At 38.5% G+C, this 129,764-nt stretch overlaps 3 protein-coding genes across 6 annotated transcripts; 2 read left to right on the plus strand and 1 right to left on the minus strand.

Annotated features, from left to right (window-relative positions):
- Positions 1-27,481: 27,481 nt before the first annotated feature.
- Positions 27,482-46,904, plus strand: SERTM1 (serine rich and transmembrane domain containing 1). The gene is made up of 2 exons (XM_087966391.1): positions 27,482-27,563; positions 44,283-46,904. The coding sequence occupies exon 2, from the start codon at positions 44,437-44,439 to the stop codon at positions 44,758-44,760; it is 324 nt and encodes a 107-aa protein (XP_087822517.1). The 5' UTR covers positions 27,482-27,563; positions 44,283-44,436; the 3' UTR covers positions 44,761-46,904.
- Positions 46,905-56,356: 9,452 nt separating this feature from the next.
- Positions 56,357-84,280, plus strand: RFXAP (regulatory factor X associated protein). Of its 4 annotated transcripts, none has more exons than XM_087966389.1 (3): positions 56,357-57,104; positions 60,143-60,250; positions 83,396-84,280. In XM_087966389.1, exons 1-3 carry the CDS (start codon positions 56,544-56,546, stop codon positions 83,447-83,449), a joined length of 723 nt encoding a protein of 240 aa, XP_087822515.1. In that variant the 5' UTR covers positions 56,357-56,543; the 3' UTR covers positions 83,450-84,280. The 4 variants fall into 4 exon arrangements, with proteins under 4 accessions (XP_087822515.1, XP_087822514.1, XP_087822516.1 ...); XM_087966388.1 differs by lacking the exon at positions 83,396-84,280 and adding an exon at positions 70,072-71,167; XM_087966390.1 differs by lacking the exon at positions 83,396-84,280 and adding an exon at positions 64,075-64,964.
- Positions 65,907-105,185, minus strand: SMAD9 (SMAD family member 9). The gene is made up of 7 exons (XM_026681884.2): positions 104,965-105,185; positions 80,056-80,631; positions 77,755-78,009; positions 76,577-76,687; positions 73,080-73,301; positions 71,926-72,182; positions 65,907-68,414 (listed from the first exon to the last, which is right to left on the minus strand). The coding sequence occupies exons 2-7, from the start codon at positions 80,465-80,467 to the stop codon at positions 68,271-68,273; spliced, it is 1,401 nt and encodes a 466-aa protein (XP_026537669.1). The 5' UTR covers positions 80,468-80,631; positions 104,965-105,185; the 3' UTR covers positions 65,907-68,270.
- Between the last annotated feature and the right edge of the window lie 24,579 nt (positions 105,186-129,764).

Here is a 129,764-nt window from a genome sequence, read left to right on the forward strand (position 1 = left end):
GGCTGAAGCTGCCTTGGAGGGACAGTGGAGTAAGGGGAAGCTGCAAGCCAGGTTGAGGGGAGCCACATCTCCCCTCCTGGGCTTGGTCTTTTTCCTCCCGAAGACGACTGAAGCAGTGGTCTAAAATGGCCACCCCAAAGAGGAGGACTCAGCTGGACTAAGATTTGTGCAGGACAGAAGAAAGAGGTGGATAACATCTGAACTGGGACAATTGGATGAAACAACTAAACAAAAAGTACCCTGGGAGTAAGGTAACATTGAACTTTTAAGAAAAGAAAAGTGAGCGGCAGAAATACAAAGGGACAGGAAAAAAATAAGAAAATAATTTTGACAGCTAAGCGGGGCTTCAAACCGGGAAAGGAAGAAGCCGGAACTAAAGACTTAATTAAATTGGACTTAAATATTTCGGCAATAAACAGGCATAAAATAAAGCTGGACTTAAGATTGTCAAATAATAATAATAATAAAATTTACAAATTGGAGACTGGATTGTGCTGGAATATTGAGATTTGAAAAACCCTAAATAAAAAAAATAGGAAAAAAGGTGAAGACTTTGTATAACGGAAAGTGCCATCTTCTGATAAAAACTTGAATTCAAACAAAAGGGAAAGCATCCTGTTTCTGTATGAACTTGTGTTGATATAATGTTAAATAAATATTGAAACAAAGTAAGAATCTTAGAAAGTGAAAGCTGAACCAGAATAAAGAAAGAAGCAAGGAAAGACTGATTGTGGGATTGATTGACGTTTTTGGTATAGACCCTGGGCTGGAACAACTGAGAACTTTAGAAAACTGGAAGAAGAAAGAAGGAAAGTAAAAGTGTTTTTTGTGGACTTCAACGATTATAAAATATAAGAGTGTATAATGATGATATCTCTTCGTAAATTAAAAATGGAACTTAAAAATATGAGAGAACTACTACAGGAAAGAGGCGAATCACTTTGCTCTGTGTTAGAAGAAATGGAAATGGTGATTGAAGAACAAGAAGAAAGAACTTTAGAGGAGGAGGAGTCGATTCAAGGAAAAGCCATCTTAAATAGACAATTAACACAACACTACAAAGACGAGGGGAAAGAAGGAAGGTTAAAAAGTTGAGATTTAAGAAGGTAATCAAAAAAGGGAATACCTGTGAAATTAGGAGAGGTAGAAAGATCCAGCAGAAAAGGGGAAAGGGAGATATCAAGAAAGAGAGGGATATGAAATGGAATGAGAAAAGATATGGGAAAAAGAGGGGGAGGAGAGGCAGTAAGAAACAGGTGCATGAAATAAAGAACTATGGAAATAGTAAAATGATGAAAAGAAATTATTTTTTCAGAGATAATGGTTGATGAATTAAAAAGGGGATTCTGCAGGGTGACAAGGGGTAACAAGAATATATTTGCAATTAAAAAAAATACTTAGAAAATAGGGTAATATAGATTATTAAAGGAGGGATAGATACTGATAACTTTTATTAGATGAATATATATCTTTATTTTTATTTTCAAAAGAAAAGCTAAGGTTTATTGAAGAAATTGTAATAATTTAAATGGATGTGAAGATGTTTAAAAATGAGGTTAATATCAGTGACCAAAAATTGAATAGTCAAATTTTCCCTTTTACTTCCTTTGAAATTAGAAATAAAATTAAGGGGGGGGAAATATGTTGCAGAATCCAAATGAAAAGATGTAATGATTATTATTGTAACTACTTAAAAATAATGGTTTATTGGGAATTAAGATGAGGGAATAATGGTATATTTTAACCACTGAGGTGTCGCACTCAAAGCAGTGAAAGGGGGGAAACTTATACTTGTTTCTTTTTTGTGTGTGTGTTAAAACTTGTATTAACCTAGAATCTATAGAAAGAATGTGTGATGGAAAGCAAATATGACAGATTAGAAAACTACTTAAATTAATAAACTAATACAGACTATTAAAAGGAAGGAGAGACATTGGTAACATTTTTTAATTGGGCAAACATATATTGTTACTTTTATTTTTAAAATAAATATTAAAGGATTATATTTGAAATAATTGAAATGGAATGAAAAGATGTTTTGATCGAGATTAATGTAAGAGACTAGGATTAATTTGCATGTTTCTCTCCTTTCGGAAAGTTTGAAATGGAAAAGGTAATAGTAGAATTAAGTATGCATATATGAATGTATAACTATTGTCATATTTGTATGTAAAAGTGATGACCCAGAAATATGTTGTCCACTAAAAAGAGCTTTTTGTTTTTATGTGAAAAATTGAATAAAATTTGTTTTATATATACATATGCATATGCATATGCATATGCATATGCATATGCATATGCATATGCATATACATATACATACATACATACATACATACATACATACATACATATATATATATATATATGTTATGTCCCACTTCTAAAATAAACAGTTAAGGCTGAAAGCAGCAGTCCTGTAAAGAAAGGCAGCAAACAGGAAAATGTTATGTCCCACTTTTTAAAGTAAACAGATAAGGCTGAAAGCAACAGTCCTTGTAAAGAAAGGCAGCAAACAGGAATTTTCACAGATAGCTCCAATAAGTAAAAGTTCCAACAACTAAATCCAAGACTCAACAAGATTCTTCAGATCAAAGTCCTTCACAAAATAATTCCAATAAGTAGAAGTTCCAACAATTAAATCCAAATCCCAACAAGATATTTCAGATCAAAATCCTCCAAACTGTGCTCTTCATGCAAATAGACACTTTGTTCCGGACAAAGTGCAAAGTCATATCTCTCCCTTTATAGAGTAACTAATTAGTCTAATTGCTGGTCTGCTCTCCACTGTAACCTCGTTGGTTCCTCCTTGTCAGGAGACGTCTTGTCCTGACATCTACCCAGCAATCATCCAAATTATCATCTTCTTCACCTGAAGATAACATTTGTTCCTCATTATCACCCGTTCCCGGCTGACCACCTAATTGAAGGGTGGAGGAGTTTGAAGGTTCAAGCCGATCTTGCAAATCAAATGCATTCATCTCCTCCTCATCGTTAGAACTTGCTGATTCATATAAGTCCTCCTCGCTGGAGCTGTCATTCAAAAACCTGTAGCAGATGCCGGAATCACAACACTATCCCTCACCGCAGGGCCCTTCCCCCGGTCTGGCGATCCGGATGCGGTTTCGAAGGGAAGCGTGCATGAAAGTCTCGAAGCAGATCCGAAGCATGAAGTGTAGACGCATCCGTCCAGGAACAAACCTCCGAGTCATCTACCCTCCTCCTGACCTAATACTGGAAGCGACCTTTGAGCCAACGGGAATCAAGGACGCCGACCACCGTATCGTCAACAGCAGGCTCCTCAGAAGGCAATGATAACGGACCCGGTTCAGCAGAATCACGTAATCGACAAACAGAAGAATCAGGAATCAAAAGAGATCGATGAAAGACGGGGTGAATACGCATGGATCGTGGCAAAGTGAGGCGGTATGCCACGGGATTAATAACTGCCTCAATCGGGAACGGACCAATAAACCGATGATCAAGTTTTCTAATAGGGCGATCGACCTTCAGATGTTTTGTAGATAGCCACACTTTATCACCCACAACTAACGGAGGTGTATCTCGACGGGACCGATCTGCAAACCGCTTATAATCTTCTTTTGCCTTGTTCAATTGTTGTATCAGTAGACGGCGAACTGCGTGTAGTTCTTCCAAAAACTCTCGGTCTCAGGAACCGGAATCCATCATAGTTAATGGGAAGAAACGCGGATGATAACCCATATTTGCAAAAAATGGCGTGACACGGGTGGAGGTATGCTGCGAGTTGTTAAACGCGAATTCTGCTAACGGGAGGTATTTCACCCAATCGTTTTGTCGCAAATTAACAAAACATCTCAAATATTGAGTAAGAATCCCAATCACTTTCTCCGTCCCGCCATCAGTTTCCGGATGGTGCGCTGACGCTTAAACATACTTTCACTTGCAAAGCCGCCATTAACTGTTTCCAAAATTCTGCCGTAAACTGGACCCCACGATCAGAAACCACTCTATCAGGCAGTCCATGTAGACGGAAGATATGTTGCAAAAATAACTGAGCCGTAGTGCGGGACGATGGTAATTTCCGACAGGGAATGAAATGGGCCATTTTAGTCAACATATCCACTACCACAAGCACTGTTGTGAACCCCGATGAAGACGGTAAATGTGTCAGAAAGTCCATAGAGATCGCCCCCCATGGTCTACTTGGAGTCGGCAAGGGTTGCAAAAGTCCAGGAGGTGCACCGGATGCTGCTTTCGCTTGCCTACATTGAACGCAAGAAGCGACGTAAGAAGACACATCATGGCGAACTCGAGGCCACCAAAAAGTCCGAGTGACCAAATGCAAGGTCTTGTGTAATCCAAAATGACCAGCGGCTGGGTTATCATGACATTGTGTCATGATGAGAGCCCTCAACGGTCTGGTAGGCACATATAATAAACCCCGATATCGAAGCAGATCGTCTTCAAAGACCATGGAGAAGTTGGGCCAATGTCCTCCCGTCTCTGCTGCGTCCACACATCCAAGCGTTGCGCCTCTCGTAGTTGGGCCGTAAATCTACGGTTCCTGCAGTACGGCTAGAGATTCCGGTGGTAACACTGTCCGTAAAGGAAGAGGATCTTCGGCATAAGTATACTCCGGTTTCCGAGATAATGCATCCGCCTCCGGTTCTGACCACTTGGAGCGTAAGTAACCGAGAAATTAAATCTGGCAAAAATAACGACCAAAGAATCTGCCTTTGATTCAATTTCCTAGCCGTGGTCAAATGTTCCAGGTTCCTATGATCTGTCCGAACCTCCACCTTGTGTCGAGCTCCCTCCAAATGATGTCTCCAAGTCTCAAAAGCAACCTTAATAGCTAACAACTCTTTTTCCCAAATGGTATAGTTGCGTTCCGAAGCTGTAAGCTTCCTAGAATAATAAGCGCAAGGAAACAAAAGAGCGCCATCCTCCGAAGCTTGTAACAGCACTGCTCCGATAGCGACATTAGAAGCATCTGTCTCGACCACAAATGGGCGATCCGGATCAGGATGCTTCAATATGGGTTCAGTTATAAATGCTTTTTCAAAGTGTCAAAAGCCTGTTGTTGTGGAGGCCCCACACAAATGGAACCTTCTTACAAAGAAGCTGGGTTATGGGATCCATTATCTTCGCAAAACCTGGAATGAAAGTCCGATAATAGTTGGCAAATCCTAAAAGTCGTTGCACATCTTTAACCCGACGAGGAGCTTCCCAACTACACAACGCCTCAACCTTTTTGGGGTCCATAGCAATGCCCACAGGAGAAATAATGTGTCCCAAGAATTCGATGAGCGACTGAAAAAGAAACATTTTCTAATTTAGCATAAAGTTTATGTTCCCGAAGACGCTGAAGCACTTGGCGCACCTGCTGAAGATGTTGCTCTTTAGATTTTGAATAAATCAAAATGTCGTCCAAATATATGACAACAAACTTATCCAACATGTCTCGAAAGATATCGTTCATTAAATGTTGAAATACAGCAGGAGCGTTGGTCAAACCAAATGGCATAACGGTGTACTCGAAATGACCATAACGAGTGCCAAAAGCCGTCTTCCACTCGTCTCCCTTACGCATCCGAACCAAATTGTAAGCTCCACGTAAGTCAAGTTTCGTGAAAATTGTAGCTTCCGTAACCGCTCCAACAATTCGGAGATGAGCGGTAAAGGATAGCTATTTCTCACAGTGATAGCATTTAAGCGTCTATAGTCACAACAAAGGCGAAGTTCTCCCGACTTCTTCTTGACAAAGAGAACGGGTGCTGAAAGAGGGGATGACGAAGGTCGAATAAATCCCGAGCTAGATTTTTATTCAAAATTCTCGAAGTGCAACTAGTTCAGGCTCAGACAAAGAATACAACCTCCCCTTTGGTAATGGAGCGTCCGGTATCAAATCCACGGGACAGTCATAAACACGATGTGGTGGTAATTGATCTGCCTCCTGTTCACTGAAAACATCGGGGAAATCCGACAGCTCTGAAGGAATCGAGGCAGCAGAAGCGACAATATGTTGGCCTGCACAGACATGTCTCAGGTGGTCCACACATTGCAAGCTTGGAAAAGAAACAGCGTTCTGCGCCCAAGCCACCAACGGATCGTGTAGACGCAGCCAGGATACTCCGAGCACCAAAGGAAGATGGAGGTTCAAGTGATATAAAAACTTATCGCCTCCTCGTGATCCCCAATACGCATACGCAGTGGTTGGGTGCAAGCGAATAGGTCCCGACTTGAGTTCGCGCCCATCTCGGTTTCCACCTGCATGGGGGATTCACAGGCACTAAAGGAACTTTGAAATGTTTTACGAAATCATAATCCATAAAGCTAGTCGTAGCCCCTGAATCCACCAGTGCCACGGCAGGGATTCCCTCCTTCCGAGATTGCAAGAATATGCGAGTGTCCAAAAGTAAATGTCGAGGAGGGCCAGAATTAACTTCAGCAATTTGAGATGAAAGTGAATACTGTGCCCGACCTAGGGTTTCCCTGAGGTCGGGCCTACCCCGTTTCCGACGGACCAGCAATGGGTTTTGATACAGGTCCACGAGTCCCCTTCCAAGTGCAGGAATTTGCAAAATGTCCCGAACCCCCGCAATAAAGGCACAAACCTTCCTGAAATCTTCTCGATCGTTCCTGAACTGTTAAGCGAGGCGGAGTGCGCCTATCTCCATCGGCTCCTCTGCTGGAATTCTGGATTGGAAAACCCTCATAGACGGGGTGCGTGAGCGAGGAAACACAGGTGGCTCTGCAACGGTCCGTTTACACCCACGATGTTGTAGGCGAGCTTCAATACGTAAGCATTGAGTAATCAATGTGTCCAAAGTTGAAGCACGCTCTGCATGAATTAGTTCATCCTTGATAATGTCGGACAAACCCTCTTGGAATGCTGCCATGTGAGCTGGTTCATTCCAGGTGGAGTCCATACACAACAAGCGAAATTCTGCAACGTATTCTTGCAATGAGTGTTTACCTTGAATAATATCCCTCAATTTTCTGTCCACAGTTTGAGATTTAATTGGATTCTCAAACATAACGTTCATCTGTTGAATAAACCCCTGGAAATCGTCCAGTAATGGACTATCTTGTACTAATAAGGGAGTAGCCCATTTGGCAGCCTGCCCGGTTAACAAACTAATAATAAAGCCAATTTTAACTCGATCGGTTGGAAAATCCTCCGGCCTCACAGAAAAATACAATTGGCACTGACCCAAAAATGTTGAAAACATGTCCGTTTGCCCAGAAAATTTATCTGGCATAGCTATCGAATTTTTCTCACAGGGGGTGCAGGGGAACTCCAGCTGCAGCTGAAACAGTTTGAGAATTGGCAACGAACGATAATAATTGTGTTACCTGATTTTGAAGGGATACGTTGCTCTGGAGTAATTGATTTATTTGCATCTGTTGCTGCTCCACTAATTGTTGCATTTGAGTTGAATCCATCGTTGCAAAGGTGGTCTGTTGGGTCCGGAACAAAATGTTATGTCCCACCTTCTAAAATAAACAGTTAAGGCTGAAAGCAGCAGTCCTTGTAAAGAAAGGCAGCAAACAGGAAAATGTTATGTCCCACTTTTTAAAGTAAACAGATAAGGCTGAAAGCAACAGTCCTTGTAAAGAAAGGCAGCAAACAGGAATTTTCACAGATAGCTCCAATAAGTAAAAGTTCCAACGAACTAAATCCAAGACTCAACAAGATTCTTCAGATCAAAGTCCTTCACAAAATAATTCCAATAAGTAGAAGTTCCACGAATTAAATCCAAATCCCAACAAGATATTTCAGATCAAAATCCTCCAAACTGTGCTCTTCAGTTCTCTCTTGCAAATAGACACTTTGTTCCGGACAAAGTGCAAAGTCATATCTCTCCCTTTATAGAGTAACTAATTAGTCTAATTGCTGGTCTGCTCTCCTACTGTAACCTCGTTGGTTCCTCCTTGTCAGGAGACGTCTTGTCCTGACATCTACCCAGCAATCATCCAAATTATCATCTTCTTCACCTGAAGATAAGATTTGTTCCTCATTATCACCCGTTCCGGCTGACCACCTAATTGAAGGGTGGAGGAGTTTGAAGGTTCAAGCCGATCTTGCAAATCAAATGCATTCATCTCCTCCTCATCGTTAGAACTTGCTGATTCATATAAGTCCTCCTCGCTGGAGCTGTCATTCAAAAACCTGTAGCAGATGCCGAATCACAACATATATATATATATATATGTGTATATATATATATATATTCTCTTAGTTATCTCTTTTCCCACTGTCTCATTACCCCAATGAATGCTCTGATGCAAATAAGTTAATGAAATGTGATGGTATCTTGTAGACTTTATAAAGAACCTCTGATAGTGAACAGTTATGCTCACAAGGACACATGAAGGAGAGCAGTTTTTATTATTCAGTTCAAGGTTTTAGTTCAGATTAGCATAATTAATTAATTAATAAATAAATAATTCAGTCAACCAGTTTTGCAGCAGTTTTCCTGGGCAAGAGAAAAGACATGGCAACTGTAAATAAGTATGACAGATGGGATAAAAGCAGTGGCATACGATTCCTCCAAAGCAAGAGTGGGATGGTACTGGTGAGGCTCAGTTCTATGGAACCTATAGCTGCGAAGAGCAGCTGACACCGAACCAGCTCGGTGTTTGGCCCACTTGCCTGACTGGGCTCTAGGCTGTCCTTTACTCCCTGCTTTTCCCTCCTCAGCTGCTTTGCGCGGCACAGTCGAAAAAGCAGGAAACAAGAGGATTTTCAAACACTGCGCATCCGCGTGCAGCGCTTGTCAGCTGTCCAGGCGGCACAGCTGATTTCTTGCGAACAGTTCAGAGAACCAGCCATTCGCTCCACTGGCTGGCCCCTCTCCTCCCCGGCCACTCACTCCTTACCTGTCATGCGAGCCATCCAACTTGCCTAGTTTGGTAAGTTGCTATTTTTCCTTTTTTTTTTTCCTGACCATCAGCTGTTCTGCTCTGCAGGGAGATTTATATTAGCTAGAAAGCAGGAAATCATTGGATTTCTTGCTTTCTAACTAATCTAAAAGCAGAGCCGAACCTTCCTTAGGACTGAAGCTTCTACTTTTCGGTGCAGAGTCAGACTCAGGTAGCTGATTGGAGATAGATACATCTCTAAGTGAATCTGTGATTCTGTGAGCAACTCAATCTGCCTGCCTGCTTTGCCCACTTTTGGATAAAAGTTGCTCTTTTTTATTAAACAAATCAATATTTACATCAATATTTATAATATTTACATACAAGCCATACCCACCCAGTCACATGACCACCAAGCCATGCCCAGTCAGCAAGCCACACCCACCAGTCACATGACCACCAAGCCACACCCACAAATTAGGCCACACCCACAGAACGGTTGTTAAGAAATTTGAATCCCACCCCTGCCCCAAATACCAATATTAGGCTGAATGAAAGCTCTCCTAGACACAAAGTGGGAGGTGTTGGCTTCAACTGTCACATCTGGATAGAAATCTGAAGGCTGTGACAAATGTTTGCAGAAACTTTTTTTTTAAGGTCCCAAGCAAAAACAGCTACTTGGTAATTGGCTTCTTGCTCTGTAAATATAAAGTTACAAGGAAGCTCAGAATGATCTTTAGAAAGGCAGCATGATCAAATCAGATCAAACTTTTGGCAGATTAAACATGATTGCCATTCTGAAATGTATGCTGTTAGAATATAAAGATCTAAGTAAACAACTTTTTAAATGGATATAGACGTGAGATAATTGCTAACGCAGAATTTCCAAAGGCTTCTGGAATTGAAACAGGAAAACTTTACCCTAAGAACAGGCAAAAATTGTACTGAAATTCTGGGTTATAGTGATGTCCTTTTATTTTTGTCAATCTAAGTTTAGGGTTGTAGGAGTAGTGGTCAATATCCACACAACATTCATTCATTAGGTTGATTGAGCATCCATGTGCTCTTACTTCTGAGACATTGTACTAGTTTTGTAAATCACAAAATAGCAGCAAATTGAAGAGTGCAGGAAAATAGGAAGCTAGTTAGGGCCCAGAGGTTTATTTCCTTCCCTTTCCAAGAAGATACATATTACATTTATTTTATTTATTTATTTTATTTGTCAAGCAATTATTAGATAACAGGTATAAGTATAAACATGGTTATGAATACATGAAATGGATACAAATAAGAAAAAAAAAAGAAACAATAGGACAGGGACGGTAGGCACGTTTGTGCGCTTATGCACGCACATTATTTTGACACAACTACTTAAGAAATTCAGTTTGTGGCCTTATTCTTTTCTTGGACATTCTGCAATTAGAAGCTCTCAGGTGTATCTTTCATAATACTTTATTCCCTAAAGGCAACAAGCATCTTTTTCTAGCAATGGCAATGCTGAACCACTTCATTAATTAATATTAATGATGTTTCCTATCATGGCCTCATTAGAAAAGATTACATTCCCCACCTGTGATGCTATTGGTCTTCCTGCCTGTTTAAAGCCAGTAACCCTGCTGCAGTAAGAAATTGCCTCCATGGAATAAGTAGAAAAGGCAACATTTATTGTCTACGTTGAGATGTAATAGGAACAGTCTGCATGAGATTCAAGACATAAATGTCATTTTGACATAAGAAAAAACATCCAACTGATTCCCTTCACCTGCTTCTCCCAGCAGTTAGCTCAACAGTTATAATAAATATATTATTAAGTAATGATTGCCAAATGATTGTTAGACCACTACCTATAAAACAACCACTGCCTATAAAACAACACTGGACTGCCCCTAAACTAAAAATTTTCTTTCTGCTGACATTCCTAAGAATTTTCTTCTGACACTTCTGACGTTATTAGTAATGAGCTAATCAATAGCACATATTATGGCTACTAATTTTTTTCACTGTGATAATTGGGAAAGCAAAAAAATATATAACAGAAACCCAACCACAGATTCCCAACAAATGCAAGAAGGAGAAGAGAAACCAAGAAATACATCTTGGCTTCAGATAAAATGAACATCAGAGACATAGCGAAAAGAAAACAAAATCTTACCTCTTGGAGTTATCATCAAAAACAAAATAATATATTTAAATGACATGAAAACATTATGGCTGTTTGGAATTATTATAATTCAGCATATGCAATTATCTTTCATCAACATCTACGGTAACTATTTACTTGGCTCTTTTAATGACACAGTGTTACTGTATTCTGAAAAAGTGAGTGAGAAAGAGGCCTGCATTAAACAGTTCCATTCACTACTTTAAAGGCTTTTAGAAATAATGACAGCCAGGCAAGCTCATTTGGAGGTGTCTATCCATTCTACTTTTGGAGCCTTTTGTTACTCCTTTAGCTACCTCTCACTGAAGGGTAGAACATAAAGCAATATATATTTAATGTTGGAAAATCCATTTCTCTGGATCTGAACTCATTTTAACCTTAATTAATTGGCCACTCTCAGCAATAAATATAGAAAAGTTAACGTAGCAATCTCTACATTTTGATTATAACAAAATCATTTTGATAATACCAAGAGTGATAACAGTCCTGAGAATCTAAGCAAGTAGAGTAGAATGTCTCATAGTTGATAACACAGCGACCCTCTATGTCACGGGTGTCAAACTCGCAGAATCATGTGATGTTTTGTGATGTTTCCTCCCACTGTTGCAGATCTGGGATGGGCGTGGCCTGCATGTGACACATCCAGCCTGAGGACCACCAGTTTGACACCCCTACTCTATGTTAATGAATTGCTGTGACACAAATGACCCTATTAAAAGTAAGTATTTCGCTTGGATAAGAGTTAGTTGTGATCAAAGTGACAGAGCAGATTTATCTCAGCTACTGAATAATACAAATTGTAGAATGTAATCCTGTTCAAAATGCTGCTGGACATGCTGGGGTGGAATGTTAGAAACAAGAAAGACAAGCAGATCAATTTGCATATTCATATTAAAATAAATTACATGGAAAATATCAAAAAGGTTGAGAATGTCATTTTGGCAAAAGAGCAGGAACTGGGCTTGGCTAGTCTAGTGAAGAGAAGGACCAGGGGAGACATGATAGCAGTCTTCCAATATTTGAGGGGCTGCCACAGAGAGGAGGGCTCAAGCTACTTTCTAAAGCACCTGTAGGCCAGACAAGGAACAATGGATGGAAACTGAACAAGGAGAGATTTAACCTGGAAATAAAGAGAAAATTTCTGACAGTGAGAACAATCAAGCACCATCACTTGAGACTTTCAAGAAGAGATTGGACTGCCATCTGTCAGAAATGGTGTAGGGCAGGGATCCCCAACCTTTTCGACGCCGCGGCCCGGTTCCGGCGTCAGCTGGGCGCCGCGCGGTTCCGCGTCAGCTGGGCGCCGCCATCTTTTTGACGAAAAATCACTTCCGGTGACGTCACGGAAGTGATTTTCGTCAAAAATGGCGGCGCAGCGCTCTGGTGAGCTTTTCGGGTAGAAATGGCTTTCTACCGGAAAAGCTCACCAGCGCTGGCGCCGCCATCTCTTTTGACGAAAAATTGCTTTTTTACCAAAAAGATGGCGGCGCCCAGCAACCAGCGGCCCGGTAAGGCTTGTTCCGCGGCCCGGTACTGGTCCGCATGGACCGGCGGTTGGGGACCCCTGGTGTAGGGTCTCCCGCTTGGGTGGGGGGTTGGATTAGATGACCAAGGTCCCTTTCAACTCTGATAATCTGTTACCTGTTTACCATGCCCTCACATTGCAACTCTGTAATAAAGGATGCAAAATATTTAAAGGGACACTGGTCTTAGGAACAGTAAAAGAACTGGAGCAACAAACTGTAAAAACTGTCTGGAATGGCTAAATTTGGTCTGTTCCACAATCTGCCCAAGGTAAATGAATGAATTATTACTTTTCTGTAGCTCCAAAATGTTTTTGAGTTGGAATGCAAAAAATAAATATTGTAAACTCAAACTATGCATTGCAAGGTTAATCGTTTGCAGTGTCAGCTCAAAATTAACTTACATAAGAACTGTATAAGATATTTCTTAAAATAATTGTTATTGCAATTTTTAAGAGACATACAGAAAAAAAACACACAAAGAATTTAAAAGAATAGTAACATCCAACAAATTGAGAAACTATAATAATAAAATGAGAGAGCCAGTTCAGTGTAATGGTTAAGGTACCATACTAAAAACAATGTGAGTTCTAGTCCCACTTTAGCCATGAAGCCTATTGGCCAGTACTTTCTGTCACCCCTAAAGGGGAGTCAATGGCAAACCACTTCCCAAAAACTTTGTCAAGAAAAATGCATGGATTGTCCAGGAAGTTACCAGGAGTCAAAACTGACTCAAAGGCATCCCTCCAAGTCAAAGTAATCAGCAAAATAAATAAATAGCTTCCCTAAAATTAACACCAAATTGTGCAAACAAATTTGTTTGTTCTTGTAAAATATCATGAAATTTATGCCAAAAGAAAACACATTGCACTCTTTGTTATTAGTAGGAAAAATATCAACTTTAAAAATGGATAAGTAACAGATTTATTGAATCAAGTCTTTTATATGTAGTATAATAATTTTCTCATCCTTCAATAAAATTTTGTCTACTCCTCACATGTGATGTAACCAATACTCCTCAAAAAACAGATTCCACAATCATGCAATGTAATTCAAAATAATGTTGACACATTTAATTTGAAAACATTTATTTAGACATCTACTTACAACATTTCTTTACCACCCTCAAAACTCGGTATAACCACATCATATAAGTTAGTGTACCCTCAAATTTTTTACATCACCAACAAAAAAAAACCTCCAGTCCATTCTAATGTAGCTTTTAAGTCTTAATAGATGAACAACTTTGGATTAATTTCAACTTTAGATCCAAAGAAGCAAATTTATTATTTTAAGGACTTTGATCCATTGCTGTTTATTTCATGTCATTAATAGTTTAAAGTTTAAAGGTATTTTCCAATTTTTGATATAAATTCAAAATTTGAGTTGGCTTTTCTTGCTATATAACAATCCAAATCATTGCCTGGATCTTCACAGATGTAAGTAATAATTTGCCAGTAAAAACATAAAGGCTGATATTCAATTAAATTCACAGGCCATATAAACATAGATGATAAGTTATTTATTAAATTAATATGGCTGCCCAACTCACATATAGGTGACTTTGGGCTGTTCAATGATAAGAGCTGCCTCTTAAATCAAGCCACAGTCAGCTGTCTCTAATTAAGATAGTTACTCCTTTAGTTGGCAAGGAGCCTCACTGAGCATCCTTGATCTACTTTCCATACCACCCGCCAAGTCTGAGAGCTTGGAGACTGTTCTTCAACATCTGACTGCTCCAGCTGTTCTAATGGTGCCTGTGTTTGATCAGATCCAGGTGATTCATGGCTGGTGTCTTTTGAGGCTGACACTCCCGAAGTTCTGTTGGAGCAGCTTTTTCAAAGTCTGAGTCCTGGGCCATAACCCAAAGGAATCTTTGAGGACTCTTTACAGGTGTGTCAAACTGGCGGCCCGCAGGCTGGATGCGTCATGTGCAGGCCACGCTCACCCCAGCTCTGTGAATGGGAAAAATGTCGTGAAATGTCACATGATGCAGCAAATTTGACACCCGTGCTCTAGAGATTTCTGGAAGAAATATTATTTTCCTCACATTTGCCAATGATTTTTCAAAATATCTTTTTCATTTACCTTTTTAAAGAGAAAGTAAATATCACAGTTAGTTGCCAAGGATTTGCCCCAAGCATGGAGATTATGTTGAAACCCTTGTGCCAGTATTGAAATACACTTCCATCTGAATTCTTCTTAGCAAGCATGTTGGATAACATCTGGATATGAAGATATCCTGAATAATGATATATAAAGACAACAACCAAAAGGTCTTAAGTATAAGATACAAAAAAATAATAGCCTAAAGCAATTTGTTAAAAAATAAACTAAATGCTTCTTAGTTAGGGGTTTCCCGAAGGTAAAAAGATGAGACCTGCTTAATACGTGAGATGCAAGTAGGAGAGAAGGACAATTATCTTAGGTTGCTGATTAATATTACATTATCAAGATAAAAGGGATAGTCAAGATATAAACAAGCAAAGCAACTGAACGAAATATATTATCTCAGGATGCAAATTGAAAGAGAAATTGGAAACATCTTCCTTAAACAGGAACAGAAGACTCTTGACAGAGTATCATAGCCTACAGAGGTTAACTAAGTAGAAGACACTAAAATGTATTTATTTGTTTGTTTATTTATATTAATTAGTCACCCAGTTCCAGAGGGAAAAACTACTTTTCTAATAGACAACCACAAACTAGCCAGCTCACATTTTACCCTATCTGTTATGTGTACCCTGCTCATGTTGTTAATTTATGGTATGTAAATCTAGAAATCTAGAAAATTGGCCTGAGATAAATTGAGTTAAATTATCCAGGCACAATCAGGTTGCATTACATGCATAGCTAATGTTGGGATATTTGTATAGATAAATACTTCAGGCTGTTGGAAATGCAGAAGGCAAAAATAATCACCTTAAATATTCATTTTGTTATTTTTCAGCCACCAACCATGGTGCACAGGAATTGAAATATTATTTCCCATTTTTCCTAGGAAATACTGACAGTGGTGGGTGATGTTAAGAATTAAAAATCCACTACTGTTGCCAAAGGTTGCTACTCCATTTCCTTTACTGTATGGTAGTCAGAATAAAAGTTGCTACTGATGTGACAATCTCCCTGTTGCAAAAAAATAAGTCCTGATGGGCAGTTTTCTTTGGATCAACAATGCAGGAAGGAAAAATGAGTTTGGTTTATCATTTCAAACTGAATTTTGCTGAACTAGTATTCCACAAAGCAAAATAATAATAGATGCAAAATGCAAAGATTTCTGTTATAATAGACAAGAAGGCAGGCTATAGTTTTCAGGAGCCTCTAGCTGATGATTTGGCTGTGTAGCTCATCTTCTTTTGACTGTATATTCAATATTTTAATAGGGTGTTCAGTCATGATTTTTTTAAATAAAGCAAGTTGCCTGAACAAAAGCAAATGTCTCCAGCAAATATGCTACACAAACCATGCATTTTGCAAAGTGCCTGTGGCCAGCCAAGAGAAACTTATGCAAATAATCCAGCTGGCAAATTGAAAATCTGTCACGAGTACTTAATGAGGAAGAAATATTAAGAATTTATTCAAAAGTATTTAATCAAATTGTACATTCCAAGTTTGTGTATTAGTATATAATGAACTGTGTCTGGGTTTGGAAATGAAGAAAGTTTGAAACAATAGAGGATGATCTTTTAAAAGACTTACAAACAATGCTTTTGAAATGGATGAAGGATTTTTCTTTCTTTGCTAGATTATAGATTTTTAGATTATCCTATCTTTCTTCCATTAGTTTAAGGCAACTCATATAGAGATCTGCTCACACAAGCCCTTTGAAGTGGGTTGGGCGGAGGGAAATCAAGTGTCAAAAAATAATCTAGTGACCTTCAAGGTTAAGGCAGGATTTGAACATAAGTATTTTCTATCCTGGTCCTCTATGTCATATTGCTTTTTTAGCAAAATCATAATCAAGAGTGACAAATATTAAGCATATATTCATTTGATCAAATAATATCTTATATTAGACCGTGTTGAGCTTCAGGGTTTCATGACTGTGGTCTAGACTCTAGACAAGATTTCCTGATGTTTCACCAATAACTGTGCCTGACATCTTAACACTTTGCCTCTGAAAATATCAGCCATGACTGCGAGTGAAACATGAGGAATTCTGCTGTCTAATTCACAGTCACTAAAACTTGAAGTTCCAACACAGCCCATCAGAGTCCGACCCTAAAAAACTACAGTAGTGCATTGTATCTTATATTCTTTTTAATTTTGCAAGACTTGCCTTGTGGTATTAGGATGCGGTTCATCTTTTGCTATTCAGTTTTTGGCCATCCATCCAAACACTCCCTTCCATTCTTCCCTTACTGCATCAGATAATTATTTTACCCCTTCAGCCTTTCTGGATAGAAGGTGAGGAGCTTTCTTGCTTTATGGATCATTTTTCTACAAATCTTTGCTCCCATAAAACTTCACTCCATTTGTTCATGAGTAAGAACATTTTGATCAGAAACTTGGGGAATAGTTCATTCTTAACCTACAGCAGTTGTTTTCATCCAGAAATTCTGGATGACTGATGCCTCCATTGTCCAGCCTGGCTGAGGTTTATGAGAATTGTTATTTCAAACCTCCTGGGGATGGTTTTGCTTTAAAAAGCATAGATAACTTTAGGGAATATGATTCTGCCAATAATAGCTACCAACCACCATCATACGGGACACTTTATTCTTAAATACTAGGAAAGTAAATGATGGATTTCACAAGGCAGCTGCTTCTGCACCTGAAGCAACTACCTAAGTCCATTATGTTGGACTCAATAACATTGGGAGTCAATGTACTTTTTTGACAAGTCATTTATCACATAGATGAGCTTTCTCAGGTGCTCTCTAGATGTGTTTCCCTTAACACTGTGCTGAAACCTTCCTTCTAGTTTCTCGGAGCCATTTTTTCCCTGGGAAAGAGGCTTATCTTTTTCCAATTTATGCTCTCTAAGTTTGAACGTTTTGGATTTCTCTTAGCAGCAAAAGTGCTGGTTTTGCTGCTGCTGTTTTTTGGTTACACATCTTTTCATTGCTCTGAATGAAAAATGTCTTTGCTGTCCAGAGAAGGGAGCATAATTGTCTGTTAAGTCTTCCTTTGGGATTCAATTGAAGCAAAATATAGCAGATAGTTTATTGGTTGATTATTCTTATAACATATCAATAATATAAAGCAAAAATACAATTGAAACAAGATAAATCAGGAAGGGAGAAAGACAGAAAGAAAAGAAAGGAAGAGGGGGAGAACCAACGAAAATGGAAACCTTTAGTCTTATTTTTTATGGTATAAATTTTGAAAACAAATTATTTTAATTAACTAAAGTTAAATCAGTGGATTGACTTGCCTCCAGAAGTTGGGTGTTCCAGCACTGGAGGTTTTTAAGAAGAGATTGGACATTTGTATGAAATGGTATAGGGCAGTGGTGGCTAACCTTTTTCGGCTCCTGTGCCGATAATTGGGCATGTGCTTGCATGCATTTGTGTACCAGCACCCAGAAGGCAATGCGTGCTGGCCCTCTCCATACCCCCTGCACATGCATGCACGACCCCCCTCACACACCGTGCATCTGCGCATGTGCGTGATTCCCCCTTGCACGCCACGCATCTGCGCATACACACACGAGTACCTCCTCTCACGCAGCATGTCTGCACATGCACGCATGATCCCCTCTCGCATAGCGCATCCCTGCGCATGCACACGTGTCTCCCGCACACACCCCTCTGTCACATGCACATGCGCACCAGATCAGCTGTCAGGCGGCAGTACACATGCACATGCGCAGTGGGGCTCTTCCGGGTGACCTCTTTCGTGCCGGGGGAAATGGCTCTGTGTGCCACTTCAGGCATGTGTGGCATAGGTTCACCAACATGGGTATAGGGTTTCCTGCCTGAGTAGGAGACTTAGACTAGAAGACCTCCAAGGTCCTTTCCAACTCTGTTATTCTGTTAAGTTGAATGAGGACTGACAAAAAAGAATGCTTCTCTGTGGAATTAGTTGAAATATAACTTCTACAGCCAGACTGTGAGTGATGGGTGTTGCAGTCTATTATTTCTGCAACAGCTACTCTTAGAGAAGACTTAATTTTTGGCAAGGTTTCCTATCACCTTTCTCCATGATGATGTAACTTCAATGCTTATCTTTGTGTTCTAAAAGTCTAATGTAGACTGTGGAACTACATTATCCTTTAGAGAAACTTCCAGCAAGATTCTGATGCTCACAGGCAATATACTCAAGCAGAACATTGAATGGCACGATGCGTGAGCTTGATAGAAGTCTCTCTTGCATGATCAGATGTTCGGTGTCGGTGTATTTCAGCACAGAAAGTTCTGGCATTGATCATACCGAAACAGGAAATTAATGTAAGAATTCCATCTTCAGAATGGGGCCTTTCAATATGATGAAGAAATGTAACAATAGCTATGAAAACCAGCAAAGGGTGGAAAATAGAACAATCACCAGTAACTCTATTTTAAAATATATATCAATTGTACAGAGATCAGACATAATAGTACTTATGTTCAAATACATTTCAATAATGGTGTTCAAAACAAGGAGTGTGTTCAGCAAGCTGGAAAACTGGAAATTGTGTGGAAAGGTAAGTAGGAAGGGGGAATATAAAGTTTATAAAAATTAGCTTGCTATGTAAAGCTTGTAGCAGAAAAAGAGTGCCAATTGGACCTACCCAGGTCCCCAACCTTCATTGCCAGTGAATCCAACAGGTATTCTGCTTTTCCCATGACATATTTAATTAACCTTAAAGCACCTGGCCACCTAGAGCAGAGCTGACAAATCCCCGGCCCATGGGTTGGATGGGTCACATGCTGGCCACACCCATGCTCAGTTTAGTGAAGGGGGAAAAAAATCCCAATACGTCACATGACACCACCATGACAACCTGAGTTAGACACCCCTGACATTCACTCTGGCACATTTATTTATTTAGCATATGGCATGTGTTAGTCAGGGATCACTGAGGTGGCTGGCTGCCTTTGTAAAAGGATCTTTTTCGGGTGGTGTTATCTTTACCCGTGGGACACCTCAATACTGGTAGGCATTCGGGGGAGGCTCCTTTTTTGTCCCTGGGTGCTTTATTTGCTTCCAGGAATTGAACCGCTGAGTTGTTGACCTCAATGGTATGAAGGCCCAGCATCTTACCATGTGAGCCACCACAGCCCCTAACTTTGGCACAATGTCATGCCCTCCCTTCACCTGTCCTTGAAGACCAGTGCAAGAAACACCTGGAGAGCCAATGCCCCTCTGATTCTGTATATGGAGAAACAACAGAGCATGTGCTCCTCCAGTATCTGTGCTACAGAGATATTTGCATTGTCTTCATCTCACCAATACTGTATGAATACCAAGGGTGCACAGGACAATTTTATACTTTCCTGCCGCTTGCAGGCAATAACCCTATTAAACACAGTGTTGCCTAGTTATGTGTAGTAATGATTAAAAACCATTAAATGATGACCTTTGCCTCAAACCAGCCTTAATGAGTATTTAGTTTGCTAGTTACACTGTTTGTATTTTATAGATTAACTCTTATTTTAACTCTTATTTTTTTTAGATTGTGTGTGTGTGTGTGTGTGTGTGTGTGTAAATATGTGTATACTTTTAAAATGTTTTGAACCTTGTGTACTTTATATATTTTTAGTTTTTAAAATTACTAATAGTTTGTATTTTATTTTTCTTGTGCTAGTCTATGACATTAATAAAGGTTTTGATAAGATACTATATAAAACTTTAATCTCTTTCTAATAACATTTCTGTTTCCAAACTCTTTCCAAACCTATACCTCAAGCCTGCAAAACCTTTTCTATTAAATAATACAGTAGACACTAACCATTCAAAGTCATCATTATTTTAAAAGAATATGGCCAGAAATGAACAAAGCTTTGTATTCAATGGCAGCCCCATAACAAAATGTTTTTACACCATCTGGTCTTTTAAAATCCAGTGAAAGAAATAAAGGCTGTCAAATGTTTTGATACTATTTGTAAGAACAAGCTGCCAATGGTCCCGAAGTACAATGCACACACACACCATTGCAACCACACCCACACACCCACACACACTCCTATGGCTTGGTGAACTCTGAAAAATTGACAAGGTCTTAATTAATTTTGCAGTTGAAGGTCATGAAACCATGTCCCAAGAAATATTTACCTTTTCAAATTGTAAATGAATTTAAGTATAACAAAATGTCACGATCCTTCAAAACAAGCCAAACATATGAATTTTGTTGCGAGGCACAAAAAAGATTCAGAGGACCTTGAGAACTGCCCAGAGTTGTGTTTTGCAAGATGGGTAGTTGTATAAGTCTTTTGAATGAACAAATAAATAATTGGCCAACTTACTAAAAACCAGTAGTGTGATATACATGAAAATGATACTCTACATTCTAAAATAATCTTAACATTATTGCACCAAAACAATCAACAAAAACAAAATCATGTTCTACCCTCATTAACTTGTAACCTTAAGGGATAGAGATTCTTAAAATGAGAATAATGTCTCATTTGCATAAGACATATTGATTCTTCCTATCTGTATATATAAATGATGTTGCTAAGGTTTTTAAGAAGCTAGAATATCCTCCACATATTTTAAGCTCAGCATTGAATTTTCATACTATTATATGCAAACCATGTTGCCATTCCTTCTGTAACTCCAAAGGGTTTACAAAGATGCTTCCAAGGTTTATCGTCCTAGTGCTCCAAATAATTTCTTTAAATCAGCTATTCAAAAAGGGCAATTGGGATTCATTTCAACATTGACATGAAGCTGGAATGTAGTATCATCAATACTCTGATGATATCCAGTTGCAGTGGCCTGAAGCAGTCATGCTGCTGAAGTCTTATCCCAGCATCTGAACCCAAATAAAATGAACATGAACCCAAGCCAGACAGAGATGCTGATTGTTCATTGAGGTTCTCAGTCTGTTCCAGCCTTGTCCCTCAAGGGGATGACACTGTTTGTGATGGAGCATTTAAGCTGTTGCAGTTTATGCATTTATTATCATTAAGTTCAATGATGTGTTTGTTATGTTTTCAATCTAAATAATAGTGGTATACCTTGATGAATGTTTAATCTGCTGATAAGAAAATACATATATAATCTGGACCAATAGTGGCATCAGAGAATTTAAAATCTATAAAGATAATCGCTAGAAAATCTGGAGAGCTACAGAACTAAGTGGTACACAATTGAGAAAGCAGGGACTGACAGAGTGAGGAAGGAAATAAAAAAAAATTCCCTATCCCACTTTATGAAAATGAAGAGGATGAAGGTTTTAAATAGCATAGAGTAGGAGTGGACAGCAGAAAGTTGACCTGGATTCATAGATGGCACTGTGAGTGATTTGTAATACTATAAATTCTAAGCATGTTTTTCTTAAATACCAGGCTCTAACTGTGAGTTCCTGGTGAAAATATTCTTTTCCTTCTCTAATAAAAAAGATGAAAGCAGACAGTTCATGATCCTTAAAATCCACCTATAATGTATAAAGGGAATAAAGGCCATGGAGAAATCTTTTCAAAAATCCAATGGGCAATAGAAAAAATTAAAATGTAATTATCAGCCTTCCTTAATCTGGCTGGCACCCTTGTTATGTGCTGAACTACACCCCCCCCCCCAAGTTCCCAGCCAGTATAGTCATTATGCTTATTTGAAATTCATGGAGTTGGCATTCTATACCCTCTGAACAAGTTGGGAGATGCTGACATTTATTACTTAAAACAATAGAATCTTCATTTACTATATATATATATCAAAGAACTCATTGGACTATTTGAAGAAAGCTAAAATTAAAACAAAGATGAAATTTATGCAAATACAGAGGAGGAGACTTGAAAGAACAAAGGATAGCTGTGGAAAAAAGGTGGGATTCATAATGTATACATAGACCTTATTTTATGTGTACCATGATAAAAGCAACATCTAACTTAATATGCTGTCCAGCCAGTGTATGGGAATTGGATAGTTAGTTAGCAATGGGAATTGGACAGTTAGTTAGCAACCATGATGCATTCCCTTAAGGGAACTATCCTAACTAACTATCCAATTCCCATACACTGGCTGGACAGCACACTTAACCTGAGGATTAGTTGTACTAGACAAATATATTTATTTCTTATATAATTTTGTTAAGGATTTTAATTAATATAGTTAAATTTTAATTAAATAATATTAATCAAAATTTAATATAAAGTGAAAGAAAAAAGAATAGAAAGAAAAAGTGCAAGATGCAAAGAAAAGAGTAGAAGAAAGAAAGAATATAGTAAAGAAAAAATTATATAAAAATGACTTCCAAGTTTCATCACAAGTATAAACAATTTTTGTAACTATTCTTTCCTTCTTTGTTTACAAAAAATGGTATCTTCATCCCATATTCCATCTCTTATTCATAAACATATCCATCTTTTTAGTCCTAGTATGGTATTAAGGGATACCAGAAATAACATCTTATTTTAATCTTGATCAGATAAATCAACTTTATATTCCTACCCTGTATTTCTAACAGTCTTAGTCTTTAGTTTAGTCTATTCAAATAATGTAGACTTTGAGTTTTCATTTCTTATTTGTCCATTCACACAAGATTATCTGGAACTTTAACAGGCCTCTTTTGTAAATCGAATTTAAATTATCTGGGTAACTCTCTTGATTTTTTATTTATATTTTCATTTGGTTTTTGAAACATCAACCAATGTCTTCTGTATGTTCAGTGAGTCATTCTTTTCCATGTCATTCTTGTAACCTGTCATTTGTAAACCATTTTCAATGCTATCTCTATTTTACCAAATAAGTCCTTTCTTCTATAATATTTTTGAACACAATTTATTCATGGAAGCAAACATCACTATTGACACTATTGATATTAACTGTTGATTCAATTTTTAAAATTGTATTTTAATACCATAATGTTTTGCATCCTTTATTAGTACCAGTTAATTAACTATTAACTATTAATGGTACGTGTTTAGTTAAAGGAAAAAAAAACCAGACTTTTTTCCTCTAACTAAAATCTTTAGTTCCCTCTAGTGTTCAATTTTTAAAATTACTTACCTTTATTGCATCCTGAGAAAAATCCAAACAAATCTATTTTCCATAGGAAAAAGTCTTTATAATTAATTCTAAAATCTTATTCTAAATGTATCTGAATCCTTAATATGTTTGCAACTTTCTAAGATCAGTCTTATTGAGGTTTTTTTTTCTGATCATTAAAAAAATCTTAAGATTATGATTACATTTTTGACTGAATTGAAGGCAAACCGACCTTTTTCAGATTGAATAATCCAAAGGTCTCTAACAGCTTAAAAATAGTTAACAAGCCATTTCTGAATGTGATTTGAAAAGAAGTTTGAGAACTTAGTGTCCTTAAAAAGGTGTTGACTGTGATGGTAAGCAAGATGGTTATCCTCATTGTTTCCTGGTGCTCAAAACCCACCAGCCACCACTGCCTTGTGAACACATCACAAGGAGAAACTGTTCAGAATGCATGCAGGTGATCACGCATCTGCTCCCTGTCTGGAGAAGTTTTGAAAAGCTCATCTACTCACAAACATTGTTTTAATCTGCTATACCTTCCTTCAGAAGTCATACTGGACAAACATATCTAGGTAATCTTTAAAATTCTTCTTTGCTTAGTGCGCAAAATTTTAAATACAAATTGCTATGTACATAAAGTTCTCACTGACTGACCATCACTGGGACAGGCAATTCTGTTGCTGAGTGACACAGTCTAAATGAAATATCAAATATGTATGATCAAAAAGATCATACTTACACCAGTCATTAAGCATATCACTGATGAGCTGACAACTAAAGCATGATAATATATGACCACCACTTATAACTTTTTGCTAGCTTCTCCATTGACTTTGCTTTGGCAGCTGGGGAAGTCTTAAATGGTGATCATGTAACTGTGGCACTGTGAACTTTATACATGTGCATCAATTGCAAAGTGCCAAAATCATAACTTTGAATAGTTTGCTGCACAAGATTTCAGTAAGCGATGACAACCTGTATACTGAATCTAAAGCATTCTATAGTTAATAAATAATCAATTAATACAGGTGGGATGTTAATGAAATTGGAAAGCATAAAGCAGGAGCTACTTATTTAGAATTAGAATAAAGTATTAAAGAATGCTTAACTAAAGCATTATAGAAGTCTAACTAAAATACCAGGAAAACGTAATCCAAACAATTAACAATTCTTTGGCAGCTTGCCAAAGTTGTTTGTGATATATGAAGATAACTTTTATAGTTCTTTTGGGGAATTATTTCCCATAGCACAAAAAAAATCATAACTTTTTATCTCTCTGCTATTACTAAATGTAGGCTTCTAAAGATTTTTGAATCTGAATAGAAATTGAGTCCTCTTAAATCAGGGGAGAGTGCAATATACCATGTAATCTCAAGAATAGATACAAACTTTATGATTTTTTCACTCTCAGCTGGTAGCACAAATTGCATTATTGGGTGGGTTTGAGAGAAGGCATTAAATCTCATGTAAGAGCCTACATAATCCCACTCTAGCCTTTTCCTAGGGCATTCTGTAGAGATCTTAATGTGATTATATCTTTCTGTTCTATTTTTTAACCACAATAATTATATCACCATAGTATATGAGACTGTACTATTCCATCTACAGTGAGAACAGGCTCTTTGGTTCTCTTTTCTTTTCACAAGACCAAGTACTTATTAGAAAAGAAGAGGTGTACTTTAAAAGAACACAAAAGAGGTATCATTTGACTCTTCATATGGTATTGTTCGTGTGTGTTTGTGTGTGTGTCTACATGGAGATGTACAAGCACTTACTGACAAAATGTTCCCAAATAATTATTATCTGAAGCCTTTTCCTTTCCTCCTCTGTAACTGGGAAACAGTAATCTAAATAGAGATAATGGAAATCTGGTCAATTATCTCCTATCATTGAAATATAGCTATAGAAGGATACAATTTGCTCAAAAATAATAATACTAACAGAAAGGGATGGGTGCTGTACTGTACACTAAAACTCTGCTAACTCCTTCTGAAGAAACCACCAGATGGTTTGGCTGATTTTTTTATACATTACCTTTGAAAAACCTTGGAGGACTGGTGAAAAACCCATAGATGGGAGGCTAAGAAATATCCCTGTTTTCAAAAGGTGAGGAGAGGGAAGATTCTGTGAATACAGACAAGTCAGTCTCACGCTGACACAATTTAATTTAAAAGCATTTTTTAAAATGCAATTTAATTCATTCAACTCATTATGAACATTTCTAAAACAAAGTATGTCAAAGAACAATTTCTTTTTTTAAGTAAATACCTCCCTTAATAGAATGTGGGGGTGCTGTGGACCCAATTTATCTTGTTTCTGCATAGCAGTTGCAGATTCAGTCAGATTAACAAGCAACAAGATGTGAGGTGAATGGAATGATAATTCAGTGGATACATGACTGGTTCAGAAACTCTACTGAAAGAATCTCTATCACTGTATCTTCAGTTTGAACAGAATTATCAAATGGAGTGCCACGTGGTTCAGTTCTGATACTTCTAATGTGGTGGTATATAAAACAAATAAACACAATCTGTACTAGCACTGTACTAGCACTAGCACTGATGATGTTACCTAGTTTGGGTAATGAAATGTCTGCAAGAAAACAACCAACCTCAGAGAGCATCAAGGAGCCCTCATTTCTACCCTGAGCCACAAATATTCTCCTGTATTAGAAAAACAACAACCCTTCTTTGATTTATTTCTAATTGCCTTTAAAACTATAAACTAGTGATCATTCTAACATATCTTGTGGCAGGAAATCTATAAACTAATGACACATTGCATAAAGAAGTTGGAAAGTGGGGTAGGAGTCTGTTTGGAACACATTGCCATTAAGATTCACTAGGGTGTCACACTTTACCTCAGTATACAATATTTAGTATGGCTCTCCTCAAACTAATATATTCTACATTTGGTGGATACCATTGAGCTGTCCCCATTCACTTTCCCCCATTTTTCTTTTCATTCAAAATTCAAGACTAGCCCCTTGACCTTTGCATTTATATTCTTCTGTTCTGGTGTACAAATCCCTGGGCTGTTGAGTGTAATATTTCCTCACCCCATTATTTTGATTGATCTTTTCTGCATGTTTTTAAAAAATTTACACTGCCTTTTAAAAAATTCTGGATTTGATTGCATTCTGACAGTATCAGAATGCATTACCACTGACATACTATTATCTCATCTTTCACATCTGGAATCCAAGGGCGAGAGTGAAAATGAATCTGTTCATTATATTATTTTACATCATATATAATATTCACACACTTTGTCGTGACTTATTATATACAAAACAAAAGTTGTGTGCAACATTTCTGGAGTCCTCTCCTTAAATAAAATGAGTTACATATACATTATAATATACCCAACAATGTGAAACCAGAGCTGTCAGTTCAGCTGGTGTTGGTCTTCATTAAATTATTTAAATTATTATTATTAATATTCTTAGGTTTGAAATCTTAAATTTTCTTGCTGGCTTTCCCCCCACCCCCCACCCCCCCCACCCCGTTAACTTCAGGTCTAGGATGAAGAAAGTGAGTTTCCAGTTTTCTCCAGGAATATTCTGAATTCATCAACATTCGCTCGGAGGATTTTCTACAAATTGGCGGTCGGGGGCAGTCTGTATGAAGAAGCCCGGGTTCAAAACCCCAAGCAGCGCAAAGCTGACCACTACTTCCAAGGCTCCAGGTCACCTTCCTATGCGGAGCCTAAAGGAAACGTGGGAAGGAAAGCAATCGGCGCCCCGCAGCTCTGGGCTGGGCTCGCCATTCCCGAGCTGGTCGAGGCTGGCGCAGGCGGCTGATTGGATGGACAGCGGCGGTATCGCTCCACCCGCCCCGCCCCGCCCCGCCCCTCCGGCTTTGGCAGGTTCGGCTCCCCGAGCGTGTTGGTGCCTCTCCGGGAAGCCGAGCTCCGTCCTGAAGGAAGCGCGAGAGGGTCCCTGCCGCCAGGTCAGTGGGGAGTGGCCCCTTCCTTTTCTCCCTTCCCTTCCCTTCCCCTGAACAGGCGTTGCGGGGCGGGCTTGGGGAAAAAAGGTCTTGGGAACCAACGACCCCCCGACAGCATCTTTTTTTTCTCAATCGCCGTCGCTTCCCGGGGTGGCCGAGAAAACCGGCTAGCAATTCCACAGCATTTCTCCACCCAGCGCGGGACTCTGATAGAATTCACTGTTTTCTTCCTTGGAACTTATTCTCAAGTGCAACCGGGATAGGAAATACATCCGTGAAGCCCTTGGATGCTATTTTATACTTACTTCGCAAAAAAATAATAATAATCCTCCGGAATGTTCAGCGAAGGAATTGATTCCTAATTCGGCGTGAAGACGATGGGAAAGGAATTATTTCGTTTTGTCTCCATCCCCTGGGTTTCCCCCCTCCCCCCAAATAAAAGCAATATAGAGTATTGGCTTTGCCATATTTAGTAGGATTTGAAATCCCGCTATTGCCCATCTTTTTCACACACCTTCAAAAGCCCACTAGCATATTGATCCAGGTAGTCATTTTGATGTTACCTGTCAGTCTAGTTCAGGGCAGCATCTGCGTCCAAAAAAGCCAAGCTCCAGAGACGGCAGCCATACAATTTGCCCTCTGGTTGATGTCTAGAGGGCAAAGAGTTCTGCCAGGGATTTTTGTACCAACTGCAATATGCACAACATGTGGTGGTGTGGAAATACAGACGATTCTCCATTGCCATCTGTCTCTCTCACACACATGTACCAGCAATTCCAAAGCATCAGAATTGTTTTCCACAGCATGACCAATTTATCACCAAATGAATTGCTTGCAGTAGCTAAACAGATTGGGCAGTATATCTGTTAATATTATAGCCATTTCATTTCAAAACTCAGTATGCAGTTTAGAGCTGGTCTGTCTTGGTTTCTCAGAAGCCACACATTCATTAGTATGCCTTTTTTTTTTTTAAAAAAAAAAAGATGAGTGAAGTGTTTAGTTTTTGGAGTCTGTTGTTTACTTTCATGTGTTGAAAGAGATATACATCATTTGCAGTTGCATCCTATGCTCATCTAGGTGGAAATGTCTACTTCTTCTTTTAAAAATGTATTGGAATGTACAGTCCTTACACTGAAATCCTGCAATCTCATACCTAAGATTTGGCATCCTTACACTTAGCTGCACCTATTTTGAAGCAGATATATATAAAATTAGATTAGAAAAACTTCATTTGGTAGCAGCATGAACTGCCTTATATTTAACTGCTGGAGATTTTGTTAGGTGATTCATAAATAAATTAGGTCATCCTTGACTTGTGAAGGTTGTTTCACACATGAGCATTAATAGTGTCACAACACGATCCTGCAGTTATACAATGTTGAATATAGATGTGTGAACTTCTCTTACAGGGAGCCTTAATTGTAATAGTTAAAAGCATAAAGATCAATATTAAAATATAAAGTGTTCATTTTTATTTTCAGTTATGTAATTACGGGTACACTAGGGTAGTTAAAAAGAACTCGGAAAGAAAAATATGATGAATTTTGAAACAATATTTTTACCTCATTTAAGTTTCTTCAACATGCTTCATGTACTTACATAGAGTGGAGAGTGTGAACTCTGAAAACAGTTGCAGCGGAATGGAACAGTTGTTTTATTCAGCATTTTTACATTGATCTAATCACATTTTAGAGAGTTATATAAATTATATCACATTATATAAATCAGCTTGTTGTTTTGACAGCAGATCATAACGTAAGTGATATTGCTTAAAGTGCAAAAAGCATTTGGATATTTATGCTTTTAGGCCAGATTTTGTCATTCTCTCTAAGTTATCTAATTCTCTAATTATCAGCATTTTTGACAATGAAACTAGATAAAAAATCTTCCCCAAACTTAAAGTATCAGGTAATATTTACAACCCTAATAAAAAGGTATATTCAAAGTTCTCCTTGCTTTATCCTAAACAATATTTGTTCTTTAAGCTCAAATATAATTAGATTGAAATTGATAGTGACTGTGGATACCTTGTTATAATTATAATGCATAACAGATTGCAAGATCAAAAATACTTTGGGAAACATTTGAGATTAGCCTACTGCAGCACTGAAAAATACTTTCAATGCATTTCTTAAACTTGTTAAATTAAAATCTTGTCAATTTAAATCCATCATAAATTAGAAGATTCTGGCCTTCACATCACAAATGATTCTGTTTCTACATTAAAAATGTACATGTTGAAAAAGGAACCAACTAAGTAATATTTAAAAATACTTCCCATTGCATTAATATAGTAGTATCTAGCAATAATCAAAAGTTATTGTTTTGGCTACTTGCTCACTTTTTCTTCTGTAATATATTTATATAGCTTCTGAACTTCTTGATTTAATCCAGCTGGCATTTCCAACTTACTTTGGAAGAAAATTGGCAGAAAGGGAGAGAAAAGTAAAAGACCTGCTTTAAAAAAAAAAGGAATATAATTTAAGATGTTTTCATTGCATTATGCCAGAAGCATTACTGGATTCTTGTTTTCTAAGAACAATAAGAGAATTTATGGAACATGTATCACCATAGTCTCTGCATTGTGACAGGAAGGATCATGACATTTTCATTCTGTATAAAGAAAATATTTTTATTTCAGTTTTCTAGAATAACTTCTCAGACTGCTTTTAGTATATTATGTATACTCAGCAGAATTGCACAGTGGCTAAGCAAAGCTTCCCAGAAATTCTCGCACAGCTGATTTGGTCTATTGAAACCTCATTTGGGATTGTCCTCATAATAAGATCTTGATAAAGAGCTCTAATTAGTCTAATTAAGCATCCATCCTTTTTCTATAAAGCATTTGTCTGCCATAATTTCTCCAGATTTAAAAGGTCAAAAGATAATAGCAGGCAATAAACACAGTTTACAGTTGTTGGCTGTTATTGTACAAAGTGGTATAGGATAAATGGGTATTAATAGGAAAACTGCTTCCATACAAGCCAATTCTTTCATCAGTATACAATTGTTCTGATTTTAAGCTAACTTGCAAATAATAAATGTAAACATTTTCAGTCATAGTTACTATGTAAAAAAACAAAAACATGACAAAAATGCCACACATTTCTCTTAAGTAGCTGTCAAATATTTTCATAAAGTTTTCCAAAAATGGCTAACAGCAAGATGGTTAAGGGACTTTGTATAAAGGTAAAGGAGTCCCTGCGGATTTTAGTCCTCTAGTCATTGCTGACTATAGGGCACTGTGTTCATTTCCGTTTCAAAGCCATTGAGCCAACACTCTCCAAAGACATTTTTGTGGTCATGTGGCCAGCATGACATCACAGAGCACTGTTACCATCCAGCGATGTGTACCTATTTATCTATTCATGTTTGTATGCTTTTGAACTGCTAGGTTGTCAGGAGCTGGAGTTAGTTGACAGGAGCTCACCTCATTGCATGGTGCTTGGGTCTTAAACCTGGGCTGCCGGCTTTCAGGCCAACAACCCCATTGTCTTAACCACTGAGCCACCATGCTGCTGTTTGTATAATGACTAGAGGGTAATACTTAGTTGCATAGAAATCATAGGAAGCAATGTCAGCCCTGAGTTGTAGATAGCTGGCTGGCCCATGAGCATTGCTAGAGGTGGAATCAGAATATTGGAACTGGAGCGGGGACACTTAATGGTTGAATGAACACTTCATGTAACCCATAACGTTTGTATGGTGTGGAATTAACATATTATGAAAAGCCAGCTATTGTGTTTTCTTTCAGGGAAACATAATTAATGAAATAATGCCTTAGCATGTTATAAAGCCCTGACAAACGGAAGACAAAATCTGAATCAATCTTGGTGGCTACAAGCAGGAGTAATTTGGTGGTAGTAGGGGGGACCAGCAGACTTGAAAGGTAATAGAGATAGATAGGCCCAGTCTGTGAAGCTGCCAAGACCCCTTATTTCAATTTTCCCTTGAGACTTTACAGTTATAATACATTCAGCATTCCAGATATTTAGATAGTATGGTGGTTAACATGATATTTATGATCTCCTGCTTTTGTTGTCTGGTGATTTAGAAACCTTTTTATAAGAGAAGGAACCCATTATGGGACTTTGGCCAACAATGGAGTTGATTTGAAGATTGATCTATCTGTATCATTGAAGATAAAGGTGGTCTCCACACTGTAGAACCAAGAATCTCAGCTTAGGCTGAGATTTTCTGATGCTCATTTAAGTTAGTCATATGCTATTCTTTGACATTTTGGTTACATTCCAAGTACAACTATAAGATTAATATATTTCTCTGCAGGCCCCAATCATTACATGATTTAGAAGCTTTTTCTGGATATTTTTACCAAATGAATACGACACTATTGCAGGAAAGAAGCTAGTTATTGTTGTTGTTGCTGTTGCTGTTGTCATCGTCGTAGTAGTGTCACAGCTATCGAATGCCCTCTTTAAATGCCTGCCTCTTGGCATCAAATGAAGATCAGTTCATTTTCTCAGCTTGTTGAATTGTTTCAGCTTTCAGCTAGTTTTACTGTGTGATTTGTGTCTTTGGGCTGCACAGCAGAGGCCATGGTTCAACTTCTGATGTCTCCAGGCAGCCTGGATAAATGCATCTCTGAAATCATGCAGAGCTGCTGGCATTCAGTGTCATCAGAACTGGACTAGATGGAAGAATGGTTTAACTCAATAAAAAAGCTTCCCTGGCATTTTATCTTCTTTGCTGCCTTCTTAAAATACATGTACTTTTATTTAAATATTCAACATAATTAAATGTGCATTTTGTGCCTGTTAAATATTTTTCCTTTGTATATGTCTTTTCAAATGTTACATTATTGAATTTTATAATGCCTTAAATGTCATATATTGGCACAGAAATCTTCTGGATAAATCCAAAATATCTATATTTTACACTGCAGGAGAAAAATTTATGGTCCCTGTTAGGAAGGTGCCAGAATTATTTATGAAGCATTTTGTGCCACAGGTGAATATGATATCTGAATGCTTCATTATGTTCATTATACTTCAGCTTCAACCATAACAACACAAGAGCACACAATAGATACAAACTCAAAGTTAACCGCACCAAACTTGATTGCAGGAAATACGACTTCAGCAATAGAGTGGTCAATGTCTGGAATACTCTACCCGACTCTGTAGTTTCTTCCCCAAACCCCAAAACCTTTAACCTTAGACTGTCTACTATTGACCTCACCCCTTTCCTAAGAGGTCTGTAGGGGGCGTGCATAAGCGCACCAACGTGCCTACCGTCCCTGTCCTATTGTTTCTCTTATTCTTCTTTTATTTTTCTTATATGTACCCATTTCATGTATTCACAACTATGTATACACTTATACTTATTATCTTGTAAACAATTGGCAAATCAAATAAATAAATAAATAAATAAATAAATAAATAAAAATAAATAAAATAAAAAACAAATAAAATAAATAAATAAATAAATAGAATGTGTCGGATTATATACAACCACTCCATGCCAGTCTGAACATTCAGAGTAACAGAGTTTCAATGCTTGCAATAAGACCGAATCATTGAGTTGGAAAGGACCATGAAGGCCAGCTCCTTTCACGTGTACTAACTCCCAAATAAAATGCATTCTTGTGTTGCTGGTCCAAAGGGATCGACTTTTCTTCTTTACTACAGATAGTCCTTGACGTGTAGGTGTAGCTTAAGTTGTTAAATGTTTCCAGTTGCTAAGTGAGCATCCGATTTCATGACCTTTTTTGCCATGTTTGATAATAGAATCACTGTGGCCATTCAGGAGACATCACATGACGGTGACTTGCAACCTTTCCTGCCAGCTTCCCTATAGACTTGACAGAAGCTGACTGGGAATGTTGCAAATGGCGATCATGTGACCACAGGATGCTGTGACCATCATAAATGCACGATTGCCAAGCTCCTAAATCAAAATCACACAAACACAGAGAAGCTGCAAAAGTCATAAGTGTTACATTAGGACGAAGTAATGTAAGTGTTATGTAAGGACTAAGAAAGCGGTTGAAAGTTACTTTTTTCAGTACTGTCATAATTTTAAATAGTCACTAAATGAATGGTAATTAATGACTAATCATGGATATTAAACATGATATTTGTTAGGGCATGTTTTCAGCATAGCACTATCTTGCTAGTGGATTTGCCTGTCACAGTACTGCAGAGAACAGCTGTATTACAAGGAGCAACACAACTTTTAATCATAATCTATTTTGATTGATGATTTCAAAATTCTTAAAATGCTGAAGTATTGTGGAAACTTCATAATATCAAGTATCAAATCCTTTCTAATCTCAATATTACCCAATGTTTTATTTTTATCATGTGCTTATCTTGAGTTTCAAAAATTTTGCTTATTGCTACATTAGGTATGGGAAGTTAATACCATATTGGATTGTTATAAATTATAAACACAAAAGAGTTTATGAAGACTAATGTGGACATTTTTAAACTTAAAACCATTTTGTACCTACTTAGGACACTCAGTAATATTTAATATATAATTATTAATTTAATATACTAGATTTTGATTTAATCATTTCAAAGAGACCCATTGAAATCAGTGAAGGGTTAGTCCAGTGCAGTTTAAGCCATCCATACAAATCACAAGGAATTAAACTGAGCTAAGTGACATCTAATTGTCCTTGGCCTTTCTCAGCAAGCCAATAAGGGCCAGACTGAGTTGATGCTTAGATAAGAGGCAACTAGAAAATCCCAAGGCGAAGATTAGCTTCTGTATGAAAAAAAATCAAAAATAAAATGTCAAGTCATTCTATTGTTACTAAGAAAACTATATAGACATGTTAATGAAATCACCAGGAATCTGTACAAAGAGACTGTATCTTAACTTTCTAATTTAAGGGGTTAAGATTCTAAATTCTAAATCTGAACTCAACCTAATATTAACATGTCTCCAAATGATATTAAAAATTAACACAACTATAAAATGGTTTCTGGTTTTGTAGCAGTAAACCATTTATAACTTTTCTAAAAATGTAGTGAACAGTCTAAATAAGCCCCATGTCTGTTGCCATCAGCATAACCCCTGCTTAACAGGCAGATTTCAATAAAACAGAATATATGTACTTCAGGGAAGAACTGTAGTGTCATTGGTGCTTTCATGTTACCTAGTCAGATAATGAAATGTCTACAAGCAAATAATCAAGTTCAGAGAACACGAAGGACTCCACAACTAAGCAGGTAAGTGTAGTTTTTGGAAAATGAAGGAACTGTATATAATGAAGCTGCTTGGAGAAACAGTCTATATTCTGACCTTGGGAAGAGCAATATGGCAGTATGAGAAGATGGAACTTGCATTTTTACAGAAGGATTAAAGATGCAAGAGAATGGCGGCTAAAAGAATCAAACAATAAAATAAGTATGGTTAAAAAGTGTGTTGCTAATCCTTTAATCAGAAGCTAGATTAATACACACTGCTTTAGGATGTGTGATAAACCTTCCCTGAAAGTTTGTGCATTCAGGATTCATCAGGATGTATGCCACTGGGTTATTTGCTGCTGGAGCTATACATATTGTAGATACAGCAGAATAGGCAAACTATTCTATTCAGTAGAATAGGTAAACTCAGCTCTTCTAAAGGCTCTTAGAAAACAGTGTCCTGTGTTATAACAGAAACTGAACATTCTATGGTTTGACAAAAGGCCCATCTTTCTGCATAATATATGAATATGCCACAAGTTATGAATATGAATATAACTTGTGTAACTATAAGGTATCTTATCCAACCTTTGATGAATTGTAGGTATTCTCAGTAGCTTTGATTTGGTTTGCTTCTCCAACATTATCCAACTGCTTTTCATAGTCTTCTGCTGAAACAGTTCTATACATTTCATTTGAACTAGAGTGAATGAAAAGATTTTTATCCCAAAGTATGTTGCTGCATGGTTTTTGTTTTATTTTTCATTTTGTATTCCAGGACCAGCTCATGTAATCATTCAGTCAATTGTTGTCTCAGCTGTGATTGAAAACTGCCACACTGCTTGCAGTGTTAGAAATAAATATTCAAATGCAGTGTAGCATATGAAAAGAATTTGTTAAAGAGACTTATAGGGCACGAAGAAGAAAGGAAGCAAAAGGGAAGAATTTATATTAGTTTCATATAGTGACAATGATGCACATTCATTCCTAGTGAATTTCATTAGTTGAAAATAGAAATAATGAAAACTGGAAGTGGGTTGGGAAATGAGTTGCGTGTATATTGCGTGCATGGTGAATTGTAGCTTTCTATTATATGAAGTGAAGCTTCCATATTTAAACTTGAAAGTATCATCAGTTCTAAAATAGAGGGTGTAGTTGAGTTCCATTATCTTTAATTTTTTGGAATGGTACTCTGCACTAATAAATGCAATTATCCAGAGAGTTTGATACGAATGAGGTATTATGCAGTATCTCTTGTTACACTAGATATTTTTCTTTATTACATTTGGGCCAATTTTAGGGTTAAGTGAGTCTAAGACAAAAGGGACTAAAGTGATATAACGAGGGATTCAAATCCAGCCCCAGAGAATTGTTATCTGATGTTTTTATATTTACAGCATAAAACATTGCAGCTTACAGGGATTCTACCAGAAAATTTGGGAGAAAAATCTAAAAATCTATGATTTATGAATTGATTTTCCCTACACTTAAATATAGTCATTTCATATAAGATATGCCTATACCGTGGCAAATTTAAGATGTGAGGAATTCAGTTCCCAGGATTCTCCAGCCAGCATACCTGAAAGTTGCCAAGTTGAAAAATACTAGTCAATGTCCCTTGTACCTCTAACGCTTATTCCAGAATTTCCAGTACTATAAACCTGTTGCCTTACTCATATTGAACATCAGCATACCATTCTCAGAAAGCTTGTTTACTGATCAGTCTGCCTGGGAGTAATGAGATTTGCCCTCTTTATACCTTTTGTTTACTGTATACTTGAAAATTGCTAAAATGGTATATATATACATTGTTCAAAACTCACGCAGAGACTCTCTTTATCTGTCTTGCTAAATTTCCAAACTTAATTATAATTTTATAGTCGCTGTTGTGCAAATTCTGCAAATGTCAATCAGGCCACTGGCACTTCTTATACAGAGAAGTTAAAAATTTCTCTTATACAGAGAAGTTAAAACTGAAATAGTCACTGTTCCTTTCTGAATTTAATAAGTTAGAAAGAAACCAAGGAATTTTATTTCATGTAATTTTCAAACCAGCGACTGCAAGGAGTCATTTAAACTAATGTTCAGTTCTTGGTTGTATGCCAGAACAGATGGCTGGCTAGATTTTTTTTAAATATAACCAATTAAATAGATCCTACCACCTCATTGGAAAATCTGCTCTGTTATTAACTATTTAAAGATGTAACAGCCTATGTAATTTGGGATCTACTAAACATTAGCCAACAAAAGCCAACCCAAAGGTGCTTTTTCAGGAGACAAGTAGTAGACTTTCTTTTTTCTTTTGAAGACAAAAACAAGACAAAACAAGAAAGTCCAGTTGCCTCCTGAAAAAGCACCTTTGGGACAACCATGACCTGAATAAAATGAGAATCTCTACAGACCTTGAATTGACACATGCTACTCTGCTTAGAGGAAATGCCACCACTGGGATTACTGGACCTGTCTTGTGCAGTACATGATCTAATTGCTTGGAGTGTTCCTAGATTCACTACTTAATTTGTTTATTTGTTTGTTTGTTTTAAAAAACCTTATTCTGGGGGACTAAAGTTACTTGGTATTAATGTAGATTTGCTCCAAAATGCAATTAAGGAGTTTTAATAGTTAGAAAAAAGAATGAAAAGTGTTGGAATATTTTGTAGATGTGAGAAATACTGATAGAGTTCTCCACTAGATTCATCAGATTTTAGTTTGAACCTAATTGGAAGGTGATAGAGCAAGACTTGATAGTATAGCAAATTACTTGCATTGAAAACTTCTTTTCCAGGCAAAGTCCTAAACTGTATTGTATTTCAGTACACAATTTGTGGTCAGGCTTTGCAAATCAGTAAATTGTAAGTTGTGTTTTCACAGAAACAGGTGGTGAAACCAGGCTCAATAGCAGTAACTGTGAGAGGGATCTTGGAGTCTGAGTGAACAACCAGCTAAATATGAGCCAGCAGTGTGCAGCAGCAGCCAAAAAAGCTAATGCAATCCTAAATTGCATTTACAGAGGGATACAATCAAGATCAAGGGAGGTACTAATACCACCCTATAAAACCTTAGTAAGACCACACCTAGAGTACTGCATCCAGTTTTCGTCACCACATTATAAAAAAGACATTGAGACTCTAGAAAAAGTACAGAGAAGAGCAACCAGGGTGATTAGGGGACGAGACTAAAACATATGAAGAATGGTTACAGGAACTGAGCATGGGTAATCTAGTGAAGAGAAGGACCAGGGGAGACATGATAGCAGTCTTCCAATATTTGAGGGGCTGCCACAGGGAGGAGGGGGTCAAGCTATTTTCTAAAGTGCCTGTAGGCCAGACAAGGAATAATGGATGGAAACTGAACGAGAGATTTAACTTGGAAATAAGGAGAAACTTTCTGACAGTGAGAACAATCAACCAATGGAAAGCTTGCCCTTGGAAGTTGTGGGAGCATCATCACTTGAGTCTTTCAAGCAGAGATTGGATTGCCATTTGTCAGAAATGGTGTAGGGTCTCCCGCTTGGGCGGGGGGTTGGACTAGATGACCTACAAGGTCCTTTCCAACTCTGATTATCTGTTATCTGTTATAAACAGAGAGAATCAAATTATGCAGATAGGAATGATAGAGACTGAAAATGTAAGAGAATTTATGTCACTGTGCAGACAAGGTTATCTGAATGAACATCCAATTTATTGCAGTAGTAGAAGAGCGACATGATACCATCAGACCCTTATTTCAGATTCTCATCTGTTTAACAGATAACAGATAATCAGAGTTGGAAGGGACCTTGTAGGTCATCTAGTCCAACACCCTGCCCAAGCAGGAGACCCTACACCATTTCTGACAAATGGCAGTCCAATCTCTTCTTCAAAATCTCAAGTGATGGCGCTCCCACAACTTCCGAGGGCAAGCTCTTCCATTGGTTGATTGTTTTCACTGTCAGAAAGTTTCTCCTTATTTCCAAGTTAAATCTGTCATTCAGTTTCCATCCATTATTCCTTGTCTGGCCTTTGGATATGACTCCCTGGGTCATATCTTACTCTTAAATGCTATGGTATTTATCCTCTTAAGATATATTAAATGAAAAGTTCAGTTTCACCTGCATTCTTTGAATATGTTTGCTCAATTATGCCTTAATATAAAGTTATTCAAATATATGTAATTCAATGAATGGTTGAATGTAAATGATTAAGTTAGCTTCCTGGGTTATTGCAAAGAGAAAGCTGCCACTTAGAAACAAAATAAGGCTTTATTTTTATTGCATTGCCAACTCATTTCATATTTTGTGAATAAGATTTATCAGTGTAAAAATAAAATAAAATAAAACATTACCAAGTAGATGTGAAGTAGTATCAACTTCAGCTTCAACCATAACAACACAAGAGCACACAATAGATACAAACTCAAAGCTAACCGCACCAAACTTGATTGCAGGAAATACGACTTCAGCAATAGAGTGGTCAATGTTTATTTATTTATTTATTTATTTGATTTGCCAATTGTTTACAAGATAATAAGTATAAATGTATACATAGTTGTGAATACATGAAATGGGTACATATAAGAAAAATAAAAGAAGAATAAGAGAAACAATAGGACAGGGACGGTAGGCACGTTGGTGCGCTTATGCACGCCCCTACAGACCTCTTAGGAAAGGGGTGAGGTCAATAGTAGACAGTCTAAGGTTAAAGTTTTTGGGGTTTGGGGAAGAAACTACAGAGTCGGGTAGAGTATTCCAGACATTGACCACTCTATTGCTGAAGTCGTATTTCCTGCAATCAAGTTTGGTGCGGTTAACTTTGAGTTTGTATCTATTGTGTGCTCTTGTGTTGTTATGGTTGAAGCTGAAGTATTCATTGACAGGTAGGACATTGCAATGTATGATTTTATATACCATGCTTAAGTCAGACCGAAGACGGCGTAATTCAAGGTTTCCTAGTTCTAGAATTTCAAGTCTGGTGGCATAAGGTATTCTACAACGAGTAGAGGAGTGGAGAACTCTTCTTGTGAAATATTTCTGGACTTTCTCAATTGTGCTAATATCAGATACGTAATGTGGGTTCCAGACTGATGAACTGTATTCGAGTATTGGTCTAGCAAATGTTTTGTATGCTCTGGTTAGTAGTGTGATATTACCAGAGAAAAAGCTACGTAGAATTAGGTTAACAACTCTTAATGCCTTTTTGGCTATGTAGTTGCAGTGGGCTCTAGCACTTAGATCATTAGAGGTGAGTATTCCAAGGTCCTTTACAGAGCTTGGGTCATCAACAAGATCTTGACTATTCAGCTTGTATTTTATTTTCTGATTTTTTTTGCCAATATGTAAGACAGAGCATTTATTTGTTGAGATTTGAAGTTGCCATTTGTTTGACCATTCTGATACATAGTCAAGATCTTTTTGTAGGGTAGCAGTATTGTCTGTGGTGTTGAACAGCTTTACATCATCAGCGAAAAGAACGCAATTGCTCTTAATATGATCACAGAGGTCATTTATGTAGAGTATGAAGAGAGTTGGTCCTAGAACACTGCCTTGGGGGACACCACTATTGACAGGTACAGAATTTGATAGGACGCTCCCAATTTTGACCATTTGTTGTCTGTTTGCCAGGAATGCTTCTATCCAGTTATTCAGTTGTCCAGAGATACCATAGGATTTTATTTTTAGGAGTAGTTTGTCGTGTACCACTGAATCGAAGGCTTTACAGAAGTCTATGTAGATTGCGTCTATTGCTTTGCCCTGGTCGAGTTGTGTCGTCCATATGTTTTTGCAGTGTAAGAGTTGCAGATTACAGGATAGTTTTTTTTCTGAAACCAAATTGTTTATTGGAGAGTAGGTTGTTTGTCTCTAAGTGGAGGATGATGGATTGGTTAATAATTGATTCCATGACTTTACAGGTGACGCAGCATAAGGAGATTGGTCTGTAATTTTCAACTAGGCTTGGGTCTCCCTTTTTGAAGATGGGGATGACTGTGGCTTGTGACCATAGGTTAGGCAAGGAGCTGGTTCTGAAAGATTTTTCAAAGATTATGCTTAGAGGTTTGGCTATGGCAGTGGATAGCTTTTTTAAGAAGTAGGCACATATTCCATCCGGTCCAATAGATAGAGATGGTTTTAGATTGCGTAGTGCTTTTTCAACATTGTCTTCAGTAAAATCGATATGTATTAGATCATTGTTGTTATCTGTGGTACGGCTAGGAAATACTGGGCATGATCCATTGCTGTTTACAAATACTGAGCTGAAGAATGTGTTAAAGAGGTTGGCTTTAATGGTGTTGTCGTTGCAGTCTTTACCATCAGGTCCTATCAAGGGTGGGATGGACCTTGAGTCTTTTAGTTTGTTGTTTACAAAATTGTAAAAAGCACGGGTGGAATTGGTGCTTAGAAGGTTTTCCTTTTGTTTAATGTGATAATTGGTGCATTCGGTCTTTATCTGGTGGCATAAATTGTTTTTCCGCCAGAGTGACTGGAATACTCTACCCGACTCTGTAGTTTCTTCCCCAAACCCCAAAAACTTTAACCTTAGACTGTCTACTATTGACCTCACCCCTTTCCTAAGAGGTCTGTAGGGGGCGTGCATAAGCGCACCAACGTGCCTACTGTCCCTGTCCTATTGTTTCTCTTATTCTTCTTTTATTTTTCTTATATGTACCCATTTCATGTATTCACAACTATGTATACACTTATACTTATTATCTTGTAAACAATTGGCAAATCAAATAAATAAATAAAAAATAAATAAAATAGTACAACACAAGGAAAACTATTTTGGATAAACAGATAATAAGAGATACAGAGATGATGGGGCATGCTCCAGCCGATCCAGAATTCCATATGGTAAATCACTGATATCATATTACTTTCCAAATGCAGTGTTTCCCATGCCTGCTGTCTTAGATAATCAACTGCCTTTAGCTCAAACTACTGTTTGCTATTAGGAAGTTTTTTCTAACATTCAGCTGCAATCTGTCGAATAAATCATTCCCTATATTATACTCTGAAGTCTTAATTTTCTTTTGTGTTTACATTCTTCCGGTATTTGAAAAGAGATCATAGTCTTCTTTCAGTTTTGTTTCTTCACTGTGAAATAGGCCCAGATCTTTCAACTTACAGTACATTAAAATCAAATATTGCTTTGTTTGAATAATTAACAGTAATTAAAATAATGCTATCAAATAAATAATAAAAGCAGCAGCCAGAGAAATTAAAATGTTCCTAGGCAAATGTGCATACTTAAAATAAACATATAAATATAGTAACAGGCCTGGGTGAATATAAATAATATTACCTAGCACCTCACTAGCAACAACATTTTAGAGTGGCAGAGTAATGATGGAGTGGAATTTCAGATTTACTCCCCAACTATATCCATACAATGCTAAATGGTCTTTTGCATTGCCTCCAGTAACACTTCTCTACAGGGGTGGGATTCAAATTTTTTAACAACCGGTTCTGTGGGTGTGGCTTAGGTGGTATGTGTGGCTTGGTGGTCATGTGACTGGGTGGACATGGCTTGGTGGTCATGTTACTGGCTGGGTGTGGCCAACTCAATATTACTCACATCGAGGCACGCATGTCCTCGCCTGGCCTTTCATGACTGTGGGGATGCTGCAACAGTCGTAAGTGTGAAAAAGGGTCATAAATCACTTTTTTCAGTGCCATTGTAACTTTGAATGGTAACTCCACACAAGCAAAGTACCAGCAAAGGAGGGGAAAAAAACTCCAGAGACGTTCCTGAGAGAGAAAGTCTAGTCCTGCCAAGAACATAATAAGGGTTAACAGAGAAGCAGTTTCTGTAAGCAACACCAGAATGTTTCCTTCCTGCCTTCCTTACAGGATTAGGCCAGTAATTTCTTCTAACAACCGGTTCTCTGAACTGCTTAGAATGTTAACCGGTTCTAGCGAATAGGTGTAAACTGGTAGAATTCCACCCCTGCTTCTCTACTTTGTATCTTACTATTCTATTCTGTTTTGCAGTGTATTTTCTCTTTTCCCTGAGCAGTACAGGTGGTCCTTCGTTAATGACACAATTAGGACTGGAATTTCTGTTACTAAGTTACAGGCTCATGAAGCATGATGTCATGTGATTGCATCACTTTGTCACAGAAATTTTAGTCCTATTTGCCATTGTTAAGTAAATGCCATACTGCCATTAAGCAATGATGTAGTTGCCATCATTTATTCCAGCTTCCCTACTGATTTTGCTTGTAGGAAGCTGACAAAGAGGGTCACAAATGATGATCACATGACAATGGGACACTGCAACCGATATTAAGCATGAGGACTGGTCATAATTACCACTCACCATCATAAGTTCAAACAATTGCTAAGAGAGGATCAATTATAAATTATCCTATAAGAGCAGCAGATTACAATCTATACTTTCCTCAAGTCCCAAAACATACAAAACAATCAGGGTTTTTAAGTGAATGTTTTTTTGTCTCTCTGAATGCATAGTTTCAATGAAAATTAGCCCAATGAAAATTTGGCATATTATTGTCACTTCTTGCTAAGCATTACATGCTTTTTAAAAACCAGTACAGAGTACTTAAAAGAAGTGTAATTAAAAACACAATCAAAGAGAAGTGTAATTAAAAACACAGTGAAAAGCATTATGAAAACTCCAACCCAAACCTAACTATAAAAGACCACAAAGAAAGCCAACATTTCACCAACTTTAGCAGCAAGAGACCAGTTACATATGAAACCTTTGCTTAAATTAAAATGTTTACACTTAGAGGATTAAGACACCCTCTACATAAAAGCAAAAAAGTTCTATACTGCATTTAGTGCTTATAGATCAGCCATCTATTTCCATGCAGATTATCTGTATGAAAACAACTCTGGAAAGAAAGAAAAAAAGAGTTCTTGCTTGGGGTAATACCAAAGCAAAAGACATTCAATGTTATTTTTTGTGTTTTCTAAGTGATATTAATTTGATAAGGTCCTTTTAGTCTTTGTGATCAGTGGGTCTGTCCATTTCTATGTGCATTTGTTTTTCTTTTAAGTATCTCTCTTAACCAGAGATGATATTTCTATCATTCTAATATGATGATGAGAGTTGTAGACAAAGATTTGAAGAGCAAAACCTTTGCTTTCATTTATTCTTGGAACAAGAATAAATAATGTAGCTTTCAAATCATAAACCTACATATTGAATTACCATTTGATTGATCAAAAAGGCAATCCTCAAATATGTCAGAAAATTCAAAGAAATGTGCTAATTGATTTGTAGTTCTATATTTATATTTAACAAAAAAAAATTACCAGATCAGTACTAAATAATAGCATTATAGAAATTAATTTACCATGTGTTTAATTGCAAGATATACAGCAGTATACACAGATCAGATTCTCAATCTTTATTATCGACTAAATTATTTCCATGGTTGTAAATGTAAAATATGTATTCAAAATATCCATGCCTTTTTTCATTTTAACCTACATGAAATAGAAATTGTTTTTTAAATAATAACAATATATCATTTCAAAATAATACTGAATGAAAATGTCAACAGAAATTAATATTTAAATGCTATTGCTTCATTGTTTCCTTCAATTTTTATCTCTTTACAGCACCAGGACATAACATCCTGTTAAAATCTGCTATAAGGATTTAATCGTTACTGAAATGGCTCAAGATGCCACAGGTTTTACAGAAAATTATTTTTGACTACTAAGTCTTTTCATTGTGTTACTAATCACACATATTAATAATATTTTTTTAAAAATGTCAGAACTCAACTCCACATCTGGATTAATAGCAAATATTGAAAATGGAACTTTTTTGGAGCTGTACCCCACGTCTCTCTCAACATCCATGGATTCACCTTCCAATCGCATGTCAAACGTCTATGTTTACGTTTCAATCTTCCTTAGCCTCTTGGCGTTTCTTCTTTTGCTGTTAATTATTGCACTTCAGAGATTGAAAAACATCATCTCCTCTAGCTCTTCCTATCCAGAATACACTAGTGATGCTGGGAGTTCCTTTACAAATTTAGAAGTCTGTAGCATTTCTTCCCAGAGATCAGCTTTTTCAAACCTTTCAACATGAGAAGCCAATGAAGGAAATCTATTGTGCATGGAATAGCATCTCATTCCAGGTCTTGAAAATGGTTGGAAGACTAAGGCATGCAAGATTTAAACTATTAGAGAAGAGATGATTTCTGAATTTTTCTGCTTAATGTCACACACTGAGCTCTGCCTCTTATAGTTTGAGAATTTTGTAGTGTTTTCCCCAGCCCCTTCTGAAGCTAATGAAAAGTACATTCTTTCTCAAGTCAATATGTTCCTTAAGTGATTATAAGGAATTATAAGGATTATATCTATGTTATTCTCTCAATAATATTAGAAAAACTGTTTGCCTTTGACTTGTTCCAAGATTTTTTTTCAACTTCCCAGCTTATGATTCTGAGATCTTTGGTGATCTCCCATCAAAGTACTAACCAGGTTAAATGCTACTTAGGATTTCAAGATTATCCAAGTGTTAAAGGTGCTACCACCTGCTATAAAGGAGATACAGCTATTTAAACTGTATGTGGGAATATCTGGCTTCCTGCTTCTGTTTACCGATCTCAAAGCTCAAGGATGTTTAATTGTATTCCATGGCAAGACCATTCTGCTATACAAGCAAGACACTTTTCCTGTAAATGTGAAACAAAGAAAGAAAGCTAATATATAATCTAGTTAATATCATGTTCCTGTAATTTTTCCCTACACTGCCTGATATTTATATTTTAGTGGAACAACTATAATTAATGTATGTACTAATCACTTCAGGCTTACTGCATTTGTTGGATTTGTAGAATTACATACTTTCTAGATTATGCATTCCCAATATACCGTAATATCCTTTTCAATATGTTCTATGATGATCACCACTCACTAATCTATTTAATTTTATTTTCAGTAAAGAAAGAAAGAAAAAAGACGGGAAAGGAAGCTAACCTAATGTAAAACTGGTATTTGCTACAGTGGTCTCTGCAGGAAGAGACATTAAAAAAAAGTCAACATGATGGCTATAACCATGTCAGGTTAGGTGGTCCCTGACCTATGACCACAATTGGGATCAGAATTTGTTGCTATGCAAGGCAGTTGTTAAGTGAGTCACACTTGATTTTATGACCTTTTTGACAATTGTTAATTGAATTACTGCAGTTTTAAATGAATCATTAAGTGTATCTAGTTGACTCTGCTTTTTGGAAGCTGGCTGGGAAGGGTGTAAATAGCGAACCTGGGATGCTGCAACTGTCAAATGTTTGCTAATTGCCAAGTTTCCAAATTCTGATCACTATGCTACAATAATTGTAAGTGTGAAGATTGGTCATAAGTCTTTTTTTTTTCCAACGCTGCTGAAACTTCAAACAGTTGCTAAATGAATGGTCATAAGTCAACTACCTGTAGACTGTGCCAGATACATAATGTACATTAAAAGGGGCAGGGCTTTCATAACACGATTGTGGCTATTCTCTTGTGTTTTTAAAATCCCCCCTTCTCCCATGTAGGTGCCTGGCCCCAATAAATAAATATATTTGATGTATAATTTAAAAATGCAACTTCCAACAAATTTTGAGTTGAGGTTAATTGTCCTTCCACTTACATTGCCTATATCTAGTTCTGAGGGACAAAGCAAATAGGTTAACCTGGTTTAACCAATTTTAATTTAAAATTATACAATACCTTGAAGGCCAACTACTGCCAACTATTGCCATTCTCTGTATAAGGCAGCATGCTGAATCAAATGCTATTTGATAGCTTTCAAAACAAATGTTTAAAAAAACCCTTTTTTCTGGTTCTGAAAAGTTTTATTACTTAGTTGGCAGGTATTCCTAAATTTTAGTATATACTCTGTCTGGTGGTTCTATCCTGTCATTTGGGCAAGATTAAACATATTAATTGTTATTGTTTTTGTACTCTTTTCTTTCCCTTTATTTAACTTTCTGTGCCTTGACCTTGGTTATTTGGTTCTCTGTCTTTTGCTTAAAAAAAATGTTCCTTTACGCTCAACTAACTCCTTAGAGAACTGTTAGTGCAGCTGCACTTGTTTAACTGTCATTTTCACTTTTCATTGAACAGTTTGAGATTATGCTTATACCATTTCACTGTCCCCAATGTACCCTTTCTCTTGAACTGCTTTGAATTTCTTTTTTTTTTAAACAAACTTTATTAATTTTTTTTAACACAAACAAACAAAACATAGGATGTAGTAACATAAAATATCTTTTCTAGAAGAAACAAATAAACCATCTTATTTGAAAAGAAGATAATTCCAAATTATCACACTTCTATATATATATTTATCTTATCTAATCAACTTCATATCTTTTCAAAACTTTTCTTTATTACTCTCTTTCCATCTATTTAATCATATTTCTTCTGCCTTAAAAATATATACTCATTGAATATATTTTCATTAGTATTCTTCCACATCCTGTCAGACTTAAACAAACATTACACAAAACATAAATACATAAAACTTCTTTTTGGAAGGCGGCTTACCCCGAGTTAACTCTTTTTATACAGACATCAATCAAAATTTATACTCACTTAATATACTATCTCATATCTTATTTAACATTCTCTAATTTTCCATATATTTTCTCTCTCCTACTCATTCTTTTAATTCTATTTTATTTATTCCATCTCAATTAAATAATTATATTTGCATCCTTGGTCCGTTTTCTTTCAATCACCTACTTATCCTTTCTACCTAATACAATATTTCTCCTGTAAACCCAAATTGAAGTATGACAACTTTTTATCTTCCCCCTAAATAACACTTAAAATAAAACATATTTTCCGTGCTGATTCTGCTCCGTACATTCAAAGTATTACATTTCAAAATAGTAAAACAAACAAATAATATTGAGTTTGATAAATAATAATAAAACTAAAAATAAGTAAAAAAGAAATATTAAATTTATAATATAATAAAAACAATGTTTCATAGGAAATTAAATTCTATTATTAATTCTTAAACAATAAAGATAATATTTCATAAGAAATTAAACTCTATAATTAAATCATGGCTTCCCTTTAATACATTTTTAAATCATATAATATTCTAATTTTCTAACTCAGCTTCAAATACTAATATCTACAATGCATTCTTATGTACTTTTGCAGAATCATTTTTAAAAAATTATCTCACCCTTTATCTCTGAAAAATGTTAGCATCTTGTTTAAAGCCTTTATGACTTCTCTTTCCTTTCCCCCTTTCTTTCTTCTCCATTCTAACTTTTTGACCCCCCCATCTCTCCAATTTCACTCTCTTAGTCTTCCCTCTCTGTTGTATTTCTCTTTTCTGTTGCTTTCTGACATCATATTGCTTTTTCATCTCATTTTTCTTTTTCTTGGTTGCTTTTTTAAGTTCTAAGTTCATCTTTTCCTTGCCCCCCTTCCGTTTTTCTTCCTCCACTAAGTGCGTTTGTCCATTAAAGATGGCTTCTTCTCCTTCATCCCAGTCTTCCTGTCGTTGTCGTATTTCTTGATAGGTAGAAATCGCCATTTCCAAAAAGTGAAAGATAGATCCAAAAGAGCCCTCATCTTCTTTTTTCAGTCTTTGAAATTCCATTTGTAATCCTTCAAAAGATAATGCCATTTTTTCTTTCTTTCTTTTTTAACGCAACCCTAATGTCTAATCCCTTTTTTTAAACAAGATTTCACAGAAATCTCAAAGTCACAAAGCAAACCACAAATCAGAGCAAACAGTTTCATTTAGCACTTTCTTCTTTCTATATTTTCACCTCCTTTAGGGTAGAATTCAAATACACACTTCCAAGATGATCTTCTAGAAGTCTTAATGTCTTTTAATCCTGTTCTTATAGGCTCAAAGCAATCTCCTTCAGTACAATCTTATAATGAGTCTTTATCTCTTCCCTTCCCCTTGTACAAAATAAAAGGAATTTTAAGTTTTTTAAATCCAATGTCCAGAAATCCTTTATCCCTTGGCTTTAAATTTCAAATTAAATTACCTTCGGTGCCCAAGTAGATTTTCCAGATCTCCGTCTGTTATTTCTATGGGGAGGGAGAGTGAAGAAAAAAAACACTTCCCCTTGACAGCTTTCACCGCAGCTTTCCGGTCTTCTTTGGGAAACAATGTATCCTCAGGAAATTCAAGCAGTTCAGTTTCCAGGGTATTTAAGAGTTGTTATTGTCTCGGCTCAGCCAGCACTTTCACTTCTCCAGCTTCCTCCAGCACAAATCTTACCCGGCTGCAGGCTTCTTTGTGACGGCCATCACTGACCGCCGCTCCACCACCTTGGGAAAAAGGGGTTTTTCCGGCAACACCCCCAACCCCCTGTCCGGATCCCCTCTCTCTTCGGCTGCCTCTACAGGGCAGCCATATCCCCCAGACCCATTTGGATCGGGGGCACCTTGGCAGCAAGCGCAGCAGGAATTGCGAGCAGTCGCGAATTCCTGCTGCCGCCGAAGCCACGCAACCGGAAGCCGAACTGCTTTGAATTTCTAACTGGGGTGTCCTCTCTGATTTTTCTTTAAATTCCTTGAAATGGAATTTCTTTCTCAAAGTCCAACAAACGTCATCTTTCTCTTTATTCTTAAACACTCTTTGCGTGGATTAGAAAAAAAACAAAACAGGCAAACGGGCAATAATGACAAGAAAAGCAGCAGATCTAGTGAACTGGAAACTATGCCTCCACTTTGAAGAAGGCAGTGCCGGTACTAATGCCTACCTGCCAGTTTGGCCTGAGCCAGCCCAAATAATTTTGTTGTTCTGGCTTATATATTTTGAAGCCCTTTCTAGTATATGATAACAATCAAATAAATAAATAAATAAATCCTGAGTTTATATTGTACCCTTCACAAGTGTCTTACCCTGACTAAGTAGTACCATAATTATATTACAAACTGTTAGTTCTGTGTTTTGGGAACTACTCCTATAATAGCAAGGGTTTTTGTGTGTCAGTGCCTTTGAGTCAGAGTTGACTCTTGATGAATGCTTAGATTAGCCTCTACAACTTTCTTAGCAACATTTTCAGAAGTGGCTTACCTCTGCCTTTAAGAGCTATAAGACTGAAAGGGCCAAAGTGAACTAATAGAATAGAATTCTTTATTGGCCAAGAGCGATTAGACACACAAGGAATTTGTCTCCAGCGCATAAGCTCTCAGCGTACATATGTGATAAATCATGATAATCATAAAATACAATCATCATAAATCATAAGATACAACACTAAGTGTAAGATAGTGATCTAGCTAGTGTTTTACTTAAGACAGGACTAGAATTCACAATTTCTTGGTTTCTAGCCTGGTGTCTATATCAAACTAGCTCTCAGCAGTTCTTTGGAAAGTATGAACCAGGAGTATGAAAAGGAGTCTTTTCATATTCCTGCTGCTCTAGGGCTTTGCTCTGCTTCTTCTCTGCAAAACACTATAATCATGTAATTTTTTCCCCAACTGCTGCATGGTTAGTTAGCTCCCCCAAATCCTGTCAGAGCAAGCAACATATGGTAAATGAAATTCTATCATAGAAATTCTATCTACTGTGCAGTAGATAAAAATGTTTTTGTCTCTATTTACAAATGTCATGATTTCCCTCATGCATTGCTTCTCATTTATATTTAGTGAAGCTGAAATAACAGTTGCTCTCTTGCAAATCTAAAAAAAAAAAAAAGTCACTAGCACTATCAAAACAATTATTCTGACCTCTAGATCCTGCAGATTCTCTCCATGACAATCTGTCCCTGATCAGATCTTTGAGGTCGTCCAGCACCACTGTAATGAGTCCACTTTGCTGCTGGTCAACCACTTCTTTTTCCTTTTATATTATTTGCATTTAATTACATTCTTATTCAAGACAGCCTTATGTCAGGCTATTGCTAACATTATATCCCAATAATAGATGTACACTATAAAAGAGGCAATAAAGGACCCCTATGGAAGTTCATTATTTAACATAAGGAACGTTAAAAAGACATCTTAATATATTTGCTTGAGTTATATCTCATTTTCCTCCCAGAGCTCAAGGTAGCTTTCCTCGGGATTGCCCTTCATTCTACTGCCACAATATCAATATACTATCAAACTATCACCAACAACACAGAAAAGAGAGCTTTCGATATACATGAAAGGAATCCTAGAATAGTGTGAACATTTTGTTGCCTAAATAATAAAAGTGTGCTTCTTCTTCAGTTCATATAAAGATGCTGACTAGGTTGGCAGTTGAATCTTATTTAACACAGACCATGGGACAATAAGCACAACATTTCTACTTCAACAACACTTCTACTTGAGAAGGCCAAGAATGCTTCTATCTCTTCAACAACAACCCAGTCCGACATCATGCTGACACTAGTGTCCCCCAGCTCCTTCCATCATAAGCATCAGGAAATGCCATAGAATTCAGCTATTAACAACAGCTTTTAAAAAAAATTATTAGGTTTATTCCTTAGCCAATTCTAAGAGTTCATGCATGCATATACATATACAGAGATCTAAAGTTAATCTTGTTTTGTTTAATTTAATAAACATTATTTGATACCTATAAAATGTTGGCAGCAGTTTGTCCACAGTCTGAGCTACGAACATTTTCTACTATTTCAGAGCTATAAAATGCCTTCAGCTCAATTCCACCCCATGCTCAACTGATAATACTGAACTGTATTTAACTGCATGTAATGCAGTCCTGAGTTAAAAACAACGTAAAGCAGAAATAAAGGATTGTTTAAACAGAATATGGTGCAATCATTTAAAAAAATATCCACATGTACCCACAGTTTTTCATGATTTAAAATAGGAACTTCTGGTATAGACTTATTGAAGAGATATATATGTATCTTTTCCCATGTAGCTCTGAAGCTAAACTCAATTGGGAACAAGTATTTCTACTTTTCTCCCCATATTTAGATGGTAACTTGCTACATGCCACCTTTAGTATATCTATTTATCTCTGAATTGCTAGAATAAAAACAAAAACAAAACCTTAGCTAACCCTTTAAGTGTCTATTTATCAACCTGTGTTCAATCTAAAACTAATTTGAGTTGATTCAACTGTGACATTAGTTCAGAATCTTGGGATGTTCAATGGCAGTGAAACAGACTGCTTTTGATAATGAAATGTTTTATCCAGCAAAGGATTTTGGAAGAAAACATGTCCTCTGAGGGATAAGTATTTCATTGGCTTAGAAGAATTTCCTTGCCTATGAAACCAGAGGCTATCATCTGTGAGTGAGATGAATATTTAATTTTCCATGATATTACAAATAATCTCAGCAGAATCATATCATATCATACTGAGGTACTTAAAAGAAAAGCTAAGAGTGAATGGTTATGATCTACCACCATAGATCAGCAATCATTGAAATATTCATAAGAACATCCTCTTCTGGTGGCAGCTGCATTCCAGAACTCCTTTCATATAAAGACATAATCACAAAACATAATTGTGAGAATAAACATCCCAGAGCAGAACATAATCATAACTGGAATTTCTAGCCACAGGTGTGCTGGCTAATCTTCTCTTTATGTTTGACTGCTTATGGACTATAAAGCCAGTCTAGGCTTTTAGCAACTCCTTAGATAGACTTCTCTGGGAGGATCTTTCTCTAATTAGACCTTTGAGGTCTGCCAATAATGGACCCATCACTGTTCTGATTAAGTACACTTCCCATCCTGTTGGTCTGGTTCTTCTCTTTTCCAGATTATGGTCTTCAGAAGGGAATAGGATCTTAAAATAATGTATCCAAAATAAAATAATTTGAGTCTGGCCATTTGAGAGAATTTTTATTAAGAATTCTGGAATGATACAATTCATTTTTTGTTGTCTTGGCTATTCATATTCTCAGCTACAACACTTATCTATTCTTATCTACAACACTATAGTTTAAAAGCATCGATACTGTACTATCTTCTTTCAAAAACCAAATTTTGCTTTCATGGTGCACCACAGGAAAAACCATTTTCTGATTGATTCTGATCTTTGAAGCATAGACACATCATGGCATCTCAATATATTTTCCATGACTTTCATTGCTATTCTGTCAAGTGCTAATCTCTGGTGTATTCTTGGTTGTCAGTTCCTTTACTGTGGATAGTCAATCCTAAAAAACAGAATCTAACACATTAAGATCTTCATTGTCAATTTTAAAGTTGTTGGTTGTCCTTTGTTATTGGAATTTTTTTGTAAAAAAAAAACCTGTAATCTAAATCATTTTTACTGTGTTCCTTGAATTTCATTATCAAAGCTTTTCATGTTTATTTGGTGATACATTTGGCTGGATTGAGTAGTATTTATTCACAACTTTTTGAATTTCATAAAAAAAATCACTATGTACATAGAACTATAAAAAGATAATTTGTGATTGTGCATCTTTCAGAGTCCTAGGAAAGCTATGGGACCCTGAGAAACCTTTGTAAATTATTAAAAATCAAGTTTGGTCTTTTTTTCTGAAATCATATTAGGGTATATGTGGACTAGAAGAGTGCAGTAAAGAGATATAGAAAATGCTAATTCTTTGGTACCATGTAGGGTGGCATGGAGTTGTGTAGCTCATATATGGACTAAGTTATATTTGCCCAATACCCTGGTGACTGTTGCAGGATCAGATTGATTCAAATCTGTGAGCCTGCTTCATATTTGGCTGCTATTTCTAGTAAAATGCCCTGCCATTGTGTTAGATGTTTTCATTTCTAATAATTTTTTGTTTTCTAACTTTTTTTTGCTACCTTAGGTTATTTGGGTTCTTCTCTGTTCACAGTAACTGTTCATCCTTTGAATATTTTGATTATAATCTAAGTATCTAAATATGTTTTCCTTTGCTCATTGTGATTAGCAAGCAATGAATGTTGATATCCTCTCAGTTCACACACACACACACACACACACACACACACACACACACACACACACAGAGTATGAGCAGGGTTAAGTATGTTTATTTCACACAGCCACCCCCCAAGTCATTCCCCAAGTCCCAACTCTGCATGTGCCATCTTTAGACTCAGTTTTGATGATCTCTTCAGAAAATACTAACAAAAGCAATGGGTGCAACACAAGCCACACTCTCTTCCGTGACTAAGGCCCGAGGGCAATGGCAGGAAGGTGAACTAAGAAGTCCAGGTAGGACTACGGCAAGGGGAGTCAAGGGACTTCTGTCAGAATGACAGCAAGGTGAATTAGTTAACTCCAACCAATCAGCAACTGCTGATTGCAAGCCCAACAAAAGCAACCACAACTCTCCATACTCCAGGCAATGGGAAGACAATTTGGCTTTGATGGCTTCAAGGCACAACAAAGGCACCACAACACTAGCTGATTCAAGGCATGACAAAGGCAACTTGTCTTCAATGGGTATAGGGCATGACAATGGCAATTTTACTTCAGTGGGTACAAGACACGATGACTGCAACACAGTGTCAGTGAGTTCAAGGCAATATCCTGTAACTGGGTCACTTAAGTCAGGAGTCCCCAACCGCCGGGCCCTGGACCGGTACCAGTCCGTGGATCATTTTGTACCGGGCCACAAAGAATGAATAATCGTGATTAAAATATATATAAAAATATGTTTTTGCTTCCGGGTGTCTTATTTTGAAAGACAACCACTTCCGCCCTCGCCTAACTTCCGCACTTGACTTTTTGGCGCGTATTTATCCTGCATCAGCAATGCAAGCTAGCCCTCGCAAAATGAGTTACGGGTTCATCGCAACAGGTGATTCACAAGCCCCACACCCACTCTGTGTAATATGCGGTGATAGATTTTTGTTATTGGAACCTTCACGCCCCTACCCGGTCCTTGAAAAAGTGTTTCTGCGTGAAACTGGTCCCTGGTACAAAAAAGGTTGGGGACCACTGACTTAAGTGATGCAATCCTTGCAGTCTGTTACTGATGTAACCTTAAGACTGTGCAACTTATTAACTGAGGACCTCAAGTGACCACAGCATGAGGCAGGAATTCCAGACAAACAGCTGAGAGCTATGAGTGGGTGGGCATTGAGGGCAATTTCTATGGAGGATGTGCAGGTGCCGCAGGCAGATACTATGGAGTGCTGGTAGGTGTATGGGCAAAAACGCAATGGACTGACTTGCAATATCCTTCCTTCTCTGTTGTTTGTTTGTTAGAGACTGGCAGGGAAGGTCACAAATGACAATTATGTGAATGCTGCAGCCATCGTAATTGCAAGCAATAGCCAAGTGCCTAATTCATTGTATGATTGTGGAGATACTCAGTGGGTCACAATTTAAGTCCCTCTTGTTCAGCACCTTCTTAACTTTGAACTATCACTGAATGAATGCTTGCAATGGTTAAGTTTTTCTGTTGCAGCCTCTATTTTGAGAATACCATCCCACCTGAGATTAGAGTGGCACTCTCATTGTTAGTCTTCCAAAAAACTTTAAATTCCAGGGAGGTATTTGGGAAATGAACAGCAACCAGTATACTTACTGCTTTCTGGCTGTTTATGCTCTTATTTGTCTTTTATGTTTTTATTCTATTTCTCTTTGGTATCTTGTAAATTACTGGGAGTCATTTGTGTTGAATATTGCATAATAAGCATAACTAATAATAATCATAATAATTTATTAAATTTATATGCCACCTGATTTGATGCCTACATTATTAAATAAGTAGTAACATTTCTATATTAAATATTGACAAATGTCTAGATCTTAAAGTAGGGAAAAACATATCAATAAATGTCCCTTCACACAATTTCTACTTACAACACTATCAAGTTTTTAGGCAGCCCTTTAAAATATTTTTATTTATTAATCAAATTTATATTCTCTGAGATCTCCAATAAACGTAGACAACATTGTATTTAGTACTCTCATCTTAGAATCTTAAGAAAGTTACTTCTTATTACTGTTAGCTATACAATATCCTACTTTTCATTATAGCGTCATTGCAAATATCCTCTTTACCAACATTCTTTTCATTGTTCATTAAAAGATTAGATTTAGCGTAATCCAAAAGCTACTCCGATATGCACAGCAATTCATAAATTTTAGATATTTGTACCAAAACTGTGTTATCAAAAGTTTTAATTGGATATTCCGCTATTCCAGTTTCAGACAATACAACTGCCTCTAACAGTTTGATGCCTCCCAAATAGATCACGGACTTCACTTATGACATTTAAAAGCTCTTGAAAACCTGGATTTTTTTAAAAAAGAACATTTGGACATTGAGGTGTAATACCTACCTACTGCAATACCTGGGACATACATTACTCTATCCAAACTCTTAAGCAGCGATTTTTCGCCAAACTTACAGCTTATGGATAAAAATGTAAGAAAAGAATCTTGGCAACAATATTTATTTATTTTATTATTTATTTATTTAAATCATATTGCCGCCTATTCGCCCATGGCGACTCGAGGCGGCTTACACAATGTAAAACCATATTTAAAACAAAAATAATAATAATAAAAAACAAAAACTAACAAAAAGAATCAAATAAATTCGTAAAGTAAAATACGAAGGTGGTCCGCTGCCACCCCTTCACTTGGAGCTCCCCATACACACATGAGGCATCTGGCGCGCCTCACGCAATCGACCAAGTCACCAAGGCGACAACCAGACGAGAACTCGTCCACCGCGAACTTTTGAGTTTGCGCCGCCCCCCCTTCCAGTTTCCGGTACAGAGAAGCGGAGGTGACGCCCGCCCGCGCGCCCGCTCTTGCGCCTGCGCACTAGCTGGCGAGCTGTCACGGCGCTCGCGTGTTTAGTTTGCCGTTGCTGTGGCAGCCGTGGCCTTTGTGGCCTGGCTGCGAAACGTTCGGGCAGGACGGAGGCACCGGGGAACACCAGCGGCAGCTCGGCCGCTTTCTCCTCCTCCTCCCCTTCTCCATCCCCGCCGCAGTCGCTCACCTTGCTGGTGATGCAGCCCTGCGGCGGGGACGGAGAGGCGGTGGGCGCCATGCTGCAGCCTCAGGTGGTGCAGCCCGCGCAGGCTGTCTCCAAGGCGCCGTCCGCCCAAGGCAGCCTCATGCTCTTCTACGAGCTGGGGCCCGCGGGAGAGGCCGAAGGGGGGGACAGCGAAGCCGGCCACGGGGCCACGGGTGCGGACGGCGCGTGTAGTCCTACCGGCGGCCTGGAAGACCTGGACGACGAGGATGAGAGTGGCGCCCAGTCCGGGGGAGGCGGGAGCGGCGGCGGGTGCAAAAGCTGCACGTACGAGGGTTGCAACGAGACCACCACCCAAGTGGCCAAGCAGCGCAAGCCGTGGATGTGCAAGAGGCACCGCAACAAGATGTACAAGGATAAGTACAAGCGCAAGAAGAGCGACCAGGCCCTCGGAGGGGGCGGCGGCGGCGGCGGCGGCGGTGCAGGCGGCGGTGGAGGAGGAAACGCCCCCTGCTCGGCTACCGCGGTGGTGGCGGCGGCGGCGGTGGTGGCGGCGGCCGGAGCTGCCCTTTCGGGGAGCAGTGGGCGAATCGAGGTAAGGTTTGGAAGGAGCGGTCCCAGCGACGGGCTGGGTTTCTTCTTAACAGTTGTTGAGTTTAAACGGATAAAGGGCATATGAAGCAGCTACCTACCCTGTGAGGCCCATTTATTAGCTAGTCTGGTTAAGATTTGGAGGCATGATTTGTGAACGCAGTTTACAGCAAGGAAAACTTCTGTTAAGATAATCACTTACTGTCTTTTTCCACGTAACACTGGAATGACGGTCTAGGAGCAGGGGTCTAAAGTTCATGAAACATTGGTAGACAGGGTCTCACCTTAGCAACTTTAAGACTTGTGGACTTCAACTCCCAGAATTCCTCAGGCAGCCATTCTGGCTGGGGAATTCTGGGAGTTGAAGTCCATCTATCTTAAAGTTGCCACAGTTGGGAAACATTGGTAGACCAGGGGTCTCCAACCTTAGCAACTTTAAGACTTGTGGACTTCAACTCCCAGAATTCCTCAGGCAGCCATTCTGGCTGGGGAATTCTGGGAGTTGAAGTCCATCTATCTTAAAGTTGCCACAGTTGGGAAACATTTAGAAGGGTTTAACTAGACTTGTTTAAGAGCTTGTGGAATTCTGGGGTTGAAGTCCCCAGTTCAGGCAGTCCATTCCTGGAATTCTAGTTGAAGTCCACAAGTCTTAAAGTTGCCTGAGACCCCTGGTCTAGACTAGAGAAGTTCCTGGAAGGAATCCTCTATACTTTGAATTACATGACATAAAACATTACATTACGTACATATCTTTTTCTAATTGGCAGCCTGTAGGCTGTTGTTACAATATCATGTACTTCTTTACCATCCCAGCCCAAAAACTAGTCCACTAGGTTTGTTGATTGTGTGGTTGGTGCTGCTATTTAGGTACATAATGCAATTCTGCTTTGGTTCCACTGATGCAATAGCCTGGGTTAGCTTTCAACAACAGACCCTTCACATCCCGGATGGAAACTTTTTCAGCTCCTTCCCTCAAAACGATGGTATAGAGCAGTGGTCGCCAACCAGTGGGCCAGGGACCACCAGTGGTCCATGAGAAAATTTGGGTAGTCTGCAGAGAAATGTCACCCACAAAGCACTCCCCACAAAAGCCATTAATGTGGAATGTTAAAGATGTGTGTTTGTGTTTATTTTTATGGTCATGATGTGCACTGAAGATGGTGTTTGATTTTGTTGTATGAGGTGCAATGACAGTAAAGTAAACTAACTAATCAGGCTGCGCGGGAACACAAGGCTGCGCCGCCCACATGGCCTGCGGGAACACGCGGCTTGCATCGCTTGCATTGTGAACGAGGTAGTGAGAGGAGGGGAAAAGGGCAGAAGGGGAAAACTTGTCCCACTCGCCCCATGTGCCTGGCCTGGCCACTGGCCTGCTTTGCACTTCTTTCTTCTGCTTTTGACTACATGCAAGGAAAGCAGCAAAAGGCTTTCTTTCTCTCCCCCAAACTCCGCCAGAAATAAGTGTTTGGGACCCTGCAAGGCCTTCTGCTCCAAGAGGCTGTGCCAGCGCAACAAATGTCACTAAGACTCATTTCTGGCGGAGATTGGGGGAGAGAAAGACTTCTGCTGCTTCTGCTGCTTTCCTTGCATGAAGCCAAAAGTTTCTCCCCCCCCAGAATGGAGCTGGAGCTGATATCCTGTGATCCCAAATAAAAAATGATCGATCAGTAGGAAAACGGGGTAGGGAATTTTCCTGCAGACTTTTTTTTGGGATTTCCCAGCGTCTCTGGTCCTTGGAATTTAAAATTATGAGTTTGGTGGTCCCTGAGGTCCAAAAGGTTGGTGACCCCTGCTATAGAGCACTGCACACCAGAACAACCAGACAGAAGAACAGTTTTTCCCTGAAAGCCATCACTCTGCTAAACAATTCCCTCAACACTGTCCAATTATTTACGTCTGCACTACTATTACTGTTAATCTTCTCACCACTTCTTTTCACCCATCTCCTCCCACTTGTGACTATATGACTGTAACTTTGTTGCTTGTACCTTACGATTTATATTGACTGTTTCCTAGTATGATTTGATTGCTTATTGTACCCTATAACTATTATTAAGTGTTGTATCTTATGATTCTTGACTCTTGATGAATACATCTTTTCTTTTATGTACACTGAGAGCATTTGCACCAAGACAAATTCCTTGTGTGTCCAATCACACTTGGCCAATAAAAGAATTCTAATTCTAACATAGCTACTTTAATTATTATATCCAAAACTCAAATAACTTTTTCTGGCATTCATTTGCTTTATAACCATTTTACTAATATATTACTACGGTATTTATTTGTTAAATTTATTGCTGCCCATTTTGCAGTGGGGCTACTCTGGGCAGCTTACAACTATTATTTTGTGGCCGCATCTGGATGAACAAGGAAACAGCTCTGGCTGAAACTTACACTTTCCAATTGCTCTAAGGTTAATTTTTAAATGAAGCTGCTGGCTGATTTTTGAACACTTGGGAAAACTTTCATCCACTTGTGAATGGATAGGCCAGGAATATTAGGATAAGAATTTTTTAAAACAAATTTCTATCAAGTTTCTTAATGGAGTATGTCTAGGTCAGTGCATACAACCTCACTGCTAGAGCAGAAGCTATTTACAAAAATAATTCTGTAGGATTCTTACATTTAAAATATTTCTAATTTCTCAGAAATGCTTCTGACTATAAAAGTAAAATACTGTAGATTTCACATGATTAAAGTATAAAAAATATATTCCGTGGAAGAACCCTTACATACTTATCTTTACTAGTGATTTAACCATTAGTTTCTAATATTTATTTTAAAAGTCTGAAATTAGGCTATAGCTAAAGTTACATCATGTACCTACTATTCTGTGTTAAGTACATTATTTGCTTGATAGAGAAAACTTATTTATCATTAGACTCTATTTTCAAAATATATTTTACTATAGAGAGAAATAAAATTGTCAAATAATAAGTGGTTCACTTATAGGCTACCTCTAAAGTAATGTAGATGTTTTTCTAATGTAACAAGTACAATTTACTTTTCCTTTTTTTGTGTGTTTATGTATATACTAAGGATTGCACTGAAACTTCCGTTTCTGTATCAAAGCAAAGAACAGGTAATATTGGAGATCGGCCTGCAAAACCTACACTTTTGGAACAGGTGCTAAATCAGAAAAGGCTGGTAAGTGCTATGATTAATTTCTAAAAAGCTGTTTTATGAAATGAATATACTAGTAAAATAGGGTAAAACCATTCTGCTGCATTTATTTCATAAGCACTTTTAAAATAGAACACATATTTCTGATGTGCTGTTAGCCCAACTTTGAGAAACCCTGAGTTTTAGGATGTTGTTCCACTGTAACTTTTAGCTTTCTTTGCTACTTACTAGTTGGCTAGGCAGGTTGTTGCTGCTGAAAGTTACAGGTTTCCAAATATTATTGAACTCAACTCCTGCTAGTCAATAACCCAATATATTCTGGAAGTGTTCTGTTCAAATTGGAAAAAGTGAAACTTCTAAAGCAAAGAAATAACAGGGCAGGTAACAGCATCTGAGGTGGTTGTTCACCATTTAGAAAACATGAATGACTTAGTCGTCTCTTTTCTAATCAAATGATTCATTTTTCTGCAGTAGCAATGCATGACTTGTGATTGTTGCCCTTTGTTTTTATAATCCTCTCAGTTGGCCGTTGTCGTCCCCCCACCCCTAACACCAAGACACTGGTGTGAACAAGATTGGCACCAGTGAAAATCTGGCTTGGGAAATTTATTCATAATCTGTTTCTGCCATTCTCTAACTCCTCCTCCAGCATGGAAATGGAGGAAGATGGAAATTAGAGTGGCAGTAGAGATTATGCTTCTAAAGACGTCCCAAAATTTTGTGGGTATTAAATTACTGTTTCTATCTTGGAAGAGATGAGGGATAGTTAACTCTTTAACTGTAAAGTAGAATAAAGCTAATACAGATTATAGTGTGTCCCAGGAGCCCTTAAGTTTATAACTATACGGGTTCTACTATATAAAGGCAAACAATTTAAAATGAGAAAGCAATATATTTAATTGGTCTGTCCCACTGAATACAAAATGTCTAATGTGGCCATGTGATTATTCTGCATGTACAGTATTCAATGCGATTCCAGGATTAGAGTAGGGGGACTTACATTTTTGTTTCTATCTAGTCACTTCTGAGAAGTCCTGAAGTTGTACAATTTCTGCAAAAACAACAACAACTGCTAAGTCAACAAGCAATGGAACAAAGACAGCAGTTTTCAGGAACACCAATGTAACAGCAACAGTTTCATAGCAGAAGTAAACTCTATTATAATGAGGTCTACTGAATTTCTGAAATTTGTTGTAGTTGGCTTCGTTTTCTGTACTGCCCTTTTGCTTTTTTCTTTGGTTTTATTTGAAATTGACGTTTTAAGTTATTTTTATGAGCTTTGTGCAGCTTCTCCCTTCAATTAGAAACTTCCATTGATTCATTTTGGAAGTTATATTGATGATTTTGGGAAAGGTAAACTGATAAACAATAAGCTGCTTTTTATTTTATGCAAACTAACCTTGCATAAAGTTATTATTTTATGACATTCATTGAAGAAAACAATAGTTACTTTCTATGGAAGTTTTAAACAGTGAACTTTGAGCCACTCCAGTAACTTCTTGTTCAGGAAGCCACATCTGAGTTTATTTTACTAACTAGGGGACTGTAGCAAGATTTGGTTCACAGTCCCATTACTGTTGTTAGATTTGTCTCCCAGGCAATCTAATTGATAATTTTATATTACATTATAAATAATGTGTTCCAGGTTTGTATTAATGTTATGTACATTTTGTACACATGGTTGAATATTTAGTGTATTTCAGTATATTACTGCCAGGATTCATTAAGAGGCATTTATTTAAATTTATTTATATTATTGTTGCATTTTAATGACTTATTTGTACTAAGGAACACTCATAGTTTATATAAGACTATTTTAAAGCATCATTTTGTATATTTGTAATTTTTGAACTCTTTCTTAACATGCAGTTTTTTTAAAAAAACTTTTTGTAAAATGTCATTTAAGTTAATTTTTTACATCCGACTTTTTAAGGATTTTGTAATTGTATAAATTAGGTTGACTCCAGTGTAATGAATAACATGAATCAATCTAAGGGCTCAGTCATTACATGGTTCTGTTGTAACTATAAGTCTGAATCCAAGCCATCATGTATAATTGGTATTGTCTTCTACATTATCATATCCTCATTACTTAGTATTTCTCAGCAAAGACCTTAGTGGGTGACTTTGGGCCACTCACTCTTTCTCAGCCCAACTCACCTCAGTGTTGCTGTTGTGGGGAAAAATAGGAAATGAGTATTAGATACATTCTCTGCCTTATATAAATAATGGAGGATTAAAAAAATAAACTGTTTCAAGAAACACATGTTTAAAGTGTTTTTTTTTTAAATTTCCTCTCTACATTAAATGTTTTAACCAACTATTGGTTAATTTTTTTCAATACTGTTTGAAATAATAATTACAATTCAGTTGATGTTTATATTCAACATTCTGTTTCATTGTCCATTTCTGTAAATATTATATATGATATGACCCATAATGGAGTATATTTTGGTGTAACAAAGCCTATAGAGTGAGACAAGCTGCTTTCACACTACTAGCTTACCACCTTTATATGAGAATGCCTAGTCACAATGCAGTTGAAATTACTTAAGAAACAAGACCAAGCCAGTATAGGTAGACCTTGACGTATGATCGTAATGGAGTCTGCCCATCACAGCCATTAAAAGAGTCATAAAATAGGTCAACCTACTTGACCAACATGATCTTACCTTTTCTCAGTGAACACCATGATTGTAAAGTGACCACTGCAGTCAATGAGCATACCAATGGTTCTCTACGACTCAGTTTTGTTGAAAACCAGGAGTAAATGCTGGTTTTCAGCAAAACCACTGTAAGAGGAGATCATGTGACCACGGGATGCTGTAAATGGGCTGGTTGCCAAGTGCCTGACATGGAGTCATATGACCGTGGGAAGGGGGCAGAAACTTTGGAATCTAGTAAGAAGCACTCTGAGAGATGTTGTATCTTTGAAAAATTGCTAAGTGACCAGTTGTAAATTTAGGATTACCTGTACATGCAAAAAAGGAGCTTCCAGGAAGCCAATATACCAGAGGAAACGGAAGGGCTGGTTGGTCTCAGATTTTTGTGAAATGCTCCCATTAACTCAAAAACTGTACTTGAGATAGATGCAAAAAGGCACCAGGTCACACCCTAAAGCAGGGGCCTCCAAATATGACAACATTAAGACTTGTGGACTTCAGTTTCCAGAATTCCTCAGCCAGCTATGCTGGCTGGAGAATTCTGGGAGTTGAAGTCCACAAGTCTTAAAAGTTGCCAAATTTGGAGACCTCTGCCCTAAAGACAGCTGCTGGGCAACTGTCAGCAGAGGCAATAAGGATAGAGGAATATTAATGTTTCATTGCCCTTAACTTCATGAAGGCATCCCAAATATTTACCCATGTTCTTATCCCATTTGGGAGAGATGGCTCCTCAGATATCCTGGACCCATGCCATGTAGGGCTTTAATGGTAACATCTTGAATTGGACCCAGAAGCAGACTGGTAACCAATGCAGCCCTAAAGGTATGCAGCTCTAGAAGCTCCTACCAGCTGCAGCTTCCAAATACTCTTCAAGGGCCCCATGTAGAGCGTGTTGCAGTAATCCAACCAAAAGATGACTAGGTGAGTGACTGTGTGCAGGGCCTCAGGATCCAGGTAAGGGCATAACTTCGCTTGTGCTTCATCCCCTTGATCTTCTCAGCAATCCACAGCACATCCTGGGATTGCTGCACTGGAAGCAGTCACATATTGACAATACAATCCAAGTCCTCCCTTTCTGACCTATCCATCTGGTCCCTATGAAAAATGCCAAGCTCCTCAATTCCCATTAGACCCATCAGTTGCTGCAGACACATCAATTGAATAGACTCCCATCTTCCCACACAGATGATGCCATCGGATTGGAAACATCTGTGGCTCCAAAGCAATTGATTGATATCCTCTACCAGACCACGTTTCAACAACCTCAAGGCAAAAACATATCTAGATGTTATTTTGCATAACATGAATCCTTGGATATGTGTGGGGAAAACCACCTATTATTCAGACCACTGCTTGCCATAATCAGATGCTTGGATAGCTTACACATGCTGGTACTTAAAAATTTTGTGGGAAAAGTATGACATGTAATATTCAATCCATTCAAAGGTAATGATGATACAAATAAACCTCTATTAATTTCCCATATTCTGCTTGTCAAATTTCAATTTATGAATCTAAGTTGAAATCTTTGTTTTAAATTTTTAATGTCTTTTAAGAGTTGGTCTTCCCTACTTTTACACACACATTTTTTTGGACATACAAAGACAGTCCCAGCCATTCTTTCAATGGGCCAACTTATTGATAGAGCTCTTACATATAGTTTTGTAGATAGTTATCAAGTATCTAGACTTATATAAATCAGAGAAAAACTATGTTACCCAGATTTTTTAAGGTTACAATCCTATATAGCATTGCAGTGATCGTTCAGTGCTCTGAAGCCCACTTTCAAAAAATCAAAGTAGAATTACAGTCTGGTACCTTACTTATAGCTGCAGCAGAAACTGTGATTTCGTTAATGCTAAATTTCTTATGTTATTGGGTTAAGGTTTAGATCTGTAGGATCCATGTGCTTTTTAATGTACCTGTTCAATTGTTCCTGGGTGGGTGTGGGGTGGGGGAGAATTTATGTAGCTCTGCTGCAACGAAACAAATCACACCAATAAATAAGGCAAGTCGAAGAAAGTGGAAGAAAATATCTATTCATCTGGTTTTAAATAAAACTAGTACAATCTCAATCTTTAACAGTATTGCTCCTGTACTATATCGCAGCATCAACTACCTTATTTATAACTAACTTTTTATAAGATTCAATTTCTTTTAACTGTAATATTGGATTGTTTTCCCATACACAATGCACCAAATAGTTCCCTCATGTTGAGAGATTCTTTGATATCACCATCTGGATCATTCATTAATAATAGGTTTACTTCCTTCATCAGCAGCTAATAAGCCTGAGAATAAACAGTTTATAAAGAAGCCTCTGGATCATTAATAAGGTTCAATTTTTAATCAATAAAAACTGGTGTCAATTGTTTTCCCTATAGATTTCTTAATAATAGTTGGCCTGCATGTAATAAATAACAGGCCATTTGGTTATCTATGAAGCAGCCTTGAATATCATACAGCTTTTCACTACTTCCAGATTGTTCCTCAGAAGGTTGTGAATGCGTTCTCAACACATATAACAGTTTTTAAGAAATGTTTTTCTCCTAAACTTAGTTGCTGATAAATGGTTTTTCTGCCAAATGACTTAAATTTTCCAGAAGATTATTTCAAAGCATGGCATATTTATGAACACATTTAAAGCTTTAAGTTTACCAATTTTAATTGTACAAAAACATTTGGACACAGAAAAATCATTTTTATGCAGGCAGTCTTAGCTGAATTCTGAAAGAAGTAATCTTATGATTATTTTTCCAAGTACAATTTAGCAGTCAATATTTTTATGTACAGTATGTGTTGCATTTACCCATGTTTCATGGCTGAGATTGCTCTGGGTTTACAAATTCCCAGGACAGTTTTTTTACATAGACTGTATTCTGATACTTTTTTTCCTGTTTTATTAGTCCTTTTTTTACCACTCCAGAAAAACAAAGCCGGCTTATAGGAATAATAATCATATATTAATAAGGATTTAAATTACATCTTCCCACATTAGTTGAAAATATCACACTGCATTAGATGTCACTGAGATTTTTATTTGAAACACCACTGTTTGATAGGTTTATAAATGTGTTGTTCACAAGTGTATAAAGGAACTACTACGAATGCATATCTTAACATATATTACTCACAGATTACTTTATGACTGTGTTCACACAAAACACTGAGGTAAAGTTACCCATAGTTTACCCAACCAAATTTCTTATATTTACATAATTTATTAAACTAAATTGGACAAGTGGGCTAGGTTTGCATTATTCACTAGGCTAAATATGACTGGCTAGTTTGTGGTTCAGTATGTCATGCAAAGGCAGCTTATGACAAATATATTTCCCCTTTTTTTCTAAATCAGTTATCCCTTTTTTAATGTAATATCGATTGTGTATATATTGTTTAGATACACTGTAAAATTTAAGAATGAAATTCAAAAATTCAAATTCAAAAAGCTTGTCATGATTCTATTAGGGCTTAAAATTTACTTTTAAATTTTATTAATTTGTCTTAATTTAGGTTTTTCTTCCAGCTGCACCTAAATCTGTATTTATCTGTAAGCAGAAAGAAAGATTTCATATTTCGAATAAAACTGATTATAGTTCAGATATCACAAATTATATTTACCTATCAGGTTAATATAGGATCCCTCTTTGGCAGTGCTATGAAGCTATTCCTTTGATACAATTATATTTAATGTATTTTAACAATGCAATTGAATAATAAAATTTCTGATAGTAATGTAACTAGAGTATCAATTTTCTAAAACTTATCTCCTGTCAAACCTTTAATTCTTCAAAAGACCTAACCCTAACCTTGCAGAAATCCATACATACAGGAAACCTAAACCCCACTCTTATTGTTTAAGGTGTTTGGATTGTACAATCTGATATCATGAACCTATTTCCCCCCATAAATCACTTGCTTCTATGTTAACAATCTGCCAAAGGATTGAATTTGGACAGGGGGTACCCCAAAACAAGAATATTTTTTAAAAATTAACTTGGTAATAGTACATTCAAGGGCAAGAAACTTAACCAAACTAATATTCTGATTAGCAAAATTGAAAAAAGATGTTGTGCTTAGGCTTAAGTACTTAAGTGCTATCAGATGATTTTCTCTTCTGGCAAATGCATTTTCAGTTTTGTTGTTAAACTTGATCCCTTTTGCAGTGACTAATACTTTTGGGCTACTCCAGTGTATTTTTAAATCATTCAATATTATGTACAAACTAACTGATCAAATAAGTAATATATAAACTGAAGGAAAAGCTAGCACATATTAACAATATATTAAATACCTTCCACTTAGGTTCATTGTTGATAACAATTGCTCTCATTTATTATGCTTATCAATAATTAAAACATGGGAGGAAGTAGTATTTTTACTGAAATGTATTTATTCTGTAAATGATGAATTTGATGAGTGAGTGAAGCCTGGCAACATATGAATCTGAAGATAGAACCATGTTTTGTATTAAGCAAATTGCAATTACCACTGGTCACCTGTCCATTTTTACTATCAAGGCAATTATTAATGTCTTGGGGTTAATATATTGCATGCTTCTTCCTTTCCATTGCAGTTGTAACATGTGTGAAGGACTACAGTGCCCTGCTAGCTGGGTAGAAATCATTCTAGGCATTACAAAGAATAGAATTAAAAAATATTAACCATAGCAGCTTTATATTGCTTCTTCCCATCCTGCCTCATCATCACTGAACAACATATTTTAGTAATTCTTGGAATTAGATAATGTTTTTTTTACATCACAGAGCCGGAGGTCTCATTCAGTTTCAGCTTTCTTTTCAAACCAAGATAGAGATGGTATTTAGAGAAAATTGCATTTGCAGGCTTATAATTGTTACTCAGTTGTACAAAATGTAACCTTTGTAATTACAAACAATGTTGAAATCCACATGTCAGGAACAAAATGAAGAACCATAATCACAATATTCTAAGTTTCCAGAAGCACCTGCTTGATGTTATCAATAAACTGCCACTCTGAACAGAGCTACCATTTGCTGCATTTTAAATCAGTATTATTATTTTCAGAATTTAACTTTGATATATAATTTTTTTTTACAAAGTGCAAGCAATACTGGTCTCATTCCATATGAAAAAATAGGCAGCTAGTCATATTTCTATGGCTTCATTAGTAGACAGAATACAATGACAAAGTACTGCACTTTTTACTGCAATCTTATTAACTAATAAAACATGTAATACAGAATGAAAAACAGTAATAGTGTTTATATATATATATATATACATACACACACACACACACACACACTCATATTTACAGTTATATACAGAAATTTAAGGGAGAATCCTACAACCCAAGGCCAGAAGCAATATTTGTCCCCTAGAGTGTGTGGAGATGATTCTTATGAAACGGAGGATATTGGATTATGTGGGGAGCCCATTTGTGTCAGCACTTTATCTAGCCATTGCAAAGGTCCATGAAGATGGATCTCAATCCAACATGGAGTACTTGTAACATCCTGGCGATGGTATTCTGCTCCCCAGCCCTACAAAAGAGACAAATAAATAGCAAAGGATCAAAGAGATGGTTGTTTTATTCTTCATTTTATTCAAGACAAGACTGCTGTATCCACAGAAAAGTTTCTGCTGCATCTTAACCATTCATCATTTTCTATATAAAGAATGGCTGCGTATTCCTGTGTTCGAATTTTTTTACATCTTTTAGAGACTGTGTTTGTTTGTGCGATGATTACATAAATTGCTACTTAAAAGGATTTTACTCAAAGTTTCCTTGTTGCTTGGAAGTCATGAGAAATAATACAATTGTGGATAGCTAATTTCTAAAAACTATGGGTTTTAATACTATTCATACAGTATGTGGATAAATCAAATCCATATGAGAGAATATCACATATCCTTGGCTATGTGGTAAAAGGTACATGAATACTTGAGATGATTGTTATTGCTGTTTTAAAGGCAGATTATTTTACTACCTTATTTTACATTGTCTAGATATTATTTATGATGGAGTGTTTTAACTTTTATCTTCTATTTGTAAATGGGAAAATAAAGGATACTTCTAATAAAAATATATGGACTTGGAACAAATCTCAGAAATAGTATTATTTCCACAATTTATACTGCATCCTTCAGCAAATATGAATTATGGATCGAACTTTAATATGGAATTACATCTGTCAAACTTTTAGTTCATTAAATGGTTTTCCATCTCCCTCTGGTGGACGCTTGATAATCATTTCAGCAATAGCTCTTTTCTATACAAAGCCACCCAGTACTGCCATTTATTTATGGCACTTTTTGAAGATGTAATATTATTACTGCAAATAAAACCTACTGTATATAATGTAATCTCTCAAAATGTTTGAAACTTTGATAATGTGTTCAAAGTGAAACTTAACTCTAAAGAAAGTGAATGATGAGAGACGATGTAAATTGCCGTTGTGGCACTTCAATTAGATATGCCAACTTCTTCCAGAAATCAAGTTCAGTATAAACTTATTATTCCAGGTTAAAAAGTGAGGGAACCATGCAAAACTAATATGACTCGTTTGGTTTTTTTTGTTAATCAAAACTATTATTATGATTAATTGGCATCAAAAATCAAATTATTAACTTGATTTGATGGCATCCTATTCCAAACAACTCTGTAATGTAATCTAATTGAAATTGTTTTATAGCCTTGCTAATTGTTCTGTTCTGATTCTAATAATTCACTATAATCCAGCAGAAGCTTTCCCATTTGTCTTCAGTAGTAGCATCACAGGAAAATAATAACAAGCATGTTTTCCCCAAATATGATGCATCTGCAAAATTGTAGTATGCATGGATTTTCTGAGTTACAAAATATGAGGCTATTTTATAGAAATTATTGTAACAGCAAGGGAGGAAGGAAACATACAAATGTGAGGAACTGCATCCATGAAGGGTTCCTACACGTGCTGTTGAATAAAACTAATTGTTTCTGTGGTTTCCTAAAGTTTTCTACTCCTACAAAAATGATATGGGAGTTTTTAAAAAATCTTATGATTCTTTAGAATTTTGGTAACATTCGAGCTTAATTTATTGTTAATGTGAAAAATATGACTGTTCTACATGTATCCAAATGTTCATTATTTTGCACTTTTCCTTACCTAAAATGTTTTGGGAAATAAGATTCTTATTATGTCTCCTTTCTGGATTTAGATGAAATTGAAGTCAGTCGGGGACACACCCCTGGAGAGAAAATTGCACTATGAAAGCTTCCCACATCCTCTTGCCACCTAATATTTAAAAATGTGCCAGAATTCCCCAACCCACCTATGAATATTTCACTCAGTGTTGCTTCTCTTTTAAAAAACATTTTGAAAGCACTCTTCCCCAGTCCTTCTTCCCATCAAATGGAAAGAAAAGGGTAGAGTAAAAGTGAGCTGATTGAGCTCAATTTTCTCCTTATAAAATCCTGGACTAAGAGTTGTAGATCTGTGATATCAGCAATGTATCAAAATCATGCTTCATCTGCCACCTTGCTGATTTTGAACCCTGCCTTAGGAACACTACTGTCTCAAGAGGCTGAAATCGTGACTTGTATTTGCTTTAGTCAAAGGAAAGAATTTTGCATTCACTCTTTCTTGTCCAGTACAGATATAAAGTTAGTTAGAAGAAATATAGAGCTCTTTATCAGAAAATTATGCTGCTGAAACTGACGGCAGATGCAAAGAAACTAGCATTAACATACCTATTATGTACAAATCCAGCTTTTGGAAGAAATGTAATCAAAGTTTAATTGCATATATTCTTAGGGAGATATCTTGCCTTTCCCTTTTTGTTTACTAGCAAAAAAGTAGCTTCAGGTTACAAAATATAAAATGTTTTATTCATGAGATGCAAATGTATGGTGTTTCCAGAGTTTGCAGGGTTCAGACTAAGTAGGCAGAAATCAATTTGCCCCTGCTAAAAGATATCCTAATTGCAATTTGCAGGCCAATCCTAAAAAAACAAAATAAAACAACCACCAAGGGCTTCAGATACCACAAAAGTGCACAACTTTGACTGAGTGATACACGTAACATTTTTGGTGAGTGGAAGGGTCAGATCAAATATAAAGAAAAATTAAAATATGTGTGATTAATATTGTCTCTGTTAAAGTTAGAAAGAATGAAGCACCTCTTTTTGAATTAAATACTGAAATTGAATAAATACACAAAAAATATTATCGGCTGAAGTAACACCAAAGGATACATTTGCTTTTCATTTATAACAACAATGAAATCATCAGCAGTATTTTAACCTTGATTATTTGGGGAGGGGGGACTCCGTTTAGCAGGCTTCACCTCCAAGAAAGAATGTATAGTATTAGCACAGCTCCAATTCTGATAATCCCATGACCCAAAGATTCTGAGGATCACATATATGGATTTTAGTTTTGGGACTTTTCTAATTTTGCACACAATCTGGAAGAAATAATGAGTCATTCATGTAAGCCAAAAAGAAAATTGTCCTTATCTTTGTATCAAGGGAGTGTAGTTTAGTAAAATACCCCAAGAACTTTATAATATTTCATTGGTCTGCTAGAAGATCCTATAAACTCAAACCCTGGTTATGTCATCAAAGAAGCATAGTCATAAAATGAGGGAGCTAGAAGAAACTTCTTGAAGAAGGCTTGGGAAAGACAAAAGTCAGATTTGCCTGATCTAAATCAAAGGACCTGGTGATAATTGTAAATGAAATCTGAAAACGGGTCAGAACAGTAGCCCAATGCAAGTATATTTCCAATTTACTTTTGCATGGGTAAATTAGTGATCCTTTTTCATTGCCTCTTGTGAGAAATGAATCCTAATTGAGAGGGTACACCTAGTGATAAAACAGTGTCACAAATTACAAATAGTTCTGATAATTTTTCACTTCTTACTTGTGTATGATGAAGCATCATGAAAATCCAAAATTTAACACCTCTCATCCATTAATTCATTCCAGGCTTTGTCTCTTAAAATGTTCTTGCAACAAAGAGGTGTATTAAACCTTTTAAATTTCATAATCAAAACCAAAGAAAGTTCTTACTTTAACAAAGCTCATCCGGATGGTGCACATCTTGGTTAGCTCATATACCACCTCGAAGCCATGGTTAACTGACTGGGCAAGCAACTGAGCGAAGAGTTGGTTGTTGAAAATCTTCAAGCTGCATCCACTGGGAATTTTGCAGACAGTGGCTGGGTGGAAACCATGCTGATAGTTACAGTTGCGGCTCTGTACAAAAATGCTGCTGTCGCTCACACATTCTGCATATACCTCTCCTCCAACATAATACAGATGAACACCTTTAAGAAAAAAGAGGTAGCCAAATCTAATCTAATTTTCAACAAATTAAAGCCAGACTTGTAACTCTTTTTTTAAAATCCATGCGTTAAAAGGTTCCTTTATTTGGATAGTAACTGTGGAATCCTGAATCTGAAAGTTTCGGGGGCTTCCTTGCAAAAGTCAAAATTACAAATCCATCCCCCCTTAGCCATCATCACATCACATGGTCCAATCACCATCCATCCTAAAGTAAGATTCCCATTTCATTATGCACAACACTCCGTGACCTTGAGCCAGCAAAAGAATTTTATTTTGTCTAACTAGATATATTCAAAGAATTCCCTCCCTCCCACTTTCTCAAGCTCAATTGTGGCAGCGTGAGAACATCAAATCTCAATATGGCTTCCAAAGCTGACAAATACAGGTAGTCCTTGATTTACAACCTTTGTTTAGTGATCGTTCAAAGTTACAACAGAATTGGAAAAAAATGACTTATGACCAGTTTCACACTTACAACTGTTGTAACATCCTCATGGTCATGTGATCAAAATTCAGATGCTTGGCAACTGGCTCATATTTATGATGGTTGCAGTGTCCCAGTGTTATATGATCACCTTTTCTGACCTTCTGATGAGCAAAATCAGTAGGGAAGTCAGATTCACTTAACAACTGTCTTACTAACTCTTAACAACTCCAGTGATTCACTTAAAATTGTGGCAAGAAAACTCATAAAATGGGGTAAAACTCACTTAACAACTGTCTCGCATAGCAACAGGAAGTTTGGGCTCCATTCTGGTTGTAAGTCGAGGACTACCAGTACATACATTTTAGAAATGCAGTTTTGAACTCAACCATTTTCTGAATCCAAATGCTTCCAAGCAGTGTTTCTTATTGCTGCAGAAGAAATGTGCTTTTACCTTTTCCTATGTGCCTTCTGGTATTTTCTATAGTAGAGTTCCTGTTAACGTTAGATAGCAATCCAAGGCAGAATCTGTTCTTATTGTTTGAAGGATCTGTAAAGCCATCTATTAGTATACTTCGAGAAGAGGCCTGAAAAGTCTCTCCAACTCTGTTATTAAGTTCATAGTATGCAACTGAACACCAGTGCTGTGGTTCCTCATAGCAAACAGGGCGGAAGTCTGGAAGAAGGTTTCACAGATGAAGAAGATGCAACAGAAATGTAGAAAGAAGCATGTTAGGAATATAAGTCATCTAACAGGTATTTGGGTTAGAAATATATAAACCAGGATAAACATTTTAAAACTGTATCTTTAAGAAAATGCAAAACTGTAATTCGGTGTGGTTTCTCAAACGGCCATAAGATGGAGCCAGAAACCTGGTTTGTTTTAGTCTCAGAAGAGAGTGTCAGTCAGTCTCTGTTTCCTTCTGTTGGAGAATATTGCCGTTCCTCCATTTTTCCTAATTGACTGATATTCATGGATTTGATGTAAGTCTGATACTGAACTGTTTTTGACACTGGACTTCGTTATTGGATTATCCCTGGATTGAAAACTGATTTACCTGTGAATGACTTTGGATTGCTTATTTTGGACTTTGCTTAACGTTTCTGGAAGTAAAAACCTACATTTACTGTACAGTGTATCTGTGTACTGTGTGTGTATTATTCAAACACTACTCTCAAATACGTCTCCCTGTATGCGCTCATTCTCCTAACGGGGAATTACCTCAACAAAGCACAATAATAACGAAACTGATTACATATCTGAACTGCAAATATACTCTTCATGTATATTGATATAGCTGGTATTGATAGAGCAGGAAAGAGATATAAAGACAAATAGCACAATTAAAATGTTAACTCACTGTGGTATTTTCAAAAAAAAGGACGAAAGTAAGTAAATTTCATCATAGTAAATATTAGAAAAAGGACTAAAATACATTTTAATGTAATGGTATTCATATTTAAAAAGTGTTACTAAACCATGATGTTTTGGGTGACACACCAGCATTGACTAGCACCTAACAACTGTTATTCTCACGGTCTGAGTTGCCAAAGAAACTGAACAAATATAAATTCAAGCTGCACCATTCAAACCTTAAAATGTATTCTCACAATCCATATCAGCATATTATGTTATCTTCATATTTGTAACTGGAAGTGACATGAAAGAGACAGCAACTTGCAAAATATGATAGAAACATAGCTAGCTGCACAGTTCAGTTGTCTTCCAACCATTGCACAGGTAGTTGTTTGCACAATAAAGCTCATTATTGAAGAAACAAGTGCAGAAGACAACTGTGATTATAGCCTCCAAAATGAGCATACTATCAGTGATTGAGTGAAATTGGCATTTGCATTTGTGCACGAAAAGTGCACTTAATTTTAAATGAATATGTACAGAATTGTTTTTCTTTTCTTTGATGTGTGTGTGTCTGAGACACATGCCAGCAGTCAAATTAGGCATTTATGAATTTTTGACATAAGGTTCACCAACATTGGACATTACTGAACTTGGAAAGGGGAAGGAAAGAATGAAACTATTCTGGCCTTGCATGTTATTCTTCAAGGAAAGATGAGAAGTTCAAAAACTTGAACTTAAAGCTGAAGTTTTAAGTTCAAAAAGAAGGCAAACAAGGGCAAAACATTATTAAGTTATATAAGATCACAGATGGTGTATAAAATGTGGACAGCTTTTCATCCATTCACAGTATTAGAAAATTTGGGTCATATCTTGAAATAAAATGCTGGGATATTCAGGAATGAATGGCAGGTGTGTTTCTTTGTACAGGCATAATTAAACTATGGAATGTACTGTTATCAAATGAAAGAGCACTCTGGCACACACAAATCTGGGTAACATTCAAGGGCAGAAAAAGTAGTTAAGTTTTAAAAAGTGACTAACAAATTCATGGAGAAGATAACTGCATACTGGCTGCAGAACCGATGATGATGATTCTTGACTTGATTCAACAGAGTTCTTTTTCAGGACAACTTTAACACTGTCCTCAAACTTAGCAAGTTGAGTGTGGGTGGACTTCAATTCCCAGAATTCTCCAACAAGCCATCCATTCAGGTTGAGACTGAGTTACATGGAGAAACACTGATCTAGCAACTTATTTTCTCTGTCTCCATTTTAAGTATGTATCCTAATTACTGTGCACCACATGGAAACTGCTTTAAAATGTTACCTTGTAGTGTCTACTAGGGTACACTGGACAAAAGTAATAAAATTTCAGTTTTAATATAATATATACTTTTTAAATTTGCATTTTCAAAATCTATACACAAGCCAAAACATAGTTATACTACAAAATACTTGCAGCATTGTGAATTGTGATATAGCTCAATTAACAATATGTGTAAAACAAAAATAGATGGGGAAAATGTTTGTGAAAGGTTTTTTTTGTTAGGAAAAGTTACATATAAAATTTGTGTATTAGGAGAATGCATGCAAATCGATACAAACTGGAGAGGCAGTGTTTTTAAACAATTACTAAAAAATCTAGAAATAGGGCAGAACAATCATAAATTGGGGGGAAATGGGAAACTATATAAATCAAATTATATCCCATCTTTAGTGTCTTTAACTATGTAAGGAACTAAAGAGTAAACCTGTTCCAACCTCTTAAGAATAAAAGTGGATTGAAGAGGGATAAAACTTGTATAAATAAACTAAAATAAACCTATGCACCACTACTTTTACTTTTTTAAATTGCTCTTTGCCATGACAACTGTTTATCCTTCCTAACTCAGAGGAAAATCATTCAAATCTTCAACAATATCACAAATATTCAAATCAAATCAATAGAAGACTATTCTGGTTTGAGTCTACCAGAAGTGTTTGGTTAAGGATCACTTTGGATGAAGATGGGCTGCTGCAGAAGATTTTGGGAAAAGTGGCTATCAAAAGCTACCTGAGCAGATGTCAATACCACCCTTAGTTACCTGGCTTGGCCTTTCCATCCAAGGGATGTATATGCACACTTGCAGGGACATCCCAGCTGCTGAACGTTTCCACCAACCAACTTGCTATTTCTTTCCCCTTGGAACTCACAGAGGAGGGGGCTCTCTCATGGCTGCCCTGTTGCATGATATGATCCCAGTGGAGAACCCTCCTTCCTCCCTTCCTCCTGCCGCCCTTGGATCTGTACTCTGGCCCATGAAGATTTCTTTTTCCCATGCTGGGGGAAGTGGCAGAGTTGGTTTTTCCTTCCCTCTCCCTTGTTAATTTTGGGGAGTAATGATTGTATTAGGGTCAAGGCCAGGTCACTGCATGTAACTTTTGGGTCACCCCCTGCCTCAGGACAGTGTTCATACTGTGTATTTCCCTCCCCACTTCTGACAAAGATTGAATAGTTCCTGGGCTACCAATCAGGTCTGGGCCAAATCCTTCCTGCTATGGAAAAAAATACAGTATTTTCATACTTTCAGGTTCTCCATCAGTAGATTTACCTCCATTGGGCAGTGACAGCACTAATGGACTCTCTATAACTGCATGTACAGGACATCCATTGTGGCTTCGTGATATTTCTCTGCCATTATAAGGTGGAGGAGGTGTATCAGCTAGGAAAAAGAAAACAATGCTGTACTTAGTATTTCATAACCTGCCTATATAAATACAAAGAAAAGACTTCAGAGACTGAAGCACAAATATTTATTACACACATTATATTGGATTAGATCAGATGCTTTCAAATGATTTCATTTTATGCACACATAAACCACAAAGAGTCCAGATTCTCTGTTTCAACTTTCAAGAATACTTGGAACTCTTTATTAATGTTTTTGTTGACTATCTGAATAAATCTATTCAATTTATCACAATTGGGATAAATTAGGATTGCATACATACTATTTTTTCATAACACAACACAACACACACATACACACACACACAAACACAAAATCTTGTGAAATAAATTGGGCTGAGTAAGTGGCTCGAAGTCAGTCAGGGAGTTTCTGTGGATAAAATAACTAGGTTTCCTTGTTCCTAGTTTAAAACCTTGAGTACTCTCTACTGAGTACTTTAGTAATTTTAACTAGAATTATTTCTTATTGCTGCTGGTTTTCATATCTTTTTTCTATTGTTGCTTTTATAATGTGTTGCAACCTCTACACAGTCTTTAAAGCTTGTTGAATTATAAAAACTGTAAAATCAATAAACCAATAAATCAATTAATAAATAAGCCACTCTTCAAATCAAATTCTCAGAGTAATACAGCTGTTATTAGCAAAATTGCTTGAACTTGTAAAAATGAGGTACCATCGAAAGCCGGTTTATTTTATTTTATTTTGCAAAACTCTAGAGTGGCATGGTGGCCTAGTGCATGAAAGACATTCGCCTCCCAGCCAGAAAGTTGAGAGTTCAATCCTAGGTAATAGCAGATATTTTGTTTCTCTCTCAGAGTGCAAAGAGAAAATTATCCGCTGCCAACTCCACATAGGCATCAGGAAGGCCAGCCAGCCAGGAAACACTCAGCTCCATTCAGTCACCTCAATTCTACCCTGAATTAAGGGATAACAGGGTCATAAAAAGAAAAAAAAAAAGATTCAAAACTCTGATTCCTAAAAAGAAATTACCGTAGACTCAGCACCACTCATCTAGTGTTCAGGAATAGTATTTTGCATACCTGTGAGCTCATAAGGACTTCCCGGTGCAGAAGAATTTCCTGGGGAGTCTGGGTAGCTCATACTGCTTGGTGACTGAGAGTACATATTGGGGGATGCTGGGAAAGGGGTGCAGGGAGGCTGCTGGAAAGAATCAGGGTAAGTTGCATTGTGAGGCATCAGTGGTTCACTGTGAAGAGATGTGTTCCGGAATTTGGCAAGGAGGCTAAGATGTGGGTTGAATTCACTATGTCTTGGAACCAATACTGGAGGTAACACTACAGCAAAAGAACAAAACAGATGTTTTGAAAATAAAAGTTATTTAGAGTCTTAGGCAGAAGTATCTTATTACCCATCCATAGAATTTTCAAACAGACATTACATATGATGCTTTAGCTCAAAACTATAGCTTTGCTAAAGTTACGAACTATGTATTTTCCAAGATCTGGCACATTTGTCACATTATACAATATAATCCATTTTAGATTATTTCTGAGCTGCTTGATCACAAGCATGTAAACAGAAATACTAATTATTTGGAACCTCAAGTCTAGAGATTTGTGACACAGCTTTAAGGCTTTAAAGCTAAAAACTGCAGCAAGTACAAAATTCTATTGCTAAGTTAGTTAAGAGATAATCTATTAATATACAATGGTTCTGAAGATACTTCATAGTGCCATACCACTGCAGAGCAAAATTCAAGGTGTTTTTGGGCAGCTAGCAAAACAATCTGTCACCATCCAGAGAGTCATATGTTCTCCTTCCTCCTGCTCTTGTAGGATTGCAGCAAAGCTATATTATAGGTTCCTTCCTTTCCTTCTGTATTTTATAAGATACACATTTGACCTGCAGTGATATTATATGTTTAAGATGTTCTTCACAAGGTAAAGACTTAAGGGAATCTGCAGGGTCTAATCTGTCATCTGAAACCAAAAATGACTTGAAATCACACAAAAGCTAAGTACCAAACAATGCTTAGCTACTACTCTTATCTAATACAGAGTTCTTTCTTAGTAATTTCCAATGAAAATGTATGCAGCAGCAATACATTTCCTGTATAAATAACATTTAGTGCAGTTCAAAGTAAGAAGCTAAAAGAACTCTACAACTTCAGCACCTTGGACAAGAACAAGATATACGGAAAGTTACATGCCAGGTATCCATAATTAAAATATTTTTTTTAAAAAAAAGCAAATGAAAAGCTTTTTCACCTATAGTCGAGTATAGTATAATAGCTTTTAAAAAGCACAGAAAGTTTTGTTTTGTTTTATAACTGATACAGAAGTTAGAATATGTAGAATATAGAATTCTTTACTGGGCAAGTGTGATTGGACACATAGGGAATTTGTCTTGGTGCTCTCAGTGTATGTAAAAGAAAAGATACATTCGTCAAAAATTAAGAATCATAAGGTACATCACTTAATAGTTGTAGAGTACAATAAACAATCAAATCATACTAGGAAACAGTCAATATAAATCATAAGGATACAAGCGTCATACAGTCACAAGTGGGAGTGGATGGATGATAAGGAGTGATGAGAAGATTAATAGTAAATAGTAGTGCAGACTTTGTAAATAATTGGACAGTGTTGAGGAAATTATTTGTTTAGCAGAGTGATGGCATTTGGGGAAAAACTGTCCTTGTGTCTAATTGTTCTGGTGTGAAGCGCTCTATAGTGTCATTTTGAGGGTAGGAGTTGAAACAGTTTATGTCCGGGATGTGAGGGATCTGTAAATAATTTCACAGCCCTCTTTTTGACTCGTGCAGTATACAGGTTCTCAATTGAAGGCAGGTTGGTAGTAATTGTTTTTTCTGCAGTTATTAACAACAGACCAATTTACATAACTAAACTATCAGATTGAACATGATGGTAGAATTTACCTAGGCTAACGTGCATTTGTTGAACAAATTCTTATGTTTATACCATTAAAAATCATCTACAAATTTAAAATACTTTTTAAAACTACCTGATTAAATGTAAAGAATTCATCATCTAAGAGCCACTAATTTTATTATTAATATAATTTTATTATTAATATATTAATATATTTCTATTATTGCTGCACTATTTTCAGTCATTCCATCCAATAGATTAATAAGCGTAGCATCAGAATTCTCCTTATGTTTTCTTCTCAGGATTTTGATCTTCCAATGTAATCTTAACTAAATGTTTGCATCTGATCTCTTTGACCTACTTTGAGCTAGCTACTTTTTTCAATCACAGCTTGTAGGCAGCTTTCCTTTTTTTTGCAGATAGAATAATTATGAAATATGCGATCAATGCAGTGCTATCCTTCATTAAACATTTAGACGATTGACTTACCTGGGGTTTCCACTCTTCGATAATGGTAAGGATTAATGCAGACTTCTTTCTGCTTTGAGCCAAATGGGAATTCACAGCATTCCAGAGGTTTTAACTCATGATGAGACTGTAGATCAGGCCAGCGCCACACTCTACAATAAATGACATGCGGCAAACCTTTGCGATGAGATACTTGCAGCCTTCCATCCAAAGAGCGTGGGATTGTCACACACTTACTGGGCTGCCCAGGACAGCTAAGGGCCCTCTCCAGTTCCTCCATGGCACCTTTTTTTTTCTTCAGCTTCTTTACCAAGGAGTCAACAGCTTTTTCTGCCCATTTTTCCTCTTCATCTCCTTGCTTCCAGCCCAATAGCCTCTTTACAGCTGGGCTGGTGAAGGAGAACAGAGAACTTATAGGGGTGCTGGAGTGCATAAGAATCTGAGAATACTGGTATAATTTCAATTATTCAATTTCTTTTTCTTTAATGAAGAATCTTACTACTTGAAGAGATTCTCCTTCAAAATCAGCCTTTTGTCCACATACTCTGGGTTTTGCTGGATATATTTAATCCCAGTATCTTCAGGTAGAGGACAATTCTATAACAGAAGGGAATTATTGTCATATTTCTATTTGCTTTTTTTTTTTTACAGTTTGTCACTTCAATTTCTAAGCAATATCACAGATTGTCAAAAATTAATAGTATTATCAAAGTTGCTATATAAGATTGCATTATGTGTCCATTATATAAATTACAATAAATTATAAATGTGCATCTTATTACAAAACATGTTTTTTTTTTCAAAAAAAAGTTAGGAATCATTTGTCAATAAAGTTGAACAACTCCTTTTTCCTGAGGTATTTCTTACCTGGGAAATACTAAATAAAGAAAACTTAGCAAAACTTTCTGTAAATACTATTTTCACATGTTTGCAGAGGGCACCATTTTTCACTCCTTAGATATGAGACTTTGTGGAGGATGCATAACATTTTCCAGAATACCAGCACAATGTGACTAACAGTAAAACAAAAATAGGCTATTGGAGTCCATTGGAGTGGATGTCTACATTAAGTCGAATGATGAAATCTCAGATAAAAAATCAAAACACAAAGAAAAAAGCAGGAAGAAAGAAGTAACTGAGATCATCTATAGTTCAGCCAAAATAAAAGCCCACATGAATCCCAGAGTGATATTATGGGTTAGGTCCTGCAAGGCTGGTGCAAATTGCTCCCTTTCTTCCCATTCTCGGAAAAAAAGATACCCAATGTTGCTTTTGCTTCCTTTACATAGCATGTATGCTTATTTCTGGATGCTCTCGGCAACTCCCAGAACAAAATGTCCCACGGACCTGCAGATCTCCAAATCTTCCTAATGCTTGGTGCCTTGCCTTGCTCCCCCCTCAGCTGTCATCACTGAAAAATTCCAGTGGTGGACTGCTTGTGGTTTGAACCGGTTCAAGCAAACCAGTAGTTCCAACAATCAGCTGGCTTTGCCCACCCACCTCTGCCCTATCCTGTCCTTTATTTCCTGCTTTCTAGCTCATCTCAATCATGCGACACAGCTGATTCCCAACCCCCCTCGCTGTTCTACCTACAGTTGCTGACTTGGAAGGTAAGCAGCTGAGCTTCTAAATGTTCCATTTTCAGTGCTGCGTGCAAGTGCCTTAGACGCGAACTGGTTGTTAAACCATTTGCAGCCCACTACTGAAGAAATCCCTCCTTAATTTTTCTTGTTCTTCTTTTGTAAAACAGCCTTTTCTGCCTAGAACAATTGATGTGCTTCTGGACCAAAGCAGCCTTGTTGTTCACATGCAAACCAAACATGCTCGTTTCTAATTGCTCATGAACCATCCAGAGCCAGTTGTTCTATGCAGAGAACAGTATGAATTTCTTTGCAAATCCCTACCTTCCCATCCTTTGTCCCAGATTAAAGGGGATGCGGGGGTGAGGAAATGCTAAAATGTATGTATTTCCAGCTTTGGAAATATGTTCAACAGGAAGATTTGAAGAGAAAACAAACATAATCTACTGATATGTAGAATCTGTAACCTATAACAATAAAGGCACAAATGAGTTCTTGGATAAAAGGCACAATTAGCAGAAACAACAAAGGGAAAATTGATTGCAGAATGTGCCATGTATTGATAAAATAAGCTAAAAATTATATTATCAGTGGGAAAAAAAAGACAGAGGTTAGTTCTTAGATTTCTTCTTTAAAGGAAGCAACACGATGACTTAACATTTTACTCTAAGCTTCCTAATAAAATAAAGTAACTTCATAGGTAATCACCACGTTTCTGTTTGCGAGTACTGTCCTGTAGCTTCATCTTTCCATTTCCCATTTTCAAGAATTGTTAAAGTCTAGACTGAAAAAAAATCTCTCTTCAGTTCCAATAACTTCTCTGCAGATCCGGGTGTGACATTTGTAAAATTTGTAATACAGGTAAGTCCTTGACTTACAACAGTTCATTTCGTGACCGTTCAAAGTTACAACAATACTGAAACAAGTTACTTATGGCCATTTTTCACACTTATGACCACTGCAGCATCCCTGTGGTTATATGATCAAAATTCAAAAGCTTGGCAACTGACTCATATTTATGACTGCTGCATTGACCGGGATCACGCAATCACTTTTTGCAACCTTTTGACAAGCAAAATCCATGGGGAAGCCAGGTTCACTTAATAACTGTGTTACTAGCTTAACAACTGCAGTGATTCGCTTAACAACTAGGGCAAGAAAAGTCATAAAATGGGGCAAAACTAACTTAACAAATGTCTCACTTAGCAACAGAAATGTTGGGCTCAGTTATGATCATAAGTTGAGGACTGCCTGTACTGTTGAAACTGGAGATACAGATGACAAATGTAACATATAGGCATTAATGCAAACATAACTAAATATATCATAAATAAACTATATACTGTTGGAATCAAAGATAATTGCATTTCTTAATTTTAAAAAGTTGGATAATATTTTAAATGGATAAATATGGGGCTTCAGCTGTTTTTAGATTGCAAGTCCAATCATTAGGAGCCATCCTTTTATTTCCTTTATTATAAAGCCCCTTTTTATTATTGTTCAGTACATTAAGCATTGTTCTGATGGTATCATAATCATCATCTCCTTAGTGGTGGCTGGGTGGATTTTATGCTGCCCCTTTCTAATCTAAACCATAATCACAATTAAAAACCTCAGAAATGTCAAAATCAATTTCCTGGAGAAAGATCTCTTATACTAAATGTTAACAGTGTAAAAGTCAACTCTATGCATTGCTGATTTTGATCTGACATTCCCAGATATAAATCTGTTTGGTTCAGAAATATACTGAAAGGGATAAATAGAGTCCCTTTCTTTTTCAGTTTTACAGCAGAGTTCTCTACAACCTAGAGGTTGGCAACTGCTACAATCTGTAAGTGATGAAGAGTTTCAGTTCCAACACATCCTGGAGCTACAAGGTTGGAAAAAGATACCGTGTTAAAATAAAACTGCTTCTTTAAAATTATTATGAGCTGTTTGGAAGGAAGTTGGCATCCCATGGTAACAAATAATAAATGAAAAGGAAAACATGTGGTGGTATGGTCAGAAAAAAAAGTAAGATTTGGGTAGTATTAATTTTTTTAAGTAACATAATACAATTTGGTAGTCTATCTTATATCCCTGTGGATTTGTTATTCTATTTTGAAATGACCAAACCTGCATTTCTTATGTAATATAAATAGTGAAATATCTATTAAATGTAATGTAGAATGGTTCAGAGCTTCAAAAATTCTGGAGATCATTAAATTCTGGATCATTAAATTCTGGAGAAACTACTGGCATTAAAATGAGGTCTTAATTCTATTATAAAAATGATCTTTATCATCCAGGATGCAATGTGCAATTACAATGAGCAAACAAAGTGTACCATCTACATAAGAGCACCAGTGGGAATTAAATTTTGGCAATCAGAAATGAAAAATTAACGAACTATTGCTAATGAAAAATAAATCATTTTGCTTCATCATGCTTTGGAATTCAAATACCACCATGATACAGAATATTGTTTATTACACGGATAAAAAGAAATCTGATTCACTGATACGTACAACACACAGTCAGTTATCTGTACCCTGAGACTTACAGATTTATATGTCTGATGTATCATCTATATTAGACACACAGTTGTTAGGTATGTAGGCTAAATTTGCATTTGTAACCATGCTTAAGGAATGCTAGTATTCTGATTAAAGAGCTATTTTGATAAGCATATAAAGCACTGAAGTACAGGTTGTATGCCCGAAAGTTGGTATTGTATATACTGGTTCAGGATTTATGAAGAAACATAGGTTGTAACACACAGTATTAAATATGAAGTCACCATGTGGAGTGATCCGATTATCCAATAAGGGAAGTAGAGAGATTTGAGTTTAACTGAATCACCTTACAAAACTATCAGGAATGTCAAAAAAATAAAAAGTAGCAGCCACCATATTCTATATGAGTAAGAAGACTTCCTGCTTGAGCAGGGAGTTGGATTATCATTAGAAAAACTCCAAGGTCACTTCCAACTTTGTTACTCTGTTACAGAGAATATTTGCAGGAAGCAGTCAATCAGGAAAAAAAAACATTATGGCAACCTGAACTCCTAAACAGGTATAAAGGATCTAGCCTTTATACCTTTAGGAGCGAGTCTGGCCTTTGGAGGCCAAGTTTCAGGAGTTTTATACCGTCACTTACTAGTCACTCAGAATTAAACTCTCTGTTGTACTGATTTTTTCCGTACTCATCCAGACTCAATCCCTTGCATGTGAAAACAAGAGCTGGGATAACCATTATAAATAATGATAATATTGCAGACCAGGGAAGTAGAACTTCCAAGCCCATTCATCCAACTTACTTAACTTGACACTTACCAGAACTTTGTCCACCTCGTGCAAACCCCTCCTATTGCTATGTGTCCTTGTTTTTCTTCTTCTTTTCTTTACAACCATCATTTCTGGAATGGTTATGATGTTCAATATCTTATAGCCCACACGGTGATTGTTTTTCTTGTGCTTGCTACCTTTGCTGCTTTCCAAAGCTCTTGAAGAGCTTCTGCACTTCTTAGGAGATTATGTTAATCTAGACACTGAACTGTAGTTTCATTAGGATGGTCAACACAATGGTATTATTTATATAATACCATTATTCTAATAACATACATAATCATTTCATCCTCCCTCACATTCATTAAGAAGTGGATTCAATTGCTAGGTTATTTTCTGATTTGTTGGACAGGTAAATTACATCAGGAATGAAGGTATCACAGTACTAAACAAGACAACAATTAGCCTCTACTATTATGAAGCTGGCTTTTATTGGTCTCAAATTCCCATAATTGTATGAAATTATGCTGGGTCATAACTAGGTCTTATTAGGAAGCTAAAATGTTCTAATCTCTCAAGCCATTATCTCTGGGGGGGAATCTGCACACACTTTGAAACCTAAGATTTTACTCAACAGATCATCAACTATTCAAGATGTTTGTTTGTTTATTTTTTGTATTTCTTAACCATCTCCTTCCCTCAGAGAGGGGCTCTGGGTAATCCATAAAATTAGATTTACATTTTTACAGTTTGTGGTTGCTATCTTTGGAAAGTTTGTTTGTTTGTTTTGTTTTGCCCTTCTACATCTGCATTTTTGAAACTCTACCTTTGCGTGTTTGGACATGTTTAAAGGAAGTGTTTCACAAAGCAACAACCAAACACCCTCAATTCTTCATCATAGAGAATCCTATGTTTGTATAGTTGCCTTTTTTACATTTTACATTGTGTGTTTCTTGACTTTGAGCTAAGAAACTAAAAACAGGCAGAAGGGAAAGGCTTGGTACAATGGACTGAATCCTCAGATGGACAGACTAAAAGGATTCAATGGGACTTCAATACAAGGTGGTTGCAATAATAAAAACAACACACCCATGTGATTTTGGGCTGTTTTAACAGAATTAATCCCTCTGCTTTATTATGCTTTGGTCAGGCTCCATCTTTAGTACAATGTCTAGTTCTGGGCACAGAAAAAGAACAAGGGACTAGAAATTAAGACATATTAAGAGTTATTGAATGAACCGGATATGTTTAGCCGTAGGAAAATATGACTGTGCAAGGATATGGGACATTCTTCAAGTAACTGAAAAGGACATTACACCTATTCCCTGCTATACAAGAATGCATGGTATGTAATAATGAATTCAAATTACAGGAAGAATTGGTTTCAATTAGGTGGTTAAGAAAATAAAACCCTGCCTATTATTGTAATAAGTCTGATAGTGAGACATGGTGGGCTCCCCTTCACTGGGTGCAATTAAGGAGAAAGTAGACAGCTATCTATAGAGAAACTTTCATTTGGATTTCTGCACTGACTGGACCTGACATCTTCCAATTCAATTATAGTTTGCTGTAATATTTGAATTAGGGTAGTTCTAAAAAATAAGAAAAAACAAGAAAGTACAATTGCCTCCAGAAAAAGCACCTTTGGGATAACTATGACCTGGATGACTGAGAATCTCTACAGACTTCTAAAAAATAAATAATCTATGGATAGTTGTCGACTTAATAACAGTTCATTTAGTGACCATTTGACGTTACAATCGCCCCGAAAACAGTGTCATATGGCTGTTTTCACACTTAAAACCGTTGCAGAATCCCCATGGTCACATGATCAAAATTTAGACACTTGGTAATTGACTCATATTTATGACAGTTGGAGGGTCCCAAGATTTTGTGATTGCCTTTTGCAATCTTCTGACAAGCAAAGTCAATGGGGAAGCCATATTATCTTAACAAGTATGTCACTAACTTAACAACTGCAGTGATTCACTTAACAACTGTGGCAAGAACCGTTGTAAAAGGTTCTACCTGACCCACTGGAGTGGGAAGGCAAGGAATGTTGCGAGTCTTATCCCCTAAGGAGATACATCTGGCGGGACCCAGAAGGTCCTTCTCCATGGTGGTTTCGTCCTTCTGGAACATCATTCCCCCAGAGATTAGATTACTCTAACACTCCTCCAGAAGGCGCTGAAGACATGGTTCTGCCAGCAGGTCTGGGGAACCCAGAGCAGCATGGAGCCCATTACATGGCTTGTATGAATATACGTTGTTACCAAGATGGGGTTGGGTGGGAGGCTATTATTTTACTATTTTTATTATTTTATTATTTTCTTTTATTATTATTTGTATTTTTATATGATGTTTTTATATTCGTGTTAGCCACCTTGAGTCGCCATGGTTGAGTAGGTGGCAATATACATTTTCTAAAATAAATACATTTTAAAAAATGGGGCAAAATTTACTTAACAACTGACTTACTTAGCAACAGAAACTTTGGGGTTAATTGTGGTCATAAATCAAGGATTTATAAGTCAATAAATTCACTTCTCTCTTCAGATCTTTTAATCCAGCCTTCTCATGTACTTTTTCAAGCTTCACAATATTTGCGTACAGTTCTTTAAAAAAAAGTATATCTTCTTATATCACTCCTTTGTGTATTTTCATTCTTTATGTATATAAAAGTCTATATTAACTTATTAATTTAGTTGGTTCTTTAGTCTGTCATATTCCCTTTCCATTACACATTCTTTTTATAAATTCTAGATTAATACAAATTTTAACACTAAAAAAAAACCAAGTATAGGTTTCCCCCCTTTTACTGTTTTGAGTGTGACACCTCAATGATTAGAATATACCTTTATTTCCTCATCTTGATTCCCAATAAACCATTATTTTTAAGAAGTTACAATAATAATCATTACATCTTTTCATTTGGATTCTGCAGCATATTTCCCCCCCTTGATTTTTAATAAAAGTTATCAGTATCTATATTACCCTATTTTCTAAATATTTTTAATTGCAGAAATATTCTTATTACCCCTTGTCACCCTGCAGAATCCCCTTTTAAATTCATCAACCATTATCTCTGAAAAAAAATTCTTTTCAACATTTTACTATTTCCGTATTTCTTTATTTCATGTACCTGTTTCTTACTGCTTCTCCTCCCCCCTCTTTTCCCCATATCTTTTCTCATTCCAGTTTATATCCCTCTCTTTCTTAATATCTTCCTTTCCCCTTTTCTGCTGGGTCTTTCTGCCTTTCCCGACTTCACAGGTATTCCCCTTTTTGATTGCCTTCTTAAATCTCAACTTTTTAACCTTCCTTCTTTCCCCACTTCTTTGTAGTGTTCTTTGCGTTGTCTATTTAAAATGTCTTCTCCTTGAATTGACTCCTCCTCCTCTGAAGTTCTTTCTTCTTGTTCTTCAATCGCTATTTCCATTTTTTCTAACAGAGCAAAGTGATTCGCCTCTTTCCTGTAGTAATTCTCTCATGTTTTTAAGTTCCATTTTTAATTCCCGAAGAGATATCATCATTACACACTCTTATATCTTATAATCGTTAAAGTCCACAAAAAACCCCCCCACCACTTTTACTTTCCTTCTTTTCTAAAGTTCTCAGTTATTCCAGCCCAGGGTCTATACCAAAAACATCAATCAATCCCACAGTCAGTCTTTCCTTGCTTTTTTCCTTTATTCTGGTTCTGCTTTCACTTCCTAAGATTCTTAGTTTCGATATTTCTTTAATGTTGTATCCACACAAGTTCAATCAGAAACAGGATGCTTTCCCTTTTGTTTGAGCTCAAGTTTTTATCAAAAGGTGGCACTCTCCATTATATAAAGTCTTCACCTTTTTCCCCTATTTTTTTATTTAGGGTTTTTTGAACCTCAATATTCCAGCACAGTCCAGTCTCCAATTTGTAAACTTTATTATTATTTTTTGACAATCTTAAGTCCAGCTTTATTTTATGCCTGTTTATTGCCAAAATATTTTAGTCCAATTTAGTTAAATCTTTAGTTCCAGCTTCTTTCTTTCCCGGTTTGAAGCCCCGCTTAGCTGTCAAAAATATTTTCTTATTTTTTTCCTGTCCCTTTGTAATTTTGCCGCTCACTTTTCTTTTCTTAAAAATTCCATGTTACCCTAATCCCAGGATACTTTTGTTTAGTTGTATTGCCCAGTTGTCCCGGTTCAGATGTTATCCACCTCTTTCTTCCCTCCTGCACAAAGCTTAATCCAGCTGAGTCCTCCTCTTCGGGGTGGCCATTTTAAACCACCGCTGCAGTCGTCTTCGGGGGGGAAAAGACCAAGCCCAGAGGGGGAGATGCAGTTCCCCTCAGCCTGGCTTGGGGCTTCCCCTTACTCCGCCGCCCCTCCAAGGCAGCTTCAGCCCATAATCGTAATGATCGGGGCTCTCCAACGAAAGAGCATGGACCATAGACGCAGAGAGTCGCGATCTACGGTCCATCAGCGAGGAGGCTCCACCTTCTTCCCATGTATTTTCATTCTTTATGTATATAAAAATATATTCTATACTGCTGATATCTCATTCACAATGACATATTTAAAGAATGACTTTTTCCGGAAGGAATATTAGGAAAAATATAACATACTGTATGTAAATCATCCATAGATAACAGGTCTATATACTGAGGGCATATTCATTTCTACCTTAAATATGCGTATGCAAAGTCACCTACAAACATTATCAATAGATCACAATGCTTCTGTAACCTCATAAAATGGGCTTTCATTTATTTATCTTATTCTATAATAAATCTCATCATTTTCAATTGCCACTTAATATTTGCAAATAAATGTTATTTTGGGTTGCATAAGGCAAGAAAGAAGCACGAGAGATAAAACTAAAAGAGGAATTAATAGAAAAAAACATTTGTTCTGTTTGGCTTAAAAGGGAACTTCTGCATGCTCTGGATTGTCAAATCTTCAGGTATCATTCTTAGGAGCAAAATCTCAGGACTATGAGAAATATGTCAATTAGAAAAATATTTGAACTAATACGAAATAAATATTTATAAGCACAAATATTTTATTCTGAAACATGCATATATTTTGGTAGGTTTTTGAAGAGGCATTACTGATTGGTTATCTTTAGTGAACCTTGATTTTTTTACAATGGCCATTGAGGTAGCTACTCTAGCAACAAAAAATGCAAATTTTTATGCCACTATGGAAATGAAAAACCTGTCTTTTGCCAACTGGTATAAAAAAAACCCAGTCACAAAGGAAGAGAGATAAAGCAGTTGAATAATTTTGAAACTTTTTCCTCAATACTCTATCAATATTCATCTCTTCTCTGCCAATCTGCTGATTTCCCTATGTGGATATCAGTGTACATACCTGCATTTAATTTCTGTTTGCCTATAGCTATCGAACTATAAAGATAATAATGACACACACAAAAATATGTGATGAAACCAAGCAGGAGAGATAAGAGTAAGTGTAGCAGCAACCATCAATGGCTTTGATGATTTGATGATTAATGTGTTGCCAAAGAATGCACACAACTGGATTTAATAACAGATACAGTCTAGATGCTGCTTGCAACATAATATAATTTTTAAAAATCTTCAGTCCTTTGTTAAGGCCCAGAGAGGTTTTTTTTTTTTTTGCTTTATTGTATAATCTTTTGTTCATTTTTTTCATTTGATTTGCAACTGTGCAATATAGGGTCTTGATACCAATATTTAAAAAGGCTTCTGGATTATGTCATCGGTTTTAGTGTTACCGAAAGTGCCAAAATCAATCTAAAGACTCAAGAGAGAATTGTCTAGACAGAAGTCACACTGAACCCTTATGTACTTAGAAGATAAAAAAAAGTCTTCCTCAGTGGCAGTTCTATTATATATTTATTCTAAAGGATGACAGTTTACATTATTTCAAAAACTGAAAAAGAATAATGCCTGTGGTCACACTGGCAATCTTTCTGTAATTCTATTACAAGCACCGCACCGTACCACAAAGAAATTCAAAACATAACTAAATTAGATCTGTATTGCCTGCTTTCTAATTCTGAGACAAAGCCACCCCAATATAACAAATGCTTTTTAACCATGTTACTCATCTTTCTAAATCTGTGCCTAAATATTTCAGAAAGCTTCCATGCAGACAAAATTGGAAAACATTCCTAGAGCTATTTTACATTGTGCTCAATAGCAAGATACACTGGTGTTCAAGATGGTGTTCAGATATATAATTACTAGCTTGATACCCCTGCTTCGCTAAGAAACTATGTGGCCGGGCTTAATTTTGGGGGAGGAAAATAAGGGGGGGGGATTGTGCCTCTGCCTACCAGCATCCATCAGTATCTAGCTAATGTCCTGTCAGTGTGTGAGAGAGTTAAGGGCTGTTTGGAAAGTGAAACAGTATTTGCTGTATGAGCAAGAAGGAGATAGCAAGGAGCTGCCCTGGGCATGGCTTAACTCATGTTCTGTACTAAAGCTGCTTGGTGCTGTGAAATTAAAAGTGAAACTGAAACTCCTCTCCTCTGCTTGTGTTTTGCATTTGGAACAGATTTCTTTTCAGGTGACGTGGTTTTATGTTGAAAGTTATCATGTCCAACAATGCATTTTGTCTCTGAAATGCTTAGGCCACTTCCTTTCTACACATAGAATGGTAAAATGGTGAAAGGTATTCTCCTTTCTTGAGCCAATGAACTGCTAAAGCTGTTTCATGAATGTAACAAAATAGTGTGTGTGTGTTCATTATTACAGTTGCATTTAACTCAACATTTTAATATAATAGGCTTTATGACAGTCCATTCAAAAGCACAAGTCCTGTAGCAAAAATAAGGGGATAGGAAATCCAGCTAGTAAACAAAAGAGTTGCAATGCATGTTCCTCAGGAAGGAATTCTAGACTAAATGCAATCATACCGGTAGAAGAGTAGAGAGAGCTCCAGACATTATACATCCAGTAAAACAAAACAAATAAACATGTGTGCTGGGTTCTACCAGCAAAGTCTAAGAGAGAATATTTATTCTCTGTAATAGTACTCTGCAATGAGATTTGCATCTTTTCAGTCTGTTATCTTTTTATGTGCTTCTTAGAAGCCCTGCAGGGAAACTTCAATTAATTCTGAAGTTTAGTCTTTTTAATGTTTTGAGACCTAGGAACACAATTAATTAGCAATTACATCTTTTTTGTGTGTTTTGTTGAACATTTAAAATTAATACTGAATTTAAACACTATATTCCAGTTGTGATAACAGAGAAATACTAAAAATAAAACTGCCTCAACTGATTGGTCCCCAGGAAAACCAAATTTAAGGAATTGAACTTTACAGGATGATGCCTAGCTCTGTGGAACTATTCCCATTCTTTCATTTCATAATACTGGCTTCTTTGACTTCAGTTCTGGTTTGCATAAGAATTATTTATATCTAAAAGCTAACAAAACCAGACTAAAACAAAACAAAAATAAGGATTAGCTTTTTTCAAAGAGCCGGTGTTATAAAATGAAAGAATGTTTCAAAGAAAGCATATACTCACATTCCTCCAGGTAATTAAGGAAAATAGGTACCTGAGAAAATTTTAATTATTAAATATTAGACTTACTTATACAATTAGTTCCTATTATAATTGTATTAGCTCACTTGTATTTATTAGATTTAATCCTAAAAATAAATAGTTACAAATTATAAATAACTGTAAAGGCCTTATTCCTTTTAGAACACTCATCTAGGAAATAAATTTGCTTGTTCTCAAGTGTGCCATATCAACATTTGTTTTGTTGATAATGGGCTGCCTTTAAAGCAGAGGACCCAAATCCCAAGTCCATGGATCAGCACTGGTTCGCGACATGCCAGCAACTGGTCCCCTCTGGTCTGTGGAAAAAACTTTTTCCATGGAACCAGTCCCTGGTGCCCAAAAGGTTGGAGGCCACTGCTTTGAGCAAGCCATTGATACCAAGTTGATAGTACTATGTCATGATAGTACTATGTCAATACATATAAGTATTTTTTTCTGGATACTAATGGGACATTAATGGGGATTTGATGGAGTTTATTTTTTAGTTAAATTATGTAAAGATTTACATTAGAATTTTCATGTACCGTGGAGAGAAGCGAACCCCAATTTCACTCAAAATAGAGGCTGCGGATAAGCCTCTTTTTTTTGTGTGGAATAAATGAAACCAAAAGAAAGAGTTAGAAGGTGTTTGGGGCATGGGGGGAGGGGGGGGGGGGGTTTTGTGGGGGGGGGGGGGGGGGGGGGGGGGGGGGGGGGGGGGGGGGGGGGGGGGGGGGGGGGGGGGGGGGGGGGGGGGGGGGGGGGGGTGGGGGTGGGGGGGGGGGGGGGGGGGGGGGGGGGTGGGGGGGGGGGGGGGGGGGGGGGGGGGGGGGGGGGGGGGGGGGGGGGGGGGGGGGGGGGGGGGGGGGGGGGGGGGGGGGGGGGGGGTTGGGGGGGTGGGGGAGTTTGGGGAAGGTACATACCATATCAAAATAGTAAAAATTTTGGAATAGGGTCCTGGAGTCACCTGAATGTAAGAATTAAGTGTGGCTCTAAGCAATGATTTGCAACTTAGGCAATTTCCAGATGTATGGATTTCATCTCCAGAATTTTCAGTAATGGTCATGCTGGTGGAAAATTCTGGAGTTTGAAATCTACAATTAGAGAAGTTATCCATATTGGTAAATGATGTCCTAGAGCCCCCAATTGCCTCTTCTGTTTCAGTTACTGTAGAGTTTTTAAAAAACTGGCATTCCTAGTTGTCAGTGTAATAATTGGCAAGGATGAAACATAAGCAACTTTAGTATAACTATATGTCAGAACAGAAAAAACTCCCATGTGTTGGAGATTTCTTAAGGTGAGTGAGTGAACAAAATCCTCATATTCAATGTCCTCTCTTACCTGCTTTTTGTGGATAATATACATCCTTTGTTTTTATTGTAAATAGAAGTATTAAAAATATTAGTAGACAAATATTAAATTTAACCTAGAAAAATTATATGCCTGAATGCTGTAGACCACTGGTGTCAAACGTGCAGTGTCATGTTGCCATCATGTGACTATCATGATGTTTTCCCCCTTCGTGAGCTGGGGTGGGCATGGCCTATGCATGACACATCTGGCTTGTGGGCCACCAGCTTGATACCCCTGCTGTAGACCATCTGAATACTTATTTACTAGCAATCATCTTGGAGAATCAAATATATTTAGGCAATGTACCCAAAAAGCTTTTTAGAAGGAAGCTCATGTGAATTCTGGTTTCCCAGGGAGCTTTTAAAAATTTCAACAATGGTCTTCCAATATTGTATTACAAACTGCTTTCAAAGCTCCCCCGAGCACCATTATCCTGCCAAGAAACATAGTGGGTTACCTTCTCCATTTGAAAATGCTGTAAACTAAAAAGCTGCATGGTGTTGATTCTTGGTCCTCTTGATTAAGGCTTTTAGTGTAGCTCTGAAATGTTTTACATGTATAGACTTCATTGATTTCAGTGAAAAGTAGGAATAAAATTGTAGGGTGCTTTTAAAAATGTGCATGAAAAAAGTAATTCACAAATTCTGGCTTATTTGCAATGGTGGAATTTCTGTTATCATATACTGTTATCATATACTGAAAAAATGTTTTGGCACAAATGAAACTCCTGAAAAATACTGTCTTCTCTCTGCAGAATTTATAATAGACTTTTTTCCTCAGTACTGCATTGCATCAGACAGGCTGCATCCCCACCCACTGTTCTATGCTCAATGGCATTATGAGAAAAAGGTACACAGATACACCAATGTAAACATACACACCAATGTAAACAAGGAGTGGGGTCATTGCCCTATGAAAAATGCTATATTTTAAGGAGTGTGGCTTTGAATATTTTAATACAATACAATCCTGCCACTTAAAAAAGAGATTAAATCACAAAATAATACTAGAAATAATTTAAACTAGAAATAATTTAAGCTTGCTATGAACGCAATGTTTTCTTGCATTATAATACTTTATCTCCACCTAGACCAAATAAACGAATTACACAACTATTTCTATCCAAAACTAAAAATTACTATTTGAATCAGACTCATTGGAGAAACTCACAATTGTACACACACACACACACACACACACACACACACATATATATACATATATATACATATATACATATATACATACATACATACATACATACATACATACATACATATATATAAAATATAAGCCATATTTTGCATTTTGATTGCTCTACCTTTTCTTTTAGAAAAAACATTAATTGAAAAAGAAAGATAAAATGTCAATAGCTTGGTTTCTTTGTGCCTTAAGATCAGAAACTTTTCAGCTGGATCTTTTCAACTGGCTACTTTATACTTTGAGAATGACATTGGTAACAGAATAGAAAGTAGGCTACAAAGACAAAACATGTGGTTGGCATGTAGGAATTTTTATCTTTAATAATCAGCACTTCCAAGCAATCACAAAACAACCTGCCAACCAGTATAGAAGTATTAGACTAGCTGGACAAATACCCTCTGTCCAATAGACTGGTTCTTACTTGACTTTTAAAATTATTATATATTTTAAGATATTAATATATTATTTTGATTAAAATAACATGAAATGAGGAATTGGCATGCTACAAAACAAACTACCAGTCTTCAGTTTCATTTTTATTTCAACGAATGACCATGTGTCCATGTTGACATTCTTAAAATGGTGCATGATTTTCCAGCATTCTCAGCCAGCATATCTGATGGTAATCCTGGGACCTCAAGACCAATATATCTGGAGGAAATTGTACGAGGAAATCTAAATTAAGATGTAAGAATTATCTTCCTTAAAGCAAAGCTGTGACTCATTTATTTCAGTCTTAAGAAGCCCAACCCATTATTATGGTTGGTTGTATTGAAGTCAGCCCAATGTTTAGACTGGACTTAGCATTTTTGTCTACCTATTAAGTCCTTCCCAAGGACCTGGGATAGGCATCTATTGTTGTTTAATAATATTAAAGGTTCTGTCACAGACTCTAAGATGTTCAAAGTAAAACTGCCTTTTGCAACTGACATAGTGAATTGTCAATGCCAATAGTGTTCAACTGGTTTTCTCCATGTTTTGGAATTGCATCCAAGGAACCTATTACTATTAGTACTATCTTTGCTATTTTTGCCACAGCCATTCTACTTCTATTTGCAGGTCTTTGTATTGTGTGATTTTTTTTTTGCCAGTTTTCTTCTACTGGCTCCAGGCATTGCAACATCTGTTATCCAGGCATTTTGTCAAACTCAGTAATAGAGTTTGGGGTATTATGTGGCAGGTGCTTGTATATTTGAATTCTAAAGTCCCAGAGAACTTTAGGTTCTTCATTTTCTATTACTTTGTTTAGTTTGTGATTCCATCAGTTCATGCTTGTAGACAAATATTATTTCTTGCAGATAATCCAATGTACCATAGTTGCTACAATGTCACACCTTTATTTGTTGTCAGTCTGTGTGATCTTGCAGCAGCTAACTAGGTGGTTCGCTGGTTCAGCTTCCTTGAAGAGACACCATTTTTTTTCTGCTGCTTTCTTCTCAACTTTGCCTTTGTATGCATTTGTTTTTATCCTGTATAGCTAGAAATAGCCCCTCTGTCTCTCACTTTAACTTTCTTGCTTTTAGACATTGAATCATTGCTCTTACATCTTAGTCTTGTTATTGTCTGCTTTGCCTATTTTTTTTTTTAATGTACTGGCCATGTAATGTATTTCATTTGGCTTTCTTGTAGGCCAGTCTGGTCTCTCTAGTACTCAGTAAGTCTTCCTGGTATATTTCAGTGCATCTTCTTCACTGTCTTTCAAATAATTCTTCCAATGCTTTCATAAGTAGAGTCTGGCAACATTGCTTCATTGATGAAGGATATGATTCATTTTCATTATTTTTCTGGTCATCCAAGGCTTTTAGTTCTGCTTAGGTCCAATCCAATATTCCAGCTATGTATTTAATGACTGGAATTGCACAGGTGTTAATTGCCTAGATTATATTTCCTCCACTGAATTTGGACTTTTAAGATCTTCTTCACTCTCATGACATACTCATTTCTAACTTTATTTTTCATATTAGTGTACCTGATGTTGTCAGCTTGAAGGATGCCCCAGGTGTTTGTAGCAATCCTCTCCATCCAGACTCTTAATGTTATTTCCATAGGGCATCTTCAGTTTTTACTTTTTCCTGATTGATGGTAAGGGTGGCGTTTTTGACATTATTGATCAGCAATTTTATTTCAGATGGTGTTTTTCCATACAGGTTCAGATAGTCCATGTAAAGAAGGTGGGATAGCCTGGCATTTGTTTTTGATATTTGATAGCCATTGCCTGACTTGTTCAGTATTGGTGGCAAATGAATTAGTGTAATGGCAAAGAGTAGTGGGGAGAGTATCTTTGAAAGACTGATATTAAAGTTTCTCAGTTTAATATGTAGATCAGCAGCCATAATCATATTACAGTATTGGCATCTTTTAATACTGGTGCTAGCTGATTCTTTATAAGAATGCAGGCAACCGTATTCTTTGTTTTTGTGCTATTCTAAATAGTTTATTTCAATTATTTTGTTTTAGTTAGAGATTTTTCTTCATTCTGAGGAGAAGGCAGAGGAGATGGTGCCAGGTTAAGAACAAAATCGACTCAATAACTATGCTTGCCTTTCTCTTTTGTTGATTCCTCCTAGTTTGCTTTTACATCTGAATTACTTCTGACAAGGCTCAGGTTTCTTTGTCTTGGGTAGATTTTGCAATTCTTCAATTCTGCTTCTGTGAATATTTTATTTTATATTATAAATTCATGTTGATTTACTAACTACTGTTCTATTATTTCTGATTCTGGATGTTCTTCTTTCCAGAACTGGAACATTTTTTTTTCAGATATCCTCTTTTTGTTGGACTTGATTTGTATAATGAATCATCATTCTTTTTCAATCTTGGCTTATTTATAACAGATCAACAACCTTTTTTTCAGAAGCTCTGGTGGCTCAGCCAACAGTCTGGAGCTCTGTAGTCTATTTGTCACCAGATGCCCAGGAACTCCAATACCTAGCATGCTCCTTGTTTACCTAGGCGATGGCTGATCCTTTATGGGTTTCTGTAAATTACATCTCACCATATTGTTTATGGGAGATATACTGTCTGGGTTGTCAGATGAAACCTGTCCTATATGTTTGGTATACCTCTCACCTTTCCCAGAGCACACAAGCCCCAAAACTATGTCAATACTCTTCACTGAGGGATATTATTATTGTCATGATCACCACCACCACCACCACCACCTGTTCACAACAGATAATACGCTTAGGTTTGGTGTTGGCATTTATATGCATCAAGTATTTCCAAGTAATTAAGATTTTGTAATATATTGATGTAGTATAAGTGTGGATTCAGTGTGGCCCTTTGCAATTGACAGAAGAATATTTTATCAATGCACAGATTTTGTAAGGGCTATCCCAAACATTTTTGGTATGACACCCACTATGCTAATAAACCTTGGAACCATTGCATCTGTTTTATGCCATAATCTTTCAACTTTGATTTTCAGATCTTGACACTCTGTAATCTTCTCTAAGTGTCGTCTTCTAATTCCCTATCTCCTGGTATTGCCACATAAATCCGGTTTGTACTTTTCAACCATAATTAAACCTGTTGTGTTATGAGCCAAGTCTTTATTAGTTTGTATTCAAAATTCCTACAATATTTTAACCTATTCATTTTACAACTTTTTCAACTATATGTCCTCACCAATTTTTCATTACTGGCATGTTTTGACAGATCTTCCAGTGAAACAGTTTAGCAATTGTGTTATGTCATTGTTTACAATTTGTTTTTACGATCTTCTTGCATGATCTGAGTATATGATCTATTGTTTCTTCTATTTCTTTGCACAATCTGCACTTTGAATCAGAATAATGATAACAATAGAGTAACAATAGAATACCAAGAAGTTGGAAGTGACCTTGGAGGTCTTCTAGTCCAACCCCCCTACTTAGACAGGAAACCCTATACCATTTCAGACAAATTATTGTCCAATCTCTTCTTAAAAACCTCCAATGCTGGAGCACCCACAACTTCTTAAGGCAAGTCGTTCCACTGATTAATTTTTCTAATGGTTCTCTCCTTGATTAGTTTCAATCCACTGCTTCATGTCCACCCTTCAGGTGCATTGGAGAATAAGTTAATCCCTCTTCTTTGTGACAGCCCCTTAGATAGCAGCCCCTTAGACTGCTATCATGTCACCCCCAGCCATTCTTTTTATTAAACTAGACATACCCAATTTCTGCAACCATTCTTCAATATGGTTTAGCTTCCAGTCCCCTGATCATTTTTATTGCTCTTCTCTGCATTCTTTCTAGAAGCTGAATGTCTTTTTTATTGGTGACCAAAACTGGATTATTGCAAGTGATCTTACCAAGGCATTATAAAGTGATACTAAAACTTTATGTGATCTTAATTCTATCCCTCTGTCAATGCAGCCTAGGATTGTGTTGGCTTTTTTGATAGTTGCAGCACACTGCTGGCTCATATTTAAGTGATTGTTCACTAGGACTCCAAGATCCCTCTAGCAGTTACTACTATTCAGCCCGATACCACCTTTTCTATATTTGATTGCATTTGGTTTTTCTTGCCTAAATGTAGAACCTTACTTTTCTCAACACTGAGTTTTATTTTGTTAGATAAGTCCAATTGTTCAAGTCTGTAGAAATCCTTCTTTATCTTGAACCTAGTGTTGGCTATTCCTGACAGCTTGCAGTAACTGCAAATTTGATGAGTTTCCCTTCTATCCCCTTGTCTAAATCATTGATGAAGATATTGAAGAGTACTGGCCTAAGACAGAGCCTTGGGGTACCCCACTGCCTATTTCCCTCCATGTAGATGTAATTGCATTAAAGACTACATGTTCAGTGGAGTTGGTCACCCAGTTACAAATCCATCTGGTGATGATGCTGTCTAACCCACATTTTTCTATCTTATCAAGTAGTAGGTTGTGGTTTACTTTATCAAATGCCTTACTTAAATCCAATTAAATTATATCCACAGCATTTCTCTGGTCACTAATTTTGTCATATTGTGAACCATTTGATAATTTTTCAATTCCGGCTTTGATTGTATTCATTTGAATAACTTGCCCTTGTGCCCAGCCTTCAGTTTCTTTTTTTAATGCTTTAATGTTCCAGTTCTAAATCACTTCAAGATTTCATCTTTACCCACTTTCCCCTCAATCTTTTTTTGAAAAAAATAACCATGAAATGTTTTCCTTGCCAGTATTCTGTTTGTGTTTTCATTATATTATTTTGATATTTACATTTTGCTTCTTGTACACTTGAGAAGTTCCAATTTTTAATTGCACCAATGCTTGTTCTTGGCTGTCTTTTATATACTCAACCAAAACCCATGCATATTTTTCTTCGACAGATTATTTGTCCTGAATTAAACTTCTGCTTCCATTTCTGAAGGGAAAGTACACTGCTCAAAAAAATAAAGAGAACAGTTAAATAACACAATATAATTCCAAGTGAATCACACTTCTATGAAATCAAACTGTCCATTTAGGTAGCAACACTGATTGACTATCAATTTCACATGCTGTTGTGCAAATGGAATAGACAACAGGTGGAAAGCAGAGGCAGTTAGCAAGACTTCCTCAATAAAGGAGTGGTTCTGCAGGTGGTGACCACAGACCACTTCTCAGTTCCTATGCTTTCTGGCTGATGGTTTGGTCACTTTTGAATGCTGGTGGTGTTTTCACTCTAGTGGTAGCATGAGACGGAGTCTACAACCCATACAAGTGGCTCAGGTAGTGCAGCTCATCAAGGATGGCACATCAATGCAAGCTGTGGCAAGAAGGTTTGCTGTGTCTGTCAGCGTAGTGTCCAGAGCATGGAGGTGCTACCAGGAGACAGGCCAGTACATCAGGAGACGTGGAGGAGGCCGTAGGAGGGCAACAACCCAGCATCAGAACCGCTACTTCCGCCTTTGTGCAAGGAGGGACAGGAGGAACATTGCCAGAGCCCTGCAAAATGACCTCCAGCGGGCTACAAATGTGCATGTGGCTGCTCAGATGGTCAGAAACAGACTCCATGAGGGTGGTATGAGGCCCCGACATCCACAGGTGGGGGTTGTGCTTACAGCCCAACACTGTGCAGGACATTTGGCATTTGCCAGAGAACACCAAGATTGGCAAATTCGCCACTGGCACCCTGTGCTCTTCACAGATGTAAGCACATTCACACTGAGCACGTTACAGACGTGACAGGGTCTGGAGGTGCCATGGAGAACATTCTGCTGCCTGCAACATCCTCCAGCATGACCGGTTTGGCAGTGGGTCAGTAATGGTGTGGGGTGGCATTTCTTTAGGGGGCCGTACAGCCCTCCATGTGCTCGCCAGAGGTAGCCTGACTACCATTAGGTACCGAGATGAGATCCTCAGATCCCTTGTGAGACCATATGCTAGTGTGGTTGGCCCTGGGTTCCTCCTAATACAAGACAATGCTAGACCTCATATGGCTGCAGTGTGTCAGCGGTTCCTGCAAGACGAAGGCTATAGACTGGCCCGCCCGTTCCCCAGACCTGAATCCAATTGAGCACATCTGGGACATCATATCTTGCTCCATCCATCAATGCCACGTTGCACCACAGACTGTCCAGGAGTTGGGGGATGCTTTAGTCCACGTGTGGGAGGAGATCCCTCAGGAGACCATCCGCCACCTCATCAGGAGCATGCCCAGGCATTGTAGGGAGGTCATACAGGCACGTGGAGGCCACACACACTACTGAGCTTCATTTTGACTTGTTTTAAGGCATTACATCAAAGTTGGATCAGCCTGTAGTGTTTTTTTCCACTTTAATTTTGAGTGTAACTCCAAATCCAGACCTCCATGGGTTGCTAAATTTGATTTCCATTGATAATTTTTGCGTGATTTTGTTATCAGCACATTCAACTGTGTAATGAACAAAGTATTTCATAAGAATATTTCATTCATTCAGATCTAGGATGTTTTATTTTTATGTTCCGTTTATTTTTTTGAGCAGTGTATAATCTATCAACATTATGGGGATGTAATGCATAGTGAATAGTCATCCATTTTCTTGGTTTTGCATCCAATTATTATTTATTTATTAATACTATTTCACATTTGCTATAGCACTCTACACCCAATGCCTACAGTGCAGTAAAAGTTTTAAAAATTTACCACACTGCAGTAAGATAGTAATTTTTCACAATATTTCCATGTCATTATGTTTTATTTACAGAACTCTGGTTTTCCAGTAGAAAGTGGTTAGGCTAAAAGCACAATATGATCACACATAGCTGAGAGCCAGTACCATTGTAATGGTTTTATTGAACAAAATAATAATATTGAACAAGTTGGTTCATATCATGAGCAAGCATAAACCACAGTGACTGGTTCATACAACATGTGAAGCCAAATAAATCACATTAATCACCTCACTCTATTTGTGAACCAGCCACTGAGTAGTTTAAATTCCTATTGGCATATATTCATTTTAGAATTAAGGTCTCCTGCTCCCAATTGGGAAATGAAGTTTTCTTTACACTAGATTTGATAGATTTTAACTATAAAGATGAGAATCCTTTGTAATGCTTTGGTTTGTGAGCAACCTTGCAAACTGCAATGTCCTGTTACTCAAACTAGTATCAGTTTTATGATCATGCAATATATTTAATCCAACAAAGAATGGATGTATTGCTGCTGCTTTGAAATGTTTTTAATGATGGTGAAATAGTCTATGTTGCAGTGGTAATACAGAATATCATCATGCCAAATGATCAAGACATGGGTTGTACACAAAGTCACAGATTAAATAGGAATGAGATTAGTTGGTATCTGAAATTGCTTTTAGATATATTCTCTCAATGGTTTATGCAATATTTATATAAAGGTACTACTATTGTTGATTTATTCAGTCATTTGACTTAAACCAATTCCATTTTAAAAGTCAAATATAAATGACGTTATAGTATTTAAGAGTTCCCACAGCAATTTATGAATCTGGATGGATTAAATTACAATTCATTTGAACTGTAATCATTGTTTTCCACTTCTCTAAAAAGTTTAATGTCTAAATTATTGCTCCACTATATCCTTTAAACTTTAAAATTCTCCTTTGAATCACTTATTTTCATAATTCTTACTTACAAAATAGCAAATATTTTCCTTATCTGCAGGGGCCTTCCTGGACAACTGCAAACTTGGCTACATTTCAAGAACCTGTATATAATTTCCTATGTCTCTGGGCCATAAGATAATTCACTCAGTGAGAGAGAATTACAAGTTTCTAATTTGTTCTCTCATCTGAGAATGCAATTTGTCTAATTCAGAATGTAAATGTCAACTCGATATAGACTCATATATTGTTTCTGTACTCATAAATGTTTTTTAGTCATAGAACTTCTTTAACAGTTCAAGTAATTTTTTAAAATAAAGACTAACATTTCAGATATCATAAAATGCGGAAATGCCCAAACGTTTTGCGGAAAAAACCCTGAAACTTTGCAGAGCTTAAGAATTTACTTGTTACTAAGTCTTCCAAAAATCAAAGAAATTCTGTGGTTTCATCCAGTCACGGGTGTCAATGACAAACTCCCATAATTTCAATTTTGTAGAATGCCTTTTAACCAGAATTTTGAGGAGCCAATTGTAGTAGCGTTTCTCAGTCTACTACTGTTTTCACTGTCAATGCAAAGCCCATGGCCCCTTTAAACCAGAATCATACCTGAGTTTCCTCCACGTTTCTTAATTTTTAGCATTTTAAATTTAGGTGAAATGGAGATGCTCTGGTGGTTTTTATTAAGAATTAAAAATATATTTTTCTGTTTTTCAGACAAATCCTTATCTCCCTTCTGTCCATTCCCAGACTTTGGCTTAGAAACAATTATTACAACTAAGATGTTAAACTTTGGTTCAAATGATGTCATTTATAACAGACATTGACAAATTCTGGACCTTAGTACCCCACTCAAAGTCTTTAACAGCAAACTGGAAAAGGTCTTCTAGCCCTATTAATATTATTATAAAAGAAATCAGCATTTATTTTATGGTGACTCAAGATTCCTGACGTTTGTTTTTAAATATAATTTTTCTCCCTCATGACCTGATTTGATAGACAGGTAACCTCTAGAAGTTGAAGAGCAGCCTACGGAATTATTTTCCAGCTTTCTGTCTTAATTTAGAAAGCAGAGAAAGAAATCAAAATAGAGGCTGAAGAGCGCTTGACAGCGGTTTAACTAGCCATAAAAAACGTTTCGCGTTGAGCCCCTCCTTCCGATCACAATACTGGCGTCAGTTTGTCTCCTATATCAATCCTTTCCCCCCCCTCCCCATTCCTTCCTTTCTGCATGGATGTGGCGCGTTTCTAAGGACACCGAAAGAAGGGCAAGCTCTCGCTTATGAGGGGAAACATTTCGGAAAAAAATATCGACCATTAATAGAATAAGAGCAAGTTAAACACGGTCAATTCTATTATTCTACTTTTATGAACCTCAATTGCTTGGAGCTCCCCTTTTCTTTCGGTGTTTTTTTTTTTTTTTTTAGGATTCCGCCAGCCTCGCCTAGCAGCAGGAGTTTCATACAGGTTACTCTGAAGTAAAGCCCCTTCTGTGAAAAGGTTTCCTTCTCAGATAAAACACGCAGACTTCATACAGTGTCACAGGCTAGCAGCGTTAAGAGTATTTCCTAAAATAAACTATGTGTGTGCGCGCGGGCTCACAGACACCTATCATAGCCGGAGATCTTGTTGGGGGGGGGGAGGGGGGGGAATGAAAACAGCCGGACATGAGAGCAGCCAAAAGGAAACTGTCGGCTGCCAAAGTGCCCTCGAGAGCTTGGTTCAGGCTTAAGAGAGCCTTGTCCGCCGAAGGGCAGGGCTGGGCACCACGTAGCTGCTGGTCGAGGAAATTGACGCCTGTGCAGGGCAGGCAACGTAAACAGAGAGCGGAGCGAGAGAAGCGGGCTGAAGTTTGCTACCCTGAGGTACAGAACCAAAACTGGGCAGCCCGGCTAGAGACAAGGCAAAAAGTCTCGGAGCGGGAACTGACATTTCTTGCCCGAGGAAAATAAACCAGCATATATATAAATGAGTTCAAACAAAAGCTTGGTACCTGCCCGTAGGTTGGAACGCCTCAGCCGCCTGCCCTTCCCGCCGGATGGCCAGCCGTCGCCTTTCCGGGACTGCGCCAACTTCTTTCGAGCGAGTGGCTCACACTTCCCCCTCCTTCTAACGTGCGAAGGGACGCGGCTGCAGGAACTCGGCGGCGGCAGAGGCCAGAGCGAGAGCAGCAGCCAGCCAGCCAGGGAGCGAGCGAGCGAGCGAGCGAGGCGTCAGTCAGGCGGGAGCCTAGCAGCTTGTATTAGTGCGCCGACCTGGAACTCAGCCAGGAATCCCTTCTGAGTGGCTTGGCGGTCTGAATGACTGACTGACTGACTGACGGAGTCTGGCTGCCTCGGGAGCGCGCGGGCGTGCACCTCTGAAGACCCCTCTGTCCTAGGAGGCGGAGGCGGCAGCAAAGGAAGGGGAGTGAGGACGGCGGGAGTTTCTTTGCCTGACCCCAAAGACTAGAGAGGAGAACGACTTTATTTTGTGAGGGTTGTTTGTACTGCAAGCTAAACGAGGGCCATGAATGGGTGGATAGGCAGCCGGCAAGTAAGACCCCGTAGGGCTTGGACGGGGTTGGGCAAGGAGCACTTGTCGAACTCTACCTGGAAAACCCTCTAAGGGGACGCAGGCGTAAGATAGTGGTTCGGGCGGGCAGACGAGTATCGTTTTTCCTGCTCAGCTCAAGAATTTCAAGGAAATACCAATCCTCACGTCATTCTTTTCCCTTCTGACTCCTGGCCTTTAAAGACTAGGTTGAATCCCATTTCGAGCGCCTCGTTTCGAAATGGGATTCAGAAACGTTTAAAGCCGGTTTGGGGTTGGTTGGTTTTGCTTTGTTTTGTGCGCGTGTGCTGGAAATTTGGTGTATTGAGACTCATCCTTGGACACTGTTAATCAGCCTAAATATCCTTTCAGTCGCCCAACTGGAGCAGTGGGTAGGTTAGGATGCTTTCTCAAAAATAGCAAATTCAATTTGGAAGGGCGATTTGTGCATCGAATGCAGCCTCCTGGTGTATATAGGAATCCAATGGAAGCATTTCCACAAACACCTGTTTAACTTTTGCTTGAACGTGTGCACTGCGAGGAATCCTCCTCCCCAAGTACTATAATTGATTCTGCTGTCAAATTGGTGTTACTATGACGAATTACAATAGTACTCAGAATCTGCCTAATTTAAATCCATTATTGCAACTCCTGCGCTCTGGAATAAAAGGAACAGGTCTTCACTTTTCTTCTATATGGTATTCTATTAGGTATCTGAAAACTGATTTCAAATCAGAGGTAGTATTCAGCAGGTTCTGACCAGTTCTGGAGGACCAGTAGTGGAAATTTTGAGTAGTTTGGAGAATCAGCAAATACCACCTCTGACTGGAGATTTTACAATATCCTTCCCCTGCCACGCCCACCAAGCCATGCCCACAGAACTGGTAGTAAAAAAAATTGAATCCCAACACTGTAAAATTCAACTCCTTTAATGTTGCCAAATTTAAATGTGTCCCTCTCCATAGACACTCTTCATGAGCTTAATTTCTAATTGCCTGACTTACTACTTTCCCTAACCCTATTTGTGTTAAAAAAAATAGAGACATTGCCTGAAGTGGGACACAAACAAAGCAAAATGATGCAGTCAAGCCATTTGCTTTGTCATTTGCAGTTATTTGTGTGGCACCCCCCCCCTTTTTTTGCATCTCACTGCTGACTCATCCAAGTGCAATCAACCAGATGACTGAAATGACCTTCCAGTAAAATCCATCTTATACCTGTAAATTTGCACTGATCTCTAAATTTCATGCTGCTGTTTTTCATTAATTATTCTGATCTATCAAGATAATTTAGTGTTTCACTTTGCTCTGTTAGAATATTAGGTATCTTATCCAATTTTGCAACATTTGCACATTTGATAAGAATGTCCTGTACCTCTTCCCCTAAATCATTAATACAAAATGTAAGTAAGAGTCTGGATTGGATTTTGTTAGCACCCCTTTTGATATTTCATTCTGGTTTCATGCAATATCATTGATTTCTTCAGTGTGATTGTCAAACCAGTCCTTATTTATACTTAATTTTCATGTCATCCAGCTCTCGTTATTTTTCTAAACGTAATGTTGCCAAATCCAGACTTTGATAAAAAAGAAATGTTCCTCACATTTATGATCTTCACTGCTCAATGAAGCAAAGGAAAGTTGAAGTAAGATTATAACTGCTTGTCACAGTTTCACTTAGCAGCCACTTTGCTTAATAACTGAGCTGCTGATTCCAGTTGTAGTAGCTAAACAAGAACTACGTCTATAACTTATTGTTGAGAACAAGTGAGCCTACAATAGTTAATGATGTCAAAAAGAGTGAGAATGACCAAAGCTCCAAACACTGGGCAACATGTGTTCACACTGTCACCAGTATTAACAAGTTGAGAAATGATTCATATGGCAAGACTTTTGTATGCTAGTTTAAAACTGGAGTCCTAAATGGACAAAGCTACCAAAAACAGTTAGTGGAACATTTTTGTGTTAAAGTTAGTAGGATATGAAGATAGATTCTTAGCAAAATGCAGCTGAATAGCTCAAACTGAAAATTTGATTGCTATATTCCAATCATGGGAATTATTCTACCAGGACCTCCATTATTAGCAGGTCTATTTATTATACTAATAAATCATATTTACTGAATTACTTCCTGAATTGTGAACTTAAGTTCTTATTATATTCTGAGCTTGTGAAATCTATGAGCCATTAATTCTGTCTGATTTTTATTCCAATATTTTTATATATTCTATAATAGCAAGTTAATAATAATAGCAAGATAATAATTTCAAGAATTTGACTATCAAGTACCACAAGTTGAAGTTTAATGTTCTCCTGACAACTCATCATGCTTTGGCCAAACACATTTTTACTAGTACTTGTAAGATACAATGCTATGACAATAGTACATCACCTAATTAACTTAGGCCATGGTCCTACAAAACAAGTATCTCCTGAATACCATTTTGAAAGCTAATTATTTATTTGTAATGCGTTTGCCTTTTCTGATCCTTTTCCATGAAAGGAAGTGTCGTGTCCGTCGCAGGAAGGAAGCTCGGAGTCAGTGACTGGTTTCAGCTCTTTATTGTGCTCCGGGTGCAGCTTAAGCTTGGAGGGAAAAACTGCGGCTTTTTATTCCCAAGCCGCGGTGGCCGCGGCCAATGGCACCACTTCGAATCTCCCGCGATTAGTTTCCACCAATCGTGGGGGATTCTCAACGGGCCAATCCGTGCGGCTCGCTCAACCAATTCGGTCGCCGCGCGCTTTAGCCAATAGCAACGCGGGGCTTACGAGTATGTAAATGACTGTACAGAACACCCCTCCCCTCTTGGTTCGGTCCTACGTAACGTAGTCCCGTAGGTAGGCGGGGCTCCGTACTTGCCTACTGGACCTGCGCAGGTTAGTTGTTGTTTGGCTCTCGGCCGGTTCGGTTGGGTCCTCTGTTTCTCTTGGTCTTGTCGATGGAACCGCCTGGAAGGTGTCGCCGGGCCTCTTGTTGCAGCTCCCTCCCGGTCTACCCGGGTTGGTCGAGCTGCGATTCTCGCCGCTCCCGCCTAGTCTTTCCGGGCTGGTTGAGCTGGCCTGGCTGTTTCTTCCTGGTGAGGCTTCGAGCTGGCTGTTAACCGGTGAGTATTGCTGGTTATTTTCTATTATTTCTTGATCCCCTGTATATTCCCTCCCCTCTTGGTTTGTGTTAATGGGGTCGTCTGTGTTTGATTGCGTGTCGGTTGTGTTTCTTGTCCTTGATCTTAATTGATCGATGTGGCGTTTCCATGTTTGCCCGTCAGTTGTCTGCAGTCGATAGGAGTGGGGGCCTGTCAGTTGGGTTATGGTTGCCGGTACCCATAGTGGGTCTCCGGTAAGGTTCTTTGCGTAGACTGCGTCGCCTGGTGCAAAAACCCGGTGCTTGCTTGATGAGTCTGGTGGTTTTTCCGGGTTGTATGTGGGGTGTAGTCTGTCGAGTGGGGACCTTAGTTTCCTCCCCATTAGTAATTCTGCCGGGCTTTTGTTTGTCGTTGTGTTTGGGGTTATATGTTGTATTAGCAGCATTTTATTTATTTTTTCTTGTATTTCCCCGTGTTCGATCTTTTGGAGGGTTTTCTTTGTAAATTGAACCATCCGTTCCGCCCTACCATTGGCCGCTGGATGTGCCGTTGCTGTCAGTGCGTGTCGTATGCCCCGTTCCGCTAGGAATTTTTCGAATTCTAGCGAGGTGAATTGGGGCCCGTTGTCTGATACGATGACATCTGGGAGGCCGTGGGTTGCGAAGAGCTTGCTGAGTACCTTGGTGACCGCTTCTGTTGTGGTGGTTTTCATGTTGCTTACCTCCAGCCAATTGGAGTAAGCATCCACCGTGATGAGGAATGTGTTTCCTTTTCAAAACTTCCGGTTTGTCGGCTTCGCGAGCGGCAGGGATTTGCGACTCTCTGCGATCCCTGCCGTGCTAGCCGTTTTTGGTGCTCCGATCCGGATGGGTTCGGAGCTAGGCTACCCTGCAGGGGTAGCTGAAGATAGGGGGGATCCGGAGAGGGGTGTTGCAGACCCCCTCCCCGGCCGGCAGAACCCCCTTTTCCCAAGACGGTGCAGCGGCGGTCCGCAATGGCCGCCACAAAGAAGCCGGCAGCTGGGTAAGAATGCGCAGGAGGAAGAGGAGAAAGCCTTTGAGAGTGAAAGTTTTCTTGGTTGATCCAGGACTCTAAGATACATTTAATATAATTCCTGGAAATTATGGTTTTTTGGATGATTCTTTCCACAAGAGAAAATAAGCGGCAATTTTGAGGTGCTGAAAGGAAAGTTTATTCTTCCTCCCGACGGAATTAATAAGTGGATATTGAGAAACCTGTTTTTTTTTTTTCAGGTAAAACTAGCTTTATGTGATAAGTCGGAAGGGAGAGGACAAAAAAGATATTCATTTGGTCTGATGTTGTTGGAGGAGATGCCTTAAGGATTTGAAGACAGAAATATAATTTCAATAAGGCTTTAAAATACAGATTTGGATGTTCTTTTTTCTTTTGTCTGATACTACCCCTGGAAGAGAAAGGGAGAACTTTGTCTTGGCTTGCATTGATTGAGGACTTTGGGATTGTTCTATCTTTTTCTTGAAATATCTTGGTTGGTGTAAGAAGAAAGAGGGAAAAAAGAAAAGAAAAGAAAAGATTTATAATGGCTTTTCCTTTTGAGGATCTGAGGGAAGAATATGAGCAAACAAAAACAGACGGTAAAGATGGTATGGAAAAAGCCTTCCTTTTTTTAGAAATGGCGCTGGTTAACTATCAACAGACAATACAACAGATCGAGGCAGAAGAACAACAACAAGAAGAAGACAAAGAAGCCATCTTTAATGAATTTCAAAATTTAACTAAGAAAGAAGGAAGGAAGAAAGCGAGGAAAATGAAGGACTTAAGATTTAAAAAAACATTCAAGAAAGAGAAAAATAAGATGCAAAATAAATATAATGATAGTAAACAAAAGAAAAAGGGAACACAACAGAGAAGGGATGCTAGCAAGGCAGAGGCTAGAAGAAGGGGGGGTAGGAAGATTTGGTGGGGGAAGAAAGAAAGGGGAAAGGCGGAGAAAAGCCACAAAGTTTTGAAATTAGATGGGAAAAGAGGAATTTTTTTTAGGGACAAAGGGTAAAGTACAATTTCTTTAAAAAAGATTTTGCAAGGTACATAAGATGGTATTGTAACACTTGTATTAGAAATAGAAAATTAGAATGGCGTAAGAGTTAATAAGAAATTAAAATGTTGAAATGTTTAATAATGATTGATTTTAAAATTTAATAAAATATTAAAGGGAATGTTTAGAATATTGAGTTTTAATTAAAGAGTTTAATATGACTATGGTATTGATGTTATTATAAAACTATTATAGTAGCATTTGTTTTTTGAAAAGGCAATGGGAAAGCTATAAGATTTAATATTTAGATTTATTATTTAACTATGTATTCAATCATTTTGGATTTATTACTCTGTTTTTATTATTATTTAAAAAAAAATTTAGTAGATAGAATGTACCAAGCAGAATCAGATTGGGTATTAGGTGTTATTTTAAATGTTAATCTAATTAATTTAGGGGGAGGATAGAAAGGCATCATACTCTGAGCAGTGATTTCAGGAGAAATTCTTTTTCTTTTTCTTATAAGGAATGAGATAGAGGGATAATAAAGAATGGGCAAAAGATACAAATATAATGATTTAAATTAAGATGGATTAAATAAGATAGAATTAAGAAGAGTGAAATGTGTGGAGAAGTTTTTATAGAAGATATAGAATGGTAAATAAAATAGGTAATGATATGTAAGATGAGCATGAATATAATTGAAGCCCACGTAAAGAGAGGTACCTGGAGCCAAGTTACTTTCCTAAAAGATTTTTTATATGTTTGTTTGTTGTGTGTTTATGTTGTTGGAAGAATTAATAAAACCTTGTAGAAATACAGAATGAGAATAATGGTAACCAAGTCAGAAAGAAATAGATGAAATAATAATAGTGAAATTGAATAAGAGTAAAGAGAAGTAAAGAGAAATTGGATAAGAGGTATTTTTATGCTCATATGGAAATGGCTTAAAATAGAATTATATTGTATAAAATAAGGTTTTATCTGACTTGTAAAACTTATAATGGAAAAAGGTTCAAGTATGTAATGGTTGATGATGATTTGTTTGTTTTTGAAATTAATAAAATTTGTTTTTTTAAAAAAGGAATGTGTTTCCTTTTGTGGGCCCAGCAAAGTCTATGTGGACCCTGGACCATGGCCCCCTGGGGGTTTCCCATTCTAGGATTGGCGCGGCGGGAGGATTTGGTCTGGTTTCTTGGCAACGTGAGCACTTGGCCACCCAAGCCTCGATCTCCTTGTCCGTGCCTGGCCACCAAGCATAACTTCTGGCCAAGGCTTTTGTCCTCACAATGCCCGGGTGCCCTTTGTGCAACAATTTTAATACTTTCCCTTGCAATTTTTCTGGTATGACCACCCTGTCCCCCCATAACAAACAACCTTTCTGTAATGACAGTTCTGTTTGCCGGTTTCGGAATGTCCTGAATGATTCATCGTTGTCTTGCTTCGGCCACCCTTTTTCTACCCAATGTAATACCCGCGCCAGACGTTTGTCTTTATTAGTCTCTCGGGCAATGTCTGACGCGGTTATGGGTAGGTCGGGCAATGCCTCTATGCTGAGGGTGGTCGTCGTGGGGGCTGGGTCGGCGTCTAGGTCGGGTAGTGGCGAGCGGCTCAGCGCGTCTGCATGGGTGATCGTCTTACCGGGTCGGTGTGTGAGCCGGTAGTTGTAGGCGGCGAGGAACTCGAACCACCTTGTCATCCTGGGGGATAGGATGTTCGGGGTGGCCTTGTTCCCAGCCAGGATTCCCAGCAGCGGCTTGTGGTCTGTGATAATGGTGAATCGGCGGCCGTAGAGGTACTCGTGGAACTTCTTTACTGCTGCAACGATGGCCAGGGCCTCCTTGTCCAACTGGCTGTAGTTCCTTTCTGGTTTGCTGAGTGTTTTTGAAAAGAATGCGATGGGTGCTTCTTTTCCGTCCAGGAGTGTGTGGCTGAGGACGGCGCCGACGCCAAAGGGTGAGGCGTCGCATGTGACGGCAAGTGGTAGGGTCTCATTATATTGTATGAGGATGGCATCCGAGGTGAGCAGGTCCTTGGTTTTCCTGAATGCGGTGTCCTCACGTTTCCCCCAGGTCCATTTGGCCGTCTTATCCAGGAGCCTATGCAATGGCTCCGCTGCGGTCGCCTTTTGGGGCAAGAACACATTGTAAAAATTGAGCAGTCCCAGAAATGCCTGCAGCTCTGTTTTGTTCTTGGGTGTGGGGGCTTCTTTTTTTTTATTTTTAAAACAAGTTTTATTGAAAATTTCAACAACAAACAAATCATTACATATTTAAATCTTTTCCTGTCTTTCTACAGGAATTTCCCCAATATTCTCATAAAACACAAACAAACACAAACAAACATTAAAAAAATCTTTTAGTAAAGTACCTTGGCCCCAGTTACCTCTCTTTGCATGGGCAGTGCATATCACTCTTCACAATTCTATCTTATTTAATCCATCTTAATTAAATCATTATATTTATATCTTTTGCCCATTCATTATCCCTCTATCTCTTCTTATAATAAAAAGAATTTCTCCTGAAATCACTAATCAGAGTATGATGCCTTTCTATCCTCCCCCTAAGTTAGTAAAATTAACATTCAACATAACAAATACCCAATTCGGTTCTGCTTGGTACATTCTATCCACCAAAAATGTTTAAATACATTGTATCCTCCTTTCCTTCAATATTTTATTACATTTTAAAAATCAATCATTATTAAAGACTTCAACATTTTAATTTCTTATTAAATCTTAAACCATTCTAATTTACTATTTCAAATATAAATGTTACAATACCATCTTCTGTACCTAGCAGAATCTTTCTTACAGAAGTTTATATTTCATCCTTTGTCCCTAAAAAAATTCCTCTTCTCCCATCCAATTTTAAAACTTTGAGGCTTTTCTCCGCCTTTCCCCTTTCTTTCTTCCCCCACCAAATCTTCCTACCCCCCTTCTTCTTCTAACCTCTGCCTTGCTGGGATCCCTTCTCTGTTGTGTTCCCTTTTTCTCTTGTTTGCTATCATTATATTTACTTTGCTTCATATTTTTCTCTTTCTTAAATGTTTTTTTAGATCTTAAGTCCTTCATTTTCCTTGCTCTCTTCCTTCCTTCTTCCTTAGATAAGTTTTGGGATTCAATAAAGATGGCGTCTTCGTCTTTTCCTTGTTGTTGTTCTTCTGTTTCCATCTGTTTCATTGTCTGTTGGTAATTGACCAGCGCCATTTCTAGAAATAGAAAAGCTTTTTCCATACCATCTTTGCAGGCTGCTTTTATTTGCTCATATTCATCCCTCAGGTCTTCAAAAGGAAAAGCCATTATAAATAAATCTTTTCTTTTCTTTATTCCTCTTTCTTCTTACACCAACCAAATATTCCGAGAGAAAGGTAAAACAATCCCAAAATCCACAATCCTCAATAAATCCAAGCAAGCCAAAATTCCCCCTTCCTCTTCCAGGGGTGGTATCAAACAAATAAAAAGAGAGTCCAAATCTATATTTTAAAGCCTTATTAAAATTATGTTTCTGTCCTCAAATCTTCAAGGCATCTCCTCCAACAAGATCCAAATTTATATATTTTCTTTGTCCTCTCCCTTCCGGCTTAATTCCGTCGGGAGGGAGAGTAAACTTTCCTTTCAGCACCTCAAAATTGCCGCTTTTTTTTCTCTTGTGGAAAAAATCATCAAAAAACCATCTTTTCCAGGAATTAAATTAGATAAATCTCAAAGCCCTGGGTCGACCAAGAAGAACTTTCACTTTCAATAACTTTCTCTTCTTCCTCCTGCGCATACTTGCCTGGCTGCCGACTTCTTTGTGGCGGCCATTACGGACCGCCGCTACACCGTCCTGGTAAAAGGGGGTTCTGCCGGCCAGGGAGGGGGTCTGCAACACCCCAAACCCTTCCTCCGGATCCCCTTACCTTCAGCTACCCCTGCAGGGCAGCCTTGCTCCGCACCCGTCCGGATCGGAGCCCCAAAACGGCTAGCGCGGCAGGGATCGCGCAGCTTCGCGAATCCCTACCGCTCGCGAAGCCGACAACCGGAAAAAACCCGGGTGTGGGGGCTTCTTTGATGGCTTTGATTTTGTTTCCGGTTGGGTGGATGCCATGTCGGTCTAGGAGGTACCCTAGGAACTCGACCTGCTCTGTGCATAGCTGGCATTTCTCTCTCTTCACTTTTAGCCCGGCCCCCTTGAATTTTTCTAGTACCTCCCTTAGGCGACCCTCTAGTTCTTCCTGGTTGGCTGCCGACACTAGTACGTCGTCGAAATAGGGGACCACCCCTTTTATTCCTCGCAGCAGTCTCTCCATGAGGCTCTGGAAGATTCCCGGGGCCACGCTGACTCCAAACTGGAGTCGGTTACAACGGAACGCTCCCCGGTGGGTGACTATTGTTTGCGCTTCGGTGGTTTCTGCATCGACCGGCAGCTGCTGGTAGGCTTGCGCCAGGTCGAGCTTCGCAAAGACCTTCCCCCCCCCCCAGCGAGTGTAGTAGGTGTTGCACTACTGGGACGGGGTAGGCACTTTGTTGTAGGGCGCAATTGAGGGTGGCCTTATAGTCCCCGCAGATTCTTACTGACCCATCTGGCTTAACTGGGGTGACTATTGGGGTCTCCCACCGGGCGTGGTCGATTGGTTGCAAGACCCCCTGTTTGACGAGCTTGTCAATCTGCTCGTCGATTTTTTGCCAGAGTGCAAAAGGCACCCGCCTTGGTTTTAGGCATATGGGGGCGATGCTGGGGTCTAGACTGAAAGAGATAGGGGGCCCTCGGTACTTGCCTAGGGTGCCGTCGAACACTTCTTGGAAGTCCTTTGCCAGTTGCTGTTCCCAGTTGGCTTCCGCGATGTGGTTTATGCCCGTAACCTCGATGCCGAGTGGTGCAAACCATTGGAGCCCTAAGAGGCTGGGTCGGTTTCGGTCCACGATCGTCAGGGGAAGCTTTGCGGTGCAGCCCTTGAAGGTCACTTCGAACTGTCCGGTCCCGATGACGGGGATGCGGTTCCCCTGGTAGTCCTTGATCACCAATTTCTGGTTCTCCAGTCCTCCTTTCTGGATGGTTGGCACCAGCCGCTTGATTTCTCTCCAGGCGACCATGGAGAGGTAGGACCCGGAGTCCACCTCCATCCGGCACGGCTCGCCCTCGATGTCCACTTCTACGTAGACCTTTTGGGCATCGGTGGTTTCGGCATGACCGATTGTGACCGTCTGGTGGGTTTCCTCCCTCTGGCGGCCTTCCCCGTTTTGTCGCCCCCGGGTGTCTCGGCTCCAGCGATTTTCGGCTTGGCGGTCTCTGGGTCTGGGGGGTGTGTCGTCTCGCCTCCAGTTGCTCTGGTCTCGGCGTCGGGGGCTGTATGTTTTTCTGAGTCGGCAGACTCGGGCGATGTGGCCCCTCTTGTTGCAATGCCGGCAGATCGCGTCGATGAAACGGCATTCTGATCGAGGGTGGCTGCCCCCGCACCCGGCGCACTGGGGCCCCGACTTACGACCTCATTGATCTCATCGGTCCCGTCCTGCCTGGAGCGGATGGACGTCTTCCTCCTCTTCCATGGTGTCTGAGGCGGAGTCCAGGTCCCCATGGTGGGTGGTGGTCTCTCGTCGGCTCGCCTCGGGGTTTTCGGTGCGGTCCCCGTTTTCTGCCTTCCGAAGCCGGGCTGCTGACTTTCGGGTGGCTTCGGCCGCGGAGGCTTCTGCAAGGGCGTCGGCGAGGTCGATTTCGCCCTTTGCCATCAGTCGGCTCTTCAGTGCCTGGTCCCGGAGGCCTAGGACCACGCGGTCTTGGAGGGCATCGTCCAAGTCCCGGAACTCACACATGCCCCCCAGGTCCCGTAGGTCAGCTATGAAATCGCTGATGTTCTCGTCCTGCCGCTGGTTCCGCCGGTAGAATTCGTCCCGCCGGATGAGGATGGGCACGGCGGGGGCGTAGTGGTTTCGAAGTAACGGCTCGAGATCGCCCCAGTCCATCGCCTTCACGTCCGCGGGTTTTGCGAGGGCTTTGGCCATCTTGAACACTGCGGGCCCGCAGTGCGTCAGGAAGACGGCTCTTTTCTTCTGCCCGTTCGCATCCTTCAAGTTGCTACTCTCGAGGAACATTAGGAATCGGTCCGTGTACGATTCCCAATCCTCAGTAGCCGGGTTGAACGGCACGGGCGGGGTGATGCTGGCCATCTCGTCGGTCTTTGTCTTCCTCGGGACACGTGCTCGGTGGTTATTTCCTGGATCCCACCCTCGTCGCCAGTGTCGTGTCCATCGCAGGAAGGAAGCTCGGAGTCAGTGACTGGTTTCAGCTCTTTATTGTGCAGCTTAAGCTTGGAGGGAAAAACTGCGGCTTTTTATTCCCAAGCCGCGGCGGCCGCGGCCAATGGCACCGCTTCGAATCTCCCGCGATTGGTTTCCACCAATCGCGGGGGATTCTCAACGGGCCAATCCGTGCGGCTCGCTCGACCAATCCGGTCGCCGCGCGCTTTAGCCAATAGCAACGCGGGGCTTACGAGTATGTAAATGACTGTACAGAACAGGAAGGATAAGAGAAGAAATATAATAAATACAGAGGGTCTTAGCGATACAATTGTATCTCTTTTTGCAGTGTTATTTATCCAAATCTATAGACATCTGGTACAGGTTGGTGAAAATGACAGAATCAGCAGAGATAGCAAAATTAACTTGTTTGGTTAGAGAAGGATCGATAACTACATTTATTTGTGACTGGAATCCTACGGTATTATGGACTTTTTGCTAAAAAGTGAACATGTGATTTATGGGTTTGAAAATTAAAAAGAGCTTAGGGAAGAAAAATATGATGTAACCTTAGAGAAAGGATAAAATATATCTATAACCATTGTCAAAAAGATTGGAAGCTGCTTTAGAATCTTTTTATTCCCTTTTATATTTCTTTTTATGTATTTCCTTTTCACTTACTACTTTCTGCATATAATGCCTTTTATGTATAGATAACAAGAAATAATAGTGGATTTGATAACTCTTAAGCGGGCACTATGGCTCAGCGGTTAAAGAGATTGAATCAAGACTCAAGGCTGTGCATCAGGGTGACTTGTTACTTACCCCAGCTCCTGTCCACCAAGCAGTTTGAAAGCATATAAATGCGAGTAAATAAATAGGTACCACTTCACTGGGAAAGTAACAGCATTCTATGTGCCTCAGTGTATAGTCATGCTGACCACATGACCATGGAAGTGTCTTTGGACAACACTGAGTTCCTTGGCTAAGAAACTGACATGAGCAGCACTCCCTAGAATTGGACACAACTGGATAGAAGAAACCTTTACATTTTCCTTTTTGAAAAGTCTTAGGTTCAAGTGCTTGAAAATTTTTATTTATTTTTCATATTTCTGAACCACCCAGCTTCAAAGAGAGACTCTGGGTAGTTTATGATATAACATTCTAGGTTTCTTGCTTCTGGCTATTACTCTCATCTATCATAGTATGCTTTATTGTCTGATTCACTTCCTTATGGAGAATTGTTTTCTTTGTTGATTTCTGTTATGGAGCATTCTTTCTTTGATCTGATAAATCCTACCCTCTCTCATCAGCTGAACTGTGGCCACGCTTTGCTTCTCTCCTTTGATATTGTTTTTCTTCAAGGATAACCACAATTTACATTTGCTGCAAATACACAGTATGCCAAATTGTTTTGGACAGAAACACAACATGTCACAAGCATTTCAGGTCACAACCACAGAATCCTGTCTTTTCATCATCCTGAAACAGGAACATATAAACCATACTGATAGAAGCATTATTGAAAGGCCAGCACACACTTAGTATATGAACAGTCACACGTTTGATCTTTGGCAAATCAAGATGAAATCATGGTCTGAACACTTGGAGAGGGGCATTGTGGGAAGGGAGAATTCAGACATGGGATGTTTGTGGATGGGTTATATGGGCTAGTTTTATAGCAATATGCTTAAGTTGGATCGATTACAAATCTATATTCACATAGCCTGCTTCACTGGTATTAAACTTGGTTTGTTTTCATACCAGTTATACAGACCAGATCTGTTTGATTAGTAGTTCATGGTATGGTACAAATCGGGAAGATGGAAAATTAAGCAAATTGATATTATTAATATGCAAATAATACAGTTATACAAAACTACAGCAGCATCTTTGTTAACTCTTGCTCATTTTAATGGGACCTGGATAATTTTTAGGTAGATTGTGTTCAGTGAACCAGATTTTCATTCAGACTGCATTGATGAATAGTTGCTTCTCAAAATAGTGATACCATATGTCTCATACATTCTTTTAAAGTTTAACAATAGTAGATTTAAATCATTTGTGCTGCTGTGTGTTTGTAAATTCTAAAGCTGTGAGTCATTTTTGACGTCTTTCAAAATGTATCTTGTGTATCTTAATGGAAATAAATGTTCTTCTAGAGAGATCTGGTAAATGTCACCATAGTGTGTGTGTGGTGGGGGGGGGAAGGATGTCACAAAGTTAGCTCTTGCAGGCTTTTCTTGCTTATCTTAACAGAATAATAGAATAAGAGTTGGAAGGGACCTTGGAGGTCTTCTAGTCTGATGCCCTGCTCAAGCAGGAGACCCTATACCATTCCAGACAAGTGGCTTCTTAAGAGCATCCAGTGATGAAGCACCCACAACTTTGGAAGGCAAGCTGTTCCACTGATTAATTGTTCTCACCAATAGGAAATTTCTCCTTAGTTCTAAGGTGCTTCCCTCCTTGATTAGTTTCTACCCATTGTTTCATGTCTTGCCTTCTGTTACTATGGAAAATAGGTTGACCCCCCCTCTCTTTTTTGTGGCAGCCCCTCAAATATTGGAACACTGCTCCCATGTCACCCATAGTTCTTTTTTTTCAGCAGACTAGACATACCCAATTCCTGCAACCATGATAGCCTCCAGTCCCCTAATCACCTGTGTTGCTCTATTTTGTGCTCTTTCCAGAGTCTCAATATATTTTTATAATATGGTGATCAAAACTGGATGCAGTGTTCTAAGTGTATTCTACGGAGGCTTTACAAAGTGGTACTAATACTTCAGGTGGTCTTAATTCTATCCCTCTGTTAATGCAATATTGAATTGCATTGGCTTTTTTGACTGCTGCAGCACACTGCTAGTTCATATTTAAGTGATTGTCCACTAGGACTCCCAAGATCTCTCTCACAGTTGCTGCTATTGAACCAGATTTCACCTAATCTCTACCTATTTACACTTGTAAAATCTTATTTTTTCTACATTGAATTACATTTTCTATATTTTGTTAGATAGTGCCCTATGTTCAAGTCTGTGGAGATCAATCTGGATCTTGAGGGTATCTTCTGGGATGTTGGTATTCCTGCCAGTTTAGTGTTGTCTGCAAATTTGATGAATTCCCCTTCTATTCCCTCATCTAAATCATTTATGAAGATGTTGAAGAGTACTGGGCCTAAAATGAAACTTGGGGTACCCAAGTTAACGACTACAGATTGAGTGTGGTTTGTCAGCATGTTACAAATCCTGGCTCATGGGCTGAATGCATTACATGCTGGCCATGCCCACACTCGGTTTAGTGAAGGGGAAAAAAGTCCTGATACATCACATAATGCCACTGTGATGACATGAGTTTAACACCCCTGCTATAGCTTAATAAAAGTTGTAAGTTAATGCTTGTTTTCTAATCAGAGCTCCTCTGAAGTTTTTAGTCTATATTTCTGGGTTCTATAAAGAAAGTGATTCTTGGAGATCTAGTTTTGGCATCAATATACACAGGAATATTGGTCCCAGAATCAATCCAGTTCTGGAAATCTACTTCAGTAAAGGAATCCAATCATCATCATCATCATCATCATCATCATCATCATCATCGCCATTGTCTGTCTATCTACTGCAGGATTAAGGCCTCTTCTGCATGTTTCCAACCAGTATGGTCCTGAGCTTCCTTTTGCCAATTGGGCCTACAATACTTGCTGATGTCATCGATCCATCTTGCTTTTGTGGATGCTTTTTATCAAGTGTGATCCATTCTATGACTGCTTTGGGTCACCTGCCATCAGTTCTTCTTGCTATGTGACCTGCCCGTGTCCATTTCAATTCTTTTACTTTCTTGATGATATTGTATACTTTCATTTGTTCTCTAATCCATATGCAGATCTTTCTATCTTGTCTTGTAATGCCAAGCATGTATCTTTCTATGACTTTTTGCGTCACTCGTAGCTTTTGTATCGATTGTGAAGTTAGTGTCCATGTTTCATTGGCATATTTAGAGCAGGTAGCACACACTGATCGAAAACTCTTCTCTTCAGACACAGGGAGAGATTGTTCTTGAAAGTTACACTTAGCTTGCCAATTGTCTGCCAATCACATTTAACAGACCATTCAATTTCCTTTATTGTATCACTTTCCATTGAGATCCATTGGCCAAGGTGATCAACTACGTCTAGTTCTTCTCCAAATATATATAAAAAATTTCTTTGTTGAATTTATCCAGCATTCACTTCAATTTTCCTGACACATGGCTTGTTGGTAATTTATCAAAACATCCACTTATATACTATAGAACTGTCACTATTTTTTTATTTCTGTTAAATATTTCTTAGTCTTTATCTGAGTCCTTTATCAGGGCTAATAATTCTTAGCCAGTGCAATCTGTTTCAATTAGGCCTAACTATTACCAATGACAAGAAAAAGTGGGATGAGATTCATATATAAATAGAAGTTGATTATCCTATGATGGACTATTTTGATTCAACTTACCAAATTATAACTATGGAGATGCTGAATCATTCAGCCATAAAGTTTTCTTAAATGCCTCAGCCTAATAATCAAACAGTGTTATTGTGAGGCTGCTCCTTCTTGTAGAGTGTGCTAAAAGCGTAATAAATACATAGTTTCAGTTGAAACCTCATAGGTCGATGGCCTATTGGATATACAGTAGCTTAAAAACAGAATGAAAATACATATGATGGATAGTTTAGTTATTCACATAGGCACTTGGGTCACCACTTTCAAATCATTGCAATTTGTAATGCTTGAAATGTAGGCGCCTTTACAAAACAAGATAATCAATGTAAATGAGCTAATCAGAACAGCTTTAAAAAGAAAATTATGTTTGCTTTATTTTCAATTACAGTCAGTGAGTCCTCTCAAGCGATTCTCTTCAATGCATCATTGTAGCACTTTCTGATTTAGGCTGTTCATTTAGTCCAAAAGAATAAATGTTCTGCTCTATTTTCTGAGTTTCCTAGAGACTCCTTTGGAAATCAAATGAGATCAGCCTCACAAAGTGCCAAAAGACTCAAAGCCTGTTAAACTATTTTTCTCAGCCTCTGAACTTCTTGCTTGAACGATTTTCACTAGTTCTTAAAAATGAGGTTTTCTAAATGTTTGAATTCTCTACAACTTGACACAAAGAAAAGGAGCTGATATTGACAGAAGAATTGAGGGGAGTGCATGTGAATACATTGTACGAAACTGTAATATAGTTAACATAAGGGCACTATATAGAGCAGGGGTGGGCAAACTACGGCCCGCGGGCCACATCCGGCCCGTTGGTCTGTCCAATCCGGCCCGCCCCTGAAAAAAAATCGCTGGGCGTGGCATATTGCCCTGCGCCGCGTGGCCCCCAAAGCTGCAAAACAGTGTGGAGCACTCTTGGGGTAGGAAAGAAAAGAAGAACTTTGCAAAGGCCTCGGCTGGGAGTTCGAAATCACCTTCGAGTGCGACCTCTCCAAGGTGAGTCCCCGCCGATCCCCTTTTTTCCCGGGGCTTCCAGGCTTAAACTTTGCAAAGGCAAAGTTTGCAGGCGGAGCGTCTTCCGGGCGAGGAGCGGAGGGTTCCGCCCGGCGGGCGGGCAGGCGGGCTGCTTGGAGCCACCTAAAGCTAGCCGCTGCTGGTGGAGCCTTGCCCTGCCTTGGTGCCCGTTCCCGGCTCGGCGGTCCTGCTCGGGCGGCACTTTAAAAGCCTGCTCCCAGCACCCGAGCAACTTCCAAGCAACTTGCGGCTTCCTTTTTCCTCGCAGGTGCTCGCGCCTGGCCCTGAGCCGCGTGGCGGAGGGGAAACCCGGAGCACCGCCGGTTGCCTCCTCCAAGCAGCCCGCCTGCCCACCGGGCGGAACCCTTCCCGCTCCTCGGCGGGAAGATGCTCCCGCCTGAAACTTTGCCTGTGCAAAGTTTAAGCCTGAAGCCCGGAAACCCGAGCAACTTCCCAGCAACTTTCGGCTTCCTTTAACTTGCGGGCGCTTGTGCCTGGCCCGAGCCGCGCGGCGGAGGGAAGCCCGGCGAGGCGGGCGGGCTGCTTGGAGGAGGCGACCTGGCGGTGCTCCGGCAGCAGCAACAGGCAGTTCCGCCCGGGCTCCACTCAGGTGTCCGGCTGGGGCTGTCAGAAGTTGCTACTGCCGGCGCAGCTCCGTGGCTCCAGTCCCGCGTTGCCTTGGGAAGGAGAAGGCAAAACCAGGAGCCGCTGAGCCTGAGCCTCCGGTGCCGCTGCTGCCGTTGCAAAGCACCGCCGCGACTCTTTGCCTTTCCCTTCCCGAGGCAACGCGGGACTGGAGCCGCGCTGACGCGCGCGCCGGCAGTAGCAACTCCTGACTCAGGGGGCCTCCGAGGGGAGGGAAGGAGGAGAAGAGGGGGGAAGGGTGGGGGGCGATTCCCAAAAAATCTTGTGCTGACCCGGCCCGTCTGTCAAATTTTAAAAGTCAATGTGGCCCCCGAGCCAAAAAGTTTGCCCACCCCTGATATAGAGGCTGCAAATATACGTGGACTAGATGGTAGCAATGAGATACAGAAGACTATCTCTGTAGTGCCATCTAATGATTGTAAGGAGTTTTGCAAGCCAGATCTGTTAGTCCTAGTTATTTTAAGCCCAATTGTGGCTTACAAGCCATGAATTAAAGCTTAGTACAAAATATATTCAGAAAATTATGTGTCATGTGGTGAATCACACTTAAAGTAATGGTTTATCATAATCTAGGGAAAACAATAAATCTAGCTAACAACTAGATGGCAGCAAAAAAATCCTACACATATTGAACTCTATCTTCATCAGTAGTCAATCTGATAACCTTAATTAACTCAGCATGTATGTGCATTTTTGTGGAATAACTAGAAAGGAATTAATGTTTGTGTTTACCTTAATTAAGAGGGATCAAAAGACAGTCACATGTGGGGGAAAGACACATAGAAAGGAATGTGTTAACACCAAGTGTTTGCATTATCTCCAGGGAGGCTTTAGTGTGAAACTGCTAAGGATCTTGTCAATCTCAGACAGTAACTATGTGCCATTCTAATCAACTAATTAAGGTCATAAAACTGATTTATTTGTGGTTTGGATGTTTTAGGGATGTGTAGTGGAGAAAGAGTGTTGTCTTACCTGAAGGCTTTTCTCAGCATGGCGATGGAGAATCCACAGATGGGTTGACACATGCCTTTCTGCCTGGAGTCTTTAATCTTTTGCCATGTGCCTTGTCAACTGTCACTTTCCCAGTTCATGATGAAGGTGTGGTCAGCTGAAGGACTCTTTGGTGGTGTTGACTCTTCCGCTGTTCCTGTGCTGGACGAAGGACCTGACTGCCTCCCAGGGAGGGAGTGGATTCTCCATCACCTTGCTGAGAAGAAGTGTTCAAGTAAGACAACACTCTTTCTCCAGCATGTCGATTGGAGAATCCACGGATGGGACATACCAAAGCCTGGTGTCCCTGTGGGCAGGGATTGTGGTCCTGAGTCCTCCTAGCTACATGCACTCACCGAAACATCCACCTCCCAAAGGCAGCCTCCACTGAGGCAAAAGTGTCCAATTTATAGTGGTGCACAAAGGGAGATGGTGAAGACCATGTTGCCGCCCTGCAGATCTCTTCAATTGAGGCCTGTGTCGCCCATGTCTAATGTTAGACCTTATGTCTAATGTGTGCCATCTCTGTTCCAGCAGATGGGAAGGACCTGGACAGAAGTTTGGCAACACTATCTCCTCGGCCTGGTGGAACCAGGAGTTGATCTTGGAGATGGAGAGGTCTAGACATAGAACCACCCTGTCTGCATGGAAGGTACAGAGTTCCTCTCTTACGGAGAGAGCAGCCAATTCTGAGATTCGCTTGGCCAATATGATGGTGACTAAAAAGGTGACCTTGAAAGACAAAAGACGCAGACTCGTAGATCTGAGAGGCTGAAAAGGTGATAAGGTAAGGGCGTGTAAAACCTTAGATAAGTCCCAAGTTGGATACCTGTGAACAACAGGTGGCTTCAAATTAACGCCCCCCCCTTAAAAGGGAGCGCACAACCAGATGTCGAAGTCACCATAAGTCAATACTGAAGACAAGGCCGCTACCTATCTTCGGATAGTGTTAGGGGCTAACCCCTTGTCTAGACCCTCTTGCAAAAAGTCCAGAATCTGAGGGATGGAAATGGATGTGGGGTCCAGACCTGACTTAGCACACCAACTGCAGAATTGTAAAGTCGAATTCCAAGTCGAATTGTAAATTCTGTTGGTGAATGGCCTCCTGGAAGCCTGTATCGTCTATTACCCTTCTTGAAAAGTCGTCATTCGTCAGGAGCTGCCTCTCAAGTGCTAAGTGGTCAGTTGAGACCCTGGGTGGATCAAGATCCCCTGGCTCAGAGAGACCCTGTCTCGAAGGATTCTCCAAGACCGGGATACAGAGAGACTGATGAGATCTGCATACCATAGCCATCTGGGCCAATGGGGTGCGGTGAGCAAGATCTCTGCCTGTTCCATGAGAAGTTTTCTGACCACTCACGCTATGATGGGGAGAGGAGGGAATGCATACAACAGGCCCTTGGGCCATGGGCAGCGGAAGGGTGTTGACTCCCTCTGCTCCTGGAGTAGGAAACCTCGTGAAGTATCTGGGCAGTTGCGAGTTTGTTGGGGTGGCGAATAAGTCCAGGACTGGGGGGCTGAACCTCTTGCACAGTTCCTGGAAAATGTCCAGGTGCAGCCGCCACTCAGAGTGGTCCACTGTGCTCCGGCAGAGAAAGTCTGCCTGCACATTTGCCACCCCGATATGCTCCGCCTTGATGGAACTCAGGTGAGCCTCTGCCTAGAGAAATAGTTGGTCTGCCTCATGCATGAGATACCTCAAATAGGTGACCCCCTGGCGGTTGAGATGCGCTTTTGTGGCCACATTGTCTGTCAATATTAGTAAGTGTTGCCCCTCTATCATGGCTTTGAAATGATGAAGGTTGAGATGGATGGTTTAGAGCTCTAGCCAGTTGATGTTGTTCTTCAGGTCTGCCTGAGACCATTGTCTTTGAGCCAGCTGTTGCTGGAAATGGGCTGGCGTCTGAAGTCAAGGTCCTGAACAGTGTCCCCCTGGCTATTGCTGAGGACACCCACCACCTGAGGGACCTGAGTGTCTCCAATGGAACCCTGACCTTGGTGATGGAATTGCTGTCCCCCACTCCCTGGAATGGTAGGAGGAACCATTGCAGAGTTCTTAGGTGTGATCGGGTCCATGGAACAATGGCTGTACATGAGACCATCTTTCCCAGGAGCTGAGAGAGAACTGCCAATGGAACAAGGCGTTCCATCCTGATTTGGGTACTAAGGACTTGATACTGTCCTGTCACTCCTGGGAAGAATAAACCTCACACAGCCTGGTGTCTATCACTCTTCCTAAATGGAGCAGTCAAGTGGTAGGTATCAGATGACTTTTCTGAAAATTTATGGAAAATCTGTGTTCCTGAAGAAGATGGCTTGTTGTTTCCAGATCCTTCTGAGCAAGCTGGGGCGAGGACTATTGGATGAAGATATTGTCCAGGTTGCACCGGGATGGTTCTGTGCATGGCCAGTGCTTCCAGGATCTTTGTGAAGGACCTGGGGGCTGAGGCTAGGCCGAACGGCAGGGCTCTGTACTGGAAATGATGACTCGAGTAACAAAACCTGAGGTACCGTCAATGCCAGGGATGGTTGCAGATGTGGAGGTATGCTTCCATCAAGTTGATGGAAGACAGGAGGTCGCCCATCCTGATACCATCCAAGATTGACTGCAAAGAGTGCATTTTGAGCCTCCTGTACATCAAATAGATGTTTAACCTTTTGAGGTCCAGAATTGGTTTCCACGCCCCCAAGGACTTCGGATCAAGGAAAATAATCAAGTAAAATCCGTGCCCCCATTGATCTTCTGGGACTGGCTCGATGGCCTGGATCTCCAGGAGGTGTTGAATTACCTTGTCCATGAGATCCCTCTTGATGGAGTTCTTGGAGGTGGAGCAATGGATGAAATGCCTCGGAGGAATGGAGAGAAATTCCAGAGTTAAGCCAAATCTTAGAGTATTCAGAACCCACAAATCTGTTGTTATTTTCTCCCACTGGTGGGCAAATAGAGTTAGGCACCTGCCAATGGGGGATGAGCTCTGGCAGTCACTTGAAGCAGTGAAAGGGACAGCCCCCCACTCCACGAAAGGGATTCTTGGCCTGAGGTTGTTGTTGTCTGTATCTATCCCTAAAGGAAGACCTGTCCTGACAGTCGGATCTGGGAGGGAAGGGACATTGGAATTGGGGATGGTCGATACCCATGACCAGTGGACGAAAGAGAAACTGATGTCCATAGGGTGAAGCCCTCCTAGTGACGGAAGACAAGACCTTATGCTTATCCTTGTTCTCCATTAGGAATGGATTCAAGGCCTCACCAAAGATAGATGACCTTTTAGGGGGCAGAAGCCAATCTCCATTTAGTCTTGGCAATTGCCTGCCATTGGCGAAGCCATAAAAGCTAGCAGGAGGTGATGTTAGAGGCAAAACGGGTACCATGAAAAGAGAAGTTGGCTGACAACTCGGCTGCTGCCACCAGCTTATTAATATCTTGGTGAATGCGTGTCTCCTCTGGGAGAACCCTCGCCTGCAACTCCTTGAGACAAAGTAAGGAGGTTCTAACAAAAAAGGTGGCGGCAGTGGCTGCCTTAACTGCCCAGGCGTTAGCTAAGTGTGTCTGGCAGAAATTTAATTCCGCCTTCCTGTCCTTGGCCTTCATAGCCTTAGCAATGTCCCCAGAGACAGCTGAGGGAGAAACGAGGAAGGGGCCGTGGCCCTGGCCTTATGGAGGAGGGACTTAAAAAGTGCTGGAAGAAAGAGTCCAGTGAAAAAGGGAGGATCAGGTACAAGATCAAGGTTATCGTCCAAGAAGCCTTGTTCTATCTGGTCAGGTTCCTCTAATACAGACGCCCTGCTTCTGAAGGAATGGGCGGGAGATGTAGCCCCATGTGCCCACCCAGCCTCTCTATGATACATATAGTGATAAGACAGTTGAGGAGGGGGCTCAGCGGTAACAGAAGTAGCACGGCTCCCAAGATGTAGTGTATGGGCTACACCCTGAGAGATAGCTTGTGAAATGAGAAATTTGAGTTCCCCAGATAAACCAGGCCCCTGCCTATCTACAGGGCAGATCCCCGCCACTGTGGGCATGAAGGTTGCCTCCTTGCCATGAGGTTCTGTCCCTGTTGCCAGGCAGTCAAAGGGGAACTGCTCTGTCTCCTGTAAATTTTCAGTTGGAAAAACAGAAAACTACTCCCTATCGCCCTCTGGAGACCAGTTCAAAGGAACTGCAACACCAGCCTGCAAAGCTGGCTGGGGGTGATGGTGGAGCAACAGTATCTGTTAAGATAGGAGATGAAATACTTTCCTGCTGAGCCTTCTTTTGCACTCTGGAAATTTGTTTCTCCAGAGCCTTCATTCTTCTATCAGCATCCTTTCCTCAGCTCTAGAAGGTTTTCTAGATTAGATAGCCTTGGCTATAATCTTGTCAGCTGCATCCTGGCTGGCTGATCTGCCTCTTTTGGAATTGGTCTTCCTGTTGGGAGCAGATGAAGAGGCTTCTTGTCCTACCATGCTGTCACCCGATGGAAACTGTGCAGCCATTTTGACAGCTTACTTAGCCCAGGAGCTGTTCTGCCTTCAAAGGGAAAAAAAGGCTGCTGCCTGCTTGAATGGCAGTTGCTCCCTTTTTAATGGAGGCTATGTTGCAATGGGCTCAGTGGTGGCAAGCCAGCACACAATCCCTGTAGCCACGCTTCTCTCTAGGCTGTCTGGAGTTACCTTGCAATTCTGACAGCTGAGGGTGCCTGAGATGGCTGGCAGTCAGCTTGGGACAGTAAAATTAGCAGATCGTGAAGAACCTCTAAGCCGCAAGATTGGAGATAAAAAGCCAGAAAAACAGCTGAGAAGTGGCTGCGGCGCTTCGAACAGCTGCACCTGGGCTAGCGGCGCCTCAGGTGAATGGCGGGCTGCCGTCACGCGGGAAATTACACCCTTCAAAGCAGCGAGAGTGGCGGCTAACCATGGCTACAGAAAACAACGAAGAGAAGCCAAGAAAAAAAAAAAGCCTTTGTAGTGCTTTAACAGCGCTGCGAATCAAACCTGATAGTGGAAAAACTCTCAAATTTGACTTTACAGTGATTCTGACCAAAGAATGTGAACCAATCTTTTGCCACAACCTCTTAGGGCAAGCCTGAGTTGTGTACTGGGGTAAGTGACAGTTGACAAGGGGTGTGGCAAAAGATTAAGGACTCAGTTTCCGGGCAGAAAGGCATGTGTCAACCCATCTGTGGATTCTCCAATCGACGTGCTGGAGAAAAGCAGATCAGTAGAATGTTGCTGGTTTAGACAATCTCTCTGCTCAATGGAGGTTGGAATAGGTCAGGCATAGGACATGTACAAACTGACTATAATGCAAACATGTGACTGAGGCAGATGCTACGAAGTTTGTAAATGCAGGCATTGGTCACGGTTACTTTTTCATCACTGTTGTAACTGAATGGTGGCTGTCCAAGGCAGTCACCAAATGTGCACTACAATGCTTCAATAGATGGTTATAGTTGTAATTTAAAACAGAGGTATTTTAAACTTATAGCATTTATTTTGATATATTCTAAAATCTGGAGCTAACAATAAAATATTAGCTTTTAATATAACATGGATTTAGACCAGAACTGAATTTGCAGACCTTTAACATAAAACTATCCTCTTATTCCTTGTCCTGTCTTGAACTTTAAACTTTGGGAACTAACTGTAGAAAGGCAATGAATTATAACATCTGAAGATAATAGATTCATCCCTTACTACTTTTCATTACTGTTCTTGTGCTTTAAAAAGAAAACTCTTTTTAATGAACTTTTAAACAGGAAATATGAGATTCTAGTCAGAGACTATTAGATTATTGATCATAAAAGGTCACAATACTCAGCAGCTCCAGCTAAAAGATAGACTATGTTGATCAAATGAGAAA

The sequence above is a fragment of the Notechis scutatus genome, chromosome 5 (assembly GCF_049901735.1).
Source record: "Notechis scutatus isolate UNSWTSFEM ecotype Mainland chromosome 5, rNotScu1.2, whole genome shotgun sequence".
NCBI lineage: Eukaryota > Metazoa > Chordata > Lepidosauria > Squamata > Elapidae > Notechis > Notechis scutatus.

Excerpts from the sequence above, each read along its gene's own strand:
- SERTM1 (XM_087966391.1), top strand. The coding sequence starts at position 44,437 with ATGTCAGAACTCAACTCCACATCTGGATTAATAGCAAATATTGAAAAT.
- RFXAP (XM_026681885.2), top strand. The coding sequence starts at position 56,544 with ATGCAGCCCTGCGGCGGGGACGGAGAGGCGGTGGGCGCCATGCTGCAG. Across the intron at positions 57,105-60,142 it reads GGAGCAGTGGGCGAATCGAG|GATTGCACTGAAACTTCCGT; the intron begins GTAAGGTTTGGA and ends GTATATACTAAG. Across the intron at positions 60,251-61,244 it reads TGCTAAATCAGAAAAGGCTG|TCACTTCTGAGAAGTCCTGA; the intron begins GTAAGTGCTATG and ends GTTTCTATCTAG.
- SMAD9 (XM_026681884.2), bottom strand. The coding sequence starts at position 80,467 with ATGCACTCCAGCACCCCTATAAGTTCTCTGTTCTCCTTCACCAGCCCA. Across the intron at positions 78,010-80,055 it reads TCGAAGAGTGGAAACCCCAG|TGTTACCTCCAGTATTGGTT; the intron begins GTAAGTCAATCG and ends CTTTTGCTGTAG. Across the intron at positions 76,688-77,754 it reads AAGTCCTTATGAGCTCACAG|CTGATACACCTCCTCCACCT; the intron begins GTATGCAAAATA and ends TCTTTTTCCTAG.